Consider the following 141,934-nt stretch of genomic DNA (forward strand, 5'->3'; position numbering starts at 1 on the left):
TATATATATGTATACACACACACACATATATGTGTATATATATTTATTCTTTTTCAGATTCTTTTCCATTATAAGTTATTACAAAATAATGAATAGAGTTCCCTGTGCTCTACAGTAGGTCTTTTGTTGTTTATCCCTTTTATATATAGTAGTGTGTATCTGTTAATCCCAAGCTCCTAATTTATCCCTCCCCCCGCTTCCCCTTTGGTAACCATAAGTTTGTGTTCTGTGTCTATGAGTCTGTTTCTGTTTAGTAAATAAGTTAATTTGTATTATTTTTTAGATTTCACATATTAAAAAATATGGACCGCTTCACGAATTTACGTGTCATACTTGCGCAGGGGCCATGCTAGTCTTCTCTGTGTCGTTGCAGTTGTAGTATATGTGCTGCCGGAGCGAGCACTATTAAGTCTGTGTTTTATCTTTTAAGGAACTACCAGACTATTTTCAAAAGTGGCTGTGCTGTTTTACAGTCTAATTATCAGTGTGTGAGGTTCAGATTTCTCCACATTCCGGTTATCATCTGTCTTTTTTACTATAGCCATGCTAGTGGGTATGAAGTGGTATCTAATTGTGGTTTTGATTTGGTGGCTAATGATGTTAAGCATCTTTTCATGTGCTTGTTGGCCATTTGGATATCTTCTTTGTGGAAATTTCCATTCATATATTTTGCTCATTTTTAAAATTGTTATATTTGTGTTATTATTGAGTTTTAATACTTTTAAAATTTTTTATAAATTTTTAAGTTTTGGCTGCTTTGGGTCTTAGTTGCTATGCGTGGGCTTTCTCTAGTTGCAGCGATTGGGGGCTACTCTTCGTTGTGGTGTGTGGGCTTCTCATTGCTGTGGCTTCTCTTGTTGTGGAGCATGGGCCCTAGAGTGCAGGCTCAGTAATTGTGGCACACGGCTTAGTTGCTCTGCGGCACGTGGGATCTTCCCGGACCAGGGATCGAACCCTTGTCGCCTGCATTAGCAGGCAGATTCCTAACCACTACGCCAACAGGGAAGTCCCAATAATTAAAAAAAAATTCTGGACACAAGTCCCCTATCAGAGAGATGATTTGCAAACCTATTCTGTGGGTTATCTTTTCACTTTCTTGATAGAACCTTCAATCTATAGCTAGTCAGTAGTAAACACAGGTGACAACTTGGACTTGCAGTTGATGTCTGAAGTGGGTGGGTGGGCCAGTCTTCATAGGACTGAACCCTTAACATGTGGGATCTGACACTATCTCTGGATATAGTGTCAGAATTGAGTTGAATTGTAGAACACCAAGTTGGAGTCTGGGAATTGCTTGATGGTGTGTAGGAACCCCCACATGCACTGGAATTGGTGACCATAACCTATAATGCCTTAATCAGTTTGGAAAGTTTATGGCCATTTTATTCTTCACATATTTCTTCTACTCTGTTCTATCCTATTCTATTCTTATCTCTCTTCTCCTTCTGGATTCCAATTGTATGTGTTAGACATTCTTATATTCTCCCTCAGATCCCCTTTTCTCTATTCTGTCTTTTTATGTATTTCAATTTGTATACTTTCCTTTTTGTTTCAATTTGTATACTTTCTACTAACCTGTCTTCAGGTTCACTGATTATTTCCTGTGCTGTGTCCAGTACCTTGTTAAGTCCATGTAATGAAGTCTTCATTTCTAATTTTATATTATTCATCTCTAGCACATCCATTTGAATCTTTTTTGTTTCCATGTCTCTCCTTAAATTTCCCATTCATTCACATATACTATACATCTTTTCCATTACATATCTTAGCATCTTTATCATAGCTATTTCAATATTCTTGTTTGATCTTTCCAACATCTGGGCCATCTTTAGGTCTGCTTCTATTGACCATTTCCTCTGTTGACCATGGATCACATTTCTTGCTTTTTCATATGACTTGTTATCTTCGGTTGCATGCTAAACATTTTATATTAAAGAACATAGAAAGAAAAATACTGTTTCTGTCAGGCTGCTAGAGCAGGGGCTGACTTGATTGGATCTGAAATTGAGCAGTGTTTGGACTTTGTTATAGCCTTCCTTTCATTCATTTCACCATTGGCTTCAAATTACTTGAAGGCAGAATCAGTACTTTCCCTTCAGCAGGGATTAAATCATTGGCCATATAATTGAACTCAATCTCTACCTCCCTCACTTCACTGAGGTCATGCTGGCCCAGAGTTCCAACTGTCTAATCATGTGGTTGGTCTTTTGGGCAACCAGCTCCCATCCTGAAGCTCTCTAGAGGTCCACCATAAGTCACCTCATTAGCAAAACAAAGAGTTCTGTCACTCACGAAATTCCAAGAATTTTTGAAGCTCTGTGCCAGGAATCAGGGACAAAGACCACATATGTTCTCCACTATACTATAGACTTTCCCTCAGCTCTTCTGACCATCCCTCACCTTCTGAGGGGATCTTGCACTTGGAGAGAGGTCTCAGCCTGATGTACTGCAGCATGGATTTCTCTCTGCTCTCCTTCTCTGCCCCCATCCACTGCTTTCAATGTACTACTCCCCATACATTGCAGATTCACAGGGTAAGAGATGGTGAGTGGGTACAGATCCACTCTGTGGGTGTGACTCTTCAGGATTCTGATCAGTCATGGCAGCCCAAATGCTGCTGTTAAAAGTTTGTTTGGGGTGGACCTTCAAGAAGGCAGAGGAGTCAGACGTGCAGATCACATTCGTACCCACAAATACATCAAAAATACTTCTACATGTGGAACATCTCCTACAGAATACCTACCAAACGCTGGCAGAAGAGCTCAGACTTCCCAAAACGCAAGAAAATCCCCACGTGCCTGGCCATGTGGCTGACAGTGTCTTGGTGCTCCAGCCTGGTGTCAGGCCTGAGCCTCTGAGGTGGGAGAGCCGAGTTCAGGACATTGGACCACCAGAGACCTCCCGGGCCCACGTAATATCAATTGGCGAGAGCTCTCCCGGAGATCTCTGTCTCAACACTAACACCCAGATCAACCCAACGGCCAGCAAGCTCTAGTGCTGGATGCCCCATACCAAACAACTAGAATGACAGGAACACAACCCACCCATTGGCAGAGAGGCTGCCTTAAAATCATACTTAGTTCACAGACACCCCAAAACACACCACTGGATGCAGCCCTGCCCACCAGAAAGACAAGATCCAGCCCCACCCACCAGAACACAGGCACCAGTCCCCTGCATCAGGAGGCCTACACAAGCCACTGAAACAGCCTTTCCCACTGGGGGCAGACACCAAAAACAACGGGAACCACGAACCTGCAGCCTGTGAAAAGGACACCCGAAACACAGTAAGTTAAGCAAAATGAGAAGACAGAGAAATACTCAGCAGATGAAGGAGCAAGGTAAAAACCCACCAGACCAGACAAATGAAGAGGAAATAGTCTACCTGAAGAAGAATTCAGAGTAATGTTAATAAACATGATCCCAAATCTTGGAAATAGAATGGAGAAAATACAAGAAACGTTTAACAAGGACCTAGGAAAACTAAAGAGCAAATAGACAATGATGAACAACACAGTAAATGAAATTTAAATATCTCTATAAGGAATCAATAGCAGAATAACTGAGGCAGAAGAAAGGATAAGTGACCTGGAAGATAAAATACTGGAAATAACTACCACAGAGCAGAATAAAGAAAAAAGAATGAAAAGAATTGAGGACAGTTTGAGACCTCTGGGACAACATTAAATGCACCAACATTCGAATTATAGGGGTCCCAGAAGAAGAAAAGAAAAAGAAAAGGACTGAGAAAATATTTGAAGAGATTATAGTTGAAAACTTCCCTAATATGGGAAAGGAAATAGCCAAGTCCAGGAAGTGCAGAGAGTCCCATACAGGATAAATCCAAGGAGAAACACTCCAAGACACATATTAATCAAACTATCAAAAATTAAATACAAAGAGAAACTATTAAAAGCAGCAAGGGAAAAGCAACAAATAACATACAAGGGAATCCCCATAAGGTTAACAGCTGATCTTTCAGCAGAAACTGCAAGCCAGAAGGGAGTGGCAGGACATATTCAAAGTGATGAAAGGGAAAAACCTACAACCAAGATTACTCTAGCCAACAAGGATCTCATTCAGATTTGACAGAGAAATTAAAACCTTTACAGACAAGCAAAAGCTAAGAGAATTCAGCACCACCAAACCAGCTTTACAACAAATGCTAAAGGAACTTCTCTAGGCAGGAAACACAAGAGAAGGAAAAGACCTACAATAACAAACCCAAAACAATTAAGAAAATGGTCATAGGAACATACATATCGATAACTCCCTTAAATGTAAATGGATTAGATGCTCCAACCAAAAGACATAGACTGGCTGAATGGATACATAAACAAGACCTGTATATATGCTGTCTACAAGAGACCCACTTCAGACCTAGGGACACATACAGACTGAAAGTGAGGGGATGGAAAAAGATATTCCATGTAAATGGAAATCAAAAGAAAGCTGGAGTAGCAAATCTCATATCAGACAAAATAGACTTTAAAACAAAGACTATTACAAGAGACAAAGAAGGACATTACATAATGATCAAGGGATCGATCCAAGAAGAAGATATAACAATTGCAAATATTTATGCACCCAACATAGGAGCACCTCAGTACATAAGGCAAATACTAACAGCCATAAAGGGGGAAATTGACAGTAACACAATCATAGTAGGGGACTTTAACACCCACTTTCACCAATGGACAGATCATCCAAAATGAAAATAAATAAGGAAACACAAGCTTTAAATGATACATTAAAAAAGATGGAGTTAATTGATATTTATAGGACAGTCTGTCCAAAATAACAGAATACACTTTCTTTTCAAGTGCTCATGGAACATCCTCCAGGATAGATCATATCTTGGTTCACAAATCAAGCCTGGCTAAATTTAAGAAAATTCTAATCGTATCAAGTATCTTTTCTGACCACAACGCTATGAGACTAGATATCAATTATAGGAAAAAATCTGTAAAAAATACAAACACATGGAGGCTAAACAATACACTACTAAATAACCAAGAGGTCACTGAATAAATCAAAGAGGAAATCAAAAAATACCTAGAGGGGCCTCCCTGGTGACGCGGTGGTTAAGAATCCGCCTGCCGATGCAGGGGACCACGGGTTCGAGCCCTGGTCTGGGAGGATCCCACATGCCGCAGAGCAACTAAGCCCGTGTGCCACAACTGCTGAGCCTGCGCTCTAGAGCCTGCGAGCCACAACTACTGAAGCCCGTGTGCCACAACTGCTGAAGCCTGCGCGCCTGGAGCCTGTGCTCCGCAACAAGAGAAGCCACCACAATGGGAAGCCCTCACACCACAACGAAGAGTAGCCCCTGCTCGCCGCAACTAGAGAAAGCCCGTGCACAGCAGTGGAAGACTCAACGCAGCCAATAAATAAATAAATAAATAAATCTATTTTTTTAAAAAAAGAAAAAAATTAAAAAAACAAACAAACCTAGAAACAAATGACAATGAAAACACGACGACCCAAAACCTATGGGATGCAGCAAAAGCATTTCTAAGAGGGAAGTTTATAGCAATGCAGTCCTTCCTCAGGACACAAGAAACATCTCAAATAAACAACCTAACCTTACACCTAAGGCAGTTAAGAGAAAGAAGAACAAAAAAACCCCAAAGTTAGCAGAAGGAAAGGTCAGATCAGAAGTAAATGAGAAAGAAATGAAGGAAACAGTAGCAAAGATCAATGAAACTAAAAGCTGGTTCCTTGAGATGATAAACAAAATTGATACCATTAGCTAGACTCATCAAGAAGAAAAGGGAGAAGACTCAAATCAGTAGAATTAGAAATGAAAGAGGAGAAGTAACAACTGACACTGTGGAAATACAAAGGATCATGGGAGATTACTACAAGCAACTATATGCCAATAAAATGGACAGCCTGGAAGAAATGGACAAATTCTTAGAAAAGCACAACCTTCTGAGACTGAACCAGGAAGAAATAGAAAATATAAACAGACCAGTCACAAGCACTGAAATTGAGACTGTGATTAAAAAATCTTCCAACAAACAAAAGCCCAGGACCAGATGGCTTCACAGGTGAATTCTATCAAACATTTAGAGAAGAGCTAACACCTATACTTTCAGACTCTTCCAAAATATAGCAGAGGGAGGAACACTCCCTCTGCTATACCAAATAGGTATTTGGTATTTGGAATACCAAAACCAGACAAAGATGTCACAAAGAAAGAAAACTACAGGCCAATGTCACTGATGAACATAGATGCAAAAATCCTCAACAGAATACTAGCAAACAGAATCCAACAGCACATTAAAAGGATCATACACCATGATCAAGTGGGGATTATCCCAGGAATGCAAGGATTCTTCAATATATGCAAATCAATTATAGTGATAAAGCATATTAACAAATTGAAGGAGAAAAAACATATGATCATCTCAATAGATGCAGAAAAAGCTTTTGACAAAATTAAACACCCATTTATGATAAAAACCCTCCAGAAAGTAGGCATAGAGAGAACTTAACATAGTAAAGGCCATATATGACAAACCCACAGCAAACATCGTTCTCAGTGGTGAAAAACTGAAACCATTTTCTCTAAGATCAGGAACAAGACAAGGTTGTCAACTCTCACCAGTATTATTCAACATAGTTTTGGAAGTCCTAGCCACGGCAATCAGAGAAGAAAAACAAATAAAAGAATACAAATCGGAAAAGAAGAAGTAAAACTGTCACTGCAGACGACATGGTACTATACATAGAGAATCCTAAAGATGCTACAGAAAACTACTAGAACTAATCAATGAATTTGGTAAAGTAGCAGGTTACAAAATTAATGCACAGAAATCTCTTGCATTCCTATACACTAATGATGAAAAATCTCAAAGAGAAATTAAGGAAACACTCCCATTTACCACTGCAACAAAAAGAGTAAAATACCTAGGAATAAACCTACCTAAAGAGGTAAAAGACCTGTATGCAGAAAACTATAAGACACTGATGAAAGAAATTAAAGATGGTACAAACAGTTGGAGGGATATACCATGTTCTTGGATTAGAAGAATCAACATTGTGAAAATGACTCTACTACCCAAAGCAATCTACAGATTCAGTGCAATCCCTATCAAATTACCAATGGCATTTTTCACAGAACTAGAACAAAAAATTTCACAATTTGTATGGAAACACAAAAGACCCCAAATAGCCCAAACAATCTTGAGAAAGAAAAACGGAGCTGGAGGAATCAGGCTCCCTGACTTCAGACTATACTACAAAGCTACAGGACAGTATGGTACTGGCACAAAAACAGAAATATAGATCAGTGGAACAGGATAGAAAGCCCAGAGATAAACCCACGCACATATGATCACCTTATGTTTGATAAAGGAGGCAAGAATATACAATGGAGAAAAGACAGCCTCTTCAATACGTGGTTCTGGGAAAACTGGACAGCTACATGTAAAAGAATGAAATTAGAACACTCCCTAACACCATACACAAAAATAAACTCAAAATGGATTAAAGACCTAAATGTAAGGCCAGACATTATCAAACTCTTAGAGGAAAACATAGGAAGAACACTCTTTGACATAAATCACAGCAAGATCCTTTTTGACCCACCTCCTAGAGAAATGGAAATAAAAACAAAAATGAACAAATGGGACCTAATGAAACTTAAAAGCTTTTGCACAGCCAAGGAAACCATAAACAAGATGAAAAGAGAACCCTCAGACTAGGAGAAAATATTTGCAAATGAAGCAACTGACAAAGGATTAATCTCCAAAATTTACAAGCAGCTCATGCAGCTCAATATCAAAAAAACAACCCAATCCAAAAATGGGCAGAAGACCTAAATAGACATTTCTCCAAAGAAGATATACAGATTGCCAACAGACACATGAAAGAATGCTCAACATCATTAATCATTAAAGAAATGCAAATCAAAACTACAATGAGATATCATCTCACACTGGTCAGAATGGCCATCATCAAAAAATCTACAAACAATAAATACTGGAGAGGGTGTGGAGAAAGGGGGAACCTCTTGCACTGTTGGTGGGAATGTCAATTGATACAGACACTATGGAGAACAGTATGGAGGTTCCTTAAAAAACTAAAAATAGAACTACCATATGACCCAGCAATCCCAGTACTGGGCATATACCCTGAGAAAACCATCATTCAAAAAGAGTCATGTACCAAAATGTTCATCGCAGCTCTATTTACAATAGCCAGGACATGGAAGCAACAAGTGTCCATCATCGGATGAATGGATAAAGAAGATGTGGCACATATATACAATGGAATATTACTCAGCCATAAAAAGAAACGAAATTGAGTTATTTGTAGTGAGGTGGATGGACCTAGAGTCTGTCATACAGAGTGAAGTAAGTCAGAAAGAGAAAAACAAATACCGTATGCTAACACATATATATGGAATCTAAAAAAAAAAAAAAAAGGTCATGAAGAACCTAGGGGCAAGGCGGGAATAAAGACACAGACCAACTAGAGAATGGATTTGAGGATACGGGGAAGGGGAAGGGGAAGGGTAAGCTGGGACAAAGTGAGAGAGTGGCATGGACATATATACTACCAAAACGTAAAATAGATAGCTAGTGGGAAGCAGCCACATAGCACAGGGAGATCAGCTCGGTGCTTTGTTACTACCTAGAGGGGTGGGATAGGGAGGGTGGGAGGGAGTGAGACACAAGAGGGAAGAGATATGGTGACATATGTATATGGATAACTGATTCACTTTGTCATAAAGCAGAAACTCACACACCATTGTAAAGCAATTATACTCCAATAAAGATGTTAAAAAAAAAATGGAAAGACAACCCACAGAATGGGAGAAAATAGTTACAAATCGTATATCTGATAAGGGACTTGTATGCAGAATATATAATGAATTCTTAAAATCCAATAATAAAAAGACAACCCAATTTAAAAAATTGGCAGAGAGTAAATAGACATTTCTTCAGAGAAGATATACAAATGGCCAGCGAGCGCATGAAAGGATGCTCAGTAGCATTAGACATCAGGAAAGGGCAAATGGACAGCACAGTGAGATACTACTTCACATCCAGTAGGATGGCTAGAATCCAACAAGAGCAATGGTAACAGTGTTCTCAAGGATGTGGAGAAACTGGAACCCTCATGCTCTATTAGTGGGGATGTACAACTCCTCAAACGGTTCAAGAGAGTTATCATATGCCCCAGCAATTTCACTCCTAGGTATGTACCCGAGAAAACTGAAAGTACATGTCTATACAAAACCTGTGCCAGGTGTACATTAGAGATACTGTGGGTTCAATTCCAGACCACCACAATAAAGTGAATATTGCAATAAAGCGAGTCCCAAATTTTTTGGTTTCCTAGTGCATATAAAAGTTATGTTTTAACCTCTTGAACAATGGAGGGGTCAGGGGTGCCGACCCCCTGTGCACTCGAAAATCTGCCGTTCAAGGGTCAGCTCTACATAACCTTAATTAAAAATGATTGCTAAAAAATGCTAGCCGTCATCTCAGCTTTTAGTGAGTTACCATTTTTTTTGCTGGTGGAGGGTCTTGCCTTGATGTGATGGCTGCTTGACTGATCAGTGCGGTGGTTGCTCAAGGGTGGGGTGGCTCTGGAAATTTCTTAAAATAAGACAACAGTGAAGTTTGCCACATTCATGAACTCTGCCTTCCATGAGCGATTTCTCTGTAGCATGCAATGCTGTTTGGTAGCATTTTACCCACAGTAGAACTCCTTTCAAAATTGGAGCCAGTGCTTTCAAACTCTGCCACTGCTTGATCAACTAAGTTGATGTACTCTAAATCCTTCGCTGTCATTTCAACAATCTTCACAGCATTTTCACCAGGAATAGACTCCATATCAAGACACCACTTTATTTGCTCCTTTGTTAGAAGCAGCTCCTCGTCCGTTCAGGTTTTGTCGTGAGATTGCAGCAGTTCAGCCACATCTTCAGGCTCCACTTCTAACTGTAGTCCTCTTGCGATTTCCATCTGCAGCTCCTCCCTCCAGTGAAGGCTGAAACCCCTTCGAGTCATCCATGAGGGAATCAGCATCTTCCAAACTCCTGTTAATGTTGGTATCTCGACCTCTTCTCCTGCATCAGGAATGTTCTTAATGGCGTCTAGAATGGTGAATCCTTTCCAGAAGGTTGTCCGTTTACTTTGCCCAGATCCTTCAGAGGAATTAGGTTAGGGAAGCTCTGGGGAGCCTTTGCTTCGAGGTTCAGTCCCCCTGCCTGGAGCCTCATTTGGATGCCAGTGGTGGCCGTCTCCTCTCTAGATGCCCTGGGTAGCTGGTGGGGGGAGGCCTCACAATGCCCAGCTGTCTCTAGGCCAGACAGGACCCCTGGGCGCTGCAAAGCCCGCCTGGGAGGACAAACCAAAGGTCAGGCTGGAGGAGAAAATGAATGGAGCCCTCACGCTACTCCCATTCCTGGTGGGTGGCAGGGAGGGCAGCTCCCCTTCTTTTTGAATTGACCAGGCCACTTAATCATGTTTTCATTGAGTCTGAACTTCAAGAAGCTTTTCAGGTGCAAGAAGGCTGGTCAAAGCCTGGGGCAGCTCTTACCTGTGGGTAGGGTGGGTGTCCACCTGCTTCTTCTCTCCATTCTGAAAGTTAGTTAATTTAGATTAGAATTAGGGTTTAGGCTAGGTCTAATTCAGGGTGAAGTTAATTAATTTAGGTGAAACTTTCTCCCCCAAAGGCGACCTGGTGTAGAAGAATGTGACCCGGGTTTGGAACTCGCCCCCGCTGGATTTCAACCTCTCCCTCCCGCGCCTGCTCACTGGGCCTGGCCAGGGAGGGGTATTTTGCAACCCGAGCTGGCATCAGAAGCCCCTCTTTAAATGCATCTCCCTCAGGTAGGGGAAATGCATGAAATCTCTAATCCATCATAGAAATAAGTGAATCTAAGTGTTTGTTCGTTCAATCCCAGATATTTGGGGACAGGATGGGAAAGACAGGGCTCCCTTGATGTCCCCTTGTCCCTGGACCTCACAATGTCCCTCCACAAACGTTTAATAGACACTGTTGAACATTGCTCTTGTGCCAGGTGCTTTGTATACACAGTCTCTTTTTTTGTTTTTTTTAACTGAGATACAGTTGACACACAGCTCTGTTTCAGATGTACAGGATAATGATTTCACTTAACATTCAGCAGTCTCATCCTTACAGCATCCATTCGAGGAAGGGCACCTAGTCATACTGCTACAGTTGAGGAGACTTCCCTGTTCCCCCTCATGACCAGCGGGCACATCGTCAGTCCCAGGATCTGCACGTTTGAGGCAGCCACTGGTCCATCAGCCAACTCATTCATCACGTGTCTTGTGCACGCACAGCATACTAGGCACAGGGACCCAGTGGTGACCACACCAGACCTGGCATTACCCAGAAGCCCACACAAATGTACCCGAAATCACACCCGTGGAAGGTGCTAAGGAGGAGAGGTCTGCAGGGCGAGCGGTCCTGACGGAGTCAGGAAGCTGTGGCGGGTTTGCTGGAGTAAGAGGCGTGAGCAGGAGGTCGCTTGGCCAGGGTGTGTGGGCAGTAGCTGAGGCTCAGGGGACCGGAAAGAGGGTGGTGTGAAACAAGGCTGGTGTGGGCAGCAGGGCCTGGACCACTCGGGCGCCCTGGGCCGCCTTAAAGCCTTTGGTCTTTACCCCCAGGGCAGGGGGAGGACATTGAACTATTCGCAACAGAGGATGACATCATCACAAGTGTCATTTTAAAAGGCCACTAGCTGCTGTATGGAGCGCAGGTGGGAGGGGACAAGGGGGTTGCAGCGTCCAGGGAGTGTGTGGGGCTGGCAGCTTGGAGTGGAGCGGTGGCGTGGAGATGGGGGAGGGGGAGACAGCTTCACAAGGTACCTAGGGAGTAAGTCAGATAGTCCTTGGGATGGAGGGGACGGTGCGAAGGGTGGTGGGCGGGCTGGCTTCATGGGCCCACGGCCCCTCCATTAGCTCAGGCCCCGCCCCTGGTTTAACACTCTTCTGTCACTTTCTTAATCAGGTTTGAACAGGGGGCTCCGCATTGTCACTTTGCACCAGGCCTTGCAAATTAGGCGCCTAGACCTGCCCTGGGGCTGGAACTGGGGCTCTAAGGCCCCCTCCCCCCATCTCCAGGTGGTCCAGAAGCAGCTCTTCTGGAGCAGGTAGTGCAGGCCCTGGACCTGGAGGGCTCACTGCCTGGAGCCATGAAGCTCCAGAACAGGCCAGAGATGCAGCCATAGGGGCCTGGCCCTGCAAGGGAGCAGCAACCGGGGCCAGTCCTGACCCCATTCTGGAGCTCACTTTTACTCTCTAAAAAGCAAGGAGATGGCGAGACATGATTTCTGGAGTCCTTTTTGGCTCAACATTTAATGTCTTTATGATTCTCCTGTGTCTTTGTTCCAATTTCCTGCGGCCTCTCCATGCTGTGCCGGCCCTCAGGACCGCTGGGATGTGTATGTAGACGCTGACTTGGAGGGGCTCGGCAGGGCCCTTGCTTGTCCTCTTTGTCACTTTTCTGTCACGCTGTGCCTGACTTCCCACCATTAGAGAGAAATGTACCGAGATGTAAAAAACAAACAACAACAACAACAGAAAACCACTTCTGGGAGCAGTGATACTTGTGGCTACTTTCCGCTGAAATTTCTGTGCTGTGATCTTCACTGGAGGGGCGGGAGGAGATCTGTTAAGAGAGGACGGACCCCCAGTGACAGTTTGGCCCAGAGCTGGGCGGCGCAGGTCCCCAGGGTGGGCCAGAAGCGCCCGGCTTGCCAGGGACTGTTTTGCTGGCCTGGAGGACATCTGAGCCTCTGTTTCTGCAAGCTGCACGTGTCTCCACTGGCCCTGCAGCCTGCAGAGGTTTCTGTTCTCATTTCTAAGCGGTTTGCTCAGTACGTCGCGTCTTGTTTAGGATGTGTGGTTTCTTTAGGACCAACACCCTTGGCTCCTAATCTGGGACCTTGGGCTATAATGTTGGGGTGTGATGGATGTGGGGGGCACGTGGGGAAAACGCTCACTAACGTGGTTTTTGTGTCCTAGGCCTCTGGTTCACTCCGACCAGGGTACAGTGAAGTGAACCTTGAGCTCTGTGGCTTGGGGTGCAGAGGACAAATTCCAGCTCAGGCCTCTGGGCGTGGCCACTGGTTCCTGACCTGTGGTCCCCAGACTCCTGGGCATCCTTGGTGGCAGCGGCCACATCCTAGCGCCTGTCTCTTGGATGCTCACCACGCACCAGGCACCATTCCACCTCTTCTTTCATTGAAGCTTCCTGAACGACTCACTGACGTGGTGGGATTGTGTATTTTCCCCAAATGGCACAGCAGTGCTTTTAGTCACACATGCCTGCAGCACGTCACCGCTCCCTGCAAAGGACAAAGTCTGTTCTCCTCCTCCCGAACCTGGGTGGGGCTTCGTGACTGCTTTGTGGAGCAGAATGTGGCAGAGGGAGGCACTGCGACTTCTGAGGCTAAGCTACAAACGGCGGTGTGGCTTCTTCTTGGGTCTCTGTCTCTGGCTCACTGTCTCTCTGTGTCTCTGGCTTACTGTCTGTCTCTACTCTTTCTTGAGACGCTTGCCTTGGAACCCAGCCACCATGTGGTGAGGCAGCCTGGGAACCCACGCACAGGCCTTCTGACCCACAGCTAGGATCCTGGCCAGCATCGGATGCTCTGCGGGCAGGCAAGCCTTCACAAGCCACAGGGCGATGATCCCAGCCCCTGGCCTTTGTGTTGATGTTGGACAGAGCAGAGACGAGCTGTCGCTGCCAAGTCCTGTCCAAGTCATTGTTTCACAAGCAAAGGGCACATCCACTCTCGAGCACCCTGGTCCGTAGCTCCAGAACACACAGTTTTCAGAAAAAGGGTGGCAGACCAGGAGGGAGTCAGAGATCTGGTCTGATACCAATTAGCGGGGCAGTCTTAGGCAAATCACTTAATGTCATGAGCCTCAGTTTCTCCATCTGCGAAGTGGGCAAGGTATGGGATTTGATAGTTGGAGCAGGGGGGACACTCCTAGCAGGGGAAGGGGCTGAGCAAGGGCGTGGAGGTGGAATGTATGGGAGGAGGGGGTGTTGGGAGACCTGCACGGCCCCGGGAGCTATGCCTGGTCCAGGGAGCAGGGCGGTGTCGGTGGAGGGGAGGCCGACGGGATGGGCCAGGGGCTCGGAAGGGGCCGCAGTGTGGGATTAGAAGCAGCCTGCTAAGAACTAGGAGTTTGGTGTCTGTGCCGTGTTGGAGAGGTGGCTTGGTCAGCGGGGCACTTGATCAGCACCCCGAGCCTGGCGTCCTGGTCTCAGCTCGGCTTCTGATTCGTTGGGTGACATTGAACAATGTCACCTTCCTTGTTCCACACCTCAGACTCGTCCTGTGTGAAATGAATGTAGACGTGTGTCTGTGTTCCTCATGTCCTAAGGCTCTAGAATCCTTGGGGTCCTGTCCTCGGGTCAGGTATCCTGGGTCAGCTCTGGGAGACTGCTCGTTCAGGAAGAGCTCCTGCACTCGGCTCACCCCAAAACACAGGCTGCGGGGACCTTGGCTGTCCCGCCCTGGTTTGGTGCATCTGTCTTGTGAGGACATGTTGCTGGACAGTGGCCTTTCTAGGACGCTGTTGACGAAGTGTCACCATCACCTTACAGGTGGGGGGAGGTGCTGCGTGCTTGACATTGCGAGGGCTCCTCTGCCTTTGCACTGGCTGCCCGGCCCCACTCAAGCCCGAGCTGACTGGGGACGCTGGGGAACTGACCAGCATGCGAGCCGGGGAGCACTTTCCATGTGCAGGCAGGGCAGAGAGTGGAGGCCGGAGGTACTTCCACTGGTCTGTGATGAGGCTTTGGGAAATAGATTCTCTCTTTTCACGTTGCAAAGGTAATCCCTATGTACTATGAGAATCAGAACACACAGATAGTAAAAGTATTCAAACCGCCCCTGTGTGTTTGTCATATACTGTAGGGACGGTTCTCCTCTACCCTTCCCTCTTCCTTCCCTTCATCCTCCTTCTCCTCATCGTCCTCCCCCTCCTCACATGGGCACGCGCACGCACACACACCCACACACCCACACCCACACCCACACCCACCCACACATACACACATACACACACACACACACACACACGACCATTCCATGTCAGTTAACACAGATCCATTCTGTCGTTTTTCACCTCCATGTGGTTTTTCACTGGATGCACATACAACAGTCTTATTCCCCTCATCCCTCGTGACTGTTACCAGCAATGCTTGATTAGTGTCTGTGTACCTATCTCTTTGCATTTTTACAGGATTGTTTCCAGGTTGCCTCACTAGAAGGGTTTGCGGCTGTGCCCAAAGGTAGCCATGTTTTTAAGGCTTTTGATACATCTTGTCCAGGTTCCTTCCAAGGAGGCCCTTCCAGAACACAGTCGTGGCAGCGATCTTTGAGAGCCTCAGATCCCACGAGGCACCCTTCTCTTTCATTTTCACCAGCCTGAGAGGTGAAAGGTGACGTCTGAGTTGTTGAAGCCTCACTCTCCTGGCCGAGTGCGTTCGCTTTTCCCTCGCCGTCCATGCTCGGCCCTTCTGCTGGTGTTTGCCGAGTGCCTGCTGAGTGCCCGAGCCATCGGTGGCACTGAGCACGCTTCATCACACGGTCTGTGCTCGCAGCTCCGCTGTGTGTGCTCTGCTCGCTAGACCTAGAGGATGATAGGCAGGGAGAGCTGTGAGGGATCTGAGACTGTCCAGCACCCTCCTTTTTAGGGGAAGAACCCGAGGCCACACGGGGCTGTGCATTCCTGGTGGAATTGTGACCCGGCACCCCAGTCCTTCTGCTTGTCTTGACTTTCTCGTCCAGCGCAGGGTCACTGGGTGGTGGAGTTCACCTCCCGACTCAGTGCTGCCCTCCAGGGTCACGCTGCCGGGCACACAGTAGGCGCTTAGAAAGCTATTTACTGAGTGAATGTTTGTGCACAAGAGAGCAGAGTACGCCCTGTCACGGTGTGCTCAGCATCCCAGGAGGAAAGGCAGACTTCCATAGAGAAGTGCCCCCCCCCTTTTTTTTTGAATGGAAAAGGAAAATGAGAGCGCTGTTGGAATCGGTGGAGGCGGAGAGACGGGGCTGCCTGGGGCTTGGGACAGGTTTGCGGTCGGAGCGGTCAGGTCACTGGAATTTCCCTCAGGTTCTCTCCTCCCACCAGAGATGGACTGATCGAAGCGGGCGGGGGCGGTAAGGCAGACAGGAGAAGAGCTTTGCTTCCTTCGTGTGCCCTGTGTGAATCTGGACTGACTCCCCAGTGATTCCAGGGGACTGTCTCAAGTCACCTCTCTTACCTCCGTGCGGTTCATACCCAGCCCCCTTGCCGACCCCTTGCCTAATCACCGGTCACATGTGTCCCTCAGGTAAAACACTCAGGCCGCCAGGCACTCTGGTCACCGCGGCGACCAGGCTGGGGGGCTAGTGCCTGCGCCTGGGTAGCTCTGCCTCAGGCTTTGCGCCCGCCACGCTGGCCTTCTTTAGCCAGCTGTGGGGCCTTGGGCAAGCCCCTCGCCCTCAGCCTCAGCTTGCTCCTCTGTAGAACAGACATCATGAGCCTCCCATTCTGCATGCCGTGAAGAGAACACCCAGCTTTAAATGACTCTTGGCTCCTCTAGGCCCTACTTTTCCAAAAGAATCGCACATTCCGAAGCTCCTTCTTCTCAATAAACCTGTTCTTCTGCCCAAGAACAGCCTACTTGAAAAAAAAACAACACCCTGTTTTTATTCCAAGCTCCGTTCCTTCCGGAGAAGGCCTTTTCTCTCTGGTCATGCCTTAACCTAGGCCACTGGTGTCTGCAAGTGGAGAATGCGTGCCTTGACACTAGTTCCTTAATAGGGGTTGTGTTGTCCAATCCACGGTCAGTGGACATGTTTGTGGAATTGGAAGCATCACGCTTTATCTCTGCCATCACTCCCTCTTGGGAAGAATAGGGAACATGTCTGAATAGCACACTTTGTCACAAAGAGCCCTCTTTCAGCCAGATTTCCCCAGAGAGATTGTTCCGGGAAACAAAGGACTGACTGACCCTAGTGGTTAATTTGCTGAGGGGTGTTCTTGGGTAATCCAGCCTTGTTCTCTCAGCACATTGGTAGTGACAGGTATGTGCAATAGGAAAGATAATGGTAAATATATAAAGGACTGTGGTCTGCTGGACTTATTCTAGGCACTTACACAGCACTGGGGAGACCGGACATGTTCACATTACAGGTGAAGTCTGTAGTCAGGCACCAGCGTTTCTGAAAATGGGGATTTCTCAGTGGGCTGAGGTGGTCAGGGAGGGCTTCCCTGAAGAGGTAAAGATCTCAAATTCTCATCACACCAGTTGGGGTTCAAAGGAGTTACTTTCCTTGCCTGGCACAGTCTCTCTCTCTCTCTCTCTCTCTCTCTCTCTCTCTCTCTCTCTCTCTCTCACACACACACACACACACACACACACACACACACACACACACACACAGTTGGTCATACTGAATTGAAAAGACACATGAGTTCGGTCCGGAAGATGAATAAGATGGAGGTTGATTGGATGAGAAAATATATTTTCATAGGATGGTCCTGGGGTGAGGATTGTCAACGTGAGAAAACAGCTTCAGATGTACAGGATTTAACGGTTTGCAAAGCACTCTTCACGTCAATGAAGTCTTATTTCCTCACAGCCCCATGAGGTCAGCACCCAGGGAAAGTGAGTCTCAGAGGCTCCGTGACTTGGCCACACAGGTAAGTAGGTGGTAAAACCCAGACTCTAGCATTTACTGCTGCAAGTTCACAGCGCTTTCCAAGATTAAAACATGTTTTCCTCCCTCCACGGAACGGAGGAATGAAACATATGTTGAGAAGCAGCCTAAAACGGTGCGGGCCGGAAGAAGTACGTGAGAGTTGAAAGCTGCCGCCCTGGCCCAGCCTCGTGAGCCTCCCAGGCCATCCCGCCTGCCCTGATGTTCCTACATCTGGACAGGATCAGTAAACGTGAGGACACCAGGGAGCAAGTGTGCTGGCAGCAAGGTTATTGCTAGGATGCGTCCTCTGTCTTCATGTCTGAGTGTGTCTCTGATGCTGTCCTTGCTAGAAGCCCCAGTGGAGAGTCAGAGATCATTGGGGGCGGGGGGGAAGGAATGGACTAAATGTGTTTATGGCTCATTTCTACCCTGACTGAAGAGCAGGGCCACCTGGGCTTGGTTGGACCCATGTCTAAATAAATGTACCAGAGCTGGAAAATTCCAAAGACACTAGAACTCAGGATCCAGTTCCTGGAGGTAGGTGTGGGTACTGGACAGGTCATCCTCTGGGTGGGAAGATTCCTTAGGTGGCCTGGTCCACTCAAGAGTGACACTGCCCATGGGGATGTTTATTTCTTCTCTCCTTCCCTCCCTCTATCCTTCCCTCTGTCCTTTCCTCCTGCCTTCCCTCCCCTCCATCCTTCTGTATTTCAGTGGTCCAGGAAATCTGCTCCCTGAAGGCAGCTCTCTTCCAGGAGAAAGAGGGGCAGGCTGGGCTCTGGAGGCCGTGTTTTCTACCCTGAATTTACCCATCAGGAGTGCTTAGGAAAAACCCCTCCTCATCCCACATGGAGTGGGGCAGATGTGTTTTACTCGGTAGAATTAAACTCTCAGATGGCACAGATCATCAAATTCCAGAAAACCAGAGGGATGAGATCTCAGAGATTAGCTATTTTGATCAGCCCCCTCATTTTACAGATGGGGAAACTGAGGCACAGTGAGATGGTCAGGATCACTTAATCCTCACCTGAGTGGTCTGTAACTTTAGCCTGTAATTTATATGACACTACTATTAATATTATTAAAAACAAGACATCCAGACCAAAATGGAGTCACTTATGCTAAGCCCCAAGTCACCAAACTGGGATTTAACTTAAATATAGTTTTGGCTGTCCAGAGATGGAATTTTAAACCAGTCAAGCAGGAATCACCTGATCAGCTCGAGTTAGGTAATCTGCTTGCTTGACCCCTGCCATCCTCTGTAGGCAAAGTAACCGTGCAATAACCAATCTGCTCTTTGCCTAGCATAACTTCCTTGTTTCCACTCCCTTCTGCCTATAAAAGTCTGTCATTTTGTACAGCTCCTCAGAGCTCCTTTATATGCGCTAGATTGGATGCTGCCTAACTCATGAACCATTGAATAAAGCCAGTAAAAGCTTTAACATTTATTCAGTTGAGTTTTGTTTTTGAACAATATTATGACACAACTCTCTAGGGCAAGAAAAAGACAACTTTTGTCTCTCACCCCTTCACGATGGTGCCGAAATTCCCAGGCCCACCCTGGAATGCTCCCTCACCTAGAACCCTGGGCCCAGGATGGCAGCAGTGGTCTGCTCCTAGGATGTCTTGACAGAGAGCTGTAATTGTGGAAACCCCGTCCTTGGTTAACTCTATTCTAGCCACAAAATTAAAAGAAGGGTAAGAGAAATGTCAGGAGGAGATATGCCTTTAAAACTTTTTAAAGAGGCTTGTGCACTTCTGAATCCTCACTTTTTTTTTTCCCTGCCTTAATTCTTGGTCACTGTAAATTACTTCAAAAAATGATTTTAGAATAGGAAAAGAGCTAGGAGAGAAGACGTCTTTAACCTTTCATATTCCTTTGACATTTTTTAGGATTTTAATTTTGAAGCATGGCAAAGAGGCAGAAATGGCTTTGGGCCATAGACGAGCAGAATCACTTTAAAATGAAGATAGTCTTTTTTTGGCTTGAGATCTTCCCCTAAAACTAGCTAAAGAATGAAGACCTCTCCCAATGCTGATTGGAACAGAAAGTATTTCTAATTCCTTATGAATGAAAATAGGAACAAAAGTATTCCAAAGCAAGGACATAACTTGAATTCAGTGCTGAATCCACTACATCAAGCTCCGGGGAAGGGGGCGGTGGGGAAGCCCTCAAGTTGACCTGATGATTGGGAAATACCAGTTAAATGCTTTTGTAACTTCATCACTGTCAACGGGAAAACACTGCTATCCAAGCCTCCCATTTGCCTGAGAGTCAGGAGCTTCTAAACCAAGAAAGGAAGAAACCAAGCGGATTATTTACGAGCTCCTTCCCTCTTGCTGCTTGAAGCCACTGTGCAATTAGCCTGTTACCGCGCCGGGCAAGGCTGGGCGAGTTTACACCGCTCGGCGGGGGTCGGCAAGGCCTGCCTCCCGCGCCTCCTAGCGGACCAGTAGGGTGGTGCAGCCCCTGCCACCCGCTGCAGAAAAGCGGGCCACCGGCCGGCAGCGCCGCACCCTGACGCCGTCTGCGCGCACAGCCTCGGCAGCGCTCTTCGCTCGCCTCCAGTCCCTATCCAGCGACCAGTCAGGCTGCGGGCGAGGGGATTCCAGCCCAGGCTCCAGAGTCCGAGCCCTCAGCGTCCTATCAGACTGGGTACCGGCAGCAGCCACCTCAACCTGGGCCGGGAGCGCAAGCGGCTTTGGAGCTGTCGGCGGCGGTGCAGCTTCCCCAGGGAGCCAACTTTAGGTTCGCCTAACGACTCGGTGCAGGTAGCTGGGTCCTGCGCACGGGTGGACGGGATGGCTGGGGCTGGTGGGACCATTGGGACCCGGGTGGAGGTGGTGGGGTGCTTTGCGATTGTGGTTCCTGGAGGCGCCGCCTCCCTTGGCTGTCGGGGGCCAAGACACGTGTCGAGTTCCCGAACTTTCCAGGATGCTGGGCTGGGGAGGAAAGCCGCGAGAGGTGTCTAGGCCAGAGGGGTACTGGGAACAGCGTTTGGGCGTCCTGGGTAGTATTGAGCCAGGAGTGCCTCCAGGATGGACTCCTGGACTGGGTTCCAAAGAAGCAGCTGTTGTGGAAGTTCAGGGGCGATGGCTAGGCATTTTAGAAACGGGGGTTTGGAGGGGGCTGGTCCTGAGCTGGGTTTCCCGGGCAAGTGGCTGTTTGGGGGGGGGGGGTCTCCGGAGGGAGCCACTGGAGTAGGGTTGACTAGGAGAGGTGGCTGTGCTGTGGGTTCTGGGGTGTGGGTAGCTAGTAGGGGGATCCCTAGGGGAGGTGGCTGGCTTAGAATTCCCAGTCCCGGAGGACACTGATAATAACCCTCCCTCTCCTTCATTGGAAGCGACTTTCTCAAGGAACTGCGGGTCCGCTATTCCCGCTCACTTCGTGTCTCAGAGGGAGGTACCTGAAACGGGGATTTCTAGGGTGGCGGCTGAGCACCCCCAGGGCTGGCGGTTGTGACCCTAGTCCTAGATGATTTGGGGCTCCTGGGAAGGGGACAGCTGAGCCGCACAGGCGTCGGCAGAGAAGCGTGCGTTTTCTCACGGCCTTCGGGGTTTGTTTCAGAGGCCGATCCATCAGATCGCTCCGCGGAGTCTCAGGGAGTGGAGCCCAGGAGCCCCCAGGCACGCCCGGGCTGCGCGTCGGGCCCCGCCCCGCGCGCCACGCCTTAAAGGGCTCGTAGGCCTGGGGCGCACGGCGGCGGCCACGGCCATGGAGGGTGCGCTTGCCGCCAACTGGAGCGCAGAGGCGGTCAACGGGAGCGCGGCGCCCCCGGGGGCCGAGGGCAACCGCACCGCTGGGCCGCCACAGCGCAACGAGGCCCTGGCGCGGGTGGAGGTGGCCGTGCTGTGCCTCATCCTCTTCCTGGCGCTGAGCGGCAACGCGTGCGTGCTGCTGGCGCTGCGCACCACGCGCCAGAAGCACTCGCGCCTCTTCTTCTTCATGAAGCACCTGAGCATAGCCGACCTGGTGGTGGCGGTGTTCCAGGTGCTGCCGCAGCTGCTGTGGGACATCACCTTCCGCTTCTACGGACCCGACCTGCTGTGCCGCCTCGTCAAGTACCTGCAGGTGGTGGGCATGTTCGCCTCCACCTACCTCCTGCTGCTCATGTCGCTCGACCGCTGCCTGGCCATCTGCCAGCCGCTGCGCGTGCTGCGCCGCCGCGCCGACCGTCTGGCCGTGCTCGCCACATGGCTGGGCTGCCTGGTGGCCAGCGCGCCGCAGGTGCACATCTTCTCGCTGCGCGAAGTGGCCGACGGCGTCTTCGACTGCTGGGCCGTCTTCATCCAGCCCTGGGGGCCCAAGGCCTACATCACGTGGATCACGCTCGCCGTCTACATCGTGCCCGTCATCGTGCTTGCCGCCTGCTACGGCCTCATCAGCTTCAAGATCTGGCAGAACTTGCGGCTCAAGACGGCGGCGGCGGCGGCCGAGGCGGCCGCGGGGCCCGAGGGCGCGGCGGCGGACAGCGCGGGGCACGGGGCTTTGGCCCGCGTCAGCAGCGTCAAGCTCATCTCCAAGGCCAAGATCCGCACGGTCAAGATGACCTTCATCATCGTGCTGGCCTTCATCGTGTGCTGGACGCCATTCTTTTTCGTGCAGATGTGGAGCGTCTGGGACGCCGAGGCGCCCAAGGAAGGTAGCGCTGGCGGGAAAGCGGGAGGAGGGAGCGCGGCGGGGCGGGGTCGTGGTCCTGCTGCCTCTGAACGTCCAGGGGCCGTTCTGTTCTGGGGGCCTCATGGGGGATTTGAGTCATGGCCCCGTCATCCTCTGGCCAAGTGATTTGGGGCGTAACTTCCCTGAGCCTTGACTTCCCTTTCTGTAAAATAGCAAAAATGATAAAAGTACCAGCTCTCCCCAGCAGCAGGGGAATGAAATGAGGAAATGCACGTAAAATCCGTAGCACAGTCTTTGGGCTACATATTTGGTTCACTATTATGGACCAGGAAACTGAGGTTCCAGTGACTGGCCTTTTCCAGTTGCTTAGCGAAGCGGGGGAGCTGAGTTTCCAACCCAGGCCCAAGCTCAAGCTCCTGCCACGTAAAGTTCACTTTACGTTGAACTTCCACTTTAAGTTCAAGTTAGCCTGAGCCCGAGGTCTGGTTTGGATCAGAGCAGCGGGAGGTGGGCGATTGGATTCCTCCCTAGCAAGTGCTGAGAAGCTGCGGGGCGGGGCGCCGTCAGGGTGCGGAGACGAGTCCTGAACCCGTCTCCCAGTGGGGACGGCGAGCTTTGCCGCGCGGAGGTGAGTAACGCGGGGACAGCGGGCAGGCGCGGGGTTGGCGGTGCTCAGGAACCGAGATGGCGCTTCTGCTGGGGGGGAGCGGGGGTCGGGGACGGGCAGGGAAGGGAAAGGGGATGCAGACTTTCCCGTTTGACCGGGGAGGCTGGGGGATTTCGGGAGGCGGTGAACGCCCTCTCCAGATTGAAGGACTGGGAGGTCAGGGCTCTGGGAGGTCAGGGCTCTGGGAGGTCAGGGCTGAGGGTGGCCGGGTGGCCAGGAGACCGGGAGGAGACGGTAGAATGGAAGGCTCTGTGGGGAGGGATATTGGGGGAGCAGAGCGCCTCGGGTCCGACTTGTAGCCGTCGCTTTATGGCTGGGACCCCGAGGCAGCTCCCGCCTTCAGCCTTCACCACGGACAATTCAGGTAGCTCGTTAGCGAAGAGCAGGAGGGATGATCAGTGGTGGTGAATGACTTACACCTTTTGGTTTGAGGGTAAGCACGTAACACTGCGCTGGGATGCCCGCGGCTCAAATGCTTGTAAGGAAAGACCCGAGGGAGTTGCTTTCACCCCTTCTGCCCTTGAGATAGCGCAAATGTCCCGTTTCTGGATAGAATCACTACTGCTGACAGTAGTCTCTAACACAGCCATCGCGTGGAAGCTGAAATCTTCCTTCATGCAGCTGGATAAATTTGCTTTGCTCTCTTCCCCAAACCACAGGCTCCTTGCTCGCCCCAGCCGTCCCAATTAGCCCAGCATTTGCCTTAGTGGCCAGAGCAGTTATCATTCAGCATTTATTGAGCACTTGGGGTATGCCCGGCTGGGTGGTTTGCAGGTGAGGATTGCTGTGAAGACTTAGCAAAGCCAGCCTGGCTTCATGGTGCAGCCCCTGGGAACACCTTGCAGAAGGGGTTCAGGGGTCCAAAGAGGGGAAGGCACTGGCTCCAGATCACACAGCAAATGAGAGGCAGACTAGAACTGGGGCTTCCTGCCCCCACCTCGTCCCGCCAGCACCAGGCTTCTTTTAAAGGGCACACGACTAGGGAGTTGGGTTGGGCAAAAGCCAGTAGTGGGTGTTTCTAGACAAGGCATCAGGCCATACCTGTTTCCTGGGTGGGATCTGAAGAGATACTTGACACAGGTCTTGAGAAGCTCAGACACCAGCCCTTAAGGAAGTGAGACCGACACTCCCTTAGAGCAGCTATTGTGGAGACTTGGCATCTAGGCCTCCCTCCAGCCTTTACTCACTGAAGGGTCTTCTCCCTCCTTGCGTTCGTTCATTCTGCAGATGGTCTGCTCCTCTCTCTTTGCCGTCCCCTCGCCTCTCCTGCTCATTTTCTCCCTGGTGACTTTTCTCCTTCCTTCTCCCCCTCCCTTCCCACCCGTGACTTCCATGACCGCACCTGCGCTCCCCCTCCTCACTTTCCTCCCTAGAGAATGAGTATGTGGTCAACGCAGATCATGGTCACTCAGTAAAGTTTAGATCTTTTCTACACTTGAAAAGCTTATTGAACAATTCATTTTTCTGTCTTAGAAACAAGATACAGGAAGAGAGAGCGAGAGGGAGTCCCCTCTCACTAAAGTGGGGCCAGAGGCATTTTGGGTACATGTGGCCACCTGAGGATTTCCGGGTGGCGGGGGGTGGGAGGGGAGACGTGCCGCGGAGATGGGCTTCTACTCAGGCTCCAGGAGCAGAGGAAGAGACGGGCTCCAGGGGCCTCAGGTCCTGTTTCTCTTTGCTCCTTTCCTGGTTCAGGGGAGAGGGTGGTGGCACGTGAAACACGCAGGTCTTCCGGGTCCTCCTTGGCGTTCTGCCCTGGCTGCTCTGAGAAGAGCACAAACGCAGGCGACAGGAGGGTCCTGATGCCGCTGCTGCCAGCACTCCCTCCCCCACAGTGTTGTCAGGAGCGGGCTCCCGGCTCACCAACCTCAGAGGGCTTGGGCACCTGCCACTGGCCTGGTCCAGTCGTGCCTCGGCCTCAGGGCTGCAGGGTCCGGGGATGTGGGCTGAGCCAGAAGCACGCCTTGTGCCCACTTGGCATTAACTTGGATAATTACGAGTAGCAGGCTGGGATGAGAAACAATTGCGTTACAGTCACTTCGGAGACGTGACTCAATCTCGAGGCTCTGGGCAAGTAGTAAGGAAGGAACAGGACAGGACGTTAGCGCTACTTGAGCTTTTGATCAGCGAAGTGGAATGAATGCACAGCCCTCACCTTCCTGTCCAGGAGGAAGGGAATTTACCAGAACGCAGACTCTCTAGCTCAGGGCCCCTGGCTCTGCTCATCTCCTGGCGAGTGGGGCCTGGAAATCCAGGGAGCCCTTGTGAACAGCGAGACATTCTTCCCAGCAGCCCGGGGGCAGGCAGCCTCAGGGACGCAGGAGGGGGGCCTCCTTCCTGCCGGCAGCTTCATCACGAAAGCCTCTGGGTCAGCGAGCAGCTCCTTAACCGCTGACCACGGGTCGGGGCTAATGGGGCGGCTGGAGAAGTCACACGTGCCTTGGCAGCTGGCCTCGGGGCCACCACAGGACTCCAAGTCCCTCCTTCCTTAGGGTTCCCTCCCCCGCAATTCCCTCGAAATCCAGCGCGCCTTTCCCATCTCTCCCCTTGTACACCTTCAGTCACACCGAGCGCTGCCTTTGTGGGTTTAGAGCTCACCTTGTTCCAAAAATAATTTGAGGGGGGGGCCCAAAGATTCGGGTGCCACAGCAAGATAAAATGGACGTGAGGAAACTGGGAAGAAAGGGGGAAAATGTTAGAGAAATGGTAATACAATAATAGCAATTATGAAGTCTCTGTCCGGGGCAGGGGGTGAGCTGCACATGGGGCTTCCTTTCATAAGAGCCAAAGCAAAGAGGAGAACTCTCAATTTCAGTATTTCCATTGTTCAGAGAGAAAAGCAGTGAGAGGAAAAAAAAGCAAGGGGAGGGTTGTGGTAATGTAATGAGCCCCCCTCCCCCCCGTTTCAGAGCAGCCACATGCTGGTGGGGCCCTGCTTTGGTGAGACTGGTGACGCTGCAGAAGGAGGGCTGGGACCAGACACCCCTGGCAGGTTTGGACAAGCCCCGGATGGAACTTTCAGGATCAAATTGCACAGCCAAAGATGTGGCACCAACCTTTTCCCTTGAACTCCGTGGAACTTGCTTTGCTGCTGGTCCCAAGGAGTCTGACCCCGGAGTGGTTCTCAGGGAGGAGATGAAGATGGATGGATGGATCCACTTGGTGGAGACTGCGGGTGGGCGCCATAGGACCCCAGGTCCCCGTGCAGGGAAAGAGCAGGTGTTGGAGCCACGTGACTGGCCTGTGTTTGGAGCCCGCCCTCCCACTTTCTCCTGCGTGTCCTCGAGCAGGTGGTCTCCCTTCTCTGAGCTTCAGCTTCTTCCTCCTCTGTTATAATGAGGATAGCAAGTCTATTCACGGGGCTGTTACGAGGATGACATGGTGTGACCCGTGGCACCTGGGGGGCCACGTGATCAATGTCACTCTTCTCTCCTCCCCCCATTCTAGTTAAATGTTTCGTTTGTCTTCGTGGGGTTGACTTTGAGAATCTCGGCAGGGATTTGAGCTGGAGGAGCTAGACATTTTTCTCTTGCGAGCCTGGGTGGAGGGGCCTGGGGTGGCAGCAGAGTCTGCTGGACGGTCGGCGGTGTGTCCGGGGAGGCTTGGTATGTAGAGAAGCTTGTTAAAGCCGGAGAGGTAGACTGTGAGCCTTGTCACAGCGGGGGCCCCACCTGTCCTGTTCACTGGTGTGGGCCCAGTGCCTAGCACAAGGCGGGCCACCCGTCCGAGCTCAGCCGATGCTTGTTGAACAAATACGTAGGGTATGGGAAGAGGAAGGTGCACGTGACAGGGCTGGGATGGGTGTACAGAGCTGGACTCCAGAGAAATGAGGGCTCTCTAGGCAGCACTCTGGCCGTAGGGTTGGCTACTTGGTGAAGAAGTGAGCGCCCCAGCACTGGGAGCAATCAAGCTTCTGCCGCGGTGGGTACCAGGAGGAAGGTTGAAATGCACAGGAGGCCTAGTTTTAAGTGTTTCCCCCGTCTGTGAAACGAGCTTGCCAGCACCTCCCAGTTTTTGTGGAACTGTGGTCCCTGCAGTGTGGCTGCCCGCCCACCCTGCCTTTCCAAGGACACTGTGCCCTAGGTGTTGGTGGACCACATACCTCGGAGGGGCCTGCTCGATGATAGCGGGGAGAGCAGTGGCTGGGGGGTTGGGCGGCGGCAGGAGGAGATAGGATGCAGCTTTCCTTGTCTTAAGCTTGGCCCTCTTGGGCATAAATTGCCATTAGATGGGCAATTAATGACCACACTCTGGTCTGATTAAGTAATTATGGGTTCTTTTATGTTCTCAACTAATGCTAATGTTTTCTCTTGGGTTTATGCCCCAAGGTGACTTCACTTGTTTTCCCCCAAAGGTTTGATGAATAACAACAACAACAAAAAAGTCTATTGGGTGAAGCTTTGCTATATATTTTTTCCCATTTGATGGATGGCTGAGTGGTTTGGGGAGGGGGTGGGAGGTGGAGCAGGGGGGAGGGGGGTGGGAGGGGGGTGGGAGGGCCCACCCCTGCCTATCAGAGCCCCTGGCCCCTGGGAAGTGGTGAGAGTCCCCTTCAGAGGCCTGGTCTCAGGGCACCTGTGTGATTTGGGGCATGTCTCTGGGCCTCTGTCATTCCCACCTGAGCAGTGGGGATAATACCTTGTGATAGAACACAACACCCTCTCTTGGCATCGGTTTCAGTAAAGTGAGGAGTTGCATTCGTTAAAATCAGTAGTCGCCCCCTATGGAGTGCCGGACCCTGTGCCCGACCCCATCTCTTGTCCTCATCCAGACACAGCAAGGTAAGGGGGGGCGTTATCCCCGTTTTACAGATGAGGAAACTGAGGCTCAGAGTGGCACAGCCTGCTCAACAGCACTGCTGAGTAAGTAATGGGGCTGGGATTCGAACCCAGGTCATCTCACGCCAGACTGCTTCCCTCCCCACCACCCTCGGCATTGGGTCTCCTGGGTGCTTGTTAAAAAGTTGATTTCTGGCCCCGCCCCAGGCCTGCCAAAGCAGAGCCCTGCACCCTCTCCTGGAATCTCTTCCCTGCAACACCCAGCATGCACCCACCCAGCTACAGGGGCACTAGTGGCCGGCCCTCTCAGCACTGTGGCTTCAAAGCCCATGTCCCTCGACTCTTCCACCCTGATGTCCATCAGCCATCCGCTGATCCCACTGTCGTAGCCACGTCTTCGCTTAGTACCTCTCGTGTCTGTACTTTCCTTCCCTTTTCCATCACCACCTTCTTGGTTTAGAGCACGGTTTCTCAACTTTGGCATTACTGACACTAGGGGGCAGACAGTCTTCGTTGTGAGTGTGGTGTGGGGCGGGCGGCTGTCCTGTGTGACGGAGGATGTTTAGCAGCATCCCTTGCTCCCGCCACTAGCACCTCCCCGCAGTTGTGGCCACCAAAAAATGTCCCCAGAGATTGCCGAATGTCCCTTAAGGGGCAAAATCGCCCTGGTTGAGAACCACTGGTTTGGACGCACTGTGTTGGCCTGTCCTGAACTAATATCTAACAAAAGAGTACCCTCATCCCCTCTCCCCTGGGCTCTGGCCGATCTTCCTAGTGCACCTGCAGCCAGGCCTGCTGACTTGCCACTTCCCACAGGGCCTTTTGCTCTGCACCCATGCTAATTCTGTTTCCATCCCAGGAACGCCTACCCGAGTCTCTTCTGCAGAGACCCATCCTTCAGAGCCCAAGTCCACTGTATGGGCTGCTTTGTGCACAACTCCAGGGGGTTCCATTTAAGGAACCTGAGAATGAGAATGGTCTGTGAGAATGGTATTCCTAGGAGCTGTGCAGTACACAACCTGAACAACTGGACACGGCAGCTTCATCCAGTTCCGACTCTCGTGAAGCTTTCCCTGTTGCCCCCACCTGAGGGTCTCCTTCCTCCTCCAGTGTGTTCATTCTACAAGCAGTGATTCAGCGCCTCCCAAGGGTCCTGTCCACACAACCTCTGCCTCCATCTGTCCTCCTATGAGGAGAGTTGGCAAGGCCCCTCCCCAGTCCCTCACCTGCCCTCCTGTGGCCAGCAGCTGGCACATGCATAGATGTGGGACAGTCAGGCCAAGGTTGATCTCTGGGAGGGACGCCCCCAGTTTCTGCCGGGATGGTTCTGTCCCCGGGTGTGGCCAGATGGGGCAGTAGCCATCACCCTGGGTGGCTGACGAGAACTGTCTGGGGCTCTTTGCTGGGGTTAAGAATAGGGTTTAGGTTGTGGGCCGGGTGGAGGGTGCTGGTGGCACAGGGCCTGGCATGTAGTAAGTGCTCAATCAACGCTTTAAAAATAGAGAAATTTCAACATGTGTCAGCGTCCTGGAGTCAGTCTGTGCAGCTGAGGGAATGCAGGTTGCCGTGAGCTCAGGAGCACATTTTCACTGAGGGGCTGCAGTTTTTGCTGGGTGATGGCAAGCCCGGTGATGCTGGGAACAAGGGTGTCGTTAAGAGGTCAAGAGAAGTTAAGGCCTTGCCTGGAGGAGACAGTAGGAGGCAAGGTGGGGAGGCTCTAGCTCTGGGTTTGGAAACCCAAGGGGACCCTTGCATGAAGGACGGGCAGGAAGGAGGTGTAACCAGGCAGTCTTTCGTGTCCCAGCCCCTGATTCCTGGCCACTGAGGGGCACCCTCTGCCAGCACCTTCCTCCTTACTGTACTGGGAGCTGGCACCTCCCACCCTTTGCCAGATGCTTCAGTGCCAAGGGCCTCTGCCCTCCACGGCCCATGCCTCACACTCTAATGGTCACTCCTACTCATTTCTGTTTCTTTCTCTTTCTCTCTGCCTGACCTTGATATCTGACTGTGAATGTAATTTCCCAGAGGGAATTGCATTTGAGTCCAGTCATCTTGTTAGGGGCCCATCTCCCATTGTCAGGCAGGGAAATTGTCTTTTTGCTTTTCCAACATGCTAGTGTCGGTGGCTGATTTATCAGGACTTCCTGTCTGCTAATTTCATGCTCACTTCAACTTAGTCCCTTATTGAACATTTCCCATTTTCCAGTTTCTGCTCGCAGCCAAGGACAGAGCCACAGATGAGACACAGTCCCCAACCACAGATTATAAACAAGAATAATGACAGTATAAAGGGATGATGCTGTGAGAGAGGTATTCGTTTATCAAGTACTGTGAGTGCCCCCAGGAGGCATTTATTGATTCAGTCTCCCTGGGAAAAAATCAGGAGGATTTCAGAGAGGAAGCAACATTTGAAAAAGGTTTTGAAGGATGAGTAGGAGCTGGCTATGCAAAGAAGCAGATGCACATTCCCTGATGAGATCATTGAACAGTTACTTTATTTTCTTTCCCTGTATTGGAGGAATACTTGTCATGCTTCAGTGTGCACACAGATCACGTGGGGGAACTTGTTAAAGTGCAAATTCTGATTCAGTAGGTCTGGGTGGGGCCCATGAGTCTGTATTTTTGACACTTTCCCAGGTGATGCCTGTGCAGGGCCCCTGCAGCTGGCCTGTTGACTGCACAGTGAGTAATGAGGCTTTAATGTATCATCTCTGTGACCAAAACATGTGGCTTGCCTTTACACGTGTGGCCCAAATTGGCGGCAGGGCCCTGTCATTCTCTGAAGGGTAGAGAAGAGCTGGTTGTTCACAGGAAGCCCCAGCTCTTCTGCTTCTAGGACGTGGTTATTCCTCAGGTCCTGCCCGGTGGGCCCCACATGTCCCCAGATTTGAGCAGTGACATCACAGAAGACCATTTAAAGCTCTGTAGCCCACAGATTTAGCTCTTCTTCCTGACCTTACACATGGCGAGATCACACATCTGTGACTTTTACACTTCCAGTGTGGTAAAATGGTGGTCTTTTCAAAGAAGGTGCCCTGGAATACGTGTTAGTATTCAATCCTTATGTAAGTGCACATTCAAAAAACGTTTTTTAAAACGCCTTCTGTACACCATAACTCCCAAATTCTCATGTAGCTCCTAAAGGAATAAGGGATTTAGATTCCTTGTGAGGGAGACCTGATTCAGGATCTGGGCAGCGGGGAGGAGACCTTGAACCAAGTGATTGGTTTCTGGAGTGGGAGCCTCTTAGGAAAGTGGCTGAGCTTGACCGGATTCAGATGAGAGGTGTCAGCTGAGCCACAGGTCTTTGAATTGTCTGTGACACGTGTTCGTTGCCTCAGGAACAGCGCAGCCGGAGAGGCCGTGGCCAGCTGCCCCATCAGCTGTTCTGGGCTAATTTGGGCCCAGGGTGACGCGATGGTGATGGGCGGGGGCAGTGCCGGGAAATCCGAACAGGGGACTTCTTGGGACTTGAGTAAAGCCGGGCTGGTGGGTGGGTGACTGCTGGGGGCACCCTGTCCTCGCATGGCCCTCGGCTGTCCACCTCCTCCGTGAGTGAGGGCGCCAGGTGGAAGTTCAGCATGGTCTCTGTGTCCCGGGGGTAAAATGCCCAGCGCGGGACGTTTGCCGTTGGCGCGTGGCCATTCCCGCTCAGTCCTCTGCTTGGCACGTAGGATCCCCCGCTTGAGGATCACCCCTAGTCCCCAGCCCTGGGCCCACCGCCCCTCCCCCGGTGCTGCAGCTCCCTGTTGACTGGAGGGCCTGTCTGTGCTTCTCTCTTTCCCGCCTGAGTTTGTAAATCCCTTGAGGTCACGTCCCCAGGGCCAACTCGGTGGCTGGCACTGAGCAGAGATGGCATGGAAGGAAGTGGAACATCGATCTCCTCATTTCCACCCCCCCACCCCCTGCCCCATGCCCTAAGCTCAGGCCAGGCAGGTGTGACGGCCGATCCCTGGCCCAGCGCCTCCCACTCGGCCTTCCTTCTCTGCCAGGACCAGAGAGAGCTTTTTGCAGCCCTCAGGGCTCAGTCCTGGGGGACAAGTGTTCCTTTTACGGAGTGGGGTGGAAGAGACGGATGAGAACCAGCTCTCCCGGTGGAGACCCTGAAATCCTGCTCTTGCCCATGGTTGCAGCCCCCTTCCCTTTTGGGTTTCTTGTGTCACCGGCAGAGTAAGTTTTTCCAAAACGGACTATCTCGAGTTCCCTTGGGGTCATGTAATCCAATCTCAGGGCTCCGGGTTTTCATTTTGTTTTGTTTCGTTTTTTAAATTTTGAAGTCGGGGAGAAAAGGGCAAAGGACAGTTTCTTGAATCAACCTTAGATTAGGAGTCCCCAACCTTGGGCGATAAAGAGTTATACACAGTTGATCATATTTCATATCTGTAAGTAATAATACGATAACGTGAACAAACACTTTGCCATTTACAAAGCCCTTTCACACTTTTTTTTTTTCAATTTTCTCCAAGTACTTGAGGGTGTCACCTCCATTTCACAGATGAGGATATTAAGGCTCAGACAGTAGATGTGGCTCAGAGAAATGAGTAGGTGGGAGGGGGGTTCACACCCCACGGGTTTGCGTCTGGATCCACTGTGAGGGGCTCCCCGATGGCCGGAGCCCCCCAGGAGGTGCTGGCTGCTGACCACACCTCTCTTGGATGAGTCTGTCGATTCTGGTTTCCAGGGCCTTCTTTTATCCACACTGACTTCACCGTCGCTCTGCTTTATGGAAAGTGTGGCTGGCGCCATTGTCGCCAGGAGCTTGGTAGCTGAGCTGGCTCTTCAGAGCAGCGGGCATGCAGGCACGGGGCGGACCTTGGTGCCCTGGTGTGGAGCAGGCACTGGACATGGGCTGCCCGGGACAGGGTGTTACCCTCTGGCCCCAGGTGCAAGGTGGCCGAGCCAGGGTTTGTGGGAGGTCTGGGTACTTAAAAGTAAAGGCATCACCCAGTTCTGCTTCTGGTGGTGTGGGAAGTGGGCTCAGCTTACGCTGTGGGTCTGCCCCTCCCCTTTTTGAGCCCTTTCCTTCTGCTTTTTAACATCTTCTCCTACAGGCATTTAGATCAAGGATTGGCTAACTTTTTCTGTAAAAGGCCAAACAGTAAATATTTGAGGCTCGCAGGATGTAAGGTCTCTGTAACAACTACTCAGCTTTGCCCTTGTAGTGCGAAAGCTGCCATTGACAGTATATGAATGAATGGATATGGCTGTGTTCCAGTAAAACTTCATTTACAAAAACAAGCAGCAGGTGGGGTTTGGCCCGTAGGCTGTTTGCTGGCCCCTCGTCCAGACCAGGAGACATTTCTGCCAGGAAGGATGGTGATCTGATAGGCAATGGGTTTCCCCTCCCGGTACGCTTGGATTTTAAAAGACCATTACGGGACTTCCCTGGTGGCACAGTGGTTAAGAATCCACTTGCCAATGCAGGGGACACGGGCTCGATCCCTGGTCTGGGAAGATCCCACATGCCGCGGAGCAACTAAGCCCGTGCACCACAACTACTGAGCCTGCACTCTAGAGCCCGCGACCCACAACTACTGAAGCCTGCGCACCTAGAGCCCATGCTCCGCAGCAAGGGAAGCCACCGCAATGAGAAGCCCCACGCACTGCAACAAAGAGTAGCCCCCGCTTGCCACAACTAGAGAAAGCCCGCGCGCACCAACAAAGACCCAACGCAGCCAAAAATAAATAAATAAAATAAATAAATTTATTTTAAAAATTATAATAATAAAATAAAAGGCCATTACTGGGGAGTGGGCAGTGCTTAGCCTCCTAGGGGGCCTACATCTGTTTTAGGAAAGGAAAGTTGCTCTCTGACTCCATCCTTCAAATCATATGATGAGGGCAATTGCCCAGTCAGCCCATGTCTCTGCTTTGGGACTGGGGATTTGCTCCCTGGAACCAACTTGACTAGTGTGAATGCTGACCTAGCTTTAAAAGACATCAAACTTCATTACTTTCAGGTGGGAACACAGGGTGACTTGTGTGTCCCTCGGGAAGGCACTTCCCTTCTCCGAGCTTCACTTTCCTCATGTATAAAATGGAGATGAGACTGCTTTGAAAGCTGTTCTGTGCAAGCTTGAGCCATGATTCCCATGGTTGACATTGCTGCATTGTCATATGCCCCCTTGGAAGAAGCATCGTAAAATGCCAGGGACGACGCTTTCCATGCCTTGTTCTGTTCCTCTCCTTCTTCAGTTCTAGGAAGCCTTTCTAGCCGCTGGAAAGGGCGATGTTACAGCCTAAACGAGATACAGTAAGTGCAGAAAGTAGATGAGGTGCAGTTAGTCCTTATGCTCAGAAACCGTCCATGGCTCCCCAGCGCCTGTAGATTCAAGTTCATGCTCAGCCTGGATTCCAGATCCTCCTCCTCAGCCTGGCTCTTTCCAGTTTCCTCTCCTGTGAACCCACCACCCCCCAACTCTGGCAGCCCCTGAATGCTGTTGGACAGTCTCACCTTTGTACCTTTATTTCTGTAGCATCCTTCCTTTGAAATGTCCTCCATAGCCTGTGTTTTATTCCCAAATAGCTTGAAATTCCACTGCTGGGAACCCATGTCTTTGGTTGGTTAGGATATTGCCAAATTTTTAACAAGTCCAAATGTGCCCTTAGCATTTGGCAACTTGACACGAGCAGGTTCAGCTTAGAGGGTCATCATTCCCCAGAGCCAGGCCAGGCCGGTCATTCGTGTCTGTGGCCACCAGGTGGGGATAGAGGTGCTGGCCATGGTCCCAACTCCTCCCAACCAGGCTGGCCACTTGGAGGTGGAAAAACTCGGGTGGGGCTACTCAGGAATTCATTAACTGTTTACTTTTTTGTGGTTACTGTTTCTGTAGGTTGTTTATAAAAAATAGGATAAATAAGTTAGAAGATCCAAATGTCAAGAGTGAGGCGAGTAACTTATATGAATAGCTAAGATAACGCCTTGTAACTCTGTTCAGCGAGGTAAAACGTGCTGCCTTTCTGTTCAAGTGAGAACACGTCCTTCTACCCATTTCATAGCTCTGTACATCTATGTTCTTCCCTTGTGTCTGGCAGTTTACTTCTCAATGACTTTAAAAAAAATTTTTTTTAACTCTTTTTGCCGCGCCATGCAGCGTGTGGGATCTTATCCCCCGACCTGGGATTGAACCCGTGCCCCCTGCGCTGGAAGCACGGAGTCTTAACCGCTGGACCACAAGGGAAGTCCCTCGATGCCTTTTCAAATTTTGACTTTTATGTGTTTATTTTGCCTCTTTCATTTTATATGTTTAATTATGATTTTGAGATATTTTTAGAGTTTGTGATATTTCACCAGGTTTCTAAACTTAAATTCATCCTTTTTTACACATCGAAATCAAATATTTTTTTCCATTCTCTTTCATAGAATTCAACAGTACTGGCTTCCCCCCACCCCACCCTTCACTTTTCCACTTTTCTTTTCTTTACTATTTTAATCTAAGGATTAGATTTGCTTTCTAATCCTTTGCTTTCTAAACATTTTTGTTTGCAGGACTTGTGGGCTTTGCGTGTTGTAGCTTGCTTTTGTTCCAGCAGGTGCACCAGGTAATTAGAGCAGTGGTTCTCAAACTTGTGTGTGTGTGTGTGTGTGTGTGTGTGTGTGTGTGTGTGTGTGTGTGTGTGTCAGAATCCCCTGGAGGACTGTTTACAGCAGATCGTTGAGCCTCACCCCCAGGAGTCTGATCCACTAGATCTAGGGTGGGGCCTGAGAATTTACACTTCTGTCAAGTTCCCAGGTGAGCTGGGGACCCCACTTTGAGAACCACTGAATTCCTCTTAAACAATCACCCTCCCCCTTTGGTGCTTGGAGATGTGGCTGACAGACGTCTCTGTGCTCTGTCTGCGTCCACAGTGGCGTCTAGATCTTGCAACTCCAGTCGGCCTGTGAGAAATTCTTTCCTGGATTGAGCTCTTGAATTCTGGAGTTCTTCCTTGAAAACTTGTTGCAGAAAATATCGGGCTAGTGGATTTTCCAAGCCTTCTTGCGGTTACCGTTATTCGTAAGGGTGTGGCCGTGAACAGCATTCTTGGGAACACCGTTTTCCGTGTGGGTTTCTGGGGGGGTGCCTGTGTCCTCCTCTGCCACTGGGAGTGTGTACATTTGTCAGATTAAGGCCATTGACAGAAACCCAGGCTCCCCACCGCACCCCCTATTTGGAAGTACTTAGGATTAGGAATTTTTCTTCCCCCTTGAAGCTTAACTTTGTGGCAAGCAATGTCTTGAAGTTGATTTCTGATCATTAATTTTACCTGAAATTCAGTAAATCCTCAGTGTAATAGCTTCTGCACAGTGCCTCGTATACTTTTAGTGTCCCCTTTTCCTGCACAAGTCTTATTTGTCGGCTGAAGCAGTGCTCTTAGGCGTATCTTCACAGAAACACTTCCAGTGTTCTCAGCTGTGAAGGCAGCACACGCCTTCTTGTCTCTGTGCCTTTGCCTGTGCCGTCCCTTCTGCCCGAAGCGCCCGTCCTCCCTTCTCTGCCTGGGAACCTCCTAAGCACCCTTCAGGTACCAGGTGCTCTTTCACCCTCGCAGTGTTCCAGGGAGATCTGGGGACTCTTGTTATCCCCATTTAAAGGTTAGGCAACAGCATTTTCTTGGGGAGTTAAAGTATTTGTTGCTGGCGGGGCTAGAATACAAACCAGGTCTGGCAGCTTCTGCCTCTGCGCTCTTGGGTACTCTGAGCGGGAGACAGTCGATACTTGCGGGGTGAGTGATGAATGGACGGACAGGTGGCCGTGCCGGTGGAAGCCCGTGGTGGGTAAGCTTTGCTTGGGAGAAAGGACAGGGAATGTTCCAGGGCTGGGCTAAGCTGGGGAAGGCGTGGGGGGTAGGCTGAGTGCATGCCCAGAGCACGGATACGGAAGGCAGGCAGGCTTGGTCTCTTTAGTCCTCCGTCTTGTGACTGGCACCTGGCCTCTGTCCTCAGGAGGTGATGCCTCGTGCCCCAGTAGTGATGCCCTGTTCTCATTTCTCCCCACCCTCCCCACCTTGCAGCCTCGGCTTTCATCATTGCCATGCTGCTGGCCAGCCTCAACAGCTGCTGCAACCCCTGGATCTACCTGCTCTTCACGGGCCGCCTCTTCCACGACCTCGTGCAGCGCTTCCTCTGCTGCTCGTCCAGCTGCCGGAAGGGCCGCCGGCCCAGGGAGACGAGCGTCAGCAAAAAGAGCAACTCGTCCACCTTCGTCCTGAGCCCGGACAGCTCCAGCCAGAGGGGCTGCTTGCAGCCATCCGCGGTGTGACCGGCGGGGCCAGGACCACCCCTCTTGTCTTGGATTGTACGACAGGGGCAGTCTGGCCACTGGTGGTCGTGTACGTGTGTATATAAGGTACCTTTCAGTTTGTGCCCCTCCTCACCTTGTGGGGGCTCGAGCGGGGTGGGGAAGTGGTCTCCATGGGGAAAGGTGATAGGGTGACTCAGCCATCAGCCAAGCCCTGGATCTACCCTGGGCTCCCACGGGTACTCCTGCTGCCCTGACCCCACTGTTGCATCTGGCTGCTGGATGGGTTGTGGTTTTGTTTTGTTTTTTTTCCCCTGGACCTGTCATTTCACTCCAGTATCTTTTTACTCCTTTATCCTGGGATCTTGTGAAAGGTAGTAAGTATAGGATTGGTGACCAGATGGGTGCGGAAGCCTAGTGTTCTGAGCTTGGGATGAGAAGTGGGACCTCGATGGTGGTGGTGCTGGTATCCTCCTGGCCTCAGAGTGCTTCTGCCTTCGAGTGGACTGGTGCCAGCATCCTTGAGCACCAGCTTGTCAGACGGTGGCCCCAGAGCAGGAGATTCTCTTCGGAGACTGTCTGGCAAGGCAGCCACTTAAAACTTGGCTTAAAAATTTTTAAGAGGAAAAAATTTTTAAGAAGCTAATACTTTAGAAGCAGCTGGGAAAGAAAAGGAAATAAAAGACATCCAGATTGGAAAAGAAGTAAAACTCCTCACAGATGATGTGATTTTGTATATAGAAAATTCTAAGGAATTCATGCACACACAAACCCATTGGAACTAATACATGAATTCAAGGTTGTGGAATACAAGGTCAATACAAAAATCAAGTGTATTTCTTTACACTGGCAATGAACAGTATGAAAATGAAATTAAGAAATAATTTCATTTATAATAGTATCAGAAAGAATAGGAATAAATTTAATGAAAGAAGTGCAGGAATTAAATCCTGAAAACTACAAAATATTGTTGAAAGAAACAGAAGACTTAAATAAATGGAAAGACATCCTGTGTTCATGGCTCAGAGACTTAAATATTGCTAAGATAACAACACTCTCCAAGTTGATGTATAGATTTAGTGTAATCCCTATCAAAATCCTAGCTGGCTTCTTTGCACAAATTGCTAAGCTGATCCTAAAATTCACATGGAAATTGCACAAGTAATAGAATAGCCAAATAAACCTTGAAAAACAGGGACAGAGTTGATGGATTCACCCTTCCTGGTTCAAAACTTACTACAAAGCTACAATAATCAAAAGAATGTGGTATAGACAAAAAGACATATATAGACCAATGTAATGGAATAGAGAATTCAGGTATAAACCCTTACATTTATGGCCAATAGATTTTTGACAAGTGTGACGAGAATTCAATTGGGGAGATTGTCTTTTCGATAAATGGCACCTGGACAGCTGGATATCCACATGCAAAAGAATGCGGTTGGATCTCTACCTCATACTATATACAAAAATTAACTCAAAATGCATCAACCTAAATGTAAGAGCTAAAACTATAAAAGCCTTAGAAGACAACATAGGGATAAATATTTGTGACCTTGGGTTAGGCCATGGTTTCTTAGATAATGACACCCAAAACAGAAGTCAAAGGAAGAATAGATAAATTGGACCTCATCAAAATGGGGCACAAAACTTTTGTGTTTCATAGGGCACTATCAAGAAAGTGATAAGACAGCTCATAGAATGGAAGAAAATATTTGGAAGCCATATACTTGTATCTCGAATACATCAAGAACTCTTACGATTTAAGAATGAAAAGCCAAATAACCCAGTTTAAAAATTGGGCAACATATTTGAATAAACAAGTGAATAGACATATTTTCGTATCTTCTCCAAAGAAGAGATATAAGTGGCCCATAAGCACATGAGAAGATGCTCAATGTTATTACTCACGAGGGAAATGCAAATCAAAACCACAGTGAAATAGCACTGCACACCCACTAAGATGGCTCTAATCAAAGATATGGGCAACGATAGGTGCTGGCAAGGATGGAGAGAAATTGGAACTCTCCTCCATCGCTTGTGGGAAGGTAAAATGGTGCAGCCAATTTGGAAAATAGTTTGGCAGTTCCTGAAAAAGTTAAACATAAAATTACCCTATGAGCCAGAAATGCTACTCCTAGGTATTTACTCAAGAGAAACGGAAGCATATATACACACAAAAACTTGTCCACAAATGTTTATAGCAGTAGAATTCATAATAGCCAAAAATGGAAATAACCCAAATACCTATCAACTGATGAATGGATAAACAAATGTAGTATATCTATACAACGGCACATTATTGAACTATGGAAAGCAAGGAAGTACTGACACATGCTCCAACGTGGATGAACCTTGAAAACATCATGCTAAGTGAAAGAAGCCTTGCGAAAAGCCACATACTACATGATTCCGTTTATATGAAATGCCCAGAGTAGGCAAAATTACCAAGACATATTATACAATAGTGGTTGCCAGGGGCTGGAGGCTGGGGTGGATGGGGAGTGACTGCTAAGCCCCATATGGGGCTTTTTTTTGTGATGATGAAAATTTTCTGGAGTTAGTGATGTGCACGATTTTGAGAATATGCTAAAAGCCACTGAATTAAATACTTAAAAAAATGTTTACCAGCTGAATTCAGAGGCAACCAGCTTGAAGGATGCATTTCTTGGAGTCTCTTTACCTCCCAGAACTTTTGTTTCTCACTGACTCACCATCTCAGAAGAATCCATGGTTTTCTTACTCAGTTTTCCTGCAAGAGATGGTGTTTCCGGTTTCAGCAAAAGTACCAGCAGTGATAATACCTGGTAAACATGTCGTCAGATGTCCTCTCAGCCTTGAGGTACAACATGACCATGTCCAAGAAACACCTTTAGTCGTTAAATACAGGACGTTATAGATCAGAGGTGTTCCGACTGGGACTGGCCAGCTCAGTGGCACTCTGGGGCACTTTTTTTATTTGCACATATATTTTTGGACTCACTGTGACACAGCAAGAGCACTTCCCAAAGCCCCAGATCTCCACACACACTTTCCTCTTCTCCCTCCACGCTGCATTGTACACACACGTGCACATGCACACAGTAGAACGAGCTAGCGGGGTCTGGATGTTCAGGGAGAAGAGAGGCATGCACTGAAATGCCAGTGTTCGAAACCCCAGCATTTAGGACAAGATCTTCAGTATACCTGGAGACTGAGAACGATGTCATCTTTGGACCCAGAGGCAGTGCAGTGTTGCTGTGACGGGCGCTTAGTGTCAACACCAGCCAGTCCTGGCTCTTTGGGAAGCTAACAGGATGCTGGTTTGGGGTTCCGTGCCCACATCCAGGACACTGGGCACCCTGGGTGCAAGTGCAGCAGTGGTGGGGTCTGTTGGCATTTGAGCCTCTCTGCTCACCAGCCGGAGATGCCCTATTCTCTGCGGTTCCCAGGGAAGTTGCCATCCTAGCAGCCGCCAGAGGCCACTGGGGATCAAGGAGGCAGCCGCTCAGTAGATGTTTCTGACCACGGGCACAACCTTGCTGAGAACCCAGGAGTTGCAGGGTTCTTGGGCATCAGAACCAACTGGGACACTTTCCTCATTCTTCTCCTGTGAAAGCTCTGGTTGGGACCTTGGCTCTCATTATGGCGCAGGAGTCTTTTGTAGCCAGTCAGTGACATTTGATTCCAGCAGCGCCGCTGGCTACACGCCCCTCCACTCCCAGTCTCGTCCTGGAGAGTATTTTCACAATCCCTTGCTCTTTCCCCAACCCAAGCCTGGAAGAAGGAGAGTAGGGGTCCAGGACGCTGACTCGGGCTCGGTCGTTTCTGTCCTCCTCTGGACCCCACTCCTAAGGTCCTCCAACCACCTTTGCCCACAGTTTCAGGCCTGTTTACAAACCTAACGCATGCCTGGAGGTGCCGATAAATTGGAGCATGCAGATTTTCTTCCGGAATGTTTCATCGTTCTGATGTTGAAAAGTGAAATGCGAACACTTGAGGACTCTGAGCCTTATCTCTTTAGGCCCTGAAAAAAAGTCTGTCACACCATTTGGTCTCCCTTGGGGGATGGGTCTACGGGTTATGACTGCAGGAAGCTGCCTTTTAAGAAGATCCTGGTTTCAAAGCGCTCGACCTTTTGTGTTTAATTGCGATGAAACGCCCCTAAATGCAAAATGTGAATTCCTCGATTTTGTTCTACTTAGTGACTTTCTGTGGCACCTGCTGTCTGTGCGCATTGGTGAATGATGTGCCTGATAATGAGATGCCTGCTTCATTAGCTGCTTTATAAAAGGTGCACTTAATAAACATATTTTTTTCCATAGATTGCTTTGCCTTCTTTCTTTAGCCTGAGAACAGTGACCATATCTGGTGGCTTACAGACTTGAATTTCTTTGCCGGCTTCCCTTGAATCCCCATAAATCTGTCTGATTATGACACAGGTGCATCAGAGCTGTGGCAGGTGGGGGGGGGGCAGGAGGGGACCTGGTCCCAATCTCTTGGGTCACAGGTACTCTCATTTATCAGAGTTATGTCGGAAGATGCTCTAAGAGCCAGGAACAAACCTCTGGTACGGTGTAGCCACACCCACCGTGTGCCACTGTCTAACTCCGGACATAATGGGATTCTAGATTGTCACCTTGAAGGGACCCTAAGGCATATTTCTTCAAGTGGGATATGGGGGCCACCTGCAGAATCACAAGTGGTTTTGTGTTTGTTCCTGGGCTCCACTACTGAATCACAACCTGCGTCTTAAACAAGAGTCCCTGATGAGCCAGACGTCACGTATGAGAGAGAGCGAATGCCACCCCCTCCTCTGGCCCGTTTTCATCACGCCCCCAGCGTGCTGTCCTGCCTGCTACTTTTCGGGGCCGGGGGTCCCCAGAAGGAAAAACACCTCAGACATACATGCATCTAGACGTGTGTCCTTTCTCCAGCCCCATGAGCTTCACGGGGGATGCAGTACCTGCTGTAGCCTGGCCCTTAGAGAAGGAGAGCCAGCTTGAAAAATAGGAGTCGGGGTCAAGTCAGGTCACAGCAAATGCGGCGGTGGTCAAAAGTCTGCATAACCCAAGATTCCAAGTCTGAAACGGATGGCCTGACAATGTGAGAGACATTTGATGGGGAGGCCCTTTGAGAGGGAGGAAGCGATGTTGGCTTTAAACCCGTCAGCAGGAGGAGCCTGGCCTCTGAGTCCACTTGAGAACATGAAGAGCCCCAGGTAGAGCAGAGAGAGCAGTGGGCTGGAACCACAGCACGAATGTGGCTAGCTGTGAACCTTTTGGCAAGTCTGCTGACCTCTCTGGGCGGTGACTTCCTTGTTTGCAAAAAGTAAGGGATGCTGATGAAGTGTTCAGGAGGAAAATATACCAATATCTGCAGCTTATTTAAAAGTGCATAAAGAAAGGTGAGATTGGTGGATGATAGATGGATGGAGATGCAACAAAGGAGGAGCAGTAAACTGTGAATCGTAGAGCCTAGATGGTGGGTAGATAGGTGTTCACGGCAAACCTTTTCAACATTCCTCTGTGTTTGAAAATGTTATACGAAGACACTCGAAAAAACGAAAATGGGTAAAAAGAGCTAAAATGGACATGAGAGATGATTTCATGGATGATGAAACTGAGGCCAGAGAAGGCAACTAGGAGGAGAGGCAGAACCAAGGCTGCCTGTGGCCTGTCTCTGGCTCATGTGCGGTTCCCTCTACCTCATTGTCCCCAGGACCCTTGGGTGCATGGCCAGGTGCCAGTGAGGTGATGCCTCTGAAAACAGGCCAAGTGTTTTGGAACCTGAATTTTATGAGACTTAAATGGGTGTTGCATGAAAAAAAAAAGGGTCAAATAGGGTTGGGGGCTATTGGCCTAAACAACTTTTTTTACTGCGGGACTTGTCAGAGCCTTGAATGTACTAATGTCTATTGAAAAATCTCTAAGAGAAATTTGTAGCATTTTCCAAACAAACTTAAGCACAAAAGCCGCCCCCCTCCTTTTTCTGAGGACTTAGTTCTGGATAACACCCTTGGGAAAAGCATCCCTAAAGAATGTAAGATTTCTGGGGGTTTTGTTGTTGTTGTCTTGCTGCTGAGGGTAGGTGGGCAGGAGGTGGGACATATCCTTTCCATTGCCGTTTATTTCCATTTTATTTCCATGGTGAGTCCACATATGCTCGAATGGGGCCTTATGTCATCATCACATCTGCGGGACTGAGGGTGTACGTTCCAAGAGGCAGTGCCAGGGGCTCCGTGTCTGAGCCAAAGGGGAGCTTTGAACCCAGGCCCTGCCCTCAGTGGTGCCCAGGGAGTATCACCTTCCCCTTCTAGCCCAGCGGCCATTTTCTTCTGTGGGTGACCACTGGCTGGCCCAGGGGCAACAGAAATCAATGGGAAATAATCTCCCAAGGAACAGATACCCAGCAAACAAGAATTCCAAGAGAAACCAAAATCTGGTTCTTGCATTTGGCCGAGAGAAGGGCTAACCAGCTTGCCCCTCCTGCTTCTCAGGGCAGGGAAATATATTTTTGGAGCTGGTCAGGACACGCACCCACCTTATGGACACATGCAAAACACAGCATTTCCCAGATGCAGCCGGAAACCCTTTATTGGAGCCACCCTGCTAACGCCAGCAGTCACTGGTGGTTTCCTGGTGGGGAGGGGGTGCGTCCAGGTGGGAGCTGAGGGCTGGGTTATGCCGTTACAGTACAAGTGAATGCAAAGATTTGCGGTAGCTGCCTCTTAGCCAATGATCTTCCCGGCACCCGGTCATGGGGGCATTGTGGTGGGGCAGGGGGCAGAGGGAAGGCCAGTGCACTTCCGTGGCGGGCTGTCTTTTCTCTCCGGCTTCCCTACTCTGTGTGCTCCCGTCTTGGGGGGAAGCAGCGGTCCCCAAGGAGAAAGAGCTTGCCGGCAGCCCCGCAGAGCCCTGCGGTGGGGCCAGCCCGGCCGGGCTCCCCTGCCCCGCCACCCCTGCCGCCCACCCGGCCTCACACTTCTTTCCGCAGCATCACCTTGATGTTGCTGCAGACCTGGCCCCCGGCAGCGAAGAGCGGGTTGCAGAAGGTGCGGATGCAGAGCGAGTAGATGTGGCTGATGCACTGGATCTCGATCAGGTAGCTCTTGATGCAGGGCACCACCGCCCAGATGTGGCAGAAGGAGATGCAGGCGAACAGGAAGCCCCAGAGCAGGGCCAGCGGGACCCCCAGCAGCGTGGACAGCAGGCGGTAGCACCAGTACTTGGAGACGGTGAAGGTGGTGTAGCTCACCTTCCACACGCCATCAAAGCTGTAGGTGCCCACGGGCTCCGCGATCACGTCTTCGAAATCCACCTGCAGGGGTGGGAGGGGGAACCCTCAAGTCACAGCAGCCACCCGCTCCTCAAGCGTCAGAACCCCCTGGGGGGCTTGTTAAACCAGGCGGCTGGGCCCCACCCCCTGGGATTCTGACCCCGGTGAGCCCAGGGTGGGGCCTGAGATCCTGCGTTTCTGACAAGTCCCGGGTGGTGCTGGTGCTGTCCCAGAGCAGTGAGGCACAGGAGCCGGTCCACTTCTCTCTCTCGTGGGTGGATCAGAGGCCCCCAGGAGCTGAGTAACTTACTTAAACTAAGAGGCAGGCCACGAGCCGTGGCTCTGAAATTCTATTATTTTGTGATCCTAGGGAATTGGACAGTCAGTCATCCTGAAAAAATGTACCGGGTGCCTGCCGATAGGATGCTGAACAGGCAAAGTTTCCCGCCCTCCTGGAGCTTACAGCAGGCGCTTACACCACAGCGACCAGTGCTCCGGTAAGGGAAGGACAGGCCGTGCGCACCCACAGGGTGACATTTAACTTCGCCTGGGTGTGAGGCTTCCTGGAGGAGGTGACATCTAGCTAAGCTGATACCTAGAGGTAGCCGGGGGAGGGAGGAGTTGTGGGCTGGAAAAGAGCGTTTGGGGCACCAGCTGCTACGACCCAGTGGGATAGACAGTGTGTGCTCTTGGGGAGATGTAGGTGCTTCTGGAAGGCCAAGCGCAGGCCCAGGCCGGAGGGAGGCTGGAGAGGCCAGGCGGGGCAGGCATGGGGGCTTGAGTGCAATGAGAGCCACGGAGGGCTTTTGCACAGGGTGTGGCTCGGCTGGATCTGAGCTTTTTTTCAGTTGAGGTATAATTGACATCTAACATTATATTCATTTCAGGTGTTCAACATAATGATTTGATTTTGTATATGTTGGGAAATGATCACCGCACTGAGTGTAGTTAACACGTGTCGCCACACATAGTTACGTATTTGTGTGTGTGTGTGTGTGTGTGTGTGATGAGACCTTTTATTGACTACTCTCTTAGCACCTTTTAAATAGACGCTACATACGGTATTGTTAACTGTAGTCACCACGCTCTACTTTACATCCCCAGGACTTACTTGTCTTATAACTGGAAGTTTGCACCAGTTGAGCCCCTTCACCCAGTTCACCACCCCTCTCCCCGCCTCTGGAAACCACCAGCCTGTCCTCTGCATCTCTGATCTGAGTTTTGAGTGGCTCGTTCTGGCTGCCGCAGCTGGGGTGGTCGGTGGAGTGGATGTGAGGATGCACATGGGGGGCGAGTTGGGAGCCGTCGCTGAATCCCGCCCGGTTTGGGGTCATGGAGGTGGTTAGATGGAGGTGCAGCGGCCTGAGAGCTGCGTTAGGATCCGGCACGTGCTGAGGTGAGGGCCGCGTCATCCTGGCTGGTGGAGGCATCTGGGACCTGAGCGCAGCACCCGTGGAGGACACAGGCTTTGCTCTCCCCACGCTGGTCCTGCAGCGACCTCAGACCCTCCTCTGCCACTGCCCACCCCTTCCCTCCTTTGCAGCTGCGAGGAACGTGGGCCTTCAGAGAATCCTGCTCACGCATCCCGCTGAAATGGTGACTGAGGCCCCATTTGGGAAGACGGAAAAAATACAAAAGATTGCTTTCAGCCAAGTCACTTAACTTTTCGTTAATCCCTGCTGTGCATTAAGCACCGTCATAGCTACTTTCTCGTATGTGATTTCATTTAGTGGCACTGAGCCTTAGCTGTCTTGTGTGTAACATGGGGGCAGTGTGTTCCTGGGCTGTTTTCATAGTAGTTGGTTGAATGAATGCATGAATGGATCAGACTAATTGGTGGGGGGAGTGGGGACCAGTGATGTCAGAGCTCAAACTTCAACTCCCAAGTGAACCGTTTTCCCACTTTTTGGGGGGAAGGGGATCCTCTCTATGCATAAAGTTATTATTAAAATTACTTTCTCTTATAACATAGCCACATTGCAGAAAATTAAGGGAATAGCAAAAACAAAACACAAGCATCTCCCACTTGTATTTCTCTAGTACTAAAATTATTATTGCTTTGGTGTTTTTCTTTCCAGTGTAACTCTCTTGGTGGCGGGGAGTGGACGTGACCATGTTGTATGTCCAGTGTTGAGCCCTGTTTATCTCGTGTGGCTGGATTCTGAGCTCCTGTGCCAGGCCTCAGATCCCTGGGTCCCCCCGGAGACAGCTGAGGATGCAGCCCCACCCTGGGCGTGGTATGTTGATGGGGAGCAAAGTTCACGGAGTGAGATTTCAGGCTGCAGACCGATGTTCAAAAGCCTACTTGGGTGGTCAGAGGTCCTTCCAGGACCCGCTCGCTCGTAAATCTCAACCTCCAGCTTTCTCTCTGCAGGGGTTTAGCGGAGGTTGCATAACCTGTCATATGGCCCCCTGGATGGAAGGGAAGGGCTGGAAGGAAGAATATGAATATGGTCCTCATCTCCTTGGAAGGATGGCACTTTTTCCTGGAGGGCTTCTTGGAGGTGGAGGTGTTGGCTGGCTGGGAATTTGGGGGACGGGGGGTTTGGAGGCAGAGATGCAGGAGTAGTGTGCTGGATGTTTGGAAAAGAAGGCCCAAGTTGCTTGGGGAATGTCCCATGGCTTTGGAGAGTGGATGGAAAGGGCTGGCATCTTTCTACATCTGGTCTATATGGGCAGAAATCCAGAGCTGCTGTTGCTTTCAGATCCAAGAAGCTGGGGACCGTAGGCCCTGGGGGACCATTCCAACGTTGACCTGGTACATGCACCATGATTGTGGAGATTCAGTCAAACCCCCAGGGCCTGGATCCTGCCGACTGAGGTGTTCTGACCTCTGCAGCCCGCCCCTCCCCTATCATGGCCGTGCCCGGCCTGTGCCTGATGCCTTCTAGCACCCGGGCTGGGCTCTGGATCCTGCTGTGGCCCCAGGAACTTGGGTAGCTGAGGGAGGCCTTTGCGCGGAGGCGTGCTCCCTGCCTTTATCCAGCAGGCTCTCGCTCCTTCCTCCTCTCTCCCATTCAGTGCCTGGGGCCTCTACTGCCCCTCCTGTGACCGTTCCTTAGGACCATGTCTCTCCACTCACAGATGACCCAGCCCTGCCTCCTCACGTCCAGCTGGGCAGACAGGTGCATCTGGGCGTCCTGATTCTAATCTAAGGTCTTCACGCGGCCCCAGCCAGGGTCAGACCCCGGACCCCGAGGCAGATGCCGGCTCTCAGGGAGGGTGACTGTCTCCTCTGAGGTCTGGGCCTTGTTGGCCAGAGAGACCTGCCCCAGGGCAGGGCCCCCAGCCCCTTCTTCACAGCCATCCACTCTGCTCCAAGCAGTCTGCAATTTCCCCGCCCCTCGGCAGCCCAGCCTGCTTTGTTCACTTATTTCAGCATATTCCTCCATTCAGCACGTTTGATGATTTGTGTCTGGCCTCTAAGAGGCGACGAAGTGGAAAAGAGCCCTTGACTGAAGTCACACTGCTGAGGTTTGCGTCCAGCTCTGCCTCTTATTGGCTCTGTGACCTTCAGCAAGTGTCTTAGCTTTCCTATGCCTCGTTTTCCTAGATTGATTTCATTAGGTGTATCGGAGGATTGAATAAGATACGACATGTAAATACTCAGAACATTGCCTGGCACAGAATCCCTGATCACTAATTGTTAGCTGCTGGTGGCTGTTACAGAGCGCTTTCTTCAACAGGAAGCTAGGGTCCCAAAGGTGGGTTTGCACACCAGTGCAGTTGCTGATCTGATGAGTGACTTTGGCAGATAACCTCTTTGAGCTTCATTTCCTCAACTGTAAAATGTGTTTGCTACTTCTTACAACCTTGTTATGAGGAATAGAAGTAATTTCTTTTCCATCCATCCATTTCCCACCATCTGTTCATTTACCCATCCATCTATCCATTCTCCCGTCCATCCACCCACCTATCTGTCCATCCATGGATCCATCAATCTATCCATATGCATCCATCCATTCATATCCATCTACCCATTTATCGGCCTATCTATCTATCCATCCTCTTATCCATCCATCCATATCCATCCACCAATTCATATCCATCCATCCATTCATCCAAACAAATATTTATTAAGCACCCACTCTGTGCTAGGCACACCTCCTCTTGGGCAGTGCTTTGTACAATGCATGGTAGGTGCCCAGTGACAGTAATCGTTTGTTCAATTGCTCTGAAGTTCCTATGAAAATATATCTCAGAAAAGCTGTTGACACCCAGATCGTAAGTACGACAGTTCTCCAGCCTACCTGGTCACAAATGTGTGTGTGCGTGCGTACTCAGCCTGCGCTGGTAAGATGGATGGGGTCCTCTTTTCCCTCTTTTTCTGCTTATGGTAATAATCCTGCCCCCAAGGATCTCTCTGTTATGTCTTTTAATCTTTTTTTTTTTTTTTTTTTTTTTTTTTTGCACAAGGCAGAAGCTGTTGTTGCTGGCATTTGAATTATTTCCAGTAATTGCCTTGGGCACTGTGCACAGGGCAACTGCTCCGTTGTCTGTGAATGCGAAAATGTGCTCTCAGAGGGACGGGTCGTCCTGGGAGGAGGCGGCCGTTCCTAATCGGGACTGAGCACCGAGACCGCTCTCTGGTCACCGCACTAGTTTGGGGAGATATTTAATAAGACCGGGCTCAGGCAGCCCTAGGCAGACGCGCCAGTGTATCAGAGGCGCAAGGTGACTTCACTTCTTAATTCGTTTCCGGCAGTGGAGGGGAGATGGCTGCTTCTGCGAGGGTGCGGCAGGGGGCTCGGGCCCTGGGCGGAGCCGCAGGGCTCCGTGTGCAGCTGGAGGCGGGGCTGGCGGTGGGAGGGGGAGGAAGGGGCTGCTCGTAAGGTTGGTGCCCCCTTCTCTGGCATATTTATTTTTGGAACAGCAAGAGAGCCAGTTGATTAATCGGAACCGGCCAGCACCGCTCCCGCCGCCGTCCCCAAGAGGGCGGGGAAGCTGCAGGACAGCAGGGCCGGGCGCTGCCAGCGGGTGAGGGGGCGGCCAGACGCCACACCCCCTTCAAAAATGCCTCCCCCGCATTCCTGCGTGACTCAGTCTTTGGACATCCAGGGCGATGCGCAGTTCAGACAGGCGCTCTGTGGGTGGGTGGGGGGGAACGGCTCTAGGCCAGGGACAGATATCTGGGTCCAGTTTCCACTTGTCCAGCGAGTCACTGTGTGATTTGGGGCCTGGTGCTTGCCCTCTCTGGGCCTCTGTTTTTTGTTTGTTTTCAGTTTTTTGTTTGTTTGCTTTAACTCTACAGAGGGGATTGGACCAACATCCCTAGTGACACGGAGTTAGTTTCAGAGTCAAGACCCAAAGGAGTGGCTTAGCTTTGTTGGGTCTTGGTTTTCTCACCTATTACCTTGCTATTTAAAGAGTGGTCCACAGCCACTGCCCCCTTCCCAACAAGGCAAGCACAGAAGTTGAGAGTAGGCATTCGGAAATAGTCACAGTGATTTGAGCCAATAATTTTATGTATGTTGATTCTAATAATAATAAAAATTGGAGCTTACATTGTCAATGCCTATTTTTCACCTCATCTCTCTAGTAGTTAATCTTTATTAACTTTTGCAAACTATTGGTGTACAACAGATTGGAATAATAATAATAAAACTGGCCTTTCACCCAAATAGCCTGAGAAGCACTGGCCTGTAAAGTTAAAGCTAAAATGAGGTGATAGCTGTAGAATAGCTGAGAAATGACAAAGCTCTGCTTCATGTGTTATAATTGGTAATAACGTGAAAAGATGCTCAACATCACTAATGATCAGAGATATGCAAATCAAAAGTACAATGAAGTATCACCTCACATCAGTCAAAATGGCCATCATCAAAAAGTCTACAAACAATAAATGCTGGAGAGGGTGTGGAGAAAAGGGAACCCTCCTACCCTGCTGGTGGGAATGTGAATTGGCAACAGCCACTATGGAGAACAGTATGGTAGTCCCTTAAAAAACTAAAAATAGTGCTACCATATGATCCAGCAATCCCACTCCTGGGCATATATCTGGAGAAAACCATAATTTGAAAAGATACATGTACCCCAGTGTTCACTGAAGAACTGTTTACAATAGCCAGGACATGGAAGCAACGTAAATGCCCATCGACAGAGGAATGGTTAAAGAAGATATGGTACATATATATTGATACAATAGGATATTACTCAGCCATAGAAAAGAACAAAACGATGCCATCTGCAGCAACATGGATGGACCTAGAGATTGTCATACTGAGGGAAGTAAGTCAGACCCAGAAAGACAAATACCATATGATATCGCTTATATGTGGAATGTAAAAAAATGGCACAAATGAACCTATTTACAAAACAGAACTAGAATCACAGATGTAGAAAACAATCTTATGGTTACCAAGGGGGAAAGGGGGCAAGGGATAAATTGGGAGGTTGGGATTGACGTATACATACTACTATATATAAAACAGGTAGCTAATAAGGACCTACTGTATAGCACAGGGAACTCTACTGAATAGTCTGTAATGACCTATATGGGAAAAGAATCTAAAAAAGAGTGGATGTGTGTATATGTATAACTGATGCACTTTGTTGTACACCTGAAACTAACACAACATTGTAAATCAACTGTACTCCAAAAAAATTAATTTAAAAAAATAGAATTCTATACAATCTGGGGTAACCATAGTAACGCCCACAATTTGGCCCTTGTAGGTGTCGGTTTCTGGCCATGTGTCTTATATCCAGCATTTCGCCCAGCCTGTAAGGGACAAACAGGGGTGGAGCCCACGTTGACCTGACATCAAAGCCTGAGCCTGAATTTCCCCTGCTGTCTCCCTGATCAGGGTCATCGCAGGACTGGGGACCTCAGCAGGAGGTGAGGCAAGAACGCAACACAGGCTGGTTCTGAGGGCAGGAAGAGGGGAGCCAGGGATTAGTGGGATCTTGGGGTCCAGGGCATCCTACAGGGGGTGCCTGGGGCACCTGGCCTGGAGGTAAGGACACTTGGGTTCATATAAAGGAACTGTGAAGAGACCAAGATAATGGAGGGTGACCGGGGTGGTGGGGGGGTGAAGAGAAGGGATCCACCAGAGGAGCCCCCATCAGATCTCAGTGAGCCTTGTCCTTGCCCGTCTCTTCCTTTCCCTCCCTGCCCCCTTAGTCTCTGCCTTCGGGAAGGCTGGTGCGGTGGACTGGAGAGCAGTAGGAATGGCCCTGGGTTGAGTTGTAGGCTTGGCTGTGCACCAGCTTCTGGGGGGAAGTTAGCTAGTCTCCAAAGATGACCCCAGATTGGTCATGCCTCTCAGCACACAGTCTCAGCCCATAGCGAGTCTGGGCTTGCCCTGTGACTCGCTTTAACCACCAGAATGCTGTAGAGGAGATGCTGCTGCAGCTGCATGAGAGGCAGCCAGTGAGACCAGCAGAGCTGCCCAACTGAGGCTGCGCAGCCCACAGAACTGAGAGAGCCTCAAAGGCTTGCTGCTTTAAGCCATCGAGTTTTAGGGTGATTTGTCACGCAGCAGTGGATAACTGATACGCTGTGTCATTAGGGGAAACTGGTGACAACTCTGGACTACAGGTTTATCTTCTATAGGACAAGGGGGACTTGTTTGTACTTTAAAGTACAAAACATTCACCGGCCCTGCCTCATAAAATTTCTGGTGGCAGGGCCCAGAAATCTGCATTTTCACAAGCTCCCCAAAAAAGTGGACTTTTTAAAAACTCTAGTTGATACACAGGAGTCCCCATAACACTGAGTTGTAAATACCTCAGTGTGAGTTAATCCAGGGTATAGCCCTTCCTAGAGGTACTTGCCAGGGGTACTTTCCAAGATGAAGGAATTGCCAATGTGGAATGCCTGGCAGGTCATGACCTTTCCTAATTCAGCCTCAACCTGCCCCTTCTGCCTCCTGTCCCACAAATTCCCTTTCAGATGCTCCTAGTCCCATTGTTCGCCTGCAGACAGCGTAGCAAAGAGGTTTCGCCTGTGTGCCAACTCAGCCTAGCTGATGGTCCATGGCTTCCTGGAAACGTGCTGTGATCCATTAGTAATGTCTGCCACGGACACAGGCAGGGGAGTGGCAATACCCGTTCCTCACGTTTTCCGACTCTGCCCATCATTCTTCTCTACGTTGTGGCCTTTGCTTATTTTGTTCCCTCTTCTTGGAAAGCCTGATGCCCCCTTTCCACATTTTACATTTTTCTTATTATTTATGCACCTTGGATACCACCTCTCCATGAAGCTGGTGCCTGATTTTCCCAGGTGAAAGTAATGTCTTCCTCCTTCCCGTGACCCTTCATCTGGCACTGATTTAAGGCATTTAGCACCTCCTCCAGTGCATTCTCATTTTTTCTAGTCTCATCTTCTCTGTCTGTTGGAATTCTTGGATTCTTAGAATCTGTTGGATTCTTCTCAAGAGGAAGCACCAGGTCAGTTTCATCTTTGTGAAACAGGGTGTCCAGATGGGCCCACACTGGCAGCAGAGTTTGGAGACCTTGGGGGAAAGAGGGTTACTGGGTCCTCTGGGTGTTTGTTAGCCTAAGCTGAGAGGCAGAAGGTGCTGTCTCTGTGCTTTTCTGAAGGGGGAGGGTCTTGTGGCAGATGTGGGTGGGAGGTAGGTGGGAACTAGTGTGATGGGCTGGGGTCAGGTCTCTCCCTCCCCCCTGTTTGGAGGGGCCCGCTCTGAGTGCCTGAGGGGAGAGTGGTTGAAACCAGAAGCTGAAGGACCTGCCTGACGCTTGGTTCAGGTGTCCCTCCTCTAGGGCCCGGCTGCCTAAGTGTGAGTTGGGGAGGGGGAGGGGTGTCGATGAGAAAGCCCTGAGACCTCTCACAAATAACTGGTGGACTTTGGGGTGGGAGTGGGGGCCTGCAGTAATGCACGGGGAAGGGGCTGGAGGCTTTGCAATCTGGGTCTGAAGGGAATGGTGTCCTCACTGGCCAGCTGGAGTGCCAGGGACCGCTGGCTTCCTTTCCCTCCCCCCGAGAGCCTAGCATGGGCCCTACGTGCAGTGGGTCTCACTTGCTCATTGCCATGTCGTCTGCGACAGCACAGTGCCTGGAACGGAGCAGGCGCTCAGGAATGACTCGTGGAATCGATGTTCCATGAGTGGTGGTGATGGTGGGGGTGAAGGGAATGAGGCGAGCCTCCCCTCTGCCCAGGCCCAGCCCGGAGCTTGGAGACTACAGTCAAGTCTGCTGGGCTGTGCGGGGCTCTCCCGCTGCTGTTGGCACTCACTTTCCAGCCTGGGTTCAAGGGTAGCACCAGGCTTTGCTCAGGGAAGTTTGGGAAAGTTTTGACTCTAGAAATCCAGAGGGAGCACCTCCTTCTGCTGAGGGTCAAATCCAAGGACCTGGTGGGTGCGTCTCCTGCTCTTCACCCTTGTCTTTTCTGTGTGAAACCTCAGCAGCTGGCGGTGGAGGGAACGGGTCTCCCTTTTCTCCACCCGGCCTCTGTCTACACTAGGGACTCAGGCCCAGAGAGGGAAAGGGATTTGCCCAGCGTCACACAGCAAGTTAGAGTCAGGACTGGGAGTAGACTTGGGTCTCTGTAGCCTGTCTTATTCTACTGTCTTACGGCATCATCCTCACACACGTGAAGCCTGTTACCACATGTGACACCACCCCGACGGGAGCCTTTCCAGCCTTCATCTTAGCCTGACCTTGTTTCTCTTTCTCTCCATCTCTGTCCCCCTCACCCCCTCGGTCCCTTGTCCTCCCCCCCACTCCCCGGTCCTTTCCCTGGTCGATGAAAGACATCTAGGTGACCCGAAGGCCAGCCTGTTCAGATGGACCTCTCTCAGCCATGCTCTCTCCCATTTCTTCCTTTTCTGCATTCTTTCACATCCCATTACACCAACCTGAAGTCTTCTTGAACCTGTCTGTGGTACTTATCTGGTTCTGTTTTAGAATCCCTGTTCTAAATTTCAAAATGTTTTCGTCTCTCACTCATTAAAAATGAAAGAAAAAGTCAAATAAGTTCCCAAACCAGGGAATGTCCAGTAAATATACCAAATAATCATCTCCTCTCGACAAGAACATTTGTGGGCCTTTTGCTTCACCTTTGAGGCATGGTTTTCTGGGGCTCAGGGCCTCCAGGAGAGGGTAGTTCCCAGCCCCCTGGGAGGCTGCATAAGCAGCTGCATCTGTGTGGCCGCCCCCATCCCTCCCTTGGATTATAATCTGGGCCTCGAGCCTGGAGCCAGCTCACTCCTGGCTCACTGGGACCCGAGAGCCTCTCTCCACTTGTCACCTGCTGCGGGATCCTTCAGAAAACACATTCTCCCTTAGCGTCCTCTTTTGCATTCCCGCAGCCAGCTAGGGCCCACCAGAGGGGAACCTGAGTGTCAGCGCTGGCCCTGGCTTAGCTCTCTTGTCCTGCAAGCTCCTCCAGGCTCCTAATCAGCTCACATTTGCACACCCTTGCTGTGTGCCAGGGACTCTGTTAGGCACTATCAAACCTCTTATCTCATGCAATCCTCTCGTTCTATTTCTATTGCACAGCGCTGCTCTGAGATCCATTTACCCCGGGGGAGTACATTATGCTCGTTTTACAGGGGGTCCAGTGTCATTGTTTTTAAGTAGAGGAATCTGGATTTGAAACCACATTTGTTAGTGTCAAGTCTGGGACCATTCCCTCTAGATCACACTGCACAAACCACCACAAATACTGTTTGACGTTTGTATGGTGCTTTTCAGTTTGGAAAATTCATGCCCTAATTTTGCCGCACTTCCCAAACTGTGCTGTGATGACCCTCTCTGCACCACAAATGATATTTATAAACACAGTAATAGCATAATGTGAGCTGTTGCAGGGAAATGCCCTGAGTGAAGTGAGGGCACAGAGGAGGGAGCTCCTGATTGCTTGGAGGAGTTGGGGAAGGCTTCCTGAGCAGGTGACGTTTGCATCAGGTCTCGAAGGCTGGGTGGGCATCCACCGCGTGGAGGAGAGGAGGCCAGGTGCTGGCAAAGACACAGGGGTGTGTTCTGGTTGGTGTGGCCAGCTCCTGACATGGGGGCTGGGGGTGGAAGAGGAAGGTGGGGGCCAGATGTGCTGGGGTTCGAATGCCATGGGGGGAAGTTAGACTCATGCAGCATGGGAGGTGTCCCCCTGAAGGTGACCACGCAGGGCTGTCCTTTAGAACGAGCCCTTAACCCCGCTGTCTAATCCAGTGGCCTTGAGCTATGTACGAGCACTTGACCTGTGGCTAGTGCAACTGAAGGATTCTAAAGCGTGTTTAATTTTAATTAAAAATGTAAAAACTGATAGTTAACTCTGTGATTGGGAAACTTGTAAGAATGTTTGGCACAGCTTGGGTTTGTGAATCAATTTTCAACTGTTCATTTTATGAAATCTCGAGACAGAGGGATTCTCATAAAAACTTTGGAGTCTGAACTGAGATGCATCCCACGTCTCAGATACACACTAGATTTTGAAGATGAAGAAAGATTATACAGTTGTTCACCAATAATTGTTTTGTAGTGATTACACGTTGAAATGATACTGTTTTGGACATATTGGCTTAAATGAGAAATATCATGAAAATTAACTTTACCTGTTTGTTTTTCCTTTTTAAAGTCATGGCTGCTAGAAAACTTAAAATGACATAGGGTGATTGTATAACGGGTCGCATTACATTTCTACTGGACACCGCTGGTCTGTGATTCTGACGTATTCAGAGCACCCGGGAGGCCCCCACACCTGCCCTGTTAAAGGCCCTTCCAGTGACTTTGATGCTGGCTGGTGGGTGCCCTGCGCCCAGGAATTCTGCTGTAGTAAGACCCCCGCGGCTGCCGGGTGGAGGCTGGACTGAGGCGTGGCCCTGGAGGCACCCAGGCTGCTGATGGCATCGGGTGGGGAAAGAGCCCTGACTCAGGATGGCCGCGGGGGAGACTCCCTGAAGGCAGGGTGACCCTCATACAAGATTCCCTTTCAGGGGTCCCGGTGCCCTCTGAGAGGCCTCTGGCCTGGCCTGGCTGCTGGACCTGCGTCAGGCCAGGAGCAGGCATGAGTGCTGGGTACGGCCCCCCAGCCTGGGGCAGCGGGGGCCCCTGCGAGGGCCAACAGTCCTGCTGGAAACCGCCCTCTGGGGATTAACCCCACGCCCACTGTGGAGACCGCAAAATGCCCCCGGCATGGAAAGGGCCCAACTTGGCCACCTCGTCTGTCCCCAGCCGAGGGCCAGGAGCACATGGGAAGAGCTACAGAGTTGTAAAGTTTCCTTTGCGACTCGCCTGCCCCGCCCCGGTCGATGGTCCTGTATGTGCAGCTGATTCTTTGCTCTTGTTGACACTAAAGGCTCTTTGGGGGTACAAGCCGGTTTGCGGGGCGGGGTGGGGTGGTGGGTGGGATTTGGAGAAGACAGAGGAACAGGTCTCTTTTCAGGGAAGCCGATTGCGCGGGAGCAGAGCCTGCCCCTTCCAGCCCCAAGCTGACACCCTCCAGGCGGGGGGCGCCGGGGCAGGCCCTCGAGCCTACCTTCACTATGTCCTCGTTAATGTTCTTGGGGTCCCGGTTCACCAGGTCGATCTCCTTGAAGTGAATGTCCTTGACGATCTGGGCCTCCAGGTCTGTGTGCTCCTCGGCCATCATCGTGGAGCTGGGTGACCTGCGGGAGGAGATCGGAGCCGTGTGGCCAGCGGGGCTGAAAAGACCTGGGGCAGGGACACCAGTGTCCCCAGACTTGTGCCCCTGGTGGCTAAATAGGCCCCACCCAGCGTGCCGGCTGACAGCTGTCCCGCATAACTTCAGCCTGCCGCTGGCTGAAGGCTCCGGTGGCAGGCCTCCAAGCTAAAATTAAGACTGGAGCCCTGCAGGAAGGCCCAGCGCTCCTTAAAGGGGGCTGCACGGGCGCTGGGCCTCATGCACGAGCCAAGGGCCTGGTGTCTCCTGGTGCCCTCGTGGTCGGCTGCTGCTGTGGGACCCTGGTATTTGTGTTTGGGCTCCTCTGGGAAGGGGGTGGGCTCAGCCCCCAGCTCAACCTCTTGCTGGGTGTGTGAGCTTGGGCACACCTCGCCTCTCCGGGCTGCCATGTCCCCACCTGTACAATGGGGCCATAATAATAACGATCGGGACTCTGCCTACCCTCGTGGAAAGGAGGAGATTAACTCGTGGGAGAAAAGGCTTCAGAACAGAAATGCTCTCTGGTGGGGATTCTCGTTGGAGCAGTTGGTACCTGCCCTGCTGTTTGGTGGCCTGAAGCAGGGCTGAGGTTTTTCCCACTTCTAAGGTTTCCCCTGGAGGGGTTGATGGATTGTGGTGTGGGGTAGGTCTGGGGCTGAGACTGGGGGGAGACCACCCTCCTCTGCCTTTTGATACCACGTGGAGGGGACCTGGAGTCCACGTTTCTGCCACCCTGCACCCTGTCCCCAGGGACAGCTTAGTGACAGCTTTCCGGATATCCATGGGCCCCAGGCACAGCACGGGCATCGGTGGGGTTGCTCTCTCTTAGGTATCTGCTTAGTTTCCCTGCGTCCTCTTCCAGGTCAGCCATCACCCGAGGCCCCCGCTGCATGAAGGGTGACGGCTCTGAGTCTCCAGGGTCTGTGCGTCCATTCATCACTGACAGACTCATCTCTTTAGGATTTGCTAACAGCTAGGGGTAAACAGACCTATCAGGTTAGGTCCCTCCCTGCCTTGGGGAGCCCACAGCCTAGGGGGACAGAGTGATCAGAAAATAAGTAACTGTAATACTGTGTGGCAAGTGGTGCATCAGAGTTATGTTACAAAGAACTTGCCTGAGAAGTCCGTAGGAGGCAATGACTTACTCTGAGGACATCAGGGAAGGCTTCCTGGAGGAGGTAGCTTTAGAGTAAGGTGTTGAAAGACAAGCAGGAGTTCACCACGTGGAACATTTCAGGTAGAAAGGCTGTAGGTATCAGAGGACTGGTAGGAGCCAGAATGCTGAGAATTGTGTAGTGGCTCAACCACATGTTGTCTGGGGGGTGAGGCAGGGGATAAGTCTTGACTCTGGCCTGGGTGTGAAGGATCTCAAATGTCATACTAAAGAGTATAGATTTTATCTAGAAATGCTGGGAAGCCATTGAAGACTTCAAAACAGCAGAGGGTCTTTAGCAGATTTGCATGTGAGGAAGCTGATTGGAGCTGATTTGATTGGAGCTGTGTGAGGTTTGAGGCAGAAGACTAATCAAAAAGCTGGAGGTGATAAAGGCTCTATCAGTAACTGCACTTGGCTACTCATAATAAAGATGTGAAATAATAGTGGCTTGTCCAAGGTAGGAGCTTTTTTTTTTTTTCTTCTCTCTCTCACATAACACAAATAGGTAGTTCAGAACTACTGTGGTAGCTCCGGGATGTCATCAGGCACCAGCCCTCCATCTTTCTGTTCTGCTATTCTCAAAGCTACCGCATAGGCACAAGATGGTTGCTGCTCTTCCAGCCATCATATGTGAGTCTAAACAAGAAGAAAGAGAAAAGGGCAGGGCAGGAAAAGGCATCTGCCACCTGAGTCAGCTCCATTTGAAAGCTTTCCCAAAAGTCCCACTGGACAACTTCTGTTTGTTTCTCATTTGCCATCCCTCTTGGCAAAGAAGGCTAGGAAGTGTAGATATTCAGCTGAGCACAGTATCACTAAGGAAAACCATTGGCAACTAGATGTTACTGAATCTCTTAGGAATTGCCTTTTTTTTTTTTCATTCCTCTGCCTGGGACCCCAGGTGTTAGGGATAAGTACCTCCTCTTGCAAAGAGCCTGGGACAAAGAATGTTGCTGCTTGTGTTCATGTGGGATATGGCAGGAATCTGAGCCTGAGCTTGAGGTTTGTCCACTGCAAGACCAGATATATCTGGTGAAAAGCCGGGGCAGCTGGGGCAGCAGTATTGTCCGAAGGGATAAAGGAGCCACCTGGAAGAGACCCATCCTAAAGGAGAAGTGATGGTAACAGATAATAAGGATTATGGAAGACTGCATTTTTCAAAGGTGGCCACATCTATGCTCTTACAATGGTACTGACCCTCCCTCCACCAAGAGATGGGTCTATGTACCTCTCCTTTAATCTGGGCAAGGTTCAGGTTATTCTGACTCACAGAATACAGCAGCACTGATGCCCTGTGACTTTGGGACCAGGCTGTAAGAAGGATACAGCTTCCTGGCTCTCTCCTCCAGGATTCTTGCCCTTGGAACTCGGTTGCCATTCTGTGAGGAAGCCAAACTAGCTCACGGGGAGAGACCACATGCAAAGAACTGAGGCCCCCAGCTGTTAGCCAGCATCTACTGTCAGATGTGTGAGTGAATGAGGCTTTGGATGATTCCAGCCCCAGTCTTCAAGTCGCCCCTAAACCTTCATGCCTTTCAGCCGAAGCCCAGACATCATGGGCCCAGACAACAGACACAAGCTCTTCTCTTGGTGCCCTGAATATTCAAACCACAGAGTCCATGAACAGAAGACATTTTTAATGTCACTAAATTTGGGGGTAGCTTGTTTCACAGTCACAGTAACTGGAACACTGAGTAATAACAGTGATAACAGCAACTGCTGTCTGTGGAGGTTCTCTGTGAGCTGGTGCCAGGCCAAGGCACCCTTGGTGTGTGGGAGTTGGCTCATCTGTCATGGGAAGGGGCCGCTGCCTCGAGCTGGCCATCAGTGCTGAGATCTGAGGTTGTAGGGCAACTAAAGCACATTTTGGATTCCAGAGGAAGGAAATGCTGTGGGCTGAGGTGCCCAGGGAGTACTTTCTGAAGGTGGCAGCTCTTCGGCTGGATGATCAGAATAAGAGAGGGGCAGAGTGGAAAGAGGCAGATGGCAGAGGCAGATAACTCTCTCTTGTTTCATTATAACAGTCCTATGGAACTGTTAGTCCTGAGGTCTTTTCTCGGCCCCAGCACTCACCAGCTCTGTGACCTTGGGTCAGCTACCTAGCTTCTCTGTGCCGAGCATTCTCACCTGTCACATGTGGATGGTGACACCTGCCCCATTCCTCACGTCGTGCCTCTGTGCCTCTCACACTGGGAGAGAAACGGGCAGGGCACCAGTAGGCCCATGTACCCGTGGAGAAGATGTTACAGAGAACATACTGAAAGATGAAGGTTTCGAGACAGCCCTGGGATGACGCTCCTGACGTGAGAACACAGTAAAGGAGGGAGAATGGCTTTCTGAAGCCCATTTGGTGCCTGGGGTTTTATGGAGGACTCTGTGTTATTTTAAAGGCTTTTTTTTTTTTCTTTTTTCTTTTGGTTATTGTTTGGTTTGCTAAGGCAGCAAGTGAAAAAAAATCTTTGAAAATGGGATGTGCAGGAAGACATAAATTTGTGGAATGTGAAAAGGGGAAGTAATGGGAAAGGTGATGTGGACCAACTCACCGAGAAAGTCATGGTGCTACGATCCAAAGGCTCAATTAACTGTCAAATTCAGAGGTGCCACTAACTAGCAAGCTTTATCACTTAGGCACAAGCATCCAAGGTAGGTAAGGCTAGGATGAGGAGTAGAAAAGGAAACTTTGTTGTTTTTCTTGGCAGTGTTAGATCTAAGCAGTGGGCTTCTGTTTTCTCTTCCGAGTCTGCATTTAGAAGACAAATCACAGCATGCCAGAGCTGAGAGAGACCCAGTTTCTGCATTTTACAGATGAAGAAATTGAGGGACCAAAGTGTCTTGGTTGGGGGAGGGGAGAGCCTGGGATTTGGAGACAGAAGAACCAGGAGTAATTGGCCAGATGCCGTTCAGCAGGTCACTCCCCTCCAAGTTTCAGTTTACTCATCTATATAATGAGGATTAGAACATAATCTCTTTTTAGTAGCTTATGGTACCTGATTCCTACCAATGATCTTGGGGATTTTTTGGAATAGTTTCCAAAAAGGGCAGTGTGATCTCAGGATGCATTAGTAGAGATATATCATCTAGAATAATGGAGGTGACCAAGCTACCAAACTCTGCACTGGTCAGACTACACTTGGAGCCTTGTTTGGGGCCTTGGGAAACTAGATGGTATCTAGAGAGGGTGAGTAAGATGGTGCAAGAGCTTGAAACATGTCTTAATGAGAAACAGAACAGTTTTTGATTGGAGAAGAGAAGGCTCAGCAGGGAGAAACAGATGAACTTTACTTAAGTCTCTGAAGGCTTAAGGAATGAGATTTATTCTGGGTGGTCCCAAGGACGGGTACATAAGTGGCACACTGTGGCACTCTGGCTTCATTCAACCCAGTGCCTGGCTCACTGTAGGCTCTCTTGATAGTGATAGCTGGTAGGGTTATTCTTAAGGAAGAACTGACTCTCAGCTGATAGGCTGTCCCAGAAAGGGGTGAGCTTCGTGAGGTCAGACTTGTTAAGTCAGAGAGTGAAAGGGAATCAAGGATTGGAAAAGTAGAGTGCTGGGCAGACTTTGGGGCCGGATAGTAAACACTTAGGCAGGACTGGCTACAGAATTTACAGGATCCGGTGAAAAACAAAAATGTGGCGCCCCTTGTTAAAAAGAGATTCCAGATTTCAAGGTGGTGGCCGCAGAGCATTAAACCGAGCTCGTGGCATCTTCGAAGCTGGGGTCCTGTGGGTTGCGTGCCCAGGAAGTTGACCCGGGTTTCAGGCTCTGGGGGTCATACAGTCTCTGTCACAGTGATTCAACTCTGCAGTGCGAAGCCTGAAAGCAGCCACAGAAAGTACGTAAATCAAGGAGCATGGTTGTGTGAAACTTTATTTATAAAAATAAGCCGCCCTGTTCCTTTGCAAGGGTAGTTACCAAAATTGGGGAGACTGGCCCCTGCCACTGCTCAGGTGATGTCCACCTGGCTTCCAGGTGAGAGAAGAGAGATGAACCTTTGCCAGCCTCAAGGACCAGCAGTGACAGCGCTGTTCAGAAACCACCCTGGAGCGGCTCTGGGGGAGGGTTTGTGTGCACGTGGTGTGAACAGCGGTCAGCGTTTTGTTTCAGACCCAGAGCAGGCCCTGATCCCTGAGAACAGCAGGGGCTTCGGCCTTGGGCCTTGTGGCTTCGTTAATAGAGAGGCCTGATGTCCAGAGGGGATTCTGCAGGCAGGGGTTTCTGCGTCTGCCTTGGAGCTGCGTGGTGGCTGGTCCAGAACCCCTCTGATGTTCCAGAGACTGGATGCCCCGAAGATGTTTCCGTCTGGAACATCACGAGGGGATAAGATGAGAGAGAGAGACGCCTCTGCTCGCCCCATCTCTGCTTTGTCTCCTATAGGATCGGGTCTCTCCCTCGGAAAGAATCCACTCCGCCGTAATTTCCACCTGAGCTTGGGAAGCGAGCTGCACGAGGAGCCCTGGCGATTCAGAGAATGCCCCCACCTCACAGACAGTGTTTAAAACCGGGCGAGCTCAGCTCCTCTGTATCTAGGGAAGCTTTCCAGGGGCCATTTCTTCATTCAACACGGAGCGACTTGGTGCTGGTGTGTTCGCTGTGCTCAGTGGATGGGGACCGCAGATGAGTGACCCGCTATCTCAGCAAACGCTTACTGGGTGTGTGGCTCAGGGCCGGTGCTGAGGATGCAGCGGAGAAGAGCCCGGGAGCCGGAGCCGGACGACTGTACGGTTCCCGTGAGAGGTAGACACGAAAAGCCAGGGACCAAGGCAGGGCCCGGCCTAAAGCGGCACGTGGCAGGCAGGCGGCGGGTCCTGGAGGCCGTGGTGGGGGGATCCACGTGGTCCCCGCCTGGAGGAGTTTGCTGCCTCGTAGGGGACGCGGGAGGCCCCGCAGCACTGCAGACCCCGCGGAGTGTGATGAACTTGCAGGGAGCTGTGGGCGGACACTCTTCCCGAGCAGCCGGCCTCTGCTGCTGGGCCATTGCAGTGGGCTCGCCAGAGCAGCTGGAGGAGGTGAGGACGGCTTGTTCTCGCCGGGAAGGAATCATTGCCCTCCTGCCCCGGGGTTTTTTTTTAAAGCAGGGCAGCTTTTAGGAGTAATATTGTGTATGGGTTGAGCTGTGACCCCCCTGAAAGATGTGGAAGGCATCACCCCCAGTACCTGTGAATGTGACCTTATTTAGACATAGTCTTTGCAGATGATCAGGTTAAGATAAGCCCATTAGGGTGGGCCCCCATCCTGAATGACTGTGTCCTTGTACAAAGGAAATACGGGCACAGGGACAGGTGTGCCCACAGGGAGGACGTGATGTGAAGCTAGGGGTTGTGTTGCTACAAGCCGAGGACCTACCGGAAGCTGGGAGAGTGGCCTGGAACAGGTCCTCCCCTGTGCCCTCGAGGGAGTGTGGCCCTGCAGGCACGTTGATCTCAGCCTTGTAGCCTCCAGAACTGTGAGACAACAAACTTCTGTCGTGTAAGCCATTCTGTTTGTGGTACTTTGCTACGGCAGCCCTAGGCAGCTGGTGGGGTGGAAGGACCCGAACCTTTAACTGTATTACTTTCTTTTTGCTGCTGTAACAAATGACCACAGCTTATTTTAAAATAACACAGAAATTTCTCTCTTACAGTTCTGGGGGTCAGAAGTCCTCAAATCAAGGGCTCAGCTGGCCAATGTCCCTTTTGGAGGCCCCAGGGGAGAATGTCCTTTTTTTTGCCTTTTCTAGCTTCTAGAAGCCCCACGTGTTCCTTGATTTTGAGCCCCTGCATCCCTTCAACCTCGCCTCCAAATCAGAGCCTGTGTGCCAGGCTCTCTCCTCCCCTCTGTGCCGCCTCCACCCCGTGCCCCCCTCCAACCCCACACTTCTGGTCTCCTGGGACCCTTTGCTTCTTGCCTGTTGGCGTATGAGCACCTAGATTCCTTTTGAGCCCTCAGCATCTGGCTCTGTGGGCATTCTGGGCCCCCCAGCCCAGGGCAGTCTTTCTGGACAGCAGAGGCTCAGCTGACCCCGAGCTGAGCAGAACCTACCAGTCAGCCAAAATGCATCTAGCTCCCAGACTCTGCTTCCCTGCCTCTTTTATATATGAGACTCTCCTGCCCTCCCTCTTTTTTATATGCATGTTAATATTTGCAGATGAAAAGCAGATTTGGGACTCTACATAAGGCGGGACTTTCCAACAGCCAGAGCTCTCTGGGGATAGAGTAAGGTGGTGTACCAAGCCAGCTCATCCAGAGATGGCAGAAGCCTGTAGATCTTAAGATCTTGGACTTCTGAGTCAAGCTGACCTGAGAGGATCTACCAGTTGTATGACTTTGAGCCTTAGTTTTCTCCCCTAGAACATAGGAATGGTAATAATAGGATGAAATGAAGACAACACCAGGGTCACAGACTTAAATGCCCTCAAGAGAAGTGAGCAAAGCAGGCCAGGTGGAAGAAACACAGGGCTTTGGTGGTCATCTCTCTTTTGATAAGATCTGGGGACAAGAAACACACCCTTTTCTTTTTTTAAGCTGTAGGGAAACTAATGGGGCAAACATTAATGATTACCCAAGGGAAGCTCCGCTTCAGTGTGGGCTTTGATAGGGGGTGGTGGGGACTGTGAAAACTGGAGCTCACGGGCCCCACTGCCTCACAGAAGAGGGGGGTGTTCCAGCTTGAGGATGGAGCTGAATGGCTCAGTCTAAGTGAGGAGGGGCTGAGTGGACGCGGTCCGGGGCTGTAGTCCTCCTGGGCTCTGAAGAATCAATGCCCAGACCACACCCAGGCCAGTTATGTCAGTATCTCTTGCTTAGAACCTGGCATCAGTCATTTTTTAGAGCTCTTCTCTCAGTGATTCCCAGTTTTATTTTATTTTTTAACATACGTTTAATCTTTATTTTTATTTTATTATTTTAAATTTTTATACAATTTTTAAAGGTTACTTTCCATTTACAGTTATTACAAAACATTGACTCTATTCCCCACGTACAGTACATCCTCGAGCCTCTCTTATACCCAGTAGTTTGTACCTCTCAGTCCCCCACTCCATATTGCCCCTCCCCCCTCCCCACTCGTAACCAGTAGTTTGTTCTCTATATCTGTGGGTCTGCTTCTTTTTTGTTATATTCACTAGTTTGTTGTATTTTTTAGGTTCCACAAACAAGTGATATCATACAGTATTTGTCTTTCTCTGTCTGACTTATTTCACTTAGCATAATGCCCTCCAAGTCTATCCATGTTGCCGCAAATGGCAAAATTTTGTTCTTTTTTATGGCTGAGTAGTATTCCATTGTATGTATGTATATGTGTGTATATGTGTGTGTGTGTGTGTGTGTGTGTGTGTGTGTGTGTGTGTATATATATATATCACATCTTCTTCATCCATTCATCTGTTGATGGACACTTAGGTGGCTTCCATACCTTGGCTGTTGTAAATAGTGCTGCAGTGAACACTGGGGTCAGTGGTTCCCAGTTTCAGAGCCAGCAGTCTGGCAGTGGGGAGGGAGAGGACACGGCCATGGGGCCCCCTGGTGACTGGGGCCAGGGAGAGAGACTGGGGGAGAGAAGGGGTCTGTGGTGGGGATTTGAGGGTGAGTGCTATCGGCTGTGTGATTTCCCCTGTGACCCCTCACTGTCTTCATAAAGCTTCACATGTCCCAACGTGCCTGTTATCGTGGGCTTTGGAGGAAGTGGCCGAGTTCAGTATTAAAATGATGTGGGCTGAAACGGCTCTTGCAGATAAGAAGGGCAGCTGCCTAAGGACGAAAGGCCAGTATTCTTGTGAAATTGCTTAGCTGTGGCTGGTCTTTTATGGGAAACAGTATAAACTTTTTCAAAACTCAGACCGAAGAGTGACACAATGTATATTTACAATGAGAAAGGATCTTGACAGATTGGAAATTAGGAAGACAGTCTTCAGGAGTTACGGAGCAAGTGGCCGGTGTCAGCATTAGAAGCGCAGGGTCAGTTGCTGAGGGAGGATCCAACGTGAAATAAAATGTCCCATCCGCTATGAGCTTGGTAAACTCTGGCTTAAAATTTAACCTTGACTGGCTCAAAGGAGACAAAGATAATAGGCTGTGTGGGAAATGACTGTCAGATGTTTAATGGAGTGTTAAAAAAAAAATGTCCTTGATCACCCCTGGAAAAAACATTTCGGGACATTTAATAGGATCATTAAACTGAGGCAGCCGAGGAGACGGATTCATTAGATTGCATTTATCTGATGAACTTGGCACTTCTGCCAGGTAAATAAAAGCCATTCTTACTGGAATAGAACTTTTGTGGTTGGAGACTGGCCTTACTGTGTTCAGGTAGACAAGGGCTTTGTTTCGCTCAGTCATGTGAGGATAGCCCTATAATATTTCATTTTCATGTGCTATGGCGCTGGCATGGGCTTGTAAGGAGAACTTTGAGGCAACATGCATATTTCCATCCACAGTTTGTGTACCGTAGCGTAGGCACAGCTAGTCTTATTTGGGAAAAGGGGACATCCTTTCGACAGACCTCAATGTTATCCCATTTAGTGGACCAGGCAAAGAGTGGTTCATTTGGTTGGTTCCCTGGAGCCAGCGAAGTTGGGGAAGAAGACGGTGGCTGGGATGTGGGAAAGGGGCACACAGCACAGTGTGATGCTGTGATTTATAATAACAAATACGTATGTGGTCTTTGTCCCCCTTCTTGGCACAATCCCACAGCCCGACGACCTCCCTGGAGGGGAGGGAGCCAGACATAGAGCAGTCGTCAGTGGCCAGTGATGCTCAGTTGTGCCTATGTAATGAAGCCTCCATAAAAACCCAGAGTGGAGCTGGGAGAGCTTCCGGGTTGGTGAACACGTGGAGGCCCCAGGAGACAGGTGCCCCCAGAGAAGGCACGGAAGCACCCAGGTGCCCCCTTTTCCCCGTGCCTCGCCCGACGCATCTCTTCCCTCTGGCTGTTCCTGAGTTCTCTCTCTTTATAATAAACCAAAAAACTGGTAATCTAGTAAGTAAAATGTTTCTTTGAGTTCTGTGAGCCGCTCTAGCAAATTAATCAAACGCGAGGACGGGGTCGTGGGGACCTCCGGTCTATAGCCAGTTGGTCAGAAGCCCAGTTGAATTGTCGGACACCCAGCTGGGGTCGCAGGACCGCTTGGTGTTGGGGGCAAAGCGCACATTGGAGGGAAGGACTGGGCATCTCGCCCTGGAGCGGTGCTGAGGAGAAAGCGGCTCTGGAGGTGGGGCAAGGAGACCCAGGGAGATGGGGGGAGAGAGTTGCAAACTCAGAGAGGAGGATGGAGCCAGAGAGGGAGAGAAGTGTGGAGGGGAAGCAGTGGCCTGGTACGTATGCACGTACGCTGCCCGGGACGGGTGTGTTGGGGATGGCCGGGGGTTGGGGGGTGGATTTATCTAAAGGGGTTGCAACAGGACAATCTTTCTTTTAATCAAGTCAGGTTACCTGGAGTTACGGAGCCTACAGGACTTTCAAGGTTTCTGAACGTAGATTCTGAGGCATTAACAGAAATTGATTCATGGGAAATGAATAGGAACTGGGAATAAGTTGTTCTTTTGAATTTAAGTATTTGGAGCATAGTGCCTGGCGCCCAGCAGGAGCTGTATAGATACTTGTTGAGCGAATAAATGGAAGTAATAGCACACAGATTCATGTCTGGGAAGAGATGAAGAGCAGAAATGCTCAGCCAGAAAATTCTGTGAATGGATTTTCACAGATGATAGAAAAAAAACTTTGCTTTGTTAAAAATGTTCATGTGAGCTACACAGGTCTAGGACCCTGGCATCTCTGGGCTGGCTTCCCATGGACAGAAGGGGAGGATTGTGAATCAGGGTCCAGCTCCAGTCAAGTTGAATGTCTGCTCCACCAGGAGGGAAGCAGCTGACAGCAAATCAAGGCTTTACATAGTTCTGGAAGCTGTTAGGAGTGGCTATTGTTATGCGCACAGAATGACTCATGTCACAGCTGAGTCAAGAAATCCGAGCAGCTTTCAGCTGGATTCCGAGTTGTTTTGAATTGACATTTAATATTAAACACAGAAAATCTTGAGATGTGTGTTTTTGAGAAGAGGAGATATAAATTAGGCTGTATAAATTCAGGTTCATCCTGGCTTTGCTACATACCCAGAGTGACTTCAGGCAAGTTACTTAATCTCACCATGTCTCAGTTGGCTCCTCTGTAAAATGGGGTAATTGTGTTTTCTAACTCCTAGGATTAAGCGAGTGAACGTATGAATTAAGGCATGGAAAAGCACCGTAGTGCCTGGTACGTGGAGAGAGCTTGATATATTAGTTATTGTTACTGCTAATCAATAGTAGTAATGGTTTTCCAAACGGAGGGAGGGGTAACATTTGTTAGTTCTCATTGGATCTCCATCATAACTCAGAAGGTGGGAGCTCCTGAGGTCCAGAGAGGTGCAGTAATGTGCCTGAGGTCACACAGCTGCTGAGTGGTGGTGCTGATTTGGACTCGGTGATGTCAAAGCTTTCCCTCTAGTTACAGGGTGCTTTGAAAGAGAACAGGATAACCTATGGTTTGCAATTGAAGATGGGCTTTTGGTGGAGAGTGGGGAGCCGCCTCTGCAGAGATGCTACACACGGATTCTGGGACTATTTCTGCAAGTGGGTTGCAGGATCCTGGCTTGGAGCGTGAGATAGGAGATCCTGGGTCTGATTGTGTGAGCTCCTTCTAGACCTTCCCCTTAATGAGTCAGTCCCCCTTGTGGGTGGGGAGATCATGGGGGTTGCCTTGGGGCTGCAGCCAGGAGGGGAGGTGCTGGGGAGAGGTCCTGGTGGGTGGAACTGACACCAACATGGTCAGCAGCATGGGAGGCTGCACACTGTGTCTGAGCTGTGTGTGTATCAAACCCCGGGGAGGGAGACTCTGGTGGGTGAGCCTGGGGCCGGGGAGAGACATGGGATAGAGCAGCAGCAGTGGCCAGTGGGTGTCTGGAGTTAAACTTTAAACAACCATAACAACAACCAGCCCTGCAGAGCCCGGGTGTTGGTTGATGGTAACATTTTTTGGGACATAGGTCAGATTTCCTCAGGTGAGTCCCAGAAATTTGGGGATGGAGGTAGGTGGGCTGGCATCCAGCAAGACCGGGCAGTATCAGAGACACCTGGGAGATGTTAGTGGCTCCTTTCACTGAGGAAGCGCCCAGGTGATGCCCATGCCCCATCTAGTGCTGTCTATAGCTGTCCCTCTGGGTGGACAAATGGCAGATCCCTAACCTACGCTTTCTCTGCAGAATGCTTGGTAGGGGCCTCTGCCCTGGCCTCACCAGCTGCACTCCTTGCCTGGTCTTTGGTCCTGCCCCGATGCACACCCCTGGGGCTCCTGCACTTTGGAGGCAGCCCTCCAGAGTCCCCTGGGTACCTGGGGACATGCAGGCATCCTGGGTGCCTTCGCTTGGGCTGCTGTAACACAATGCCATAGACTGGGTGGTGTAAGAACAGACATTTATTTCTCATAGTTATGGAGACTGGAAGTCCAAGATCAGGGTGCTGGCTGTTTTGGTTTCAGGTGAGGGCTCTCTTCCTGGCTTGTAGACAGCCGCCTTCTTGCTGTGTCCTTACATGGAGAAGTGAGAGAGTGCGCTCTCTGGTGTCTCCTCTTAAAAGGACACTGGTCCTCTTAGAGCAGGGCCCTACCCTTATGACCTCATTTAACCTTTATTGCATCCTTACTTGAAATAGTCACATTGGGGGTTAGGATTTCAACATATGAATTTGGGGGTGGGGGACACAACTCAGTCCAGAGCACTGGGCCCACCGTGCATGCAGGCTGTTCTTGCTTTGCTATTGTAGGCTGTTTCTGCCAGCTGACACCTTAGGCTTCTCTGAGGGGCCAGCACCAGGCCTGTCCTTGCATACCCCCCAAAGTCCTGGGACCTCCCCTCAGGCGCCACGAAGAACTCCATTAATGCTCAGGGTGGCCTTTGAGATTCTGCAGCTCAGCAGAGATCAGCCAGGGAGGGGTTGCCTATGCTCATCCTGCTAGCCTTCCTGAGCATACCCAAATGGTTCTCCTAGGCTCCCCCGACTTGGCTTGGAAAGGATCCCATGGTACCTGCACCTGCAGCAAATTCCCTTCAAAAATCGCCACCCTTCCCTTCCATAGGTAGTGGCAGGTGATGGGTTTGACAATTAAATATCCTGTTTGACCACTTTTGAAGCAAACACTTACGTAGCCCTCACTAAATGCCAGAAGTTGTTCTAGGTGCTTTACACATATTATCTTGTTTAATTCTTACAAGGAATCTTGTTAGAAATGATAATTAGCCTCATTTTACAGAGGAGGCAATGGAGGCACAGAGAGGTTAGGTAACCTGCCAAAAGTCACACAGCTTGTACGTGTCAGAGCTAGTGTTTGAATCCCAACAGCCGGGCTCTAGAGTCACGGCCTCTAACCACTGTTCTCCGTGGCGTCTCAGAGGCTAGGATGTAGGTGTTAGCGCTTCTCTCATGAGTGAGGAAAATGAGGCTCAAAAGGGGAAATGACTTAGCTGAGTTTTCACAGCGCATAGGTGGCAGAGCCCAGATTCTAACTTGGGGCTCGTGACTCCTAGCCTAGAGCTCTTCCCTCGGGGTTATAGGTTGGCTTTTGAATACTTTCAAGCACAGTGAGACATACAAGACTACTCTCAAACTGACTGCAAGCACGCTTTCCTTCACAGTGGAGGCCTCTGGGATGTCTTGGGTAGGCTTCCAGAAGAACCCACCCCAATTCGCCACCACCCCCTTGGAGTTCGTCCTACACGCACTTCTCTGGAGCGCTTGTCAGAGTGAGCATTTTCTTTTTTTTTTTATTTTTATTTTTATTTTATATTGGAGTATAGTTGATTAACGATGTTGTGTTAGTTTCAGGTGTAGAGCAAAGTGAGTTATACATATACATGTATCCATTCGTTTTCAGATTCTTTTCCCATATAGGTTATCAGAGTGTTGAGTAGAGTTCCCTGTGCTATACAGTAGGTCCTGCTTGTTTATCTGTTTTAAATATAGTAGTGTGTATATGCTAATCCCAAACTCCCAGTTTGTCTCTCACCCACCCTTTCCCCTTTGGTAACCATAAATTTGCATTTTCTTGTCAGAGTGGGGCCAGGAGCACTGGGGCCACCTGATTCCCCAGCTTTCCTGTGCCTCCTGCCGCCTGCCCTCCCCCAGCCCCACCGTATTCACACCACTGATACGCTCCTCCGTCCTCCGGCTTGACACTTGGCATGAGTCAAGAGCCCATGGACTGCTCTGGACCACGCTGGCTGCTCTGATAGGCGCCCCGATCATAATAACAGCGTCAGCCTGCTGACACCTGGAATGTAAATCCCAAGTCACCAGGTTGCTCCTCACCGCCCCCCGCCCCACTCTGCTGACCATTTTACCTGAAAACGAGACGGGCTGGTTGCCAATTAACACCCACTAAAGCATTAGCTCATGACTGTCTAAAGGTTTTATATCTTTTATATCGCCCCGGCATCTGCCTGAAGCTCTGTAAATATTTGTTGAGCTAACGGGTGAGTCAACTTTCCCAGGACATTTTAACAGAGTATTCTGGAAGACGCCAGAGCCTTCCGTGAAGGCATTAATCTCTGGTGGTAGCATCTTGGGTGTCACGCCAGCCGCTGTGATTCAGGGTGATCGCCCGGTTTCTGCATCCTCATGTCCCCGTGCCCAGGCTCCTCCCCCACCTTGGAGGGGTGCAGCCACTGAATGAGACCATTGCATTCATATCACATTCATAAATGCATGACGGGAATCTCATGCCGGCGCGTGGTAGAGGCCACAATAGGCCACCCCCATCATGAGTTCATCAGATTTATATGTCAGCTGGCTCTATCCACAGGAGCTTTGTCCCCTGATACCACAGCCTTGGATGTTGAAAGCCCTTCCCCTAATTTCCAGGTGGCTGGAATCCAGACAGCTAGCCTGTCCATCTGGCTGTCTGTGGCCGTGTGTCTCACCCCTATTCCCACTCGACACTCAGTCACTCACCCCCTCAATTTCCATACCCTCCAACCCACTAAACCACTAACTCTGAGCACGCGTGGTTCCAGGGGCTTGAATGGAAGTTGGTGGTGGAGTTGCAAGCGAGGTTACGTCTCAGACCCGCAGCCTCCCTCCCATCCGCTCCATCTTTTCTTTTCTCATTTCACTTCCCTCGTGGGGGCAGAAGGGTGCATTTTTCTCCTTGGTTTTTATGGAGACCGTTTCTCCCCTGCTGCCCCAAGTACACCTCTAATCTCAAGCCCTTAGCAAGACTTGTAGACCAGTGGTTCCCCGAGCGTGGTCTGTGGACCAGCAGCACGAGCGTCCCTTGGAAGCTTGTCAGACATGCGAATTCTTGGGCTTCGCCCCAGACCAGGGTGGGCCCAGTGATCCGCATTTAGATGCCTGCCCTCCACGTGATCCTGACACAAGCTCAAGTTCAGGAGCCTCTGGACAGCCAGTGTTCTTTCTCTTGGGAGGTTTCTGGTGAATCAAAATTTCTTCTTGTTACGAAGGTTTCAAGGGCAGCTGAGCTTCTGCCAGTAACCTCCCTATTTAGCCAACAGAACGTGGGCTTCAGAGTCATCAGGCCTGGGTTCTGCCATCTGTGCCACTGGCAAGCTGTGAAACCCTGGAAAGGGTGGTTCACCTCTCTGAGCCTCAGTTTCTAACTCAAACGATATCCTCTGATTGTACCTCCTCCCAGGGGATTCCTGTGAGTCTTGGGGGAGATCAAAACTTCAGAGCTGCTTTCTAAACTGGAAACTCAGGGAGTGGGGGTCACCTCGTGACTTCCAGGCTTCCTCCCTGCTGGGGGCTCTGGTGGTTTCTCTTTCTTTTGAACAGACCTCTGGGTGCTGAAAGCCTGAGTCCCTTATTGACCAGAACAGTGTGGGGAGAGGGATGCAGGACGTGTTGGGAAACTGGGCTTGAAGACAGAAGCACGTGGGGTGTGAGCGGTGCTGGCCGGAGGCCTCCCTCCTTATTTGGGGGAGGGGTGGGGGGAGGGGAAGGCAGAGAGAGGCTGCTGAAATTCCTAGATGAGGAAACTGATGCTGAAAATCAGCCGCTCCCCACAACCCTACTGAGTTAACAGCACTTTTCATTATTCTGAACTTATTTTATTTTTGTATCCCTAGAAATAGAGATTTTCCATAATTGTAACCCTACCTCTATACAGTTGACCCTTGAATAACACGGGGGTCAGGGGAGCCAACCGTCTGCACAGTTGAAAATCTGAGTATAATTTATAATTGACCCTCAGTATATGCAATTCCTCTGTATGGGATTCAGCCAACCTCGGATCATATTTGCTATTGAAAAAAACCTGTGTAAAAGTGGACCCACACCGTTCAAACCATGTTGTTTAAGGGTCAACTGTACATTTTTCTTTTTGCACACTAGGTATATTAAAAGTATGTTCTAAGTTGTTACACAATCCTCACAATTGTTATCTTAAATGGCTCCAAAATATTCCATTAGGAGAACACATTATTATTTGTTGTACTGTTTCCATACGGTGGACATTTAGATTGTTTTTAAACTTTTCGTTGTTGTACTAGCATCTCTGGACCTTGCACTTCTGGATTCTTTTAGCAAAAACTCCATGGAGTATGATCATTCGGTCACAAGGTATCAGTAATTTTCTGTCTCAAGAAATGTGTCCAAATTACTTTCCAAAATACTCTGCCACTAGCAATATCTGAACTTACCAGTTTTCCTGCAACCTTGCCATCATTGGGCATTACTGTTATTTATTTTTGCTAATTTAATAGATGTCATGTGACACATCATGGTTTGTACTTACATTTCTTTGGTAACTGGTGATGCAGTTACCAAACAACTTTTTCTATGGTATTTTATTATTTCTGTTCTTTCCTTGGGAAATTTCCTCCTCATGCCTTTTTTCACATTCATCTTCACATTTTAATGATTTGTGTCGGCTGTTTATGTAGATATTAACTCTCTGATGGGTCTGTCTGTTTATTGATGGTTCACATTTACCCCCCGGCTCAACCTATAATCATGTACCTCTGGGTACCTCTAACTTAGGATGCTTGGTAAATTCATGGTGTTGCCAGAGACTGAGACTTGGAATACTGCAAGTTTAATTTGCAGTGAAATGAGTTGGCTTAAGGTTCAGTCTAGGCAAGAATGGGTTTCTGGGTGCCTGACGTCTCAGGGCTGGTGCCACCAGTGCAGTTGGGCTTTCTGTCTCCCTTGCCCTGTTTTCCCCTTTGCCTTTCAGCTCTTCTAACTCTTTAGCTGAAGAGGAGCCAAACAAGCACAGCCTCGAGTTGACAGTGAGCTTCGCTGCCGCCATCAGTCCCTGCAAAAGAAATGACCCTGGGGACCCGATCCCCTTCACCACCTGTTGGGACACTTCCACACCTCCCCAAGGCGTCCTTCCCAGTTCCCAGGGCCCCAGGCAAGGCCGGCTCTGCCTACTCACCATTATCTGTTTGGTCAAGGAACGTGGGGAGTCAGGCAAACAACAACCCTCAGCGGGTAGCTTTCAGAATGATCACTCTCTGACTTGTGCCTCTTGGCAATTCGTCAGTTTCTTCTTCCACGGGTGCCAGAGCATCTGGGCGTCTCCCTCCTTCTTTGACCTTGTGCTGGAGCAGAAAGAAAGCTGCACTTGGAGTCTGTAGCCTGGCTGCGACTCCTACGCGTGTTGACTAGCTGTGCATCCTGAGAGGGCCACCGACGACTTCTCTGGTCCCCTGCCCCTCATCTCAAGAGTGTGGATGATAGCAAAGTCATCAGGTGTTCTGGCTGAAAGGATGTCCCATGCACTATCCCACTGAAGTCACACAATCACCCTAGGAAGCGGCTTTCTATGTCTGATCCCCAGTTTACAGTGGAGGTGACTCGGCCTCAGAGAGGTTAAGAAAAGCAACCTGGACGGGAGTGTAGTGCAAACTGGCTGAACGTCGGCTCCGCCTTACATTTTTGCATAATGACTTTTACAGCAGTATTTTCAGAGCGATTCATAGAGCATAGACATTCTAGTCGTTGATTGAATTGAAAAGGAGTCATGTTGACTGGTGAGGCTGGTGTGGGTTTGCGATGCTTAGGGAGACAATTTCACTTGATGGTTTACGTGTTTGCTTCCTCTACGGCATGTTGAAATCATCCAGGGAGTTGACGAGCACATTCTTTGTAGAATGCCTTGTGCCCCGATGTCAGGTGGGGACCCCGTCCCTTGTTGTGGAGGTGATATTAACTTGGAGCCCCACCTCCATCATTCTCTGTGGAAGCCTAAACTCCTCAGTCTCCGTGAGTTCCCAGGAGGGATTCCTTCTTATGGTGACTTTCAGTTCTGAGCTCCTACTTTAATGTATAGGTCATCCTGCTTTCTCTATTTTGCACTTCATGGGCTTGGAAGTAAAACTTTTTAAATTTCTCTCCCAATCAAAATCCCATGCACGCGTGACAGTTTGGGAATGTGGTAGGCTTTCCCATGTGAATATGTGGAAGGAGTGAGGAGAGGGGAGGGCTTGGATTCCTGTATCCTGACTTTGAAGTGGGTGGTGGGCATCTCTGTGTGAGCCCCTGGGCGGCCCCCTGCAGCACTGCACAGAGCGTGTCCTATGTTTCTAGAGCCCCACTTTCAGCCATCTCATCTCCGTTTCTCTTTCCCCTTCTTCCTTGTCTGCACGTTCGTGGGTAATTCCAAGGAATGGCGTTTGGTTCTCCCTTTCTTCTACCCTCATGGCCTCATGTGACTCCTCTTCTCCCCAGGTGTCTCATCGGGGTATTTTCCCAAATAAAGTTAGGTCTTCATTAAGAAGGTACAATTTTCACCTCCCTTTAGCTGGACAGTGTCAGTTAAACTGCCCAAGTCTTCAGGACCCTGGCCTCCATCATGCTTACAAAGTCTTTGAAGTAAAGAGAGTTTGGGTCTGAGTCTCATCTTTGTCACTCAGTCACCTGGTGGGCAAGTCCCTTCACCTTTCTGGACCTCAGTTTTCATATCCAGTCCTCAGTTGACTCGTCGTAACAGAGAGGGGATGGTATTCATGGGCAGCCCTCATTAGTGTTAAAGCAAAAGTAACTCCACTGGGATCCACTGGGTTGAACATAAACTAAGTTAAAATCACATTGCAACGCTGATAAAGATTACAACTTTCAGAAGAGATGCGTAAGTGCAAAAGTAATATATTTTATCATAAAAGTGCCTGGCAAAAAAAATAACTCCAGGCTTCTTATTTGATCGAGGAAATGGCTAGTGTGTATTTTGTAGTTTTCCTTTTGGTCTGTTCTAGAACAAGCTTCTCTCACATCTGTTTGTCACTGTGCTAACTTTCCGGCTAATCCACAGGCTGGCTGGGTGACTGAGTGCCGTGTGGAACGTGATCTCGCTTTCCGGAGCCAGCAGGGGCCAGTCCTGTCCCCACCTTTGTGCGGTGGACACACCGCAGTAACAGCTTCTAATGCTCTCTCGCATCTTAACAAATTCAACCGTTGAGATTGCCCACAGGGCAGGTAGGACAGGGACGAAAATCTTCACTTGACAGCTGAATGGGGGTTTAGAGGGTTAAGAAATTCCTCCAAATCAGGCTGTGGGTGAAGCCCATGTCTGGGGGAAGAGCCAGGGGTTGTGGCTGGCTCAGCGTGGCCGAGACATGTTCAGACTCTGCGGAAGTTCTGACCCCCAGACCACAGGGTCATCTGGTTGGGGTGTCATCTCTCTCTTCCACATGCTCCTCCCTCTCGGGCTGCCCCAGGCCATTTGCACCTCCCACAGGACCCTGAGTGTGGGGAGAGGGTCAGGGTGCTATAGCCAGAGGTTAGGGGCCTAGGGGTCCGCCCCTGGTCTTCTGTCTGTCCTGCTGATGGTGTCTCCTCAGGCCGTGGGCAGTGAGCTCCTGCTCAGACATGTGCTGAGTGAACTTGTGCTCTGCACTGTTCTTGTCAGTGGCCCTCACCCCTTTCCACATTCCTTTCTGCCCTGCCTCCCTCCAGATGATGCCTCTAATATCCCTGGACCCCAGATTGCTGTGGTGTTTGAAGCTTTTGGCTGCTTTTAATAGCTTTTCCATTGCTTTCCTCACTTTCAACTGCCACTTCTTGTTACTGTCGGCTGCCTCTAGTTTCTGCCCCCTCTGAAGTCACTGTTTCTAATCCTCTGGGATCTGGGCTATCAGATAACTAACCTTATTAAAATTCTGTCTCAAGTATGAGTCATGGCGGTGAGTGCGGCTTTGGTGCACATGCTGGGTGATGGCAATGGCTTTGACTTTGCCAAGCCCCTTTTGGCTCTTTTCTATATTCGGAGTCATGTTCTGAAAGGTGAAATTCTCAGATTAAGTGACACTTCACCATAGGGGGTAAGTGTAAAAGTGTGGCTCCAAGGGGGGGAAGGAACGGCAGCTGAGATGGGCCCTCGCAGGGCTGCCCGTGTTCCTGGCGGCCTGGTGCGCGGGGGCTGGGCAGCCCTGGAGGCCCCCGATGGCTCCCTGCCTTCCCCGCAGCCCTGGGCCCGGCTGATTCCCCCTTTCACATCCACCGGCGAGTAAATACCTTCACTCCATGGAGAACCTCTTCAGGCCATGAACTGAGTCCTGACACTTGGTGGTGGGTTATTCAGAAGCAGTAACCACTGTCTCCAAGGTCATAGGTCATGGATGGCGTTGAAAGGGGACCAAAATGATGAATCCCAGAATTGGAGACTTGAAACGGGAGATAGTCCAGTCATCCAATGCTCACACACGTTTAAAAATAAATCCAAATTTATATCTTCTGAAACATCATCACATTTATAAGGGCAAAAAGTCAGACATACATTAAGGGACACATATGTTTATAATGGAATACTGTACAACATGGTAATATTTAGAGAATTTCTAATGATGTGGGAAACTGCTGATGATCAACTGAAAAAGGCAAGTGAAAAATTGTTAATATAGGGTGATCTCAAATGTAAAATATTATTTGCATAGATGAAGGACAGGAAAGGTGTGCTCAGTAATTATAACTTTGATGACTACAGGAGCCTGTGGTTAATAGAAACTGGTGGCTTGGGAATTCCCTGATGGTCCAGTGGTTAAGACTCCATGCTTCCACTGTAGGGGCCATGGGTTTGATCCCTGGTTGGGGAACTAAGATCCTGCATGCCGTATGGCGCAGCCAAAAAAAAACCCGAAACTAGTGGCTCAGAGCAGGTGTAAAACAATAGGGAGTGGTGGGGACTGAGGCAAATTGTGTAGAACATGTCCTCTGGACAAGAGGCTCCTAGCCGACGATTACTAGCTCTTCAAATGTTTAAAAAGAAGCTGGAAATCGTGGTATTTATGTGAAATCCTTTAATTTTTCAATGTTAGCAACTAATTTATGCTTTCTAAAATACTGTTTTGGCCAAATGAAAATGTTGGTCGTTTGGCTCTGGCCTTTGATCCACCAACCTGCCACTTTTGAAGTCACCAAAATGCCAACACCTGCTCTCTCTGAGGAGCACGTTTATTGGAAATTTAATTTTCTAATTTTGTAAATCAATACATAGTATTTCTAAAATTAAAGAAAAAATCACTGACCCTTGGTGCAGGGGGTTGGGATGTGTGTGTGGGCGCACATGAGTACCTAAGAATTCTGGGCACCTCCCAGAACCTTCCCAAGCTTCAGTTTCCTCACATGTATAATGAGGAGAGCAGTTTCTGCTCTGCTAACCCTCCAAGATTGTTGAGACTCAAAGGAGGTGTCAAATTGAGAAGACCCTGCAAATAATCAGGCGTGTAGGGGACGCGATGCAGTAGGTGCTCAGGAAAGATTTGTCACATGAATGTAGGGAGAAGGGAAGGAGGGGGTCTGGTAATCTCTGCGAAGTCTTGGGAAGCACGTGCCCTGAGGAGTCAAACGTGTGTGTTCAACATAGCTTGGCTCTGCCACTAACTAGCGGTGACTCCTTGGTAAACAGTCGTCATTATATCTATTAACTATGTGCTGACACTCTTTGTTGGGCAATTTCTATGCATTGTACCTTTCTGAGCCTCATTTCTCATTAAAAAAGGGGGATAATCATAGTCCTTACTTCAAAGTGTCCTTGTGAGGATTAATTCAGATAATCCAAGTAGCAGGTGGAAGACAGAACTCAATACACAGCAATTCCCTTTTAGTCCTGGGCTGGGTTTCACCATTGGTAGGATCTATTTAACTTCACCTGTTCCCACTAATTCAAGGAGACTGAATGGATGAGTACGAGTGCAATAGATTACTTATTCAAAATATGCAATTCCCCCTAATATTTATTCAAAATATGTATTTTTTTCCTGTCTCTGTTTCTTAAAGAAAAGAAGCTCATTCCTCTCCCTGGGGTCGTTTACAAACGGGAAGTGACATCCATTCCATATTCTGTCTTCGGAGAATTGCTCCAGGTGTCCCCTGAGAAAAGCCCAGGCCACCCGCCACTTTCTACAGCCGCTGCTTAGCACCTGCGGAAGCTTTGCGGTGGAGTAGTATCTGCTTGTTTTTCTAGCAAAACTGGGTGGGTAAGCACTCTCACATATATGACCTTGTCAGATCACCAAAATATCTCTAAATGCCAAATACATACGTATACATCTACCTATTTCTTTCTATCTATCCATTTAATTTCAGTAAATAGTTTGTGTAATTTATCCTTTTAAGATGGAGGCTTTTTAAATGCCATGCTCTAGTGTAGGTACTTTACCTACATTAGCTCTGTAACCCTCACAGCAACCGTGTTAGGTGGATAATATTATTATCCATCTTTTTACATATGAGGACAATAGGCTCAGCAAATAAGTGGGAAGATTGAGATTCAGTGCCAGGGCTGATTGGTGCCAAATAAAGTTAATTTTTTTGGTGTGTGTGTGGCTGCTACAATAGAGTATCAAAAACAATTATTTTGATGACATCCTCTCAGGAGTTAGAATCCCCCCTACTTCTACCTCAAAAGAAATCAGAACAAGGGCGCACGGACCTGCCTTTAGGTTCCATTAAACAGCGGGACGGGAACGCAGGCTGCGGCTCTCTTGTGTACAGGGAGACTGACAGGAATTGGTCCCAAGGATAACTGGATTCCTGGGACCGCTCTGCCCCCCACAGGTCATCACCGACACCACTCTTCACCCCCAAAGTGCAACCAGCCCTCTCCTCATTGTTACCTCCCTCTCTTCTTCTCTTGGGGGTGCTGCCTGCGGACTACGGCAGCAAATGCCCCTTTTCCCCTAAATTTCTAAGGCTTGTATCAAGTACGGATCCATGTTTATCGCAAAGAATGGGATATAATTTCTTCAGGTTGGATTATGTCTAAGAATACTGAGCAATGTCACCATATAGCCCTCTTGACTTGAAAAACATTTGAGTCAAATATAGCGTGGCAGGACCAAGATACTGATAAAGTCACAGCTTCCCCGCCACCTCGAAGGATCCTTTGCTGCTTGCTCTGGACTCTGGTGATGGAGCTCATGCCACTGAGTGGACTGGGGCATTTGCAGGAGCCAGGAATTGGCTCCTTTGGGAAGAGAGGGGAATAGCCATGGAAGACTGGCATAAATTAAGTGGTTTATCGGGCTGGGGGAGGGGGCAGTGGTGGTGAGTTGAGATGAGTAAACAGGGAAGGAAATCACCGCGGGTTAGGAACTTGGAGGTGAGCATACAGTGGAGAGATAGAGGGAAGGTTTTTGAACAGGGACTGTAAGAGCTCCCTAGATAAATCAGGGTGAAGAGGGGTTCCCTCGTGCTTTCATGGACATCCTACAACAGAAAGTCCCTTTGGAGCTTTTTAAAGAGATTTCTGTAAAGGTTAAATCGGTAAGTATTAACCTTTTCATAGCAACCCACTTTTTTTTTTTTTTTTTTTGGCTGCACCATGTGGCTTGCAGGATCATAGTTCCCTGACCAGGGGTTGAACCCCAGGCCCCTGGCAGTGAAAGCGCCAGGTCCTAAACACTGCACCGCCAGGGAATTCCCCAGCAACCCACTTTTTAAAACAATCAAATAAAAAGCAAAGGGAAAACCTCAATAAATGTATATATGGATATGCATTATATATATGCGTGTGTGTGTGTATATATATTTTTATGAGCAAAAGTAACCATAAAGTTAATAGCAAACTGGTTACTTCAAGGGGTGGGCTATGTGGGGAGGGGAGGGCAAAGATTTTTTTTCTACCTCTTACTTGGTTTGACTTGTTACAATACCATGTTCTATTTTTTTCTTCTTTTTAAATTTTTTAATGGTGAAATAACTGTAGATTTACGGGAGAGTTGCAAAGAGAGTTCTCATACACCCACCACTCAGCCTCCCTCGATGTTAACATGGCACATTTATGAAAACTAAGAATACTAGTGCAAGGCTACTGAGGAGAATGTAGACGTGATTCAGATTTCCCCCGTTTTCCCACTAACGTCCTTGTTCTGATCCGGGACCCCATCCAGGATTCCACACGACATCTGCTTTTCACCTCTCCTTGGTCTCCAGCGGGTGACCATCCCTCAGTCTTCACTGGTCTTTTATGACCCTAACAGTGTTGCAGTGTACTGGTCAGGTATTTTGTAGAATATCCCTCAATTTGGGTTTGATGTTTTCTCATGATTAGGTAGATGGCGGTGATGGATTTGGGGGGAGAATGCCACATTGCTGAGCTGCCTTTCTCAGCGCCTAGTGTTGGGGTATGTGATACAGGTGTGTTTATTCCTGCTGAAGTTCAGCTTGATTCGTGGTGTCTGCCACTCCTCCACTGCCAAGTAGCTATGTCTCTCTTAATAAACAATAAATAGTTGGGAGGGGGATTCTTTGAGGTTATCAAATATCCTGTTCCTTCTTCAACTTTCACCCTCTAATCTTAGTGTTCATTGGTGTACCTTGCAGCCCTTACAGCTGTAGTGCTCTGACGGTGGTCCTCTATTTCCCTCATTCCTTCTCCATTTATTAATTGGAATTCTTCTGTAAGGAAGAGTCATAACTCCTCTCCCATTTATTTATTTATTCAGTCTTTTATAATGAGTTTGGTCTCGTGGACATTTTTAATTAATTAATTGGGTTATAATAAAATATTACAGCTACTTTTATTTTTTTTTTATTTTTATTTTTTTTTTTGAAATTCACGTTCTTTTATTTATTTATTTATGACTGTGTTGAGTCTTCGTTTCTGTGTGAGGGCTTTCTCTAGTTGCGGCAAGTGGGGACCACTCTTCATCGCGGTGCGCGGGCCTCTCACCATCGCGGCCTCTCTTGTTGCGGAGCACAGGCTCCAGACGCGCAGGCTCAGTAATTGTGGCTCACGGGCCCAGTTGCTCCGTGGCATGTGGGATCTTCCCAGACCAGGGCTCGAACCCGTGTCCCCTGCATTGGCAGGCAGATTCTCAACCACTGCGCCACCAGGGAAGCCCGCTACTTTTATTTTTAAATTAATTTATTTATGGCTGTGTTGGGTCTTCGTTTCTGTGCAAGGGCCCTCTCTAGTTGTGGCAAGCGGGGGCCACTCTTCATCGCGGTGCGCGGGCCTCTCACTATCGCGGCCTCTCTTGTTGCGGAGCACAGGCTCCAGACGCACAGGCTCAGTAGTTGTGGCTCACGGGCCCAGCTGTTCCACGGCATGTGGGATCTTCCCAGACCAGGGCTCGAACCCGTGTCCCCTGCATTGGCAGGCAGATTCTCAACCACTGCGCCACCAGGGAAGCCCCTACAGCTACTTCTTTTATTGCTCCAATTGTTCCAGCTTTGGCTAGTGGGAGCTCTTTCAGGTTGGCTCTTATGTCCTCTTGACGTGATATATTATTTTTATAATTTAAACACTACAACAAAGTACAAGTAATTAAAATTGCTTTTCAACCGCTTTCTGTTATGTTGAACTGCTGTTTCATTCGAATGGGAGATCATGCTGAGACCAGCCACGAGGCATCTCAGCTTTATTTGAGTTACCCAGGCAAACCTTTAACGGGTGAAGGATTTTTTTCTTTCTTTTTTTTTATATGGCACAATTCTCTTCAGCGTATGAGGCTGCATTGTACTGGAATATAGAATCAGGAATCTACCTAGCTTATGAACATCTGAAATAGGTTTTTTTTTTTAATCTAAACAGAGAATGACAGGAACTTCATGTTGTTGAAGAGAATCATGAAAACCATGAATCCTGAGTGTTGCCAAAACTTCATTTGGAGAGAAAATTATGAATAAATTCCAGAGTATTGTTGTGTCTGAATTTACAGTCAAAGGCTGAAAAGAGGACTTTGCTGAGAAAATCAAATTTCAGGTTAATTCATCACCAATAAAGGGAAACTGTGCTCGTTGCTTGCTTACATGTGCAGTTCTGTGGTCCTTAGTCCTGGAGACAGCCCCTTAAATTGATGATCTCTCTGAAGCATTGTCAGAATTCTTTGAGGTAATGAGCTTAGCTAAAAAAAATAAATAAAATTGGACTCCTGCTGATGCTTTTTCAGCAATGCTAGGTTCAAGATCAGCATTTGGGACAAAAATCCAAGGGAAGAGTCATATTTTAGGATGTCTAAACACAGCCCAGCATGGGAGTGGAAAACTCGGTGAGGGCAGCTCCATCTGGATGTCCAGGTAGCCAGTTGGTAAAAAAGAATGTGTTAGAACATCAGGTCATCACCTACCTCTTTGTGTGGAGATTTGAGCTCTGATCCCAGAACACTGAGGTTCGTTTATTGCCAAAGGGAAATTAACCTGGTTGGAATGAATGGTCACAGTCGCTCTGTTTTTGGAATACCCAGGGAAACATCTTCAAACTTTCCAAAGTGTTCACTTGCCACATAGCTTGGTAGAGCGGACACTCTCAGTGCTTCGCCTGGGGCCCCGGGTCTCTTTTAGGGGTTCGCAACATTCACGTGTTCACAGCTTCTGCATGCTTCCTTCTTTCTCTCACACCTGCTGTTTTCCTCCAGAACCACCCTCGGGCTGCTGGGGCCCTCTGCCCGCAGGCACAGAGCAGAAGTGCCTCCTAGGGATTTATAGCCCCTGGGGTGGCCGTAGCGGCTGGGTGACTGCAGGGCTGGGTATAAAAGTCCAGCTCTCTCATTGTGGGAGGTGGCCGGGGGGACAAATTCTGAAGTGTATTATCTTCTAGAGGGCCCTAAGGGACCAGACCAAGGTCAGGTCCTGGTTAAATAGCCCCTTTTCCTGTCCTGATTTCCTCACCCCATTACAGCTTCTCCTTAATAAACCCCCTTGGCCCTGCCTCCTCACCGAGGGTCTGCTTCTTGGGAGCCCCACCTAAGATACTTGGCGTACTTGAAGCTCTGAATACTTTGATCTGTGAAACTTTAAGAAATAAACATCTACCTTATTTCTTAGTATTTCATATGTCAAGAAATTATAGCCAAAATTTGTCTGCAGGTATATTATATTGGTGGTAAAATTTTCTTCTTAGTGTTTAGATTTGGTGACGTTCTTGCTTTTAAGGAAAAAGAAAACATTTCATTGAATGTGTCTGCAGGGTGAATTCAGTTTATACAGTTGTCCCTCGATATCTACAAGGCACTTGTTCCAGGATCCCTGGCCGATACCAAAATCTACTGATGCTCAAGTCCCTTATATAAAATGGCATAGTATTTGCATATAACCTATGCACATCCTCCCATAAATCATCTTTTAAATCACCTCTAGATTAGTTATAATACCGAATACAATTTAAATGCTACAATTTAGTTGCCAGTGTGTGACATATTCAAGTTTTGCTTTTTGGAACTTTCTGGAAATAAAAAAATTTTTTTTGATCCGTGGTTGTTTGAATCTGTGGATGCAAAACTTGCAGATATGAAGGGCCAACTGTACACTTTTTTTCTGATACTGTGGCTGAAGAGCACATTCGAAACTCTATAAGGAGCCCCATTCTCAACAGCATTCAGTCTTTGCCAGGTCTCCCAGAGGTGTTATTGGAACTCAGGCTTGACTTAGTGGCCAAGACAACGGACATCAAATTGACTTTAAAGATTTTGTGGGGTGGAGGAAATTTTCTCTCTCATTTTCTGGAAACAAGTCAGCAATTGGTGTATGTTGTTTCCCATTTTTGTCAACATAAAAAATGGCATGCAACAGCCTGGATGTTGAAAAGGATCTTGGTGAAGTTTTAGTTGCCACTTTTGACCCAAGAGAGAAAAGCTGGAACAGGCAAGCAGATTGATAGCATGTGAATAAAATAAAGATTCTGTTTCCTTTGCAGGGAAAAATAGTTTTGATCTAAAATTGCCATAGCTTTGTTTTGTTTTTAGTAATGATATTTAATCTGTTTAGAGATTTCAAGTGACATTAAAGGAACCAGGTGTTTTTTGGTTTGTTTTTTGGGGGTTGTTTAATGGAAAGGGCATATGGGTTGGAAGCTGAGAGGGCTCCTGTAGGGATCTCTGTGATCTTGCCCTACTCTGACATTCTTTGATAGTAAGATTCTTTTTTTGTTTTCTTAGCTAAGATTTGTCTCTAAGTCAGAATGGCTTTTCCCTTAACTGGGGAATGTTGTGAAAGTTGCATTGAACTTCGATTTCAGGCCAAGGTTTGAAGGATGGAAACGGCAGAGTGAAAACCCTCCTGTTTGAACAGACAGTGCTGATGGACACAACGTCTCTGGCTGTTCTGGATCCTTAGGATGGGAAATTGATAGATGACCGTGGTCCTTGTTAGCAGGACACCCTCCCTCCCGCTTCCTCCCCCTCCCTTGCTTCTCCTTTCTTCTCCCCCCCTTCACCCCCTTTCCTTCATCTTCATCATCTTCCTTCCCTTCCAATGCCTTTTTCTTGTTCATCTTTCTTTCTTTCTTCTTCTTTTTTCCTCTTCCTGTTGTGGCAACTGAAATGCACCCAAACTGAAGTGCTTGCAGTCAGCGTCTCACCTTTTTGACAATAAATGGTCCAGAGCATTGACGCAGAAGAATTCCCGCAGTTGAACGTGGAGCAGAAAATCCGATGGAGAAGGAGTGGGGAGAGGAGTGGTGGAGCTGTCTTTCTTGAGAAATGTTTCAGAGTTGGATGGATGTTGATCTTGATAACCTGTCTAGGTTGTCTTCTGGATGACTTAATTTGCTCTTCTGTGAAATGGGAGCGATGATCTTGGCTCCTTCCTGCAGGTTAGAGACATTGTGAGAGTCAGTGGCCAATTGGGGGCAACCTGGGATGGAGGCCACAGCATGGGGAGGAGCTGGGACACATGGGCTATAGTCCAGCTCTGCTGTTTTCTAGGTGTGTCATCCTTAGTGTGCAAATCGCTTCTGAAGATCTCAGTTTCCTCATCCATGAAATGGGAATGTTCGGTTTCTCAAAATGGGATGCATTAACCCCATTCACAACTGTTTCCCCCCTTCCCCACGCTCCTGCCCCTGGCACATGGCACTTTTGGCTCTATGTTGTTTTAAAAGCAGGGCTGACCGTAGCATCTGGCAAAAAGTAGTTGCTCAGAAATATTGTTTAATGAATGAGTGGTGGGATGAATGAATACTTATAATCAGGGCCCCCAAGTATGGCTGTGCTATCCACAACTGCAGGGGAAGGGGGACACTTAGTTCATGAAGACTGTGATGGGAATCGTGGCCCTGGAATTGTGCAACATGGTGGCCTGCTCCCAATGGACAAGCATTCCATGACCCAAAATTGCCGAGAAAAATGTGAGGCTCTTAGAAGATGTAACATCCCTCATGCCCCTCTGCCTAGTTTCATTTTTCAGGAGCTGCAAAACAACCCACACGGGCTCTCCATCTCTCTCACCTTATAGAAATGCAGACCTGTGAGTGCTTTCTGAGGTAGCAGCAGCCAAGGGGCTCCATGACCTACCAGGAACCTCCAGCAGGACACCCTGATCAGCAGATACTTGCGTTAACAGGGCCAGAAGAGCTTATGAAATAATCTGATTCTTCACTTCCTTCCTTTAGAAGCTATATTTTGCAAGTTAAAGAGCCAAATGATCCCTCACTTTCTAATCAAGAAAAATATTGATACCCAGGCAGAAAGCAAATCCCTCCTTTGCCAAGTGCGTTCAGAAGAAAACGAAATGTTCTTAGAAGATGCATAATTATTAAAAATGTTCCCGAGTTCATCTGTGTGCCTTTTACAGTTACGTCGTGTTATGTCCAGCGGTACTCCTTGGGAAACCCTTGTTAAGGCGAGGGCATCCCGGTGACTTTGGACTGAGGCTCTAATCAGTTCAGATTCTTAGCGCCCCCTGGTGGACATCACTGCTCTAATTGACCGCGGAATTCTTGGACTTGGCTGAATTGGAAACGGCCCTTGCGGCCACACTGCTGTGGTTTTCCTGCTCCATCCCCACCTTCGTAATTTTCTCTGCATTTTATGTTGTTTTGTGTTTCTTTCTCATAAATTACCGATGAAGCTATCAGAGAGCAAAGAATGGGAGCAGGGGGAGGTGGACAGAAGTTTGGACCCAGAGTTATGAGTTTTGGTTGCAGGCGCTTTCTCGGACTCAGCACATGGCATTGCTATTCTGCAGACCGCTGCTCCTCTGTACGTCAAAAGTGCGGGGAGCGGTGCTTCCCATGGCTCCTTGTAGCAGTGTAACAGTGTGGCCCTGTCGGGAGGCCTGGGTTTACATCTGAGCTTAGAACTTGAGTTCAAGTTATTTCACCTCCATGAGCTTTAGCTTTCTGATCTGTCAAATGAGGATAATGATGATCATGGCTGTCCCTGGGGTCATTGGTAAATATCAGATAGGAGACGCACTGCAAAGCCCCGGCTCAGGGCCTGGCGTGTTCGTTAGCATACTGTGTCTGTGGTAGTGGCTGTTTTCCTTCATGCCATTATGATCTTCCAATGATTTGGTCCATAGCTTGGCTGCTGAAGAGAGCAAATCAATTTCTAAATGAGACTAAGAATAGTAGCACAGTACTTATTTTGTGTTTGAAGATTCCAACATGATTTATTCATTTCTGTTTTCTAGTGGGTAATAATTTGTCCCAAGCAATGGAGCCTGGAGCCATCCATCCTCAGCCACATGGATGTTGTCACGTCACGTCCCGTCTGTGAATGAAGAGGTGGATGGAGACCAGACTCAGTGATGTTGGAAATTACATCCACCTGAGTGCCGGTCGGAGCCTGGGGAAGAGGGTGGGTGAGTAATCATGTTCTTTACCTTTCACGTCACAGCTGTGATTCTGTTTCCCGTTCCAGAGCAGAGCCAGGCAGTCTGGTCCCTGTGGCCAGCCTTCTCCTCCTTCTGCTTTTCTGGGCTTCTTTCCTTCTTTCTGTTTTGCTGAGACATATGGTACTTACTATGTGCCGGCCTAAGTACTTCACAGGAATGAAGTCGTTTCATCCTTCTAACCACCCTGTGAACTAGTTCCTATTATTGTACCCCTCTTACAGATGGGAAAGATGAGGCCCAGAAGGGAATTCTGGGACTCGCATAGGCACCAGCTGGTAAGAGGCAGGACTGGACCCAGCCTGCTCTCTTGCTTCTCCTTGATCCTGCCTCCCTTCCCCACCCCCATGCATGCCTGAGGGTCCCATGGGTTTGGGGGAACCAGTAAGTTTCCTTATTACCCACCAACTCCTTCCCAGTTTCTCTTGGTAATATCACTGCGAGTCCTGGCATCCACTGGAAGGGATCTCTAGGAGGGACCAGGTCAGGGCGCTGATGAATACTCAGTCCTGATGTTTGCTCTCAGGAAGGCAGAGTGAGACCAAGGGCAGGCCTATCACAGTCAGTAGGTACCTCTCAGGTTCTGTTGGGAGATGATTCTCCAATGGACTCTGGTGTTTCCCCATGTCTGGTGCTTCCCTGTCTGTTCTTTATTCTGGACTACCTCTACCAGGATGTTTGTGTAGCAGACATCCTTGCGAGAAGAGAGAGAGTCTTCCTCTGGAACAGAGAGCTTACTGCCCACTCTAAAATATTTGGGTTCCCTTAGCTCAGCGTTGTTCTCCTGTGATGTAACCCACCATGTGTACAGGTGTTACACGGTTCTCTTTATGTGGTGCTGTGGGAATTGGGGCTCAGGAAACTGGGGCAAAAACGCTTATTGTTCAGGGATGCTCGGCCGGCTGGGCTGGACAGCTTCCTGTGCCCTTCTCGAGTCACCCTCTGCCCTTCTCGAGTCACCCTCTGCCCTTCTTGAGTCACCCTCTGCCCTTCTGGAGTCACCCTCTGCCCTTCTCCACCCTGCTGTCTGCCTTGGGAGGCTGGCCAGTCCCCTTGCTCTAGCCGGGTTGGCCGATGTGAGGAACCAGTGGGAGATCAGGAGGTGAAAGGACAGTGAGGTTGGTATGGATCTGCTTGGCATAAGTCGCTGTTCCTCTCCTGGGGCTTCTGTCCACCTCTCTGCTCCTGGATTTCTCTGGACTCTCCTTGTCTTCACCCTTTCAGGCCTAGCGGGTGGTAACTGCTCCATGGCAACTAGCCAGGTGACCACACCGACCACGTGGTTCCCCCATCTGCCCCTTTGTGGTTAATTGTCCCCATGAGAACACACACTTGTCCTATGATCTTACTCGAGTGAGCCTGTCTTCCCTGTCGGGACGTGACTGATATAGTGGCTGACAGGGATGAGGACTTCACGTCATACCCTGGAGCAACTGTCGTGAGGCCTGCCCGAGAATGGTCTCCTAGTCTCACCTAGTTAATCTCCATTCTTCCTGTAAAGTCCACTCAGGTAACCCATCCCTGGAAAGACTCCCAGGACCCCTGTGCTTCCCCTTCCGTGGCCTTGATCGGCTGCGTTTCCCTTACCTCCTTCCCGCCACTCTCCCCTCTGACTGTAGGTGTCTAGTTGATTTCCATTTCTCTCACACTGCACACCATGGATATTTGTTGAGTGAATGGATAAATGTATGGCTGGATGATGCATGGACAGAGGGGTGAATATAACCCTATGCCATTGAAGTTCTGGGGACAGGGGAGTGATGGGGACAGAAGCACAGATGCAACCTCTGCCTTCCAACAGCTCCCAGTCCACCTGGGAGGACAGGACTTGGACATGTGACATCTCTAACCCCCAAAGACCACCTCTGTAGAGGTGCCCAGTACACACACAGCAGCTGTGATAGGCGATCAGACAGGAAGAGGCTCACCCTGCTCTGGGCTGGGAGAAATCAGAGAAGGCTGCCTGGAGGAGGTGGGGCTGGAGCTGGGCAGCGAAGGATGGTGTCTTAGCTCAGCCTGCTATGACAGAATACCACAGACTGGGTGGCTTAAACAACCAACATTTATTTCTCACAGTTCTGGAAGCTGGGAAGTCCAAGATCAAGGCACTGGCCGATCTGGTGTCTGGTGAGGCCCTCTTCCTGGCTGTGTCCTCACTAGGAATAGGATACTGTCTGGTGTCTCCTTATGGGACGCTGATCCCATCAGGGGGGGCTCCACCTTCATGACCTAATCATTTTCCGAAGGCTCCACCTCCTATCACTATCACATTGGTGCTTCGGATTTCAATATATGAATTTGGGGGGAACACAAATGCTGCTAAGTAGGAGGGGCCAGACTTCATGGGGCCTTGAAGCCCGCACTAAGGAGTTTGAAATTTATCTCGAAGGCACCAGAAAGCCTTTGAAAATGTTGCAGTGGAGTTTCTTACTTAAAACAAAGAAAACCAATGAAAGTCAGGCTGAAGGAAGGAGCATAGATTTCCAAGTCAGGCAGACCTGAATCCAGCCTCGCTGATTATTCACTGTGTGACCTTCCACAAGTTGCTTCACCTCTCTGAGCCTCCTTTTCCTTTTCTAGAAAATGGGGCTTGTAATAGGTACCCCCTAGGGCTGCCGTGAAAGGATGATGGAATGAAAGCAACATTCCTATTGTAGTGCTTTGTGTGTACAAATTGCTGGAAGATGATGAAGATGATGATTCCTGCTGCTACCTTTTTGTTTCATTTTGTTTGGGGAACATGGCTTTGAAGGTCATGTGCATTGTCTGTAGTGGTTTTGGCTGCTGTGATTGTGGGTAACAGAAGGAGGAATCCTGCAGCCATAGAGCTTTCTTTTCCTTTTTTTTTCTGGCCTGAAAGAATGAGCTAGTGGGCTATTATTACCGTTCTCTGGGGGCTTGACACTGGGGCCTGGCGGGGGCTTGTTTTTACAGCCTGAAATAGTCTGGCATTTGCCTTTCCAGCGGGCAGGCTGCCAGGCCGTCAGGCCAAAGAGTGTGTAACCACCCAGCCTAACAAAGCAAAACTATTTTTACCTTGGGGGGCCCAAGAATGCATCACAAAGTCCTTGAGCCAGCCCCACCGGGCCTGGCAGCCCGAGCCAGTCGCCAGCGCAGGCTGGCTGGTCTCCTGTAAGCGTCAGTGGGAAGCAAACCGCTGGGCCCCTTGGGGACCAGTTTCCCTGGCAGGGAGGCCAGGTGTCCCAGAAAGTCCCAGAGTGGCCCACCCCCACCTTCTCTCAGCCGGAACTAGGAGACCAGGATTCTCACTCAGAGGGTTTCTGAAGGCATCAGGCAAGAAGCAATAGGCTTTAGTTTCATCCCCTAATCTAATATGAATAAAAGCAATACTACTGCAAATAGCAATGTCTTCCACTTAGATTCTTCTGGGTCTCAGGCACTGTGCTGACTGCTTTACATGCGGCATGTCTTATCTTGTAATATCACAGAGGTATCCTGTCATACTTCTATGAGGAATAGCCCCATTTTTCAGATGTGGAAACCAAGGCTCAGAGAGATTAAGTCACTTGCCCAGGGTTAATCAGCTAGGAAGCTGTTTGGCCCCAGGCAGCTGGCTGCATGGCGGGTGCCCCTCTTGCCTCCCTCACTGCCTGTCCCCACTTCAGGGGACGAGGATGGGGAAGAGCCGGGGAGCTGACCTTTGTCCTGGTCTTCCCCTGACCCAGACCTCGCATTAGTGGCTCCTTCGTGCCTGGGAGTTTTTACACAGAAACTAATGCTTGTGCTCCTGGCCACGGAGGGCCATGAAAGCAGGGTGGATGGAAAGAGATTTAGCGAGTGCCAGCAGCATGTTGATGTCAGCCCAGAACCCCTGCACACCCGAGGGCGAGCAACTCACCATGCCTGAAGCTCCAGTGAGCTCGGGTGGGGGCGGGGGGTGGCCTGGGGTCAGAAACCTGCAGAGCTGAATCCTCTGGGTTACCCTAGAGAAGTCTTGCCTTTCATTCTCCCTCCCTCTTCTCTTTTTTCCTTCCTCATAACCTTTTCTCTCTCCCTCTCTCTCTTTCCCTCTCTTTTTCTTTTCTTCCCTCCCTCTTTCCCTTCCCCTCCCTCCCTCCCTCCTGGACCCACCTCCTGGTAGGATGTAGCTGGATGGTCTGCCAGCACACAGACATCTGTAGCAGATGTAGCAGTGTGGTCTTTGGAGTCTTCCCTTGTTCCCTCCTCTTCCCCATGCATCTAATTCTTCTCACCCTTCAGTGCCCAGCTTCAGCCCCTCCTCCTCCAGGCAGCCTTCTCTGATTTCATCCCTACTCAGAGCAGCATGGGGTCCCTCCCATCTGATCTCCTGTCACATCCACTGTCTGTAAGTATAGAGCACCTCAGTGAAAGTGGCCTCTCAGTGTTAAGAGACATTTCAAGTGTCCATGCCATGTCTTCCCAACTCGATTAAAGGCTGCTTGAGGGTAGAAGCTGAATCTTGTGTTTCTTTATGTCGCTTTACATCACTCCACTGCCCTCAAACCTTCAATGATTTCTTACTGCACCAGGGTCAAGTATTCATCTGTCCACCCACCCATCCATCCATCATCAATCCATCCATCCAAGCATCATCGATCCACCCATCCAAGCATCATCGATCCACCCATCCAACCATCATCCATCTGCAGATCCATCCATCCGCAGATCCATCCATCCACCCACCCATCCATCCATTTATCCATCCACCCATCATCCACCCATCTACCCACCCATCCACCCATCCATCCACCCATCCATGCATCTACCCACCTATCCATCCATCCATCCATCCATCCATCCGTCCACCTAGCCGGCCACCCATCTATCCATCCATGTACCCACCCATCCACCCATCCATCCATCTGTCCACCCATGTACCCCACTCACCCATCATCCACCCACTCATCCACCCATCTATCCATGCACCCATTCAATAAATACTTACTGAGTGCAGTGTTAGAGATGTGGAGATACATTAGCCTGTACCAAAGAATCTCGATAAGGAGGGAAGCAATTGTAAAACAGGATGGTGGGACTTCCCGTGTGACGCAGTGGTTAAGAATCCACCTGCCGATGCAGGGGACACGGGTTCGAGCCCTGGTCCAGGAAGATCCCACATGCCGCGGAGCAACTAAGCCCGTGTACCACACCTACTGAACCTGTGCTCTAGAGCCTGCGAGCCACAACTACTGAGCCCGCGTGCCTAGAGCCCATGCTCCGCAACAAGAGAAGCCGCTGCAACGAGAAGCCCACGCAATGCAATGAAGAGTAGCCCCCGCTCGCTGCAACTAGAGAAAGCCCGCTCAGCAATGAAGACCTAATGCAGCCAAAAATAAATAAATAAATTTATAAAAAAATAAAACAGGATGGTAAATCCTATGAATGAGAAGGTTGTGAGAGTCAGAGAAACCCATATTCGAGTCATACTCTGCCACTTCCCACCTGCAGGACTTGATCAAGTCAGTTCTCTCCCTGTGCCTCAGTTTCCTTATCTCTAAAATGGGGATAATGGTAGTTCCCACCTCACTAGAGTGTAGTGAGGACTCAATGAGCTGATGCATGTGAGGCACCTGGCCCCCGCTCCTTTCTATCGCATTAGTTCCTCACAGGCAAGGACATGGTGGGGGCATGATCACTGTTTGTGGAGAAGCTGTTTCTCCATCCCTGAGTCCTGGGCAGTGGCTGCCTGTTGCTGGTCCAGGGGAGCTGAGAGCCTGGGAGTTGAAATGATCCATCAACAAGCAGGCTTTGTGCCAGTATGGTCCCAAAGACACTCTGCATCAAACTTCAGCTTGATCAGTCTTTTTTATTTCTCTCCTACCTCTGGTCTGTATAATACATTTTTAGGGAGAGAGGGGGCAGTTTCTAGAGGTCCCCTTTCCCTGGACTAGCCAAGCCTCACCTCAGAAGCAGAGAAACTGAAGCCCAGAGCAGGAGGACAGAACCTGCTGGGGTCATGTTTAAAGTTCACATCCAAACTTTGGTTCGTCTACTTGCTTTTGCTCTTGTGAGGAGGTGGAGGATGGCAGGATCACCAGGGGGCCGGCTCTTTGCATCCCCTGATTCCCCGTATTTTCCAGAGGAGACTCCGTACCGCTTTGGTCTGCATGCACCATTCCACAGCTCCCGGAACCAGTTTGTTTTCCTCGGAAGCTTTGGAATGGTGTCTTCCCAGTGAATGGAGGGAAGATGCCTTCCCCCTCTTGAGCAGCAGAGCCCTGCTGCCCGAACAGAGGGACCCTGGGACTCAGGACAGGGATGGCGGCAGTGAGTTCCAGGAGGTTTCCCAGGTGGTGTTGGAATAAATACTAACATTTGTCCTGGGCCGGACCTTTTGTTCCCTTTCCCATTAGACTTGTGGATGGGAAATGAGCTGTAGGAGATGAGAAAGGGTGAGGGTGTGTGTTGCCGGAGATGTGAACTTCTCAGTTCTGAGTCTGAATATGAAGCCTTTTGAGTTGTGCACTTGGTTTGAGATTTGCACTAATCCAGTCTTTCTCTCTCTCTCTCTCTCTTAAAGTTTTATTCCCTTGACCATTGCTGAAATGGGACATAAATTATTATTAAAATAAGAAACAAAAACCAACAACCCTGTTTTTATAGTGGCACAGGTTTATGTTTAGTTAGAAAAATATCCTTTGGAAATTCAATTTCCCCTGCTCCACAGTGGTGCGAGGGGAAGGAAAAATCTGAAAAATCCCCCAGTGTCCTGACCTTGAAAAGGAACACAGTGAACTTTCAGAATCTCTGTCTATGTCTGTCTCCTCAACCCCTACCATTAACCAGAGATCCAAGTCTTTTGCTTTAGAACCTGTCAAGCATTAAGTCCGACAAATGCAAAATGGTTAAGAAGTTGTACTGTTCGGCTGCCTGATTTGCTTTTAACAAAGGAACAGCAGTGTTTTCTCTCTGAGCTGTCAGCTCTAGCGTCAGTCAGAAAACTGGCCTGAGGCATGTTTGGGATTCCAAGAAGTTTGTGTGCATAACTAATTCCAAGTGAATATTTTCAATGAAATGAAGTCCATAGAGACTGTGTGGACTCATGGGGCAGGCATGGGAGGTCAGGGAAGTGTGCTGCTAGCTCTGCCTCTGCCATTGCCTCACTGTGACCTTGGGCAGACCACTCACTGTGGCCTTGGACAGACTACTCACTCAGTGTGACCTTGGAGAGGTCACCCACGGTGAACTTGGGGGGGTCACCCACTGAAACATTGAGGTGTTCACGTTTTCCCCCTGAGCCCTGGCATCTGTGTATGAAATGAGGTAGTTACAACAGTTCTATTTCTAATCACTTACCGTGTGGAAGCACGCCAATGCAGGCATATGTATAAGGATCTTTAAAAAATCACAATGCTTTTCGTAATTGCAAAAAAACAGGAAACAATTTGGGAGTCCATCAAGAGGAGAATGGTTGAATACATCACAGTACATTCCTACAACGGGATGCAATGAAATGTTAAAAATGGATGGGGCTGAGATGCCAGGGATAATTCTTACAAGTGTAATGTTGTGTGAAAGAAGCCAGACACGGACTTCCCTGGTGGTCCAGTGGTTGAGAATCTGCTTTCCAATGCAGGGGACACGGGTTCAATCCCTGGTCAGGGAACTAAGATCCCACATGCCGCAGGGTAACTAAGCTCGGGTGCTCTAGAGCTCACGCAGCACAGCTAGAGAGAAGCCCCTGCACCGCAACGAAGATACCGAGTGCCACAACTAAGACCGGATGCAGCCAAATAAATAAATAAAATAAATAATTTTAAAAAAAGCCAGACACAAAAGAGGCCCAGATCCATTCATGGAAGCCCCAGCCATGCTCATGTGATGGTATTTGGAGGTGGGGCCTTGAGGAGGTGATTAGTATTCAATGAGGTCATGAGGTTAGAGCTCCCATGATGGGATTAGTGCCCTTGAAAGATGAGACCAGAGAGCTGGCCCCTTCTCTCTCCACCACGTGAATATACAGCGGCGATGTCTGCACACCAGGGAGAGGGTCCTCACCAGAGCCCACCATGCTGGCACCCACATCTCGGACTGCCAGCCTCCAGAACTGGGGGAAATAAATGTCTGTTGTGTAAGCCACCAGGCTAGTGTGACGGCAGCCTGAGATGACCAATGTTAAGTCCCTATCGTATAATTTCAAGTGTATAAAGTTCAATAACAGGCAAACTGAGCTTTGGTGTTACAAGTCAGGGGAGTGGTTACCAAAAAGAGGCACGAGAGGGCTTTGGGATCTGGTCACGTTCTGTCCTTGAACGGACGGTTGGTCACATGGGTGCCTTTACTTTGTGAAAATTCACTGAGCTGTGTGTTTTAAATTTGTGCATTATTATGGTGTGTGTTCTATTTCAATTAAATTTACAACAAGAAAAAAACCTGCCCAACTAAAAATGATTAACAATAAAAGCAAAAGACTCATGAACAATATTTCAGTCATTTTTCTGTTATTGGTATCAAGCCCGGTGCCTGGACTTAACCCTGGTAAGTGTACATAAATGTAAAATTTGCTACAACAGTAAAAAAATAAACAGGGTAAAAACTATGTGTGCTGACACAGAAGGAGATCCATGATATATTTTGTTTTTAATATAAGGTGCTGAGCAATATTTATAGTATCTCATTTAGTAAAAATATAATAAAAGCTCTAAGGTCACGTACATTTATATGCAGATCTATATATAAATTATATATGTACATTGGAGGTGGGGACCATTAATTTTTTCTTTGTTTTTCTTCCAGTTTTGTTGAGATACAGTTGACATACAGCACTGTATATAAGTTTAAGGTGTACAGAATAATGATTTGACTTACGTACACCATGAAATGATTATTACAGTAAGCATAGTGAACCTCCATCATCTCATACAAATACAGAATTAAAGAAAAAAAATGTTTTTTGATGAGAACTCATGGGATTCTTAACACTCTCTTAACAGCTTTCATATTTAACATACAGCAGTGGTAATTGTATTTATCGTGTTGTACATTACATCCCTAGTACTTATCACTGGGAGTTCATATCTTTTGATCACCTTCATCCAGTTCCCCCTCCCCCCATCCCCTGCCTGTGGTAACCACAAATCTGATCTCTTTTTCTGTGAGTTTGCTTGTTTGTTTTTCAGGTATAATTGACTTACAACACTATGTTAGTTCCTGTTACACAACATAGTGATTTTTTTCTTACACATTTCAAAATGATCACCACCATAAGTCTAGTTAGGGTATTACAAAGACATTACTTAGTAACTGACTATGTTCCCCTCACTGTACATTTCATACCGTGACTCTTGTGACTCATTTATTTTGCAGCTGGAAGTTTGTACCTCTTAATCTTCCTCACCTATTTCAACCACCTCTCCTCTGGCAACCACCTGTTTGTTCTCTGTATCTATAACTGTTCCTGTTTTGTTATGTTTGCTCATTTCTTTTGTTTTTTAGATTCTACATATAAGTGAAAGAATACAGTATTTGTCTTTCTCTGTCTGACTTATTTCACTGAGCGTAATACCCTCTAGGTCCATCCATGTTGCCGCAAATGGCAAGATTTTATTCTTTTTTATGGCTGAGTAATATTCCATTGTATACGTTTACCACATCTTCTTTATCCATTCATCTATCAGTGGACACTTAGGTTGCTTCCATATCTTAGCTATTGTATATAATGCTGACATGAACGTAGAGTGCATATATCTTTTCTAATTAATATTTTCATTTTCTTTGGATAAATGCCCAGGAATGGAATTGCTGGATCATATGGTAGTTCTATTTTTAATATTTTGAGCAATCTCCATACCGTTTTCCACAGTGACTGCACCTATTTCCATTCCTACCAACAGTGCACAAGGGTTTCTTTTTCTCCACATCCTCACCAATGCTTGTTATTTATTGTCTTTTTAATAATGGCCATTCTGACAGGTGTGAAGTGATATCTCTTTGTGGTTTTGGTTTGCTTTTCCCTGATGATTAGTGGTGTTGAGCATTTTTTCATGTGTGGGCGGGTCCATTAATTTTTAACTTTTAATCTTTTGTAGGTTTGATTTTTTTCCACAGCATCAGGGTATTTCCTTGATAGATAGATAGATAGATAGATAGATAGGTAGATAGAGAAGGTAAATAAAAGGGGCAAATAAGTGAGAAGTTTGGAGCAGATGATATCTGAAGTCCCCCCTCCCTGATCTGGGGTCTGTGATTAAGGCTGAACCCATCCAGGGGTCCAGGTTTTGAATAGTATGGCCCTAAATCTCCATTTGTGGTTCTTAATTTAGACCCACAAATGTGTTCAGCCTTGTCCATTCCTGTGGCTGTTGTCCTGAATTTTCTTTGTGGATTCTTTCTCTAAGTCAGGTTTGATGTTTGGAAGCAAGGCGCCATGGACGAGCCTCAGGATGGCCATTCTGGAAGTGATACCCAGTTTGGCACCCCCCCTCACACCTCAGGGAGATGTTTCGAGGTGTCAGGGAGGCAGTCACATGCTCATATCCATAAATAATGGCCCTGTGGAGACACAGAGGATAGAACAGTTGGTTCTGACCAGGGAAATCAGGGTGACTTCCTGGAGGAGGGGGCATCTGAGATGGTCCTTGGAGGATGAGCAGGAGTCTGACAGGCAGAGAGTGGAGGAGGAGAATGTTAGGAATGGAAGGATCTGCATGCACAAAGTCTTGGTGTTGTGACTGAGCTTGGCTGTTGGGGGCATGTAGGAGTGTAGCGTGGCCGAGAACTCAGGGCATGAGTGGGTCAGGGCAAAGTGTGAAGGATAAAGCTGGGAAAGCCCTTGGGAGCCGGATTGAAAATCTGGACTCTATTCTGTGGGTGATATGGAGCCATAGAAGATTTGAAGCAGGAAACTTATTCAGACTGAAGTGTGGCAGAAAGGAACTTCCAATCCTTCCCCCTCTTTTCTGCCTTTCTCCCATCCTTTCTTCCGGGGAGAGGGACTCCCATCAGTAGGAGAAAAAGACAGAGTCTTGGTAGATGTTACAAGCGTGGAGCTTATGCTATGGAGTGCGGCCGCTATTAGTGACACAAAGGTTTGCTGGCCTTGTGGTTGTTTTATATGGAGGAATCTAGAGCCGGTGAAGCCATTTACATTCCAGATCCAGAAGGTTGCTGAGCCCTTCCCAGAGCACCTGAGACCGCGGGGTGTCAGGGAGGCAGTGGTGCAGGGCGGGGGTGGGGGGACCAGGGAGAAGGGGCTGAGGTGGGCTGGATGGGTGACTTAGTAGGAAAAGGGAAGAGTCTTGTGCCACATTCTCCAGACCCTAAACTACTCAGGGTCGTCTGATCACTCGGTTTCCCTTCCAGGATCTGGCGGTGGACCGGTTACCTCTACCCTTGGGGGTCACCGCGGAGCGCATGCGCATGGTTTAGACGGCTCCCGGTCTGGCGCTGCGGAGCAGGTGAGCGGGGGCCCAGGCCCCAGGGAGGAGGGGTGGTGGGGGCCAGGATGAGGAAGGCGTGGCCGAGATGGGGCAGGAGAGATGGGCAGGAGGCGTCGGGGGCGAAGAGAGGCAGGAGATGAGGAAAACTAGAGGTTTGCAGTGTGTGTGGCCGGGGGGTGGGCGTGGGGTGGGGGGGATGGTGGAGCAATGGGGCCAGAAGAGGCCGAGGAGGGAGGGGCTGGCCTGGGGAGGAAGGCAGTTAGAGTCGTGGCCGCACGTCTGTCCTTCCTCAGGACTGTGTCTCCAGCTGACGTAAGATGGGAGCCCAACATCGTGGGTGGAGGAGAAATCATTTCTGCCACTTTCGGCTTTGCGGGAGGCACCTGGATGTGTCTGCTGTTACTTAATGGCTCCAGCACCTGCCAAGGTGTCTGCAAGGGTCGGAGCTTGTTACTGATGATGAGTGAAAGGTACCTACCTGATTCCTGCGCCTCACCCTGCTCCCAGCTCCCCGCGTGGCCCGCAGAAGCCACTTCACGTCTGGGGGACCGCAGGGCGAATTGCGAGGCGTATCTGTCATGGAAGAAATCCTGGTCGCTGGCTTGCTTCTCCCTGCCACGTGACCCTGGGCAAGTCCCTTCCCTTCTCTTGGTCTCAGTTTTCCCACGTGTACGGTGGGGAGGTAGGACCAGAGGATTTCTGAGATGCCAACACGTGTTCACCCCCAACAATGATGACCCCCGCCCCGCCAGCTGTTACCCAGCCCTGGCTGGGGCCGTGCAGGGAGGTGCAGGCGGGAGCCGGAGCCTTGATGGTGGAAGCCCCTTCTGTGGTCACACGGGCTGGGGCAGGAGCTGTCCTGAGGCCTGGGAAGCTGGCGGCGCCTCACAGGGCACATTGAATTTGTGTTTGAAAATGTAAGTGGCCAAATAGATTGGCCTTTGAAAATTCCAAATTGGTCGTGGAGACAGATGGATTGGCTAGGTAGGAAGGAAGGAGGAAGGGAGGGAACTGCTGGCAGCAGCCGCCTTGTGCCGTGAGATTAGATTCTGGGACTTCTGCTGGGAACACCCCACTCTGTCCTCCTTGAGTGCCAGGAGCCAGGGGTGAAAACCTCCCCCAGCTTCTAGTCCAGAGAGCATATGGCAACCAGGCCACAGAAGCTGGTTCTGGCTGGTGGAATATGAAGCACCCAGGTGGCGTATCTGCTAAAGAGCTCCGTGAGAAATGTCCTTTGGAGTAGTAGCCGTGGGGTGGATCTCGAGCTGTCACCCGTCTGTGTTCCAACCCCGTGGGGACAGAGCTTTCCTTATTCCCAGCTTCTGGGGAAACATCCTTAGTTGAGCATTGAAGCCTCAGGGTCACAGTGGATTTCCTCCTGCTGTCCTTGTAACGAGGCATTGTGAGACCAGGGTCCTCTGTTTTTCAAAGTGTGATAGTCTAGAAAGTCATACAAACTGATATTTAAAAATTACTAGGAGTCTTTCCTTTCCTTTCCTTTCCTTTTCTTGCTCCATAGATGAAACAAACTCATCTGAGAAATCTTCTCAGAGTCCAGAACAATGGGATGATGAAGTCACTGCATAATAATATTGACTGTGTATTCATTCATTCATTCCTTTATTCATTCATTAATTCGTGGAGCATCTGGTATTCGCCAGGCTCTGTTCAGGGTGCTAAGCATGCAGCAGGGAGCAAAACAGACAAAAATCTGTCCTCATGGATCCTATATCCTGATTATAGGGTGGTGAGACAGATATTAAACAAAACAGTAAGATAGTTAAAGTGTTGGATAGTAATAGGTGCTGTGAAGAAACACAAAAGCAGGAAGTAGGACTGGGGAGCTGCAGAGTTGGTGAGGGTGGTGTCAGGGTGTCCAGTTTTTTTTTAATAAATTTATTTATTTATTTATTTATTTTTGGCTGCATCAGGCCTTCATTGCTGCGCATGGGCTTTCTCAAGTTGTGGTGAGCGGGGGCTACTCTTCATTGTGATGCGTGAGCTTCTCATTGCGGTGGCTTCTCTTATTGTGGAGCACAGGCTCTAGGCTCGCGGGCTTCAGTAGTTGTGGCTTGCAGGCTCAGTAGTTGTGGCGCACGGGCTTAGTTGCTCCACAGCATGTGGGATCTTCCCAGACCAGGGCTCGAACCCGTGTCCCCTGCCTTGGCAGGCGGATTCTTTTTTTTTTTTTTTTTTTTTAAATTAATTAATTAATTTATTTTTGGCTGTGTTGGGTCTTCGTTTCTGTGCGAGGGCTTTCTCTAGTTGTGGCAAGCGGGGGCCACTCTTCATCGCGATGCGCGGGCCTCTCACTATCGCGGCCTCTCTTGTTGCGGAGCACAGGCTCCAGACGCGCAGGCTCAGTAGTTGTGGCTCATGGGCCTAGTCGCTCTGCGGCATGTGGGATCTTCCCAGACCAGGGCGCGAACCCGTGTCCCCTGCATTAGCAGGCAGATTCTCAACCACTGCGTTGGCAGGCGGATTCTTAACTGCTGTGCCACCAGGGAAGCCCCAAGGGGTGTCCAGTTTTAAGTAGCAGGCCAGGGATGGCCTCATTGGGAAAGTGACATTTGAGCCAAGGCCTAAAAGAGGTGAGGGAGCGAGTTGTGGGATCTGGAATTCCAGCCAGAGGGCACAGCCAGTGCAAAGGCCCTGAGGTGGGACTGTGCTTGGTGTGGCTTTGGAGCAATGAGGAGACTGAATAGTGGGGACCAGGGCAGGGGCGATGGAGGGGTGTAGGGTGCCCCTCGCAGGCCACGGCAAGGGCTCGGCTTTCAGGACCTGTGAGATGGCAGCCAGGGGCGTGTTGAACAGAGGAGGGCCGTCACGTGACTTGCAGTTATAGAAGGATCAGTCTGAGCACTGTGTCTGGCAGAGGCTCGGAGAGGTGCGGGGAGGCGAGGAGGGCAGCAGGAGGACCAGGAGGGAGCTCCCGCAGTGACCCCGGGAAGAGGGGGTGGGGCTCCGTGTGCGCACTGGGAGCAAGTGGCCACGCTGTGACGTGACCCAGACAGTAGACGTGACGTGCTGCGTGGGGAGCAGAGGGGAGTTGTGGGCGCGGGTGGGGGCGGGGGGGACAGAGGTCAGGAGTTCAGTTGGAGAGTCTGTTACATTGATCGGACATGTCCCAGCTGGAGAGGGGCCCGGAGCTCAGAGGCGGGTGCAAAGTTGGAAGTCGGTGGTGGTCAGGAAGCGACATGAGGTCACCCAGGAGTGAGTGCTGACGGACACAAGGTGAGTCCAGGCCCCCAGATTTAGAGCCGGGTGCGGGAGGGGGGCAGGGGGTGGTGGTGTGCGGACGGATGGCGGCGCTCTGGGGATCCCGTCAGCCCTGGGAGGGAGCAGAGGTGGCAGGCCCGTGGGGAGGGGCTTGGAGCTGCAGGGCAGTCGCAGCGAAGGCCTCAGCTGATTCCCTCGGCGGCCGCGGTCGGGGGGCCCTTCAGAGTTGCCCCGAATTCGGGCAAGCCGGCCTTGCATGGACCGGTCCTTGGACGTGGGCCCCTCCGGAGGGTGGGGCATGCCCTGGGGCCGGGCAGCTCCCTTCTGCCCGGGGCCATTCCAGAAGGGCCCCCTCTGGGCCTTGAGCGGGGATGCCCCCGGGCTGGGGAGTAAGTCCTGAGGGACCTGGGGGTGCTGCCCAGTGCCCACCCCCACCATCTACCGGGGGACGTGGCCAGGCCCTTGTAAGACAGTGGCATGCCAGGGTCTGTTACAAGAGTTGGTGAGTTTGGGGTTCCCTGGAGAGTCAAGGTTGATGGAACCCAGCAGCTGTGATGCGTCCGACTTCCGGGTTAAGTTTTCCTTTGTGTTCCATAGTTTCGGCAGCTGAATTTTGTAAAGTGAGACAGCCCAGTTCTAGAGACTTAAAGGAGGGACCTCACTTAAGTCAAGATGGTAAGGGATGGGGAGCACAGACCCGGAGGAGGTGGAAGGGAGAACCCAAGGGCATCCGGCCAAGGTGCCACGTGGCAGCACACACAGCGTGGATTAGTGCAATGTGGGTGATCCTCGGGAACTTTCAGAAAGACCAGGGAGGGACACTTGTTGAAGTATGGCTCTTCTGTTGTCAAGGAGACGGAGGTTCAGATTATCATCACTCAGTGAGAAAAGGGAAGGTGGAAGAGTGACCTTCTGAAGGCCACGGAATTGACAGCATCAGAGTTTCACTTTCTTCCGTGAAAACTTTGCTCTGTGGTTTACTTGTTTGGTTGATTGGGTAGCCAGGCTTACAAGGATGAAGCCATTTTCTAGCCAGGTCAGTGAAAACCACATCATTCTCTCTTCCCCCAGATTCTAACAATGACAGGTAGTAATGCATGGAATTGTTGGTAGTCTACATTAGGGCCTTGGTGCCAACAGATCTTGTTCAAATCCTGCCTCTGCCATACATGAGCTGTGTGACCTTGGGTAAGTCACTCACCCTCTCTGAGCCCCTGCTTCTTCACCTATAAAGAGAACAATATCTACCTTACATGTTTCTGTAAGGGTTTAGGTGGGAAGACACCTATGAAAGCATCTCCCTTCATCCTTGGCATTTGGGAGGCTTCAAAAGATCTCAGTCCCTTTTCTGTCACTGCAGTTAGGAGCTCATGATTTGACCCTGAAGGGATGTGCCAATTTCCCTGGCTCCCAGGGAGAGGAGGGTGCTTGGGTGCAGTGTTCCAGGAACCTCCCACTTGGGCAAGTTTCTTATTTGTGTCAAGACCATTCTCTTCCCCTCCATCCTCGATTCCTGCCATGGGCACCACTGGTCTCCATCCACCCAGCCTGCCGATAAGCCAGGAACAATGTTATCGCAGCTGCCAGGCCCTGTGGGGTAGAATTCCTTTGTTGGGCAGTCTTGGCTCCCTTGGGGGTTCTGGGTGGATCCAGGTTTATTTACATGGGCTGTTGAGAGGGCCTGGGGCAGGGCCTGGCTCCTAGTAGATGCTCAGTGAGTATTCACTGGATGGACAAGTGAGTGAGTGGTGAGAGCTCTATAGATGGTGGGGCAAGACCCACATCTGGAAAGAGTGAGACTGGATTTGGAACCAATGCTCACATGTAGCTGTGTGGCAGGGGGACAATGTAGCACCAGGAGTTAGGAGGCTCCGGCCTGGCTTCTTACTGTGTGATCCTGGGCGGGTCACGTCACATCTCTGAGCCTTTTAAAAATATCTGTCAAGTGGAGCTAATAATAATTTGTAAACTGTAAAGTACTGTATAAACAGAAAGCAAGTGTTGGTGAGGATGTGGAGAAATTGGAACCCTTGTGCACTGTTGGTAGGAATGTTACAGTTGCTGTGGAAAATCACATGGCAGTTCCTTAAAGCATTAAGCATAGTATTACCGTACAATCCAGCAATTCCACTGCTTGGTATATACCCAAAAGAATTGAAAGTGGGGTCTTGAAGAGATATTTGTCCACCCGTGTTCCTAACAGCATGATTTGCTGTAGCCAAAAGCCGAAAGGCAGAAGCAGCCCAGGTGTCCATGGATTGGGTGATATAAACATACAGAGGAACATTATTGTGGTGTAAACATACAAAGGAATACTGTTCAGCCTTAAAAAGGAAGGAAATTCTAATACATGCTACAATATAGGTGAACCTTAAAGACCCTATATGAGGGGCTTCCCTAGTGGCGCAGTGGTTAAGAATCCGCCTGCCAATGCAGGGGACATGGGTTTGAGCCCTGGTCTGGGAAGATCCCACATGCCGCGGAGCAACTAAGCCTTTGCGCCACTACTGAGCCCACATTCTGCAACTACTGAAGCCCGCGCACCTGAGCCTGTGCTCCGCAGTGAGAGAAGCCACTGCAGTGAGAAGCTCGCGTACCACAGTGAAGAGTAGCCCCCGCTCACCGCAACTAGAGAAAGTGCATGCACAGCAATGAAGACCCAATGCAGCCATAAATAAATAAATAAATAAATTTTAATAAAAAAGGCCCTACATGATAAGCAAAATAAGCCAGTCACAAAATGACAAATACTGTACAATTCCACTTATATGAGACACCTAGAGTAGTCAAATTCATAGAGATGGAAAGCTGAATGGTGATTACCAGGTCCTGTGGGGAACAGGGATTGGGGAGTTACTGCTTAATGGGTACAAAGTTCCAGCTGGGGATGAAGAAAAGATTCTGTGGCTGGATGGTGGTCATGGTTGTACAATGTGAATGTACTTCATACCTCTGAACTGTACACTTAAAAATGGTTCAGATGGTAAATTTTATATTACGTGCACAATAAAAAAATTTAAAGTGCTGTATAACCACCACCACCATCATGAAAACAATTTGCTTTGACTGGACTTGAGCCTTTCTACTTATCTACGTGTAGAATGGCTAAATCCTGAATAATTTGAATTTCTGGGTGAATTCTTGATGACATCACCTCACCAGGTGGTTATGGGGGCTCTCTGGGCTCAGAAGAGGAGAGGAGACTTGAAATAGATAGGGCTTCTGTATTGGAATGTCCTAGGATGGCTCAGGTTGGGGCTGCCACCAAATGAGAGAACATCTGAAAACGCTTGGTGATTCTAAAAAGCTTCACCTGTTCTCACTGTGGTGCTTGCTGTTACCCCTGTAAGATCTGTGCCTTTTTAAAAAAAGTAATTAATTAATTTTTTTGGCTGTGTTGGGTCTTTGTTGCAGTGCGCGGGCTTCACATTGCCGTGGCTTCTCTTGTTGTGGAGCACGGGCTCTAGGCACACGGGCTTCAGTAGTTGTGGCTCGCAGGCTCTAGAGCGCAGGCTTCAGTAGTTGTGGCGCACGGACTTAGTTGCTCCGCGGCATGTGGGATCCTCCCAGACCAGGGCTCAAACCCATGTCCCCTGCATTAGCAGGCGGATTCTTAACTACTGCACCACCAGGGAAGTCCCAAGATTTGTGCCCTTGAGGGAGGAAAATGAAAACCTGTGGGTTGATAAGAGAATGATCTCACTAAAGAACTTAACCCAATATTATGTCTTCATCTTGAGGCCAAGAAACTGCCTCCCATAAAAAGGAAAAATATCTTAGACAGGTGGATGGTGGGTAACCTCATTAATCTGCTCCTGATTGTATGTTGAAATGACACTCGTAAGAAAGAAGTTAAGATGCTGAATTGTGCTGTTGCTTAAGTCAGCGGTTTTTAAAGTGTAGACCACCTGAGTTGGAATCATCAAGAGATCTTATAAAAAGAGACACAGTCCAGGCTTCCACCTCAGACCTACTTAATCAGGATTCCTGGGGACAGAGCCTGGGAATTTGTAATATTGACAAGCCCCTTGGTGATTCCTGTTGACTGACTGAGAAACAAGAGCCTGGGACCAGCCCCAGCAGATTAATTGGGAAGCCAGGGACAAACACCTGGTTGGGTGGCTGCCTTTTGGGGTAGCCGCCGTTTTGATGGGAGAAAAAGCAGCAACGGCCTCCGGGGGTCTGAGGTGTAGTCACAGGGGGAGGCAGTCAGGGGCCAGTGCTTGTCAGAAGCGGCCTCCTCTGATACAAAACGATCAACAGCCCAGACCAGCTGAGGGGCAAGGGTCCCCCACAAGGAGGTCTGATGTTTAAGTAACCGGGAAATTCACCCAGTACTCATGCGACAGTTGATGTGTTACCAGTGCCTAGTGGGCGGTGCACTTTCTGCCACTACCACGCCAGTGTGTGTATCCCACGTAACACCTGATCCTCGATACTCCAGGGCGTCTTGTCTGCTGCTCTGCTGCCGCCTTTGCGCCTCTGAATTTTAAGTACCTGCTTATGAATTTGTCTCCCACTTAATACCAGGAGTGAGTTCCTCAAGGGCAGGAATTACCTGGTTTACCTCTCAGGGCTGGGCACACGGTAAGCACTTCCTGAACTGTTGCAGGAGCCTCTGGTGAACTTCCTGGTGGCTTAAACATGAGATCTACTTGCCAGAAACCTCTGTCTCTCATCCAGACTGGTCTGATGATTTCTTTCATCTTAGAGGATGCAGCCTGTGCTCTTTTTGCTAGAGTCTGGAGATGGTAGAAGTATGGTGTGTAGGGAAGGCACAGGTATATTCAGAGTGTCTGTTTCAGAAGAACAAAGCACTACCTCTTCCATGATGGAAGCCGTTCAGTGTAATCAGCCTGCCACCAGGTAACTGGTTGGTCACCATATTGGGACTCCGTGTTGGTCTCTGCTCCTGGCTGACTGGGCACTCAGCAGTAGCCAGGCCAGCCTTGGTGAGTGGAAGCCCATGTTGCTGAGCCCATGCATGACCTCCGTCCCTTCCACTGTGACCCACTAGGCAATGGCAGAAGTGGCTGCAGAAGGAGCCGGACTGGTCCCCACGGGATGGGTCACACCTCGACTTTAAAGGATGATTGAAATCCTCCTCTGCTGAAGTCACCCTTTGATGAGCATTAACATGAGATACAAATGTTTTCATATTCTTTGCCCATTCAGAGAAATCTATCAATATACCTCTTTCCCAGACCTCCTTGACACCAGTGTTCCAGTGATGTTCCTTCCAAAGTTCCTGACCATCCAGCAAAACCATTTTCCATAGCCTATAAATTGGTATAGACTCTTTTTTTTTAAAATTGGGGTATAGTTGTTTTACAATGTTGTGTTAGCTTCTACTATATAGTGAAGTGAAGTAGAGTTCCCTGTGCTATACAACAGGGGTATAGACTCTTATCTGTGGCCATTTCTTCCTTCAGGCAAAATGCACAAGCAGGTGCACTGTTCAGAATTTTCCCCACCAGGAGGATTTCCTTCCACTGTCCTCTGGAGATGCTCCAAAAAGGGACTGTAGTGCTGCAGCATCCACCTTTGAATTTTGAACCCAGTTTACATTGATTCTGAAGTCACAAACTGTTGGGTTCTACTACTGCCCACTTTGTTTTATCGGCAAGCTTCTGCTTTAATATTCTTCGGAGGGGCCCAACCCAGTGGAAGGATCTGTCACTAGATAGATCTTCTCTCTGATAAGCTGAAATGGTCCCCCATCCTGGATCAGCTCTCAGCATGCCTGCTCGTAGGATGAGTGTCCTGAGACCCAGCTCCTCATGACAGCCCTTTAAATACTTGCAGGTATCGGCTGAGCCCTACCTCTAGGAATTTCTCTCAGCATCATATTCAGCTGTAGCCAGGCGCTGCGATTTCTAGTTTCTCTTCTAAAGCCCTATACTGCCCTAACATGATTCCCACAGCCCTGAGGTACCCTCAGGACTCAGAGACCGAACTATGAGATCAAATAGCCTTTATTTCCAAGAACAGACAAGATTCTCAGGCAGCAATAAATGGATAGAGTTAGCTCTTAGACAGTTATGTTCATTCAACAAATGTTTCATGGATATTTCACCATGTGTAAGACCTGAAGAGTGTGATGACGGATCATATCCATGGACTGACGTGGACCGGTTCAGGAAGAAGAGCTCTAAGCGCCCCCTTCTTGACATCAATAGCAGTGATGCAGAATGAATGTAAAATGTCTGGAACGCATTTGATGCCTCTCTTTCCCTACCCGAAGCCCCTCTGATACTAGCAGGAAGTGGGAACCAGTATTAGCTTCATACTGGCCTGGAGCCTAGAATCAATGATGCTTGTTTCTCCTGACACCTGAATACTAGGTGGTGATGGTTACATTGTTTGGCCTGAGTCACCCACACATGCCATTGTAGTTGCAGACAGCATTCCTGTCGTGATGCCTAAGCAAGATTAGAAAGGTCTAGCAGTTGGTTTGTTCATTTTCCATGTATTTTAAGAGATAGTTATTAACCCATTACTATGTGATCTAACTAGTGTGCAGCAAGGGACTTTCACTGCCTTTCATCAACACTCCCTGGTTCCTAAGATACACCTCATGGTTGTCTGCATTTTTGCAGCCTCAAGACTTCTGGACCCCTTAGTACTCAGCTCTGTTTAACCTTCTGTGCTTCTGTTTGCCATTTAATAATTTCCTATGATTGTTTCTTTCAAATGCTGAGGAGGGTTTTTGGCATGCATATATGGTTGCTTAAAAAGTACTCAACATTTAATAGTGGTATATTGTTTTAGTTAAACCACAGGTAGTTTGTCTGTCTATCTATCTATCTATCTATCTATCTACCATGTTTAGGTTCAAATATACATACACACAGACACAGACACAGACATAGACACACACACATTTATGTTTGGAGTAAAATACACACCCAGGCATACACATCCATGGTAATCCCGTTACCCTGGGGACAGTTCTACAAGGACTTCAAATCATTGCTTAATGTCTAAAGGTATTAAAAGGCTGTATTAGGATCTCGGTCTTTCCCATGAACATGCAGTAATGAAACTTATATAACTCTCAAGTTTAAGGAATTTAGTGCTCCGATCAACCATAAAAACCTATTTGTGGGCGTTGAAGCATCTGACTGTATTTAAGAAGCGTTTGTCCAATTATTGCTACTGCTTTCATGATTGTCACCAGCATTCTGTTGAGGGCGGGCAGTGAATGATGAGGGTGAACGCAGCAGAGGGAGACAGAGGGCACTTTCTGGTCGCCTTGGAGCCATCTCTGTGCCCAGCGCGGCCATTGAAGCCAGGCCATGGACACATCAGTCACAGCACTTCCCAGGTGAAGGCGACAGCCAGTCTTCATTGTGGGCATCGTGACACATCCCGTGGGCATTGCTGGGCTGGGCAGGCAGGGCATAGGGTACATGCTTTGCCCTACAGAGCGAGGCTGTCCTGGCTAGAGAACTCCAGGCCCAGCTGTGAGGCGTCATTGCCAAGGGTGCAGTGCGGGTGGCGCCAGCTCACGAGCCCTCTGCTTCCGCCAGCAGGTGACCCAGGTCCAGGTGTTCATGGTTTAGACTCCTCTAGAGGAGAGGGGTGGTCTTGCGTCATCTTGCAAGGGTCGGGGTTGCAGGTGTTTCGAGCCCTGATGCAGGAGGCTCAGGAAGAGGCCTTTAAAAACCCACAGATGTCTCCCAGAGAGCTGGGCTGGTGTGGTGACATCAGCGGCCCACGCAGCCTGGGTTGGGAGCCGGCTCTGCCCATGCTGTGCTGAGCGGCTTTGGAGCATCGCCTCTTAATCCCAGCCTCGACTCTTCCCCACTGAGCCCAGGAGGTTGACACTCACGACTTGAGAGCTCCCCCCTGCATCTCCCGTTGCCGTTGGGGAGGTAACCTCCTTGCGGTTATTACATTTTACATCGTTCTCTACCCGCCTCCTCCACCCTGCCTGCCCAGCGCTCAGAAACCTGCCTCCCTATAGATGAGCCGTGTGGCACAGGGGTCAAGAGCTCTGACCTGAGAGTCAAGCAGACGAGAGTCTGAATCCCGGCTCAGGAAAATGGGTTCCATGAAGGTGCCCATCTCGTAGGGCTGCGTGAGGATGCAGGTGGTCAGGAGCACCAGCACGAGCCCGGCAAGTAGAGGGTCTTGTGAGGAGGAACCCCAAGAACCCTTAGACTGGGTCCAGAGCAGCCGCCCTGATGGACTCGGTGCTTCCCCACAGATGTTTCCCTCTGTTGTATTCAGATCAGGTAACAATGGGCCCGCTGTTCTGGGAGGGGCCAAGGGTGGTCCCTCAGATCCCAGCAGCCTGAGCCCACTGGGAGGGCAGACACTTGCCTGGCTGGACGTCTCGACGATGGACAGGGATCTCAGTGACGATGACAGTAAGTACAGGCTGTCAGGGCGAGGGGCGCCCGCCTCCGTGGGTCGCTGAGCTGAAGTCTCCCCGCTGCCCTCAGCGCTGTCTTGGTTCTGCGTCTGTGTCGCTAGAGCATCCCTTCCTTCCTTCCTCCCTTTCACATGTAAAGCCCATGTGCAGCCTGCGGGCTGTTCTTCCATTAGGTGCCTCGGGGCAGCGGAGAAGGAAGGTAGAAAACCAAGGTGAGGACTTTCCTCCCTAACCGCGTAACACTGTCCAAATCTTAGATTCTCTATCCTTCCTTTCTCTGATTGATAGTCTCCCCTCCCCCGCCCAAGCCAAATGTGAGCCTGAATATCAGGATTCTCATTTCAGTCGGAGGTGCATCAGTTTCTAGATGAGGTTAATTTTAAAGCAATGTCAGTGAAAGGTCTTTACGCACCATCTCCCTCTAGCAAAAAGCTCGCTTGTTCATTACTGCTCAGGAAACATAGTCCAGGTGACCCCATCTTGTCATTAGTGGGACAGAAATACAACGGAATCTAAGAACTAATTAAAGAGATGAAGAAAGAAGTGGTATTTTAAGAAGAAATGTGCTATGTTTTAAAACAAGAAAGTTGGATAGTGAGTTTGGAACGGACAACGTGGGGAGTATCAGGTTGGGAATTGGCAGGCTAGGGTTCAAGTCCTAGCCCTGCTGTGAGTTGGCTCTGTGATCTTGGTCAAGCCACTAAACCTCTCTGAGCTTCAGTTTCCCCATCTGTAAAAGGAGATTGGTCAGGAGTTCTTAATTTGAGGACCATGAAGGTGAAGGCAAAATACTGTGTGTACGGGCTTTGTGTGTGTGTGTGGGGAGCGGGAGGGGAAGGCATCCACAACTTTCACTTGAATCCCAGAGAGGCCTGTGACACTAGTACTTTTTCAGAGTTACCGAACTTGGTGACTCTGAAGGTCCTTTGCAGGCCCAACACTCTTTCCTGCCTTTAGTGTTAGTGTCTCCGAGCTTTAAGCCTCAGAGCTGCAGTGGGATATAAAATGAACCCATGCTAATCTGAGAGAGCTCAGTTTAAATTTTGTTGGAGTCCTTTTTCATATGGAAGTGAGAGACTGTACCTAGATATTTTAGCATGTATTTGAGGAGGAGCGACTCTGATCTCTGATATATTGGAAATTGTGTATCCATAGTCTTATTCTAATAAGCTTCTACTAACAGTCGAATGCAATCTTTCCTCTTAAAAAATACTGCTCATTAGCATTCTTTCAGTTTATTCTTGGAGTTTGTTGTAGTAGACATGGGCTATGTCAGATCTGGATTCAAATCCAAGCTCTGCCTCCTAATTGCTGGGTGACTTTGCCTAAGTCACTTGACCTCTCTGAGCTTTATTTCCCCCAATAAAAATAGAGATGGTGTCATCTTGCAGAATTGGTAAAAGATTAATTGGATGTAAAGTGCCTAATATATGACTCAGCCCAGAGTAGGCATGGAGTAAATGTTGACTCTAGAGAATTATCAGATTATGTCCCTGAGAGCTTTAAAATTAAACTGCTATTAATGGAAAATATTACCACCGTGGTGTTTCTGTTTTGGCATCAAGCTTTTTGGTAAGCAAGGTAAGAGGAAGGTGAACTCTTTTTAGTTCCCTTAAAATTCTAAAAACTCTGATCCTGCCATAGGGTCACCCTATGTGCTGGTTTCCAACATAATCAAACCTCAGGCCGGCATTTAGGGTCTACTGCAAGGTGTGAGATTGTCCAGAAAGTTTTTAGAAACAAGGTTGATGAAATCTGAAACTAGGTAAAGTTTTCTCCTGGTTTCAGAAAGGGAGCCTGCTATGGGACTTCTGTAATTTATTTATTTATTTATTTATTTTTAAAGCTTTTTCTTTCTTTTCTTTCCAAAATAAACTTATTTTATTTATTGTTTATTTTTGGCTGCTTTGGGTCTTCGTTGCTGTGCGCAGGCTTTCTCTAGTTGCAGTGAGCAGGGGTTACTCTTCGTTGCGGTGCGCGGGCTTCTCATTGCGGTGGCTTCTCCTGTTGTAGAGCTCGGGCTCTAGGCTCACAGGCTTCGGTAGTTGTGGCGTACGGGCTTCAGTAGTTGCGGTGTGCGGGCTTCAGTAGTTGTGGCACAAAGGGTCGGTAGTTGTGGCTCACAGGCTCTAGGGCACAGGCTCAGTAGTTGTGGCGCACGGGCTTAGTTCTTCCACGGCATGTGGGATCTTCCCGGACCAGGTCTCAAACCCGTGTCCCCTGAATTGGTAGGTGGATTCTTAACCACTGCGCCACCAGGGAAGCCTGACTTCTGTAATTTAAATGTCCCTTCTTAGGTGAGAGTTGGCTGTCCACTTTAGCCAGTTGAGTTACCCTTCCCAGTCACTAAAGTGCTGTCTCCTTAGTTTTTGAGTCTACAATGTGGGGAAGCTTTGGAGAGAGAATATTTTCCTCCAGTGACATAAGTTGGTACCAAAGTAGGCATGGATAGGGACATTCTGGGTGTTGCATCCACATGGAAGTCACTTTCAGCACCACTTCTGTCAGATTTCAGTGCTTTAACAATGATTAATCAGGGGCAGGAGACGTGGACTCCTTTCATCATCTGAAATCAAGGGAATGGCATTTTAAAAAGAGAAAGATAAGGGGGTTATCCACGAATTGTGCCTTTCTCCACCAGAAAAATTCCTTCCTATACAAAAGAAAAATAGCTGGCGTCTGGCGAGCAGAAACACGACGTGGGTGGCACTTTGCGAAGCTCTCTCGGCAACCACTTGACGGGTGTGCCTGGAGCACTGGGGTGTTCACCCGAGCAGAAAGGCCTTGGGGCTTGGAGTCAGGCTCTGCGTTCTAAGTACTGTTTCTGTCTCTGCCACGAGCCTGTGGGCTTGCTGTCTCCAATCACATCTCTGAGCCTCATCTCGTCCTTCTACTAAACGGGGGAAATAGTGGTTGTCATGAGGTGCAAGCGAGATCGTGGAGCGTCCCTCACCCAGGCAGTGCGTGAATCAGGGGGCGGTGGTCCCACTGGACGGCCACCCTGGGACTCAGCCCAACACCGTGGAAACGGTGACGCGGCTGGTGGCCCCCGTCGGAGCACCCCACGCTGGGCACCACACAATGTCCCGTGACGTCCGCATTCCTGTTGTGCCCGATGAGGTCTGCCCAGGAAATGACGTGTCTGCCCCTGCTTCAGCCTGGAGGCCTTTATTTTCGTCCACAACATAATGGGGAGGTTAATTTAGCTCTGACGAGTTGCCAGAGGTCATTGTGGCTCCCAGTTGATGGATGGAGCTCTGAGTTCCCCACCTCTCATTCTTCCCGTCTTCCTGCGCTGTTGTTTGGTTTCCAGCAGGACAGAGCGGCCACGTGGCGTTTCCTTGTCTTCTTGTCCGGGGGGAGTATTGATGACCCAGCGGAGCCAAGACTTCCGGGCAGGCGGGGGCCCTCCCAGGGGAGGGGGCTGTGATGGCCTTGCCTTTCTTTCCACGCTTGACATTTTCACTCTTGTGTGCTGGCTTAAAGGAGCACCAAGAAAGAGGAAGACCCGCCCTCCTCGGTCCAAGGCACTGACCGAGCATTTATTACGTGCCAGGCTCGGGGCTGAGAGCTGTATACGCGTTGTCTCGTTAGGTGGGCCCTAATACCACCCGCTCTCTCTCCCAGCAGGGGGGAGTTGAGTGCTGGGAGGATGTGTGTGGCGCAGTGTCATGTGTTACCTGGCTCAGACGGCAGCGTACCAGAGCCCGGGTTCCTAAGCACCGTGCCCAGGGGTTCTGAGTGCAGTCACCCCCATCCCCACCCTGGCTACAGTCCAACCCTGCCCCTCACCTTTAATTCTTTTAACTGCGCCCACAGACACTGCGTGGACCCTACCCCAGAAAGGTTCAAATTCCAGCCGCCACCTTCCTGATCCCCCTCAGAACCCCCCCGCACAGGTGGGTGTCAGGGCAGGGTGGGCAAAATACGGCTCATGGACCAAAGCTGACCCACCGCCTGTTTTGTAGTTTCATTGGAACCAGCCACACTTATTCAGTTGTCTGTTGTCTATAGCTGCTTTCAGGGCACTACGGCCGAGGTGAGTAACTAAGACAGACTGTATAGCCCGTAGTCTGAACTATTTACCACCTGGCTGTTTGTAGAAAATGTTTGCTGATCCCTGGGTCACTGGTGGCTGGAGTAGCTGAGAATGCTAATAAACTTATTAGAAGCGAAACAATATTGAGAACCAAGGTTCGAAGAATAATAATTCCAGGGGAAATCTCATCCTGGGGATTTCAGGACACATTGGCAGGCGTTAGCAGCTTTGGGATGATGTCACTTTACATTGCACCCGCATGTGTCCCAGGGCTCTCACCTGCTTCTTGGCAGAATCATTTGCTTACAAAGATAAGCTTTCCTGCTAAGAAAGGTACTCTCTATATCCACAAACGTTCTTCTATTTCAGCTTCTTTTGGAAGTTTCCTGCAAGGAGACAGAACCTTAGAGACGCATATGTATTGCTTATTATCAGAGGACAAGTGCACCCCTAATGGGGGAGGGGTGGTAGAGCAGGGTTGTTTATTTGTTTTAATGACACCGCCTCTTCCCTCACTGTTCTTGGCCATGAATGCCAGAATTTCAGGCTTCTTCACCATCCGACGTCTTGTCTCTACTTCCAGATAACCTAAGCTGTTCCAGTTTTGAACAAGATCTACTTATTCTTCTGGCCTCTGCTTTTATTAAACGCTAAAGAACAGGACATAATATTTTTATTTTCGTAGTGATAAAGAGCTATAGGTTTTAGAGAGCTGCAGAAAAGAGGAGATCTCGGAGATGAGGTGGGTCAGCTGGAAGTTTGACCCAAGTGGCCTTCAGTGACTTAATGCAGAGAGAATCCCCTTCCACTGACCGTTTATCAGCTCGCCCTTTAAAGTCAACTTCCTATGGTCAGCTGGCCACTAGAAAGACAGAGTTGAGGGATCCTTGTCCCCCAGCCTGGGGACTTCACGGAACAGGTTTGACAGGTGGCCCACTGGGCTGGAACTGGAGCAAGAAGCCTCTGGCCTGCTCTAACTCCAGCGCTGTGCACCCTGGGAGTACTGGAGTAACCTCTCTGAGGGTCAGACTCCTCGTGTCAAGCGGAGTTAGACGCCCTGCCTTCCACACCTCTAGGTGGGATGGTGGGGTGAGGCATCAGGTGTGGGAGGTGCTTCATGAGTTGTCCTGAGTTTCCAGGAGCCAGTTCTAGTATTATGCTTTCCTCCTTGGGGTCTCAGTCCCTATGTATAGATGTCACAGCCTGACAGATCAAGATGAGGTTTTAAAAACAGTTATATAATCAGTGCTTCTTCCATAGGGTTTGCCTTGTAAAAAGTACTTGGAAAAGAACGCCAGCTTTGGAGAGAGAAGAACCTTGGTTTGAATCCAACTCTGTCACTCACTGGCTGGGTGATCTTGGGCGACTCACAATCTCTGTGAGCCTCAGTCTCCTCATTGGTAGAACGTGGTTGTGCTGGTGTGTCAGTTTGGGTCATCCAAGAAGCAGACACCAAGATGGCCTGAGACATGCCAGATGTCCCTTGGAGACCTGTGAAGGGAAAGGGGGAGAAGGGGCAGGCGTAGGCAGGGACCGTCTTTGGACCCCAGTGCAGGTCAGACACCTGTGAGAGGAGAGAGGGCAGCAGGGGGAGCCTGAGACCCTGGTGCAGCTCCAAGAAGGTCTTGTCTGGGTCTGTGGAGAGTCTCAGAGTAAAGACTGCCTGATGGAGGAAGCTGCATGACCTACTGTCCCACATCCTAGGTTGCCTTAAAACAACAACCACTTTAATATGTTTCATGATTTTGTGGGTCAGAAATTTCAACGGGGCTCAGGTGGGTGCTCCATGTGTAACTGATTAGGGTCTGTGTTGGTTCAAGCTTCTGTAACAAAAATACCATAGACTGGGTGGCTTAAACAACAAGCATTTATTTCTTACAGTTCTGGAGGCTGGGAAGTCCAAGGTCAAGGCATCAGCAGACCCGGCATCTGGTGAGGGCCCGCTTCTGGCTTGTAGACAGCCTCCTTCTCACTGGGTGCTCACATAGTAGAGAGGGCGAGAGCCCTAGCCTCTTTCTCTTCTTATAAGGACCTTGATCCCATCATGGGCTCCATCCTTAAGACCTCATTTAAACCTAATCGCCTCCCAAGGGCTTCCCTGGTGGTGCAGTGGTTAAGAATCCACCTGCCATTGCAGGGGACATGGGTTCGAGCCCTGGTCCCGGAAGATCCCACATGCTGTGGAGCAACTAAGCCCGTGCGCCACAACTACTGAGCCTGCGCTCTAGAGCCCACGAGCCACAACCACTGAGCCCGCGTGCCACAACTACTGAAACCCGCGCACCTAGAGCCTGTGCTCTGCAACAAGAGAAGCCACCGCAATGAGAAGCCCGCGCACCGCAACAAAGAGTAGCCCCCCACTCGCCGCAACTAGAGAAAGCCCAAGTGCAGCAACGAAGACCCAACACAGCCAGAAACAAACAAACAAATAAATAAATAATTTTTTTTAATGTGTTAAAAAAAACCCAAAAAACCCAGCTCTACTGGGGCTGTGGGTTTCAACATATGAATTTGGGGGGATGCAGACATGCAGTGCATAAAAGGGTCCCTCAGTGTATTCAGCAGGCAGCTACTCTGGACTGGAGGGTCCAAGACGGCTTTGCTCATACTCCTGGTGGCTTGGCAGGGTGGCCGGAAGGCCAGGCTCCACTGGGCCCCTCCCCACGTAGTCTCAGGGCACTTGCACGTGGCCTCTCCAGTGGGATAGTCTAATTTCTTACCTGGCAGCTCAGGCATCAAGAGGGACGGCTTCAGGAGGCCAGAAGTAGGAGCTGCAGTCTCTTCTTTGCTTGCTGTGTTCACTTGGTGAAGCGGTCACAAGCCTGCCCAGGTTCAAGGGGAGGAAACAGAGACCTGTCTGTTGATGAGAGGAGCAGCAAAGAAGTGTGCCCATCTGTTATTCAGTGTCTGTCTCCTAGGGCTGGGGAATATGATACTGTGTATACAGCACCTGTCCTGCTGACTGGCACAGAGCAGGTGCCCAGCAAATAGGAGCTGCCCTTCCGAATGTTTGTCTCATCATTATTATTACCGCTGCTACTGTCATACCCCCAACCCCATTGCTGGCCGCCCTACAAGTATGTTGTGTGTCCCGAGGGGGCCAGAGTGAGACTGACTGAAACCGTGAGCCTCTTGACGATGCACCTGCCCTCACCTGTCAGGTAGCTGACAGGAGTCGCCTTCGACCCCCTCCTCCCCGAGGCTCAGCACTGCCCGTTCTTCCCCAGGTGTGATGGACCTCAGCTTCGAGGCCGAGAGTCCTCTGGCGCCCCCGGCTGAACTCCTGGAGAGGCTGCCCAGCTGTGACTGGCTTCTTCAAGGGGACAGTGAGTCTGTGTCCCTGGGGGCTTGGGTCCCGCAGCCTCTTCCCGGGGCTTATGATGTTGTGTGGGCATCTCTGGAACAGGCCAGGCTGGGAGAGCTCCCCTGTCCCCTGGGGGCCCTGGGAAGCCCCTTGTCGCCATTGGGAGGGAACGGGAGGACGGGGCGTAGGCCCTGTGTCCATGGACATTCCGTGACCACGTCCATCTCCACTTACGACCAGGATGCTGCTGGTCTTGGAACCCTCATTCTTCGTCTCTTCTCTCTCACATTCGGCCCATCTTTCCTCCTTTTGTCCCACAAATACCTGTGCCTTGGAGCCGGGCTGTCGAGCCCTCACTCCCCCGCTCTCCTCCAGGATGCCAGATATTCTTCCCACCTTCGGAGGCCCCGGGGAGACCCCAGGAACAAAGGTGCTGGTCTTCGTTCCTGGAACACAGGTGAGCCCTGGCAACCCCCATGAAGCCATCGCACGGGATCACGCGTGGTGATCCTCAGGTCACCTTTGTCCCCCGACAGCCCTCCTCGGGGATCTCAGGGGCCACAGATTTCAACCCAGACAGTGCATCAGGACTCCAGACCCAGTGGATCAGAGTCTCCAGGGATGGAGCCTGGGAGTGTGTATTTTTCCAAGCTCTTCAGGTTGTTTGGCTACCAAGCCAGGGTTGAAAACTCTAGTCTAGATCAGGGATTGCAAACTACGGCCCCCGGGCCAGATCTAGCTCACTGCCTACTTTTGTCTATCAGGTTTTATTGGCACATGGCCATGTGTTTTTGTTTCCTTACTGTCTGTGGCTGCTTTTACACTGTGACAGAGGAGCTGAGTGGTGACACAGAGGCCACGTGGCCCACAAAGCCTAAAGTATTTCCTATCTCGCCCTTTACCGAAAGTCTGCTTGCTTGGAGGACTCGGGGCAGAGCTCCGGCTGTCCAGCCAGCTTTGTGCGGACGGGAGGAGGAGCCGTGCCCGTTCTGGGTCCCGGGTGGCCGTGTCCTGCCGTCGAGCGTGTCTTCCTGGTGCTCCTGGCCCCGCTGCTGCCTGGACCACCTCCCTTCTCCTCCCTGGCCGCCCGCCCTGCGTGCCTGCAGACGCCCCTTCTTCCGCGGAGTCGTCCCGGCCACTGCTGCCCCACGCTCTCCACCTGCTGTGCCCTGTCTGTGGGCACGCGGGCCCCTCTGTGCGCAGGGCCGGGGGTGTCGGCGACACAGCGTGCGTTGGTGAGGGCTTGCATTTGGAGGCAGGCGGCCGTGGAGAAGAATGTGAAGATGGGGGGCGGGGAGGAGGAAGGGGCCTCTGCTCATGGCGGTGGCGGGAGGGCTTTGCTGAGGAGGGACAGGGCAGTTGGGCCTCAGGGGAGTCTTCCAGGAGGAGGAGAGGTGTCCTGAGAGGGGGCCGAGAAAGGGTCCTTCGTAGTCTGCCCTCCCAGCCTGCACCGCTGCCGTCCAGCGGGCTCACGGCGGGTCTCTGTGGGCACCACTGTCAGAAGGTTCTCGGCTGGGGTCTTCCCCTGAGCGTTACTCACAGCTCCTCTGGCTGAAGTCAAGTTCTCAGAGGGCAGGAACCTCGTCTAGCCTAACTCTGCCTCCTTCTAGCTGTGTGACATCTTCTCTGGACCTCAGTTTTCCTTATCTGTAAAGTGGCATAATTCATCTTTCAGTTTTTTGTTTCTGTTTTTGTTTTTTCATTTGAGTTCTAAGATCCCATCAGCCCTTCTCCGCCGCTCCACACCTCAGCTAAAGTGGTTTTGCTGTCCTCTCGAAGGACCTGCCACTTTCCCACCGGGCATCTGTTCACACAGTTCCTGATGCCGGAGATGCCCTCACCGGCTGGATGCCCGAGGGCTCTACACTGCTGTGGACACGGCCGGGGGACCCCTGTCTCCGGGCCTTAGTTTCCATCTGCACAGTGAGGGGGCTGACTGGCCTGGGTGAGCCTGCAGGCTCTCCCCAGACCCACCGCCCCTCTGCTCGGTCCCCACCAGAGTCCCCGTGGTGACAGAGGAGGTGGCCCGGGAAGCCCTCCTCAGCTTCGTGGACTCCAAGTGCTGCTACGGCAGCGCGGCCGCCGGCGACCTCGTCATCCTGGAGCTGAAGCAGCAGGCCCTGCGCAGGGTGAGGGCTGGCCGGCGGGCGCCTGGCGAGGCCCGGGAGAAAGGAGTCTGGGGGAACAGTGCGTGTGAATAACGGTGACATTGTAGTGAGTTATAATACAAGGAATCATGGTTGTCAATCACCAGAGAACAGCTCGAATGCCCTAGGCATCACCGACAGCACGTTACCTATATGTCTTAGCAAATCCTCATAGCTACGCTGCATGGTAGGTATCATCACCAGTTAGGAGGAATTGGACATTTAGAGAGGTGGAGTTACTTGCCCCCAAACATGCAGCTAGAAGTGATCGAGCTGGGATTCAAACACAGGTTGGCTGGCACCAAAGCCCTGTTTTTAAAGACAACTTACCTGCTTCCTGGAGGGGTGGGCTAGAAAGGGCCGTCTCCTCCCCTGATCCCAGCTCCCTCTGCCTCCCCCAAGTTTCATCTGTGCCAAGGGTATTTATTTATTCATCACCCCCAGGCCTGAGGCTCCAGGGAGGTTCTGTGCTTGGTACCAAGACCACACAAGGTGACCCCACCTTTGTCACCTTCTGCCTTGACAGGGACAAGTTTAAGTTCACATTTCCTAGTGTCACTGGCATAGCCATCCCCTGGAGGGCACACAGTCACAGAAATCAGCCTCGCAGGGAGTGGTCAGAGCAGGGATTTGAGATACAAGGTCTCTGTGTAGCTGTGTGACCTTGGGCAAGTCACCTGACCTCTCTGAGCATCCCTTTCCTCACATGGAAAAGGAGGAGCCAGGCGATGTCCAGGATCCCGTGGATGAGGATCAAGAAGGAGGATCTCGACCTCAGGCAGATAAATTCCCCCAGGGGGCGCTCGGAGCGGCTGATTCCAGCAGCCTCTATCTGTCAAAGGGCAGTTTTTGCTTCAAAACTTGCCTCATAGACCATTTCTGTGTATAAAGAAATTATACACATTATACTGCAGGTGCCCAGTGGTGTGTCTGTCAGGGGAGATTTCCTGGGGCTGAGTGACCCCCTGCAGATGTGTCCCAGGGCATCTGCGACACGAGTCGCTGCTGCCAGCCTGTTCTGAGCAGCCCTCGGGCGCTGGCCGTGCTTGGGAACTTCTGTTCCCCCTGCTGAGCCCAGGGCTGGGGAGCTTCATCTTTTGCATAAGGCTCTGTCTTCCTGAGGGCACGAGTGTGAACACACTATTTTTCCTTTGTAGTATCGACTAGAAACCTTCAGTGAATCCAGGATAAGTGAATGGACTTTTCAGCCCTATACCAGTAAGTGAGTTGTCTGAAATGAGTTTAATGAGGAGCGAATACGGCAGGGGCTGGTGGAGAACGTCAGGACTTGGCTTAGCCACTGACCCCGAGGAAGATGCTCCGCTGCTCGCAGCCTCGGCTTCCCGTCCCCCATAAAAAGGGAGGGTGGCCTTTCCCCCGGGAGACCTTCCAGGGAAGTGGTTTGCAGGAGGTCCTGCAAAAGTCTAGTGTTTGCGTTTGGCCACAGGCTGGTGCTGCCACACGGGGCCAGTGTGCTCGGGCGTCTGCCTGCCTCCTGGGCCGCCCCCGGCGCCTCCCCGAGCCTCTGGATCCCCACCCCGTTCAGTGTGCTATGCCACCTCTGCTGGACCCCCTAGAGGCTTAAGCCTCTCTTTCTGGGAAGCTCTGTGCCCTACCTGTTCTCTGGTTCATCCTCCGAGACTTAGCTGGAGGGTCCCCTCTTTTACGAAGCCTCTGAGGGTTTCTCCCCTGCTGTCCCCTCCCCAGCAGAATGAGTCAGTCTTCTGAGTTTTCAGAACGCCTTACGCAGCTCTTGTCCGAAGCACTCACCATGTCATGTTCTGTTGTCTTGCGATGTAGTCCATCTCCTTGAACGGAGGAGGAGGAGAAAGAAGATGGTGGGGCTGGTGACAGTAGTGGTGGCAATCCTTGTTTATTGATCCCTTGGCCTGTACCAGCCCTGGGCTAAGCACTGGTATGCCTTCTGCTGTTCAGTTTTACTACCGTTCTCCATGGTAGGTGCCACCGTTATCCCTGGGTAGAGAGGAGAGGATTGCAGGGCGGAGAGGTAGGTGGAGGAGATGGTCTCGAGTTCCGCAGCCAGGAAGTACAAGAAGCAGGAGTCAGCCGGGTCTGTCCAACTCCGACGCTTGGCTGCTGAAGCACAGGCTCTAAGGGGACCCTTACCTACCAGTCCCTCGGCCCCAGGGTCTAGCCTAACGCCTGGCACCAGGTGAAGGCTCCGTACTATTTGGTGAATAAATGAAAGCTGGTCCTTGCAGCCGTTTGCTGCTCTTTGAACAGCCCCTTTCTCTGTCAGACCACTCCGTGGATGGGCCACAAAGAGGGACCTCCCCCAGGCTTTGGGACATCAAGGTCCAGGTTCCCCCGATGTTTCAGGAAGATACCAGGAAGTTCCAAGTCCCTCACTCATCATTGGTCAAGGTAATGTGTTTATTGGAGTCTCTGCCCTTCTCTTGGAGCTGGTTTTCCGGGCACCATAGTTTCTTCAAACTTTATCCTTTTAAAAAGGAAACCCAAAGTCCAGGCTGGTGGTTTATTCCTTGCCCATCAAATAAGCAGAATTCTAAGAAAACCCAGCGTATGGGCTGTAGTCCCATACGAAATTCCGCGAAAATTAGGGAGCGTTCACATAGCAACAGGATGGTACGAAATTGTCACCAGCTTTAAATAGTGAGCATTCACATTCCTAGACCATCTGAGTGTTTTTATCTTTTTTATTTTTATTTTTTTGACCTGTTGGGAAACAGCTGAATGAAACATATAAAATAAAATTAAAGCATCACTGGGATTTTTTTATGGAAGTCATTAGGGGAGTAGAATTTGACATCCACTCTGTTTTACAGAAATATAATCAGGACAGGTAGTGAGGGTGACCTAATGTGTTACAAAACCCCAGCTGAGATGTTTTATGTTATGTTCTCATCTAATTACCTGCCTTGTTTTCACTTTAGAACTTGATTCAAGCGTGTCATTTTACCCTCTGAGTTTTCATAGCATCATAAGACGAAGAGGACTTTGAGAGATCAAGAAAGTGTTTCATCCTGTTCTCCAGGGTGGAAAAGCTATTTTGATTCAGCCATTGAATTCCAGTAGCTAGTTTGCTGCCTTTTGCAAAAACACCCTCTGTTTTTTTATGGCTTCTATTCCCAAAGACCACTTTAGCCACCTAATGGGCTAAGGATACTGGCTTTTGTGGTTTAGCCTGGGAGTGTGAGTTAGGACATGGGAGTCGGAGACCTGGTCTCCCCGTCTTAGCATCCAGGACCGACTGGGCTGAGGCTCCGAGGAGGTGGTAACGTGATCTCTTTGGCTTGGTGTTCAAGGCCCTTTGGAAGCCTAGTCACCAATGGTCATCTTCCCACCATGGCCTGAACTGTTATACCTCCACGTGGGATGCTGACATCATGGGGGTGGGGTTGGTGAAATCAGGAGCTGCTGGTACTTGGAAAACCAGATCAAGGAGAGCGTTCACTCTCAGGAATGCCACAAATGCCACGGGCATGGGCGCTACAAGTGCAGCAGCTGCCACGGGGCCGGCACGGTGAGTCACATGTGGCCGTTGGTGAGTACGTGATGTGGAGCAGGGCCATGTGGGGATGGAGGGCTGGGCTGGCAGCCTGGGGCTCCCTGCGCCAACAGTGGGGCCTCTGACAAGTCATCCTCCCTTTCCGGGCCTCCATCTTCCTACCTGTAAAATGGGAATGTTGGAGTGGGTGGTCTCTATTGACCTTATTTCACTTTGATGGTTTATGATTTTCATTCTTCTCTCCTTTTCTCCTCCACCTACAAACATTTATTGAGTACCTGCTGGGTGCAGGAGGACTGAGACCTGGGGTCCTTCTCACAGGGACCCTCTGTCCGAGGGGCAGACTGGCAAGTGACCAGCACTTGTAGTGCAGGGGCAAGTGCCGGCGGAGAAGTGAAGTTCAGGGCCTTTGAGGGACACAAGAGACTCGGGCCTTGGATTAGCTTCCTGGGGCTGCCGTAATAAATGACCACAAACTGGGTGGCTTAAAGCAACAAATGTATTCCCTTAGGAGTTCTGGAGGCTGGATGTCCAATATCAAGGTGTCGGCAGGGTTAAGAGCCGTCTCATGCCTTCCTCCCGGCTTCTGGCAGCGTCTGGCAGTCCTTGGCTTATAGCTGCCTCACCCCCATCTCTGCCTCCGTGTTGCTTCCTGGCTTCTCTGTGTGTGTCTCTGTCTCCTCACGGGCTTCCCATAGGGACACGAGTCATTGGATGTAGGGCCCACCCTTCCGCAGTATGACCTCACCCTTACTAATTACATCTGCAAAGATGATTTCCAAATAAGGTCACATTCTGAGGTTCTGGTAGATGTAAATCCGGGCGGGGACGACCACGTATACTCTTCAGCCCCGCGCGGGCCCCTCAGCACCAGCCAGGCCCTCGTGGCCTCAGCGTTCTTTGCAGAATCCTCTAGGCTACTAGCCTTCCCAGTAGTAAGTCCACGCCCCTCGCGTGTTCTCAGCTCTCCCCACCGCCCCGTTTGTGCCTAATCCCTTGGACACACACCGACCACTTGCTGCTCTGAAGCGGGCCTCCTCCGTCCTCTACCTGCCCACGTGCCCTTCCACCCGCCTTCCGCCTGCTGCGTGCTCGTCCATCTACCCGCTCCGCACCCGCCGTGGGGCTCAGCGGTGGCCTTTGCTGCTCCCTCCTCCCTCCCCTGCTCCTCCTCCTCCTCCTCCCCCCTTGTCCCTCAGGCTTTCCCTGGAATGTCTCCGAGCACACCCCAAAGCCAGCTGTGAGGGCACAGCCTGGTCCATCTCTGGGGGCTTTTCCAGCACCAGAGAGGGCCAGCCTGCCCCTCTCCCCCCGCCCCGGCCATGGCTGTTTGGTCAGGGGACGGTCCCAAGGGTCCTGGGGATCAGAGAAGAGCAGGAGAGGCTGAGGTCTCAGGAGAAACAGAGATGTGAGGATGCAGAGTCTCTGAAGCTATAACTGGAGGGGTCCGAAGATACACTGCATTTTACAGACAAGGGGCGAGGCCCAGGGAGAGCAAGTAGGGAAGTGACAGCTTGGGGAAGGTCACAGGCTGGCTTGGAGCCAGGTCTCAGGATGCCCTTTGCCTGCTCCCCGGGAGGCGGGTGAGGGCTGAGGCCACGTGTGTCCGCAGGTGCGGTGCCCCTCGTGCAGCGGGGCCAAGCGCAAAGCCAGGCCCGCCCGGCGGTGTCAGATGTGCTCGGGGTCCGGCAGGCAGAGGTAAGATGGGGCTCCCAGGCCCCGAGCTGAGTGCTCTCACTGGCATTCTTGCTTTTCACTGCCTGCCCTCGGGAAGGCAAGCGGGCGCGCTGTCTTGTCACCCCTGTGTCCCCAGAGCTCTGTGCATTGTAGGTGCCCTGTCACCTCGGTGAGTGTTTCTCGAGACCAAGTGGAGCCCATCAAGCAATCTGTGGGTTGGGGGCGGGGGGAGGTACGAGGTTCTGCAGGGAGGAAGGGAGGCCGTGGGTTAAGAGAGGAGACGTCTTCCTGCTCACGTGGAGGGGAAGTGAATACAGAAAAGCACCCAAGGTGAGATTCTTATCTCTCTGAGGATCCGGGCCTGGGCAAACCCTTATTTATAACCCATTGCAGGGACTAAATGGAGGAAGAGTGAAGGAAGGTTGGTTGATTGACTAAACAAAGTGCCTGTTCACAGGGCTTTGCAAACAGTGGGTTGCTGCCTTTTGGACTTGATGTCCTTTCATGTATTTATAAATCTTTAAAGGGAAACAAGAAACCATGAGGAGTGAAACTCTTCAAAGTTGTGTTGGGTTCATGATACCTGTGGCTCATCCAGGCCCAGGCCATCCTTCTAACAAGCCAGATGGCGAAGCTTTGGTGGACCTGCCACCTGTGGTTGGTAATGGAGCTCTTTGATTTGGAAAGAAACTTAGATTTCTTTCACTTACAAGTAAAAGAACTCCAATTCAAACTGGCTTTAGCAAAAGAGTAAATTTATAGGCCCATGTAATGGAAAAGTTGAGGAATAGATTTCTGGGATGACTTCAGGTACAGCTGGATCCAGGTGCTTAAACAGTGTCACCAGGAATCTGTCTCTGTCCCTCACTCTGCTTTCCTTCATGTTGGCTTCATCCTCAGGCAGGCTGTCTCCTGTGGTGGCAGAGGAGGCCACCAGCAGCTCTAAGCTTGGTGACCTCAGTGGAAAAGGATGGCCCTTTCCTGATCCAGCAAAAGTTCTGGGGTGGATCTCAATGCACTCACCTGGGTCATGTGTCAATCTCTGTATCAGCCACTAGGGCCAGAGAGATGGAATGAGCTGATTGGCCAGGCTGAGGTCCCAAGCTGGTCATAGAAGGGATGGGGGCAAGCCCACAAACCATGTGGGCTGGTGGGGAGAAGGGTGGTCTCCAAAGGGAGATTGGGGCACTGCTACGAGAAGCAGGAGGTCTAGGTGGTGGGCATGTGGAAGCAATCTGTGCCCACTACAGTCCACCTCTGTGAGGAAGGATGTGAGGCAGGGGCCTCCGGAGCCACTGGGACACCACGACCATCTGAGTGGTACTGATGGGGCCCCTCTCAGATGCAGCACATGCTCAGGGAGGGGGAACAAGACCTGTGCCACCTGCAAGGGCGAGAAGAAACTGCTGCACTTCCTCCAGCTGGTCATCGTGTGGTATGTGGCACCTCTCAATGCCATGGCCTGGCGGGGTGGCCGGGGGGACATGGCCTGGATTGGTTTCTGCAGAGAAGCTCCACTTGGTTGGGGCTTTCACAGTGCAGGGACCTGCTGGGAGAGGAGGAGTCCCAGGGTCCTAAGGTCCCACGTCAGGGAAGCTCCCACGCATTAAGGGTTTCTCCTATCGGGTACCTTGCTAGAACAGAACTGTCCGTACTTTACTAGTTTTCCATCTTACCCGTGAGGATGCTGAGGCCCAGAGAGGCTAAAGCACTTTCCCAAGGTCCCACCAGTAGCATGGCAAGCCCTCCAGCCCCGATCTGCCTGATTCCAAACCCAGGTTCTTAACCCGACCCCCGGGCTCTGTCCCTCATCCTCTTCACTTCCAGGAAGAACAGCCTGTTTGAGTTTGTGTCTGAGCACCAGCTGGACTGCCCTGGGGAGCTGCTTGCTAAAGCCAGAGGAGAGACCCTCTTTAAGGATGAAAACACGATGGTAAGGAGGGCTTTGCTACCGCCCTAAAGGGAGCTGGGTCCCTCCTCCCCCTGTGAGGCCAGGTCTTCTGGTTCTGCAGGCGATGCATTCATTCAGAAAGGCTGGGCGGGGACAGAGGCTGCTGGGACCCCATGGGGCCGTTTCTGTCTTGAATTTTACATATTCAACCCTCCTTTCTTCCCCTGTTCCTTTTCTCTCCCTCCTTCCCTTGGACAAATCTTGAGACCCTCCTCCTATACCAGGCACCATTCTAGGCCATGGGGACCATAAAACAGAATCTCTGCTCTCGGATCTCACAGTCGGTGAGGGAGAGGGTAATAATAGCATTTTCACCACACTGTTAGCTGGTGCTAAAGGGTCATTGAGAAATACACAAGCGAGGTAGAGAGACCGGAAGGGGCAGCGTGTCGGGGGTGGAGAGCGGTGCAGTGGGGGAGTGGATGGTGTGACAGTGTGGGAGTCAGGGTGTCCAGCAGAGGAAGCAGCACGACACAGGCCTTGAGGAGCAGCAGAGGGCAGGGGGCTGGAGGGCAGCGAGCTGGGCAGAGCAAGGAGCTAAGACATGACAGGTGCCAGCAGCCAGATCAGGGAGGGTCTTGTACACTAGCAGTTGGCAAATTCCGGCCCTTGGCCTGCTTTTATAAATAAGGTTTTATTGGAGCACAGCCCACTTGTTTATGTACTGTCTGTGGCTGCTATCGTGCTTCGAGGGCAGAGTTGAGTAGTCGAGACAGAGACCCCATGGCCTTCAAACCTGAGTATTTACTCTGGCCCTTTACAGAAAAGATTTGTGGCTCCCTGCTGTCGGCCTGGGAAGGGAATTTGGCCTTTATGGGACAACCTCAGTTTATTTTGGTTTTGTTTCCTTCCTTTTCTTCTTCCCACACTTCCTTCCTCCCTCCCTCCTTTCCTTCCTCCCTCCCTCCCTTCCTTCCTTCCTTCTTCTTTTTATTTTTTTAACACTATGTAGCTGTTTCAGATTGGCTTATTAGCTTCAGGTGTATATCATGATTTGATATTTGTATATTACTGTGAAATGATCACCACAATAAATCCAGTTCACATCCGTCACCACACAGTTAAAATGATTTTTCTTGTGATGAGACCTTTTTATGAGCTACTCTCAGCAACTTTCAAATCCAATCCAGTATTACCAACTGTAGTTACCTTTCTGTACTTCACACCCCCAAGACTTATTTATCTCATAATTGGAAGTTTGTACCAATTGACCCCCTTTCACCCCTTTTGCCCACCCCTCCAATCCCCACCTCTGGAAACCACCAATCTGTTCTCTGTATCTAGGAGTTTGTGTTTGTTTTAATTCCACATGTAAGTGAGATCATAGGGTGTGTATCTTTCTCTGACTTAATCTCACTTAACATAATGCCCTCTTCCATCCATGTTGTTGAAAATGGCAGGAATTCCTTCTTTATGGCTTCATAATAGTCCTCAGCTTCCTCTCTTTGCCCCAGTCACTAGGCTTTCTAAAGGCTCACTTCAGGCATCACCCCTCTAGGAAGCCCTGCGCCCAATCCTAGCCTGAGTTAGGCAGCGGCGAAGGCCCGCGGGTGGGCGTGTAGTCTGTCTACAGCCCTCGTTCATTGGCTGGCGTTCCCGACAACGCTATAAGGTGGATGATCAACGGTCCGCGTGGGTTTAACAAGCCCCACCCACCCCGCTCGCCCCTGGCCCGGGCCTGCCCCTCTCTGGGCTCGTGCTCCCATCAGCCCTCCAGGGCTCCAGGTGCTGAGGCTCCGGGTCAGGTGGTCTGCGTCTCCCCACAGGTGTACCCCATCGTGGACTTCCCACTACGGGAGATCTGTCTGGCCTCCCAGCGGGGTATCGCCGAGCACAGCGCTACGCTGGCCTCCCGAGCCCGCGTCCTGCAGCAGGTGAGCTGAGGGGGTGGGGTGGGGACCAGGGCTGGTGGGAGGTGAGGTGCCGCGTCTGCTGGGGCTCTAGGACACTGTCCCCGCGGACGTAAAGGAGGGAGCGGGCCCCTCCCTTTGTGGGGAGGTCCCTTCTTGAGAGTGGCAGGGCAGAAGGAAGGGGGGGAGGGGTGGGGCCCCAGTCGGAGGAGCACAGAGGTACTAGGGACTGACTTGGGGCCAGAGTGGCCGGAGGTCAGAGAGCAGGGCCGGTCAGACGTAAGGCCACGGGAAGAAGTTTGGATTGATTTATCCTGCGAGCGACAGGGAGCTTACAGGGTTTCACGCAGGAACGTGGCTCAGTGTGGTTTTGATTCTCACCCCCCTGGTATTCAGAGAAGGGGAAGGAAAGCTCGAGATCTAGGGTCCAAGGCAGGTTTGGAAACCATCGTCCGGCCCCCCGGGGCACTTCCCAAATCCCAGGCCCCCAAGGGCAGGGCTGACGGCGCGCGCTGCTGTGCGGCTGTTATCCTGCTGGCCACTAGGTGGCGGTGGTGCCCGTCGCGTCCCCAGGAGCCGCGGGAGGCGGGGCGTGTGCGTCAGGGGACGGGGGTAAAGGAAACGGGGATGGAAGATGGGGGGTTGGCAAGGGAAAGCCCAGCGCCTGAGCTCCGTGAGGGCTCTGTCGGGGGTCCGAGTCTTACAAACTGGGCTCAGATCCTGGCTCTTCCACGTTCCAGAGTGGTCCCGGGCCAGCTACAAACGCCTTCTTGAAGTTCAGTTTCTCACCCGTGAAAAAGAGATATTACTACCGCCTCAGAGGGCTTGGTAGGGATGAGATCATTTGCTTTAAGTGCGTGGAACCCGGTGCTCAAAATGTCCCTGTGCCTTCCGTTCCCTTTGCAATGAGTATTCCCCTTCTCTTTCTGCACGTTTACCCTGTTTGCAGGAGAGAAAAGGATGCATTTAATTTAAAATTAATAATGACCGTCTTGGAGCTGGAATGCACCTCAGGATGAAATGGGGGCACTGCAAACTGAAAGGCCTCGGGGGGGGGCGGTGCTGTGGGTAGGAGGCCCCCTTATCCAAAGGGCCCCGCCTCCCCTCAGCTCTGTGCAGCACAGGGGCAGAGATTTCAGACCTTCTGAAATCCACATTTTTACATGAAATCTTCCAGTTTTTCAATATTGAAAGCAAAATTTTAAAAATGCTAAGAGCACTGTATGGACTGCTGGGCCAGCTTTGGCCTGTGGGCATCCTCGGCTACCCCTGGTCTAGTCCAAACCCATGACTTTGCCAATAAGTCAGATGAAGCCCAGACAGTGGAAGTAATTTAGGCAAGGTCACAGAGCTTCTCAGTGGAAGAGCCCAGGAGTAGAACTCAGATTTCCCAACTCCAAGGGAAATGTTATTATCTGCCGCATTCAAGGCACGCAAGCGACTCTGAAAGCCAGCGTAGGTTTGCAGGGCTATCAGCCGGAGGAGGCAGCGCCCTTTTCACCTGGCAGACACTGCAGGGGCGAGTCACTTCCCAGGTTAGGGCCTGCTTCCCAGGTCTGGCACATAGTCTTGGCTCCTGGCCCTTCTCTTCCATTCATGGGCCTCGATGTCCTCATCTGTAAAATGGGCACGGTTGGACCTTGCCTTAGGTTGGGCTCCACAGAAGCAGCTCTGAGACGAGGATCCGTGTGCAAGTCATTTTTTGTTTGTTTGTTTGTTTTGTTTTTTATCAATTTGTTTTATTTTTGGCTGCGTTGGGTCTTTGCGGTGAGCGAGCTTCTCATTGTGGTGGCTTCTCTTGTTGCGGAGCATGGGCTCTAGGTATGCGGGCTTCAGTAGTTGTGGCACGTGGGCTCAGTAGTTGTGGCTCTCAGGCTCTAGAGCACGGGCTCAGTAGTTGTGGCGCACGGGCTTAGTTGCTCCGCGGTATGTGGGATCTTCCTGGACCAGTGCTCGAAGCTGTGTCCCCTGCATTGGCAGGCGGCTTCCTAACCACTGCGCCACCAGGGAAGCCCAAGACACTTGTTAAGAAAGGGCTCCCAGGGGAAATGGGTAAACGGGTGGGGGAGCCGGAGCAGGAAGAGGGTCAGACAAGGGGGCGGTGAAGGTAGTGGCCCTCTGAGTGTCAGCCATACCTCAGCGGCTGTTCGCCTGGAGCTGACGTTTGTTCTTCAGCCCCATCCATGGAGGACCCCAGCCCGGTCTCTAAGGGGCCTTGCTCCTGCAGCCCTGGTACAGTCTGGTGGGCATTACAGTGAAGACCCCCCAGTAGTGAGCTGTGTACTGTAGGGCTGGTAGGAGGACGAGGCATGATTGCAGCAGCTTGCAGACACAGGTGCTTCTTCTGGGACGTTTTTGCTGCTGAGGCTGACAATTTTGAGTCCTTTTTGGACCCTTCATTTGGCAGAGGGGCAGTGACTGCCCAAGATCACACAGCGTGTTGGTGGCAGACCTCCATCTAGACCCTGGGGCTCCTGGGCTTTCCCTGATGGCACAGCCCCGTCTCAGGTGACACAAGCCATCTGTGAACCAGACCTGGAGCAGGGAGGGGTGCACCAGGGGCAGACATGCATGTTCCTTTAAAAGGGAGCATAAAGGGAGAAGACGCCATTTCTGTGACTCTTTGTCCTAAATTGTCCTTTGGCCCAGGATCTATAGACAAAGATTCATGCTGATATTTTGTTCAGGGTTGGGAAGTTAGCAAGTAGAATCCAGTGAGGGGACAGCTGTCACACGCGGGGCCCCAGCCCCTCCTCTCAGACCTGGAATCTGCTCATCCCAGGGGCACCACCAAGGTGTACCAGCAGATATATGTCCTATTACGAGATGACCGCTGGATGGCAGTTGATGTCCTGGGCAACCTGTGGTCTCCAACCTGTAGACCTTTAGAATCAAAATGGAGGCGCGTGGGGTGGGGCTGCTGTGGTTTTGCTCTCTGTTGGATAGTAGAAGAGTTTGGAAACAAGAGTGGTCTGACCCGCGGCCCAGGCTTTCTGAGCAGATGTTGGCTCCCCTCCCCTCTTGCCCCATGGTTCCCATCTTGGGTCTCCTGTACCAACATGGCAAGAGGGATCGTCTCCCTTTTCTTTCCACAGTTATCCCCCTTGGAGGCCGCTTTCCGGCACATGGAGAAAACTCAGTCTCACGATCTCATTTGGTTTTCTCAACAACTCCATGACATAGAAGTTTTTATACCCATTTCACAGATGAGGAAACGGAGGCCCAGAGAGAGGAAGTGGGAGGTCACGCAGACGGCTTCATGGGAAGTGCACGCCCTGACCCTGAGTCCCCCCCCCCTCCCGCTACAGTGTCACTCACTCTGCCGCCCCTCCAACCCGCACCTCCCAGCGTAGGGAGCCCGCTGCTCAACATCCTCTCCCGGCCTGTTCCCCACTTTCCCCGGGGGTCTCTGGACCATCACCTCCCGCGAGAGGACTTGGGCTCTTTTCCCAAGGAGGGGATCTTCCTGCAAGTAGGACGGTCTGACCCTGGGCCAACCACACCACCTCCCTCTGGGGTTGGGGACCCCACATCCGAGTCTGGGACAGGGGAGCAGCTTGTGCACAAGAACTTAGGGTTTGTGCACAGAGCCTGTCCGACGGTACGTCCCGAGAAAGCTTTGCTGGGGCTGAGGAGTCACTTTGCTCTGTGGGTGACACCCATAGTTTTCTGTAACAGATCAGCGCCAAAGCCAATGACCTGGGTGTCTCAGCAGGAGTCAGTGTCGGCTCCGAGGCGGCAGGGCGTTCTGTTCACTGCCCCGCGATTTTGGAAGATTGTGGAGTAACTGCTCAGAGAAGGAGCCAGGGAACGAGGGATTTAGGACCCCTCTGCAGGGGGCAGTGAGTGCCCCGGGCTCTCAGGTAGACAGGGATGCGAGGGAGGAGATTTGAGCCTGAAATAGGTCCAGCCAGGAGGTGGGGCTTGACCTGGGTGATCTTGCAAGCTTGAAATTCCATGGGCCTCAGTTTCCCCATGTGTAAAAGGAGGGGAAAACTTGAGACAGACTTTTCTCAAAGGAGGGTCGCTGCAAAATCCTGGTGCAGGGATGGAAGGGTCTGAGAAAATAGCCTGAAGCAGCCCACCAAACTTTGGAATTTCTTTGGTGTCAACATTTTATCTTAAAATTTAATTCAAGTTGCATAATACATTCCCTAATATCTCCATAGTTGTTTTAATATAAAAATGTTTAAAATGACTTTATCCTCCACTCCACTCTATCCACCCCCACATCTAAAAATTAACGCTTCTGGAAGATGTCCTGTTCGGCTGGTGGATTTCCATACATCCTGAAACTCCCCTGGGGATTGCCTGTGCGCCACCCCCCCAACTTCATGAAACTTAGAATGAGGTGGTGGTTAAAGATGAGAAGTCGGTTTGGGCCAGAGCTTAGGGTATGTGAAGGAGCGTAGTAAGAGATACATCTAGGAGGCAGGTTGGAGCCAGAACGCCAACTCCAGAGCATGAACTTCATTCCACAGGTAGTAGGGAGCTACTGAAGGTTCTTGAGCAGGCGAGTGACTTGAACAGAACCCTGAGGTTTTTCTTGGCCAATTGTTTCCTCAGCGCCAGACCATTGAGCTGATCCCCCTCACGGAAGTTCGTTACTGGTACCAAGGAAAGACTTATGTCTACTACATCTACGGCACGGACCACAAAGTGTACGTGGTGGATTACCCTGAGAGGTACTGCTGTGGCTGCACCATCATCTGACATCGCACATCTGCCCCCAGAGCCCGCCACTCACATTTGCCCAGGAGATTGGCCGAGGTCTCTGAGATGACTCACTGTTGGCTCCTCTGGACAATTGCATGCAAACCCTGGTGTGTCCTTCCAGAGAATTCAGCTCCTCTGTCAAGCTACAAGTCCTTCTGGAGCCCGTCTGGCGGAATCTATCATGTGTCTAACCTACAAGAATTCATCTGCACACACTGCTTTAGGAGGAATAACTTAAGCGGTGGGGGCTTTGCCTCTGGCCTGTGAACTAAAGCCCTGATTGAGCATGGGGTTGATTTTACTTTTCCCTGGGTCAGTCTCAGTTCTGGTGTGTCTCTGCTAGTTTGGGCCTTTTGTGGAGCTGAGTGATTCTGAAATGTTGAAAGATAAGACAGAAATTAGCTGCCTCTTCTGCACACCAAATAGTGCACTTAGGCAAAAAACGTACACAATTTTACTCCTCATTCTGTGGGTCAGGAATTCAGACATAGCCATGGTGGGATGGCTTATCTCTGTTCCATGACATCTGGTGCCTCACCCGGAAGTATCAAAGGCTGGGGTGGCTCAAGGGCAGGGGCGCTGAAATCATCTGAAGGCTGGTTCACCCAGATACCTGGTGGTCGATGGCGGCTTTCGGCTGGAACACCTACATGTGGCCTCCCTATGTGGCGTGGGCTTCCTCACAGCATGGCGGCTCTCAGGGTAAGCACCCCACACATGTGCCCCAATTAAAGAGACAGAGATCTGTTCCCAGACTGGAGAACAAACCCGCTGTGTTGGATAGACCAAGGGTCTGTATGCTAATCTCTAACATGGTGCCTGTGCACCGGTAAATTTTAGAGAGTGATTTTGGATATATGCAGGTTCTTACATCACGTGCTGACCTTAGAACCTGCCCGCTGAGTAGAAGGTGACCTGGATGTCCTGTGTACCCAGTCCCAGGCGGGAACTCCCACCTGGTGCAGTGAGGCTGGGCGGGTGGAGGGGACACCCTGCACACTGAATGCCCGGCTGGCTTTGGAGGGGTGGTTCGGGGGCTGCGTGGGCCACTGTGTACCTGGTTGTGAGTAACCAGATGTCTCTGTCATCTTACAATGCCTGCCCCCACCCGGAAGGGGAGTGTTACACCCCAGGAGGGCCAGTCCGTACCCTCTTGATTCCCAAGCTCCTGCTGGCCTGCAGCCCTCGTCTCCCATAGGGTAGAAGCATGTGGACATAATAGGCCTGGTTGGGGGAGGCTCAGGTTGGGGGGGGTGGTCTGAGGCCATTCCCCTGGGGCATCGTACAAATGGAGGGGACGGTTTTTGGCTGTTGCCATCATTGGTGGACGGAGCCCAGGAAAGCGGGGCATCCAGCAGTGCTCGGGGACGTCAGCACAGTGGAGTGGCATTCCACGTGTTACATGGCTGGCAGATACCCCGCTGACACGGAGAACTTACTTCTACAAGGTCTCATCAGTTATTAATGCAGTGCGGATTTTTATTTGGTGTTCGCCTCTGTTCTTTGTTTTTCTGGTATGTCTCGTTTGAAACGGCTTCTGATCCTCTCCCTTCTCTCAAGTACAAACTTGGAACTCTAACGCCTTCGTTGGGGTTCCTCGGGCCGCTGTGCTTGAGCCTCACAGATTGAAATACGTGTATTAAAACACTGCTTTCTTCTCATTTCTCCTTTATATTTCAGTTTGGGCATTAAATTGCTTTTTAAAAATGGTATGTAAGTGGGTTATGTCTAAATGTCATTTTAGGATAAAAAGGGAGCCTCGCGTATGTTAGGGTTGAGGCCACATGGCCCGTACACGCTGTTGGCATGTGAACTGGACCCAACAAGAAAATCTAGCTGGAATAAAGTGGGTCATGGGGACACTGTTCTAATTGAGCCTCAGTGAGCCACCAGCCGTAGGGCCCCTTAGTTCTGGTGGTTCTGGCAAAATCCCAGATGGTTACTGGGTCCTCCGGCTGTTTGATAACTGTTGTGTGTTTTCCCCTGCAGTGTTATCTGTTTTTATGACCTTCGCTGCAGCCAGGATCTGACTTAATTTGCTCTTTCTGCCTGTTATCCTAGGGCCGAGTTGGCTGTTGCTGGTAGGCCCAGACCTAGCTGAAGTCCCTGGAGGGTAGAGAACAGAATGCAAGGGCAGCTGTAACCCCCAAACTGGCCACTGCACACGGTGACTCTGGTCCCGATTCAATTTTGCTGTAGAAGGATGTGAGGCTCAAGTGGCTGGCTTTTTCTTTATGGCCCTGCCAAAGGAGAACACCAGCCCTGTTCTTTACCAGTCACTGACAGACGCTGGGCCTCTGCCTGGCGGCCGGAGCCACTCAGGCCTTGGTGAGGGTTTCCCACGGATCTGATGTCTCTGCCCTGAGACTACAGAATGGGAGGAGAGGCTGTCTGTAAGCAGAGGATAAGGAAAGAATCCATGTGAGTCAGGTGGCTTTACAAGATGAGGATGCCTAGGAGGCAAGATGGCGGTAGTGGTTGCAAGCATGTGGATGAATGTGCCTGTGTGTATATATGTGTGCATGTGATGTGCATGCATTTGTACATGAGCATGTGCATAGGTGTGTATGTGTGTGCGCGTGGTGTGTATGTTGTGTGTGCATGCATGATGTGTGTGTATTTGTGTGTATTGCATGTTGCGTGTGCATGGGGTACGTGTGTGTGTGTGTGTGTGTGTGTGTGTGTGTGTGTGTGTCTGCTTGCCAGGCGGAGAGGATCACTGCTTAGAAGGCAGGAGGGACTTTCTCCCCCACCTGGTTTTCCTCCCTTCTCTCCTGGTCCCTGTCGTTCGCTGTAGTTCCCTATACCCTGGCCTTCAACACCTATCAGCTTGTTGTACCACAGCCAACTTCAATTTCTAGTTCATGTGCAACCCTTGATAGGGAGCGCGATGAGAGAACTGTGTTTTCTCAGTCAGGACTGCGGCGATATGTTTCTCAGCGGGAAACACCCTTCTAGATTCAGTGGCTGCGACCTTCAGCTTGAATTCCAGTCTCCTTTTCCTTACATTTCATAGTCAGGGATTGTGGAAAGAGCATACACACTCCGGTTCAAATTCTGGCCCTGCCCGTTAATCAGCTGTGTGACACTGGGCAGTTCTTTTAACCTCGCTGAGCCTCAGTTACCTCATCTGTGAGATGGGATACCACTTGCTTTGCAGGGCGGGTTGAAAAGAGATCAGGCGGGCAGAGCTCAGCCTCAGTAGGTGCTCAGTACCTGGAAAGGCCGTCTCTTCCCAGAAGGAAACTTCTTTGTGGGGACGGGCAGGGCCTGAATGCTTGTCACAGCGCCTCTCCAGGTGACCCGTGAGCAGGGCCTCGTGCACCAGAGTGAGTGCGAGTGACCTCCATTCCGCCAGCTCCCCTTCTTCATCCTTCAGCTCAGCTCACACGCACTACTTTCCCGCGTCGTTTTCACCTTGCCCTCGGGTCGGGCGGCATCCATCGGCCCCTCCTCTGCGCTCGTGTCTCGGGGCGCATGCGCTGGTCCCTGATTTGCCTTGTCTTGTCCTCCGCTGCACCACCGGCCGGCCGGCGGCTGGGTTTTTGCTCGTCACCGCCTTACGTGAGAGTGGTGCGTGTCAGTGATGACCGCCAAGCGTGACCCTAGAGCTAGGAGGAGGTGCCGCACGTTGATTTAACACAAAAAACACCGGATTTTAATTCCGGTCTGGCCTCTATCAGCTGTGTGGCCCTGGACAAGTCCGTTCAGGCCCCTCTGGGGCTTCAGTTTTCTTTCTGTACTTTGGAGAGTTGCATTTGATCCCAGTTTTCCTTTTAAAATTTCACCTTTTCCACTGCAAAATCTGTGGGACCCAGATACATAAACCCGGCTCACAGATCAAGTGGGGCTGCTATGGTTGGTGAGGGGGGGCCCAGCGGCCTCCTGGACACCTGCCCCCTCCTCGCCTCCAACCTCCGGCGTCTGGGAGCCCACGGAACGCGGCCCGGCGAGCCTCTCACTCCTGTTCTGGGAGGTGGGCTGCATCTCTAACAGACCACAGGCCAATCCTGAGAAATTTCTCTGTCTTTTTTTTTTTTTTTTCCTTCAAAGAATTAAACCTTTGACCTGAGCTTATTTTCTGATTGTGTATTCCTCAGAGTGAAACATGCGTCGAGGAAAGCACCATAGAGTGTTCTGTCTAGCGGTACTCTAGGCAGTTGATAATTTTCCTGTACTTTGGAGCAGAGTGGCCCTGGGGCGTTCAGACTTGGGGTCCCCTCCCTCTAGCCTGGTCCCCAAGCTGTAGGAGCGTGTTGCTCCTTGTCTTTATGTCTTCAAGTCTGGGGCATGTCTTTGCTTTTTCCCCATCAGCTGATGGAATTGGGATTTCCTGCTAAAAGAAAGATGTGACCTGGACATGGGGAGCTCATCTTTTAGGCCAGAATAAGTCACTGTCATTTTAGTGACCATCTGTTTTTGTCCCATGATCAGAAAATCTGGCAGAACTTTCAGGGGGCTGGGACACAGGATGGGACATTACGGTGTGGCACAAAGCCACGCAGTGTGGTCTCCGTGGTCACGGCCTGGGGTTCACAACTTGCAGCTCACTCATGCTTGCCCAGGGGCCTCCATCTGTAAGACGGGAGTACTGACCATTAGGATTGTGGGGAGACTAAATGAATAGTGTGCGGGGTATGCATGGCACACGAGTTCTCAAGAGATCTGGGCTGTTGAGGGGGTCCAGGGAGAGGCACATGCTGGGAGGAAGAGATTAGACCCTTAGCATTGGGCGTAGAGCAGAAGGAGGGTGCTGTAAACTGCATGTCCCCCCCAAATTCATATGTTGAAATCCTAACCCCCTAATGTGATGGTATTTGGAGGTGGGGCCTTGGGGAGATGCTTAGGTCATGAGGGCAGAGCTGTCATTTATGGGATCAGTGCCCTTATAAAAGAGACCCCAGGGAGCTCCCTTGTCACGTGAGGTTAAAGCTAGAAGATGGCTGTTTCTGAACTAAGAAGCAGACCCTCACCACAAACCGATTTGCTGGCACTTTGGTCTTGGACTTGCAGTCTTTAGAACTGTGAGATATGCATTTCTTTTGTTTATAAGCCTCCCTGTCTATGCTATTCTGTTCTAGCAGCCCACACAAACTTAGAAGGTGGCTAAGCACAGAGTCCGAGGGTGTGTGATATCAGGCAGTGTTTTCCAAAAGCCAGGCGGAGTATCTGGACCTGACTGCACTTGGTGTCACCTAGAAAGTTTGTCGAAAATGCAGATTCCCAGCCCCAGCCCTAGATATTTGGGCTTTTAGTGGCTGAGATTCTGTAGTTTTACTCAGTGTCCCAAGATGATTCTTACAAATGGTTAGAACAGAAAATTGACATTTGGAGTCAAAAAACAGCTTTGGAATCAGAACTTTGAGCCTGAAATTTCAGTTCTTAGCTCACCATGGGCTGACCTTCTCTAAACCTGTTTCTTCATCTGTGAAGTGGGGAGAATCCCTGTCCTACCTCCCTTGCAGGGTTGTTTGAAGGCTCATGTAAGACAGGGAGTGGGAAAGCGCTTTGCAGACTACAGCACCTGCACACGTATTTTTCATGTTAGGAGTGGGAAAGACAACCTCCACGGTTTCCAAGGCTTCCTGCTGCCTTCGACTCTCTCCACCAGGGTGCCACAGGTGCACACACATGAAGCCTCAGAGCGTTTCTCCTGCCAGCGGGAGGAGTGTCTTATCCGGTAAAATCAGAACCCTGTGAGGGCCTCTCACTGTCAGCGGTCCTTGGGCTATCGGGTCACCTCAGGGAACTCAGGGTGGCTCCAGAAAGTTTCTTCAGAGGTGTATTTAGTATATCTTCCATTATTCATTGGTTGCACTTAAAACTGCTTTATCCTTCCAAAAAGACACCATGGAAATCCATAGTGACATTTAGGAAGGCAGACTTGAGATGCCAGACTGGAAGTTAGGGCTTTAGGTCAACACGTTAGCTCTTGAATCTAAGGGACAGGGGAAGCAGAGGTGGATCAGGCCCTGATCTGGCCTTGAGGACCCTCGCTCTTCAAAATGATGGTGAACATTTCGGGAGTACCGCCCGTGTGTCAGATGCTGTTCTGGGCTCCTGACGTGTGTCATCTGATGTCAGTACTGCAAGGGAAGTATGAACCGGACCTCCACTTGAGAGAGGAAGGACTAAGGCCCAGAGGAGTTAAGTCAAAGTCCCACATCGAGGGGAGAAGCAGGGATTTGGACATTTGGATATGGGCAGTCTGGCTCCAGAGCCCATGCTCTGTCTGGTTTGGTGGGGGAGGGAGACGTGGCCATGACTTAGCAATAAGCGTGATGGGAGACTCATGCCTTTGTCACTCCTTGTCCTCAGGCCTGCTGCTGACGCCTTCCTGAGCTAGACAGTGGGGCTCTCATCTTGTGAAGGAAGGTAGCTCGGTGACTGGCTGCTCACCTTCACCCCCCTCCCCGGGTGCCGGGTAACCCTTCAGTCTGATCCTTGCCCTCCCTGTGGTGCTGTGGGTTCCTGCAAGAGATCAGAAGGAGAGATACGCTACTTCTTGCTTGTTTTTTTTTTTTGATGTGGACCATTTTTTAAAGTCTTTATGGAATTTGTTACAATATTGCTTCTGTTTTATGTTTTGGTTTTTTGGCCACGAGGCATGTGGGATCTTAGCTCCCTGATCAGGGATCGAACCCGCACCCCCTGCATTGGAAGGTGAAGTCTTAACCACTGGACCACCAGGGAAGTCCCATTCTTCTTGGTCGTTTTTTTTTTTTTTTTTTTGGCTGCTCCTAGGTACCTGGTAGAAATCCAAGCATCTCACCTTAGGGGCTTGTGGCCAGTCATCGCAGTTCCATGCAGGAGACCCAGCCCAGTGTCTGAACCTTGTTATACTGACAGAACTGTTGTCTCTTCCCACCTCAGTCATATTACAAAGTTCTGTGAGATTCGTCTAATCTAGCCTTGGGAGGTGCTGTGACCCCTCCCAACTCCTGTTTCGCTTTTTTACTGATTGCAACCAGGAATAATTATGGCAAATATAAGACTTTACTAAGCTTATCATGTGCTGCTGTAACCATTTTATAAGTGTTAGCCCCTAAATCTTCTCAACAGTTTTAGGAAGGAAGGACTTTTTTTTTTCTTTATCATTATTAATGTAATCCTCCAACACTTTCTATTGATTATTTAAGGTATTCCTAAACTGTACTGTTTGTTTAGCAAAACCAGTCCCCTTGTTCAAAACTTAACTCTAACTTTATTATTATTATTTTTTTAAAAAAATATTATTTATTTATTTTTTTTTTTGGCTGTGTTGGGTCTTCGTTTCTGTGCGAGGGCTTCCTCTAGCTGCGGCAAGTGGGGGCCACTCTTCATCACGGTGTGCGGGCCTCTCACTATCGTGGCCTCTCTTGTAGTGGAGCACAGGCTCCAGACGCGCAGGCTCAGTAGTTGTGGCTCACAGGCCTAGTTGCTCTGCGGCATGTGGGATCTTCCCAGACCAGGGCTCGAACCCGTGTCCCCTGCATTAGCAGGCAGATTCTCAACCACTGCGCCACCAGGGAAGCCCTATTATTATTATTGTTGTTGTTGAAGTATAGTTGACTTACTTCAGAAATAAGTTGATTACTTATTGTTGAAGTATGGTTGTGTTAGTTTCAGTTGTATAGTAAAGTGATTCAGTTATACATATATACATATATCTATTCTTTTTCAGATTCTACTCTATTGTAGGATATTACAAGATGTTGAGTAGAGTTCTCTTGCTATACAACAAGTCCTTGTTGTTTATTTTATATACAGTAGTGTGTATCTGTTAACCCCAAACTCCTAGTTTATCCATACCCCCTTTCCCCTTTGGTA

The 141,934-nt window shown here is 50.1% G+C and overlaps 3 protein-coding genes across 17 annotated transcripts in view; 2 read left to right on the top strand and 1 right to left on the bottom strand.

The window, feature by feature from the left end:
- The first annotated feature begins 20,173 nt into the window (after positions 1-20,173).
- Positions 20,174-41,288, top strand: OXTR (oxytocin receptor). The gene is made up of 3 exons (XM_082347547.1): positions 20,174-20,470; positions 21,267-22,341; positions 36,759-41,288. Exons 2-3 carry the CDS (start codon positions 21,414-21,416, stop codon positions 37,004-37,006), a joined length of 1,176 nt encoding a protein of 391 aa, XP_082203673.1. The 5' UTR covers positions 20,174-20,470; positions 21,267-21,413; the 3' UTR covers positions 37,007-41,288.
- A 2,254-nt stretch (positions 41,289-43,542) lies between these two features.
- Positions 43,543-56,908, bottom strand: CAV3 (caveolin 3). The gene is made up of 2 exons (XM_082347549.1): positions 56,680-56,908; positions 43,543-44,284 (listed from the first exon to the last, which is right to left on the bottom strand). The coding sequence occupies exons 1-2, from the start codon at positions 56,791-56,793 to the stop codon at positions 43,943-43,945; spliced, it is 456 nt and encodes a 151-aa protein (XP_082203675.1). The 5' UTR covers positions 56,794-56,908; the 3' UTR covers positions 43,543-43,942.
- Positions 56,909-102,499: 45,591 nt separating this feature from the next.
- SSUH2 (ssu-2 homolog) overlaps positions 102,500-141,934 on the top strand; it is a 255,927-nt gene continuing 216,492 nt past the window's right edge. For 3 of the 15 annotated variants that reach the window (XR_014232680.1, XR_014232681.1, XR_014232682.1), the window contains exons 1-13: positions 105,136-110,946; positions 116,872-116,922; positions 118,218-118,316; positions 118,670-118,751; positions 120,294-120,423; positions 121,599-121,659; positions 122,702-122,826; positions 123,884-123,946; positions 125,544-125,629; positions 126,951-127,043; positions 127,436-127,541; positions 129,326-129,433; positions 133,976-134,827. Coding sequence is in view for 12 of the 15 variants with exons in the window: in XM_082347531.1 (XP_082203657.1) it covers positions 110,661-110,946; positions 116,872-116,922; positions 118,218-118,316; positions 118,670-118,751; positions 120,294-120,423; positions 121,599-121,659; positions 122,702-122,826; positions 123,884-123,946; positions 125,544-125,629; positions 126,951-127,043; positions 127,436-127,541; positions 129,326-129,433; positions 132,505-132,762 (1,548 nt within the window). In the remaining 3 variants the exon portion in view is untranslated. The other 12 variants (XM_082347535.1, XM_082347533.1, XM_082347531.1 and 9 more) reach the window with 12 other exon arrangements.

Source organism: Balaenoptera borealis (assembly GCF_965194805.1).
Source record: "Balaenoptera borealis genome assembly, chromosome: 12".
Lineage (NCBI taxonomy): Eukaryota > Metazoa > Chordata > Mammalia > Artiodactyla > Balaenopteridae > Balaenoptera > Balaenoptera borealis.

Coding starts and splice junctions, on each gene's coding strand:
- OXTR (XM_082347547.1), top strand. CDS start 21,414: ATGGAGGGTGCGCTTGCCGCCAACTGGAGCGCAGAGGCGGTCAACGGG. Junction 22,342..36,758: donor CGCCGAGGCGCCCAAGGAAG/GTAGCGCTGGCG, acceptor CCCACCTTGCAG/CCTCGGCTTTCATCATTGCC.
- CAV3 (XM_082347549.1), bottom strand. CDS start 56,793: ATGATGGCCGAGGAGCACACAGACCTGGAGGCCCAGATCGTCAAGGAC. Junction 44,285..56,679: donor TTAACGAGGACATAGTGAAG/GTAGGCTCGAGG, acceptor CCACCCCTGCAG/GTGGATTTCGAAGACGTGAT.